General features: G+C 39.8%; 1 protein-coding gene across 4 annotated transcripts; it reads left to right on the top strand.

Moving 5' to 3' along the window:
• Positions 1 to 11,938: 11,938 nt before the first annotated feature.
• On the top strand, positions 11,939 to 74,480 carry PANK1 (pantothenate kinase 1). 4 transcript variants are annotated; one of them, XM_025397762.1, is made up of 8 exons: positions 13,620 to 13,814; positions 20,172 to 20,265; positions 46,497 to 46,849; positions 57,916 to 58,169; positions 63,489 to 63,665; positions 64,161 to 64,284; positions 68,722 to 68,847; positions 73,020 to 74,476. In XM_025397762.1, the coding sequence occupies exons 1-8, from the start codon at positions 13,800 to 13,802 to the stop codon at positions 73,077 to 73,079; spliced, it is 1,203 nt and encodes a 400-aa protein (XP_025253547.1). In that variant the 5' UTR covers positions 13,620 to 13,799; the 3' UTR covers positions 73,080 to 74,476. The 4 variants fall into 4 exon arrangements, with proteins under 4 accessions (XP_025253546.1, XP_025253547.1, XP_025253548.1 ...); XM_025397761.1 differs by lacking the exons at positions 13,620 to 13,814; positions 20,172 to 20,265 and adding an exon at positions 11,939 to 12,911; XM_025397763.1 differs by lacking the exon at positions 20,172 to 20,265.
• Positions 74,481 to 105,413: the final 30,933 nt, after the last annotated feature.

The following is a 105,413-nucleotide window of genomic DNA, read 5'->3' as shown; positions in this document are numbered from 1 at the left end:
AGATTTGGGTGGGGACACAAAGCCAAACCATATCATTCCACCCCTGCCCCTCCCAAATCTCATGTCCTTCTCACATTTCAAAACACAATTATGCCTTCCCAATAGACCCTCGAAATTTTAACTCATTGCAGAATTATCTCAAACATCTAAGTCCAAAGTCTCATCTGAGATAAGGCAAGTCCCTTCTGCCTATGAGCCTGTAAAATCAAAAACAAGTTAGTTACTTCCAAGATACAATGGCAGTACAGGCATTGGGTAAATGCTCCCACTCCAAAAGGGAGAAATTGGCCAAAACAAGGGGACTACAGGCTCCATGCAAGTCCAAAATTCTGCAGGGTAGTCATTAAATCTCAAAGCTCCAAAATAATCTCCTTTGACTCCATATCTCACATCCAGGACACACTGATGCATGGGATGGGCTCCCAAGGCCTTAGGTAGCTCTGTCCCTTTGGCTTTGCAGCCCTTGTGGCTGCTTTCACGGACTGGCAATGAGTGCCTGTGCCTTTTCCAGGTGCACGGTGCAAGCTATTGGTGGATCTACCATTCTGGGGCCTGGAGGATGGTGACCTTCTTCTCACAGCTCCACTAGGGGCAGTGCCCCAGTGGGCACTCTATATGGGGACTCCAACCCCACATCTCCCCTCTGCACTGCCCTAGTAGAGGTTCTCCATGAGGGCTCCACCTCTGCACCAGACGTCTTCTGCTTGGACATCCAGCTATTTCCATACATCCTCTGAAATCTAGGCAGAGGTTTCCAGGCATCAATTCTTGCCTCTGTGCACCTGCAGGCTTAATAACACATAGAAGACACCAAGACTTGCAGCTTGCACCCTTTGGAGCAGCAGCCTGAGCTGTGCCTTGGCCTCTTTTAGCCATGGCTGGAGCTGGAGGAGCTGTGATGGAGGACAACATGTACTGAGGCTGCATAGAGCATTGGGACCCTGCGCCTGGCCCATGAAACCATTCTTCCCTACTAGGCCTCCAGGCCTGTGATGGAAGGGGCTGCCTTGAAGGTCTCTGAAATGCCATGGAGGCATTATCCCCTTTGTCTTGGCTATTAACATTCAGCTCCTCTTTACTTATGCAAATTTCTGCAGCTGGCTTGAATTCCTCCCCAGAAAATGTTGTTTTTTTTTTTTCTACCACATCATGGGGCTGCAAATTTTCAAAAATTTGCATGAATATAAGCATATGCTGTTAGAAGCAGCCAGGCCACATGTTAAACACACTGCTGCTTAGAAATTTCTTCCACCAGGTAACCTAAATCATCTCTCTCAAGTTCAAAGTTCCACAGATCTCTAGGGCAGGGCATGATGCCTCCAACCTCTTTGTTAATGCATAACAAAATGACCTGTGCTCCAAATAAGTTCCCAATAAATTCCTCATCTCCATCTGAGACCATCTCAGCCTGGACTTCACTGTCCATATCACTATCAACATTTTGGTCACAACTTAACAAATCTCTAGGAAGTTCCAAACCTTCCCTCATCTTCCTGTCTTCTGAGCACTCCAAACTGTTCCAACCTCTGCCCACTACCCAGTTCCAAAGGTGGTTCCACATTTTCAGGTGTTTTTATACCAATTCCCCTCTTCTCTCGTATCAATTTTCTGTATTAGTTCATTCTCACATTGCTATAAAGAAATACCTGAGACTGAGTAATTTATTTTAAAAAGAGGCTTAATCAGCTCATGGTTCGGAGGCTTCTGCTTCTAGGGAGGCCTCAGGAAATTTACAACCATGGCAAAAGGTGAAGGGGAAGCAGGCATATCTTCAGATGGCTGGCAGGTGGCAGGGGAGGTGCTATACACTTTTAAACAAGCAGCACTAGGGGGATAATCCTAAACCATTAGAAACTGACTCCATGATCCAACCACCTCTCACCAGGCCCCTCTACCAACACTGGGGATTACAATTTGACATGAGATTTGGGTGAGGACACAAAGCCAAACCATATCACCAGCTATATATTAAGGTTCCCATGACTCCTCACCTCGGGTTCAACAATTTGCTAGGACAGCTCACAGAACTTAGAGAAACACTTTACTTACATTTACCAGTTGATTACAAAGGATATTATAAAGGATACAGATGAACAACCTGATGAAGAGATACCTTGATACAGTCAGGATATTTGTCCCTGCCCAAATCTCATCTTGAATTGTAATCCCCAGTGCTGGAGATGGGGCCTGATGGGAGGTGTTTGTATCCTGGAGGCAGATCCCTCATGGTTTGGTGCTGTCTTCATGACAGTAAGTTCTTGTGAGATCTGGTCATTTAAAAGTTTGTAGCACCTCCCTCCAACTCACTCTTTCCTGCTTGCTCCTGCTGCTGCCATATGATGTGCCTGTGCCCCCTTCACCTTCTGCCATGATTGAAAGCTTCCTCAGGCCTTGTCAGACGCCGAGCAGACGCCAGCACCATTCTTCCTGTAAAGCCTGCAGAACCATGAACCAATTAAAACTCTTTTCTTTATAAATTACCCAGTCTCAAGTGTTTCCTTATAGCAATGCAAGAATGAACTAATACATACATAAAGCAAAGCATGGATGGGCGACTGCCCTCCCAGCACCTTTATGTGTTCAGCAACCTGGGAGTTCATCAAATTGCATTATTCAATAGTTTTAGAGAGCTTAATCTCTAGCCCCCACCCCTTTCCTGGAGGTTGGTGGGTGAGGTTGAAATTTCCAACCCTCTAATTATCTAATCACTTGATTTTTCTGATGTCTGGCCCTATCCTGAGTCTATCACAGGGGGCCCACCACAAGTCAACTTATTAGCATAAAGTCAGGTATGATAAAAAGAGACCATTATGAATAACAAAATACTCCTTTTTTTCCCCCACACTCCGGGAAATTTTGAGTGTTTTAGGATCTCTGACAGGAATTGGGACAAAGACCAAAATGTTTTGTTTTATACCACGGTAAGTTCTGGAGCCATCCAGACCTGTGTTCCAATGTCAGTGACACTGTTATCCACTGTGTGAACTTGGATAAACTAATGAGCCTCTATAAGCTCCAATTCCCTAATCTGGAATATGAGGATAATAATAGTACCCAATTCACATGGCTATTGTGATATTTATAGTGTGCTGAGTATAGTATATGGCACATGAGGACTTAATACATGTTAGATAATATGACTATTGTAATTTTGCTAAACTCAGCTCCATTCCTGAAATTATGTCCAATACTTGGGGTCATTCTGATTACAGCCTATCAAATTTCTAGGCAGCCATGCACCATCCCCCTCCATATCATAATTAGTAGGTGCTCAAAAAATATTAGTGCCTTAGTTCATCCTGGGTCAATATTATTCTGGTAGTCAACATTCTAATAATTCTTTTAAAACTGTGTCTTGACATGTGCCCTTTTTCCATTAGAGGTTTATTCATGTAGGGTGTGTTTCACTCCTGCACCCACAGTTATTACTGGTAGTGGCAGCTGCTGATGCTATATTTTCCCCTCTTTGTTGACCAAAATAAAACGAAAAATAAAAAAATAGACCACAAGAGTATCTTGGGTATATGTTTGAAGAAAGTACTCCATTACGAAGAGAGAAAGAATAGTAAAGAGAAAGAGATTACTCTCATGTGGTCAATTTGAGAAAGCATAAGACCTGGGCTTGGCTTCAGCTTGCCCCAGTAGAGCACTCTTTCATACGTTCCCACTGACCACAAAATCCACACCACTACCTCACTGATGCTATACCTGCTAACTCCAAGGCTTTAGTCACACAAAGAATATAGCCATTCTTCTTTGCTCTCATAATGTTTAACCATGTCTTTTACCTACAGAATTTCAGAAATTGGCTTTAGGGGATCCAAAATCAAACCAAGGTGGCAGCGTGTCCTACCTTGGAAGGAATGCTGAAAAATTGATTTAAACCCTTTTTGCTGCTGCCAGATAACCAGTTGGCCCATTACTCAATAAAGCCATGGCAACCAGCTGTGCTACATACCCTACCCCTCACATGCTTTGTCCAGCCCAGCCTGCATATCTTACCCCTATTGTCAATTCCAGCACATTGTCTCATAAAAAATCCCTACCAGCTCTTTTTCAGAGAGTCACCAGAGGGTCCTTGTGCCTCTGCTGTCTCCCTTGAACTCAAGCACAAACCCCCAGATGAAAGCTTTGTCTGAGAAATCCGCATGGCCCTATGTTAATTTTCATTACACAGGGAGCCTCTGGTCTATAACAAATTATTGGAAGATTAGACAAACTGGCCTAAACCTTCTCCAGTGGTTTGTTCCAGTAAATAATTTTCCTTACACTTGATTTGCCCTATTGGGGGAGACAGGTTCAATTCATTCTTTCAATCAACAAGTTTTTATGAATTACCTACCATATTTATGATATGAGATACACTGTAAATACCTCTTCTATATCTACTCCAACCTCAGTTAACTTCTATTCAATATTCAGAACTCAGTTTAAATACCACTTCTCTGATGAAGCTTGTATCTAGGCCAGGTCAGCCTGGTATGTACTCTCATGGCACTAGGGGGTCTTATATTTTATGCATTTTGAAGTATGCACTAATGTCTTTGCTTTTTTGGTGAGTGTGTGCTTAAGGCCTGTCTTTTCTGTAATACAGATGAGGGCAGGGACTTTGCTTTTGCTCAGGATTGTAACTCTGGTACTTATCTTGGTACCTAAGCGAGAGGCTCTGATGAATGAGTTACCAGAATCTCACTATAACACCACTCACCAAAGTATTTTTGTTTGTGGTAACCTCTGACTGCCTGGGGCATCTACAGAAAGTACGGTGATGAAAATCCGCACCTGAAGGTAGTCTCTTGTATGAGGAAACCCCATGGTGAATCTCTGAGGAAGTTATAAACACCAATAACAAAAAAGCAAAAATGAAAAAATAAAAAAAGAAGTTCATCCTGGGTCAATATTATTCTGGCAGTCAACATTCTAATAATTATTTTAAAACTATGTCTTGACATGTGCCCTTTTTCCATGCTCACACCATCGCTATGTGGTTAAGTGGATAAAGACTTGGGCATGTTTGACTTTATTTTCACTTTAGCAAATAATTAGAATTTCTATAGTGAAAACATGCAATGACATCGTGGTCAGAGGTTTTATCAGTGTGTCTTCAGAAAGTAACAATAAATTACAAGTCTGATGTAAAGTTACTAAAAACTAGGTTACAAACCCACATTGCAGACTTCCTTCTTTAATCAAGAGGAAACTATAAACCAAAAATAAAATTCTAAGTCCCTCAGCTGACTGAACAGACCCCCCTTGGCCAAGGGGATTCAAAAAAACACCTGAAAAACTAGTTCAGGTCATGATGGGAAAGAGGGGGTGAAACATGCCTCATTATACCCTCCCCTTCCTTTTGAGTTCAGACACAACTGACCAGCACTGACATTAAAACAGGGATCTTAAGGCTGACAAGACAGAATCTTTGTAGCAATAAGATAACAGATTCCAATCTGATTCTGGTGTAACATCACATGACAGCCAGTGGGCCCTGAAGGAAATCAAGTTATTTCACCTCAAATTATATTTCTTTACATATTTTGAAATGGCCCTGCCAAGCTGTCACTTGGGGGGGGGAAATTTATATTCTGTAAAGATTCCCTTATTAGGTCTTTTCCAGAAAGTCTGACAACTTTTAAGGTTCAGTAAGAGACATTCACATCTATTCTCTCTGAAGCCTGGAGGCTTCATGTACATGATAAGACCCTTGGCTTCCACAAAGCACCCCCTTACCTTAACTTAAGTTGACATCAACTCTTAAGGCAGAGCTTAACGCTGTCAACAAACTGCCCATCGGGAAATCTTTGAATCCACTTATGACCTGGAAGCTCCTGCTTCTAGATGTTCCACTTCTCTGGGCTAAACCCATGTATACCTTACATGTATTGATTTATGTCTTTGCCTGTAACTTCTGACTCCCTAAAATGTATAAAACGAAGCTGTACCTCAACCACCTTGGGTATATGTTCTCAGGACCTCCTGAGGCTGTGTCATGGGCAATGGTCCTTAACTTTGGCAAAATAATGCTCTAAAATTGATTGAGACTTGTCTCAAATACTTTTTGGTTTACAAAACCTTTCCCAGAATCCCCCAGGCTTTCCCTCATATTTCATTGGCCAGACAGCTCCTAAGTCAATCACAAACTTAGACCAATCAAAACTGCTCTCCTGAGTCTGGGCCCACTTTCCCAGGGAGTTTTACTGTCCATGGTCAACAAAAACTGGGATCTCTGAGCCAGGAACTAGGAACCTACTTTGAAGACAATCCCCACTGTCTGCTCCTCTTCTACTCTGCAGCCTCAGCTTCTTCACCTCTACAACGGGGGGAAATTGCATCCTTCATTGATTCCACACACACTTTTTCAGCTCCCATTTTGTGTCCAGTACTGTGTTGAGTCCTGGGGATTCAAAGATTCCTTTCTTCTTGTTTGGGTAGCTGAGACCTATCAGAAGTGCTTCGGAGGCCAGGTATTTAAATTTATACATTTAAGTGTATAAATTTATCCTAGTTGCTTTCTAATTCAAACTTTTAATTTAAAACACACACACAGCTAGTCAAAATGAACACATTTTGTTTGGGGATTTTGAGTGGGGGGATTTGGTTTATTGTTTGCAGGTCCTTGAGGATCCCCCTGCCAAAAAAAAATTGCAATGAAACGTGTTAAGTGTAGCATTAGACTGAGATACGCAGAGTGATATGGCTTACACCAGAGAGGCACCCAACCCAGCCTGGGAGTGATGCAGCTCAGGATGGAATGGGGATCTGCTTAGATTTGAATGTTGAAACCACATCCCCAGCTGTACAATCTGGAAACATAGAAATCAGCCAGCCACACCTCTCCCTCACCCTCCCATTGATCAAATCCTATAGATTCTATCCTTAAATAATTCTTGAATCCACCCAGTGCTCTTATTCCAACTGCTGTGTCCTTTACTCAGTCCCTTATCACTTCTTACCTGTTTTTTTTTTCAGTAGTCTACTTGGTCTCCCTGACTAGGGATCTCCTTCCCCCATCTCCTTTCCAGGCTTCTGCTGAGGATCCTCCCACAATGCAAATCTGGTAGTTTTTATACTGCCTAAAACTCTTCAATAGTTTCCCACAGCCCTCAGTTAAAAGTCCAAACTCGTTCCTATGGGATAGAAAGCCATTTGAGACTTGGGTCCCATTCAATTGAAACTACCTTTGCAAGAATTATAACAGTGAGAAAATTATGACAGTGAAAGAGATCTGATCTAACCGACCACCGTCTTGCCTTTACCCTCCAAACTGCCTTTAATCATTCCTGGGCTTGGGCCAAGCTAACTTTAGGATACATTTAGTTTATAGTTTAAATGATAGTAGCCTTTCCCCAAAACTAAACCGTCTTTTTTTGTTGTTGTTGTTGTTGTTTGGTTTTTGTTTTTTGAGACGGAGTCTCGCTCTGTCACCTAGGCTGGAGTGCAGTGGCCGGATCTCAGCTCACTGCAAGCTCCGCCTCCCGGGTTTACGCCATTCTCCTGCCTCAGCCTCCCGAGTAGCTGGGACTACAGGCGCCCGCCACCTCGCCCGGCTAGTTTTTTGTATTTTTTTAGTAGAGACGGGGTTTCACCGTGTTAGCCAGGATGGTCTCGATCTCCTGACCTCGTGATCCGCCTGTCTCGGCCTCCCAAAGTGCTGGGATTACAGGCTTGAGCCACAGCGCCCGGCCGTAAACCGTCTTTATAGGTTAGGCAGATAAGAGGAGCCTGAATTCTGCTAAAAGTGTAGACATAAATGTTTACCAGTCATTATTCCAGAAGTCACAAGATTTGCAACTTTCACAAATACTCCTGCAGATAACACCATATTGTAAAACCTAAGATTGGCCTTTTGAGATGTCTTTTCAGGGTTTTGCATTTTTGACAAACAGTCGCTCCACCTGACCTGCCAACCTGTCCTGTGGCCCCTCCCAGAGGCAGACTCAGCACACATGCAGCAGGACCATTTTCCACACTCCTATGATTGCATCCCCAGCCAATCAGCAGCACTCCATTCCCTGGTCTGCCAAACTATCCTTGAAAAACCACAGCCTCTGAATTTTCAGGGAGACTGATTTGAGTAATAAAACCCCAGTCTCCTGTTCAGCTGGCTCTGCGTGAATTAACTCTTTCTCTTTTGCAATTCCCCTGTCTTGATAAATCAGCTGTATCTGGGCAGCAGATAAAATGAGCTTGTTGGTTGGTTACATAAACTTTTCAGCCGTTACTACTCACCTTCTCCCTTCTCAAGCTGCTCTTCAGCCTGTGGAACTCCTGGCAGTTTCCCAAAAATGCCAGGTTATTTCAAATGCACCCACAGAGTCTTGGCTCCTTCAGTTCTGAGTGGATTCTTTTAAACCTTCTCTCCCTATTCACCTGAAGAGAGGCCAATATTATTCAAAATTCAGTTTAAGGGTCATTTCCTCCCTGAACCCTGTTTTAGCTTCCATCTCAGCACCACTCCCCCACAATCCCCCACCCCTGACTCTGTCATTGCTCACTCTCTGGGGTCTTCTGGAGTTACCTCCCGCAGTATAGACGGCATACTTTGCTTCCTTCATTGTTTCTCCAAACCGTGATGATCATCTGCCTCAAATCCCCTGGTTTTGAAAAAGTTATTTTTTTAATTTAAAAAATATTTATTATCATCATCGTTATCGTCGTCATCACCTATTGATGAATCAGTCTATGGAATTGGACCCAGAATCTGTGCTTACAAAATATCCTGGGTTGCAAGTTACACTGCATGTTCATTTTTTGCAAAATACCTTGAGCTTTATAAGATATGCATACTTTTCTGTATGTATGTCAGTTTTAATACAAAGTTAAAAAGGAAAAATTCCCTAGGTTATTCTTACATAACACTGATGCTGGAGAATCACTGACTTTTCTCTCTCTACTGAATTGTAAGCCTTTTGAGGGCAGTGAAGCCATCTATCTTGTCTTTGTATTCCCAGCATGTTTTAGTGCCTACAACATAGTACACACACTAAATGATTAATAAATAAATAAATAAGACCCAAGGGAGTGCGCTGGTTTGTGGGTTCCCTTCTCCCTCACTCTCTTCCAAACATTTGTTGCATGCCCCTCTTAGAGCACATGACAGCTCACGCCCCAAAGTTACACCTCCTACACACACCCCTGAATCAACCTGTGAGATGCCACCTGGCTTCTTCCCTACCATACGCTGGGTGTAACTGATCCAAGCACCCAGCCTGACAAGGGTAGGAGAAAGGAAGCAGGTGGAGGACGTTCTGTCCCAGTACCAGTACTTTTGCCCTGCCTGGGTCTGAGCCACCTGGCTCAGGCCTTCCTCAGCAGGCCTGGGAATCAAGCTGGAAAAAATATGTCCTTGGAGATATTGCAATGCTAAAGCTTCTATTTGCATCTCTGATGTAAGTTGCCTCCTAAGCCACTCAGTTCAATTACGTGGGAATTTGAAAATGATATATTTGAATATTTAGGAGTGACTGGTGATTTTTAGCAAATTTACAGTAGAAAGTGAGGGGGACTCTGTGTGAAATATCATCTAAGTCAGGGTTGTCCAATCTTTTGGCTTACATTGGTCACACTGGAAGAGGAAGAACTGTCTTGGGCCACACACAAAATACACTAACACTAATGATAGCTAATGAGCTAACTAAAAAAAAAGTTGCAAAAATAAATCTCATGTTTATGAATCTGTGTTGGGCCGTATTCAAAGCCGTCCTGAGACGCATGCAGCCTGTGGGCCACGGGCTAGATGAGCTTGATATAAGTCATTTATCCAGTCACAAATTATTACCAAGCGCCTTCTAGGGACAGAGTGATGAACAAGTCATCTGCCTTAAAGACGCTTACAGTGAAGTGGGGTGAGATGGGCAATCAAATAATAATAATGTCTAACTTTTCCTAGCACTTACAATGTACTGGACACTTTACATATGTTAACCTTAAATAATGAGATTTAGAGAATATGATTAACTATGAAGTTTGAGTGCAAAAGCTTGAGGATAGCCACCTGGAAACACTAACTCCAAATGAGTGGGATCAGTGCTCCAAAGTGGAGAAGTTAAGATTTCACTTATACCGGCAGAGATGGAGAAGTTCCAGCAGAATTACATTCAACATACAAAACCAATGCATATGCCACAGCGATTTGATTGGTTACAGACTGCTGCATTCCAAGGAAGATTATTACTCTGTGAGGAGAGGCAATGATCCAAGGGATTCATATCTCTGGCCATGCTTGGTCTTCCTAATTATTTACAAGGAAAAAAGGCAAGGCCAGGCATGGTGGCTCATTCCTATAATTCAATACTTTGGGAGGCCAAGGTGGGAGGATAACTTGAGCCCAGGAGTTGGAGGTTACAGACTGTGCCACTATGCTCCAGCCTGGGTGAAGGAGTGAGACCCTGTCTCAAAAAAAAAAAAAAAAAAAAGCAGAAGTTGTAGCTGCATAGCCACATTTCTCTCAAGTCTCACAATAAAGTTCCAACAGCTTGAAGTTTGAATTATTTAATTTTACACATGTGTTACGCATTTCATCAGTCTAACAACTCAGTGGTGTCCTATTACTCTCAAGTTACAAATGAGGGAACAGATGCATTGTATAGTTACAAACTGATAAGGAGTCATAAAGGGAGTACAAGGAATAGGAAGAGGATATGGCAGGGATACCTAACGTAGCCCTAAGGGTGAGGGAACATTCTCTAAATATGAGAAGTTAAACAGGAGATCTAAAGTTGGAGTCTAGTAGACAAAAGAGGTCTTAGAGAAGAGACCTGCAGGCAATGGAAACAGTAGAATGTTGTTTAAGGAATTGAAGGCAGCACAGGGAGCCCCTGATGAGACAGGAGAGGTAGGGAGGGGCCAAATCACCTGGGGTTTTTTTGTCTGTCTTTAAATAGCATAAGGTTAGGGAAGCCAAGAGAGTTGAGATTGAGGGTTTAGTTCCACCTTTGCTCTTAATCTCAGCCATCTATCTGCAGCTCAGTTTCCTGATGTGAAAAAAGTGTGCAAGAGTGGATGGACCAGAGTGCTCCAGTGGCCCCCATGGTTCTGAATCTCTGATTCTAGGTGAGGCTCTGCTGGAAGGAATTGCCAGATGCAAGCCCTAGATGCTGCTGAATGCACTGAAACCCAGGGGCCCAGCAACCCAGTAGCCAGCCAGCACTTGCCAGACTCTAACTCCTCTGTAGATTAATTGCAAATCATGGAGAATATCACAAAATAAATCACACAATAAATACGGCTGTAAGCATGGTTTGTTCCCCTCCGTCGAAACAAAGGGCGAACTGCTAATCATAACAGCATAATAAGGAAAACTAGCTTTCTGAGCATTTACTATGTGCCAGGATTGTACCAGGTACTTTTAGTAGGTTTTCTCACAACAGTCTCCTGTTATGGATAGGAAAGTGAGGCCTCAAGAGATTGCATAACTTTGGGAAGGAGTGCATACTCACCACTCAAATTAGTCCTGCATACTGAGCATGGACAGTCCCGTTTCCTATTGCCAGAAGTGTTACCTTGAGCAATAACGTTATCTGGGTTTGCTCAGTGGCCGAGTTGTAATTTGAACCCACTGCTGACTCCAAAGCTCATGGTGTTGGTCACCACGTGATGCCTTCTTAGAAGAGGCAACTCCTTACTCTATAAATAACATGACATTGTCTTTTGAAGTCCTTCCTGGGTGAGGAAAGTGCTTTTTATAGCATGGAATTGCTCCTGTTTATTTGGTCTCTTTCAGCACCGATTAATCCTGCCTACAGTTTTGTCCTTCACTGTCCTTACACTGTATTCCTAGGTTTCCTCCCTGCAAAAGACAACTCCATGAAACCACATGGTGTTTGTGTGTGTGTGTGCCAGCAAAGAAATTTCACTCCCCTCCCTCCCCAAGTCTGCCTACTTTTCTATAAATAATTGTTCTCCTCCCGCCCCTCAGGCCTCTAAGTAGTTTGGTCACTTAACCAAACGCACAGGCACACACGCGCGCGCGCGTAAGCACACACTCACAAAGCGGGGAGGGTAACGTGAATGACCTTGCAAAGGTATCTTGCCCACTGGGGACAGGATTAGCAAACCTGAAACCTCTGCAAATATTTGTCTTCCTCCCGTATTCTTCCTGAAGCGGTTCGCTCCTCTCGCTGTCTCTCCCAGACCCCTCTCGTTTTCACTCCGCCATACAAAGCCCAACCCGCCCATCTCCTCTCTGCAAACCCAGAGAACTTGATTCCCCATGTTGAAACTCGTCGGTGGCGGTGGCGGGCAGGACTGGGCATGCTCAGTGGCGGGGACCAGTCTGGGAGGCGAGGAAGCCGCGTTTGAAGTCGCGCGGCCCGGGGATCGGGGGAAGGCGGGCGGCGGGAGCCCCGGCTGGGGGTGCGCGGGGATCCCCGATTCCGAGCCCTGGGCTGGCGTGCTCCAGGCCGGCGTCGTGGGGCCGGCGCGCGGGGGGCAGGGCGCGGAGGAGGTGGGGGAGTCGGCAGGAGGAGGGGAGGAGCGCCGGGTTCGCCATCCCCAGGCGCCGGCTCTGCGGCTGCTGAATCGGAAGCCGCAGGGAGGATCCGGGGAAATAAAGACGCCCGAGAATGACCTCCAGCGAGGCCGCCTGAGCCGGGGCCCGCGCGCAGCCCCGCCAGCACCCGGCATGGGCGACCGCGGCGGGCAGCCGGAGCGCTCGGCCCCGCACTCCCCTGGGGCCCCCGTGGGCACCAGCGCCGCCGCTGTGAACGGGCTGCTGCACAACGGCTTCCATCCGCCGCCAGTCCAGCCGCCGCTCGTCTGCAGCCGGGGTCCCGTGGGCGGCAACGACGCAGTGCCCCAGCGCCTCCCGCTCCTACCGGAGCTCCAGCCGCAGCCACTGCTCCCTCAGCATGATTCCCCGGCCAAGAAATGCCGGCTGCGGAGGAGGATGGACTCGGGGAGAAAGAACAGGCCGCGTAAGTCCCGCTGGGAGGGGAGCGCGGGCGCAAGGCAGACGCAGCGTGCGGGGCCCGGGACTGGGAGCGGCTGGAGCAGACGCCGCAGCACGTCCCGTGCGCCCCCGCGTCTGCGGTCGAGGGACTGCACAGAGTGGGTTCCTGGGACTCATTCTTTTCCCAGGGGGCATCAAGCACTACAGGTCGTTGCCTGAGCCTGCCTTTTGCTCGCTTCTATCCGTAGAATGGGGCGATTGGACATGGAGCTTGAGCGGGTCCCTAGGTCAAGGATCTATAATAGGCGAACGCTCTCTGTCCGCCCTTCTAACTGGTGGCTGGGAAAAGCATGTGTGTGAACGTTTGCTGGGGTCCAGGAGTGAGGATAAAGTGGGCGGCACACCGAGGGTGCCCTCTCCTTTCTCACCCCTCTCGCTTCTTTGAGCGCATCCTGCTGGGGTTGCCTGCCCTTTGAATCACAGAGTAGCCGGCAGCGTCTCGGGTCTATTGGAAAGCGCAAGTCTGGAGGCGTGGAGTTTAACAACCCCCAAAATCACAGCCTATTAGACGCTGTTTCTTCACAGCCAATGAGAGGGTTTTTTGGGAGGGACACACCTACTGATACCATGTGGGCCGGAACTATGTGGACCAATGAAGATTGGAGGTGGATTTTTTTTTCCAAAGAGGGGAGGTTGAGTTGAGGGTTTGTAATTGTAATGTACACCGCAGAAAGCCGAAGTGCATTATTTCACAATCTAAAGCTTGTATATATAATGGTAGTTTGTAAAGTGTACCTTCCCCACAGGACGTTGTGGGATGTAAATTTGTAGGTCGAGTTTACAGCTGGTTTTTCTTAGCTGAACCTCATTCAACTGCTTACTTCTTTGTGGGTATCTTTAATGAAGCTTATAAATGGCAAAAATCAAAGTAAGTACAGTAAATGCTAATAAATGACTGCATTTGAGCACACACCTTTTGCATAGAGGTTATGCTGTTCGATATAGGGAAATTGTTAAGTAGGTTTTGGATTTCTGTAAAAGTTTAATGTTTGGCAAATAACACCTTCACTTTTCCCTGTTTCTATGTCTTTTTGACTCTTAACTTTTCTGCATTGGATTAAGATTTCTAAGACCTTGGAAAGGACTTTGACATGACTGTGGGTGACTCTGGTACTTGTATCTTGTGGGTTTGAAATGTTAAGTTTGTAGGTTAAGATTTCGTGTGGAACTTTGAAGCCAAACAGCAGATTTGGCTAAGGTTGTAAGGTGTAAGGTTGTAATCTAGCACCTGAATTTTTATTTGCTTTTGTTTTTGATACTTGTTAGAAAATGACTTTCATTCGTATTAATATTTTAAAAGTCAGGACTTAATATTGATTACCTGTGGTTTATAAACCTGTTTTACTTATTTTGAAGCTACATTTCAGTTATTTCTCTGATCTACATTGACAGATTGTACTAGAGTTTGCAACGAAAATAGCTAAAATATAATGAAAGGGAGCTTCTAACTTAATCTTCTATGTTTAATTGAGGATATAACAACTCTTGAAATAACTTCTGAGGAATTTAAAATACACCTTCTAAGAATACCTTGAAGACAGAGAAAAACTAACCTGAGCCTTAACTTGTGCTTGCAAACCCACAGAAATTATTTTAAAATACAAGAAAGTGTAACTATCTGCCTGTGTGCTTTGTGTCAGAAATTAAAGTGGTTTATATTTCTTACAAAATAAAAATCCTAGTTGTTTTAAGTTTCATGAACATGATTGTTACTTATAATTTTTTAAAAATGGTTTGTTAAAATTGGATTTACATTATTTACCATGTTTTCTTCTCTCAGATTTGAACAACCATTTCTAAAATAAATTTTACATGTCAAATCTGGCCTTTTCACTACCAAAATTTCTTAGTTAAAAATGGCTTAACTTAATATCTTTGTGCCTTGCCTATTGACATTCACATATCTTTATGAAAAGAATATTGTCCAATCAGTTGATATTTAGTTACTCTAAGAGGAAGTAGTTACTCTAAGAGGAACATTTACGCACTCTGTGAGTATTTACATACTCTAAGCTTATTCCTATTTGCTGATGACTGACAGATTTTACAGGCACAATTTTTGCAAAGAGTAGTTGGGTGCTTTAAATGCAAACTTTAGTGTGTGCCAGTGGCAAAGCATCAACTAGACAAATAATTATTTCCTCCTGGTCAGTTACAACAATTTGGCCTCTGTCCAAACAAGATGTGTGTTAAGACAGCCAGTGTTAACACTTGTAAAGGCATCTGGAATACATATGTGGATAGGTGTGTTTCTATTTTGTAATATTCTGGCAAAGGACAATACACATTAAAATACTTCATGTTTGAAAATGATGGATGGAATAAAACAGATCAGTATTTTTAGATTATTTAACAAATTTTAATCTGACTTCTCAGTGCCGAGACTATTCACCATCCTGCAATCTAAAAATCAGACCAGTGGCAGGTTAATTTTGCTAAACCAGGAAAGGAGAATGTTGTCCACTCTTTTCATCTAAAGTGCCATCACCTCACTCTACTTGTCCTTGAAAGGCTTTTCTTAGACTACTTAATATCAGGCTTCCTTAGGTACTTTACCCATCTCTGCTACTTAGCAGCAGTGTGATCTTAACCAAGTTACTAGGTCAAATCTTGAACTGCTGGAGCTAGGCTAGGTGATCTCCAAGTGCTGTTTCCTGTACCTTCAGAATTCTATGACACTTCAGAGCTGACAGTTCTTCCTACTAGATGACACTAGTTATCTGCTCTGCCATTGACTTAACATTTAATTATAAATGGATTTTTTTGCCTTGTTCTAATTTTTTGTTTGTTTGTTTGTTTTGTTTTGTTTTTGAGACGGAGTCTCGCTCCATTGCCTAGGCTGGAATGCAGTGGCACCATCTCGGCTCACTGCAAGCTCCGCCTCCCGGCTTCACGCCATTCTCCTGCCTCAGCCTCCGGAGTAGCTGAGACAACAGGGGCCCACCACCACGCCCAGCTAATATTTTGTATTTTTAGTAGAGACGGGATTTCACCGTGTTAGCCAAGATGGTCTCTTCTCCTGACCTTGTGATCCGCCCACCTTGGCCTCCCAAAGTGCTGGGATTACAGGCTTGAGCCACCGCGCCCAGCCGCCTTGTGCTAATTTTATCATGTGTGTTCTATGTGTTACTTGTCTCCCCAATTAAACTGAATGTCTGATTATAGACATTACATTTTTCTCATATGCCTTGCACCTTGGGTACAAGAGTATATGACTGATGTCACAGAAAAAAAGGTACAAGTAACCCTATCACTACCTCATTGAGGAAGCCATCTCCACCTCCACAACAGACTTTGATAAAAGTCCTTCAGTGGAGTTTCTTTGAGGTATCAGTAGGGAGATCCCTTTGATCTGCTCCTTGGTGCGCTGATTCTCTGAAGCACAATTAAGTAGCACCTCATAGGGTCACCTCATTTAACAAATATTTTGAAACTAATGCTGAGGTGCTGTGAATGCTAATGTGTTGTAAATGGTATACTCATTCAAGGGCTTGAATCCCAGCTGGATGATCTTAGCCAGTTACTTTACCTGTATGTTTCAGTTTCATATCAACAAAATGGAGATAATCTTACTACCTTGTGGGGCTGCTATGAGGATTAAATGAGATTATATATATAAAGAATCCTGTTTGGCACATAGAACTTATTGATAAATGGCAGCTCTCATCATCACTGTCACACTACACATTGCCCACCATTAATCCATAGGACAAGGCATTTGAGCTGGCACATACAACCTCAGGCTGACTTTCTTCATTTTAGAAAACTACAGGCCAGGTTCAGTGGCTCATGCCTATAATCCCAGTACTTTGGGAGGCCAAGGGAGGAGGATCTCTTGAGCCCAGAGGTTCAAGACCAGACTGGACAACATAGGGAGACCCTATCTCTACAAAAACTAAAAGTAAAAAAGTTTAGCCAAGCATGATGACATGTGCCTGTGGTACCAGCCACTCAGGAGGCTGGGGCAGGAGGGTTGCTTGAGTTTCCAAGGTCGAGGCTGCAGTGAGCCATGATTGTGCCACTGCATTCCAGCCTGGAACACAAAGCAAGACCCTGTCTCTGAATAAATAAACAAACAAACAAATACAGGCTTAGAATAAGAAAGATCAAAGAGTTGTATTTGATCAGCTATAATACTATTCCTATCCCACAATTCTTTTTTTCTTTTCCTTTTTTTCCTTCCTTTCTCTCTCTTTTATTTTATTTTATTTTTTTCGGTCTTTTTCCCCCAATATAGCCAAAAATATTGGATAGCACAAAAAATGTAGGAACAAAGCAGGAAAAAGTACTTGTGATCCCACCACTTAGAGAAAGCAACTGTTTAAAATGTACCATATATTAATGATAATTTTGGATCATACTAACATAACTTTTTTATTAAAAATTTTAGTATAAGCATTTTCTTATGGCATCTAAGCATCATCCTTAATGGTTGATTATATTTCTGATATTCCATTATATAGATATTCCAAAATCTATTTAACCTATCTTTTGCAACTTTAGGCTACACACAGGGTCTTTATATCACAAAGCACACACACACAAACACAGACTTTGAATCACTAATTCAAGCATTGTAGTCTTGATTAGAACTTGGAGTATTTTTGCTGTATTAGAAAGCAGAAGTATGGCAGCGACAACTTTTTACATAACTCTTTTTCCCTAAGGTTATTTTCAATAATATCGGTGAATATATACTTTTTAGAGGAGGAACAGAAATGACACAAAGTGGTATATAGATGTTGTCTTGAAAACCTGGATATTTTAGACACCAAGGACACTGTTTTAGAAAAGCCATAACACTAGTGGAGACAGGAGAAGAATGTAAAGGAAATAATTGAGTCACTGACCACTACACTGCAGAAAGGCAAACATGTGAGTATCATCTGAAGGGCTCAAGGACATGTGCTACCTTATTCCGTCTCATCCCAGTGTGTGGCAACAGGCAGGAATAATGAGTAGATGCATGCAGTCAGCCTTCTGGTCGGAGGTTCTGACTTCTCAAATCATCCAGATAGCAGAAAATGAGAGTTAATTATGCACGTAGCATACTGGTGGGTACAGACTGAAAAACCCCAAATCTGTTACCAGTTTTAGCCATCACTGTGAAAGTATAAGGCTTTAATTTCCTAAATATTGGGATGTTTAGCTTTGGCACTTGGACTTTACATTACCCTTGAATCAGGCTAATTAGAAAAACCAGTATAATAAAGATAAATAAGGAAAATTGGTTGTATCTGCATAGAGTATGGATGCATACAGTATTTTTAACAATTAATTTTAACATAATCAATACTTCTACATGAATGAGAGACATTGCAACTTAAAACACAAAAGACTAAAATGGAAAGCAGGAGCACATTCTAGTATTGCTACCTTCTAGGGCGTGGTCAAATTCCCAAATTTGTCAATTAAGCTGTGAATTGTACAATACACATTTGAACTGATGCATAATAATTTAAGGCCCCAGTGTCCAGTGTCCAACTGGTTAAGGATCAGGATTTTATTAAACATAAGAACACTGCTTTTCCTCCGAAAGACCAATAAGTGAATTTCAACATTAATATAATACAAAGCATATTTTATTTGGCATAGTGACCAAAGACACAAACAGTGTTGTTGCTTCTTGACATGTGAGACATTTAACAAGTGACTAAAACAAAACCTATCACAGTTTTGGAGACAGAATAAGTAGGGGAAACAAAGGAGTATTGGTTTTAACTGACAAGCTGTTTTGTGTGTGTGTGATAGCCTGCGTTTTAATATTTTGTGTGTGTATATGTTAAGTATGAACCAATTATCATGAAAATTAATTAGGGTTTGACTTCTAATATATTTAATTACATATGCTTTAGGTTTAATAGGTAAGCCAGTATTCATCTTGGAATCTTGGGATGACAAGTATTTAGTGTAACCACTGTGGCGTACAGAATTTCTAAGTAGACCTTTTCTCTAGATAGTACAGCTGTCAAGCTTGGTACCTCATTACTTAATTTATGACACCTTTTAAATGCCTGGAGTTGTTGGGTAATTGTGTGTGTGTGTGTGTGTGTGTGTGTATGTGTATGTGTATTCTCTCCTTGAGAGTATATTTGAGAGTAGCAGATGATTCAAAGGGGCAAAGAAATATTATTTTTAAAGAGAATTACATCAAAATAATGACCTCGACCTCTAGCAGATTTCTCTATAGTTAGGAAAGAAAGTGGAAAAAGTCATGACAGTAGCTTCGATTTACACAGTAATGAGAGTAGCTATTATTGAGTGACATCTCTGTGTCCGTTCTGTATGTGCTTTTACAAAAGCATGCAATTCCCACTCCTGCTCTCTATTTTAAAGATGGGCAAAGAGAGGCTCAAAAGAGCAAAGCAACCTGTCCAAAGACCTGTAATCAGTGAATGACAGGGCCAAAACTGTAACCCAAGTCTATCTTCCTTGCCAACTGGCTTTGTTTTCTACCACAATAAGCCTATTATTTATGTTGGGGAAAGGATATGTGTTCTGTCAAACTTTCGGAAAAGATAGGTGCATGTAATCTGTACACCTCTGGCAAAAAGCTCATCCATGTGTCTGTGGAGGTAACAGTAGCCAACATTGAGGAGCACTTACTATGTGCTAGGCACTAAGTTAGACATATAGATTCTCTCATCAAATACTTCTAGCAGCCTGGGAGATAGGTGCTGTCATTATCTTCCTTCTACAAATGAGGAAACTGAGGGCTCAGGACTCAGGGTAAAACTATTTGAGTTAAGATTTTGATTCTCCTGGGCAGGGCCCTGGTGGGTTCCATGAAGCAAGTATGGGTTGGGTTCTGTGGTGTAAAGAGCTTTGTTGCCACCAGACCTGGATTCAGATCCTCATTTCCTCCTTACTAGCAGTGAAGCCTTAGGTGAGATTCTTAACTTCATCAAGGCTCACTGTTGAATAGAGATAATGGTGGCCATCTTATCAGCTGTAGTAAGAACCAAATGTGGAAAATGTATATCAAGTGTAGTACCATGCCTGGACCCTAGTACATGCGTAGTAAAATATATCTTACTATTTATCATGGTTTGAATGTGTCCCCTAGAACCCATGTGTTGGAAATGTAATCTCCAATGCAACAGTGTTAGACGGTGGGGCGTAATGGGGGATGTTTAGGTCATGAGGGCTCCACCCTCATGTATGGGTTAATGCCAATTGTAAAAGGACTTGAGGCTGCAAGTTCAATCTCTTGCTCTTTCTCAAGCATGCTCTTTTACCTTTCTGCCATGGGATGATGCAGCAAGAAGGCCCTCACCAGATGCAATCCCTCGATCTTAGACTTCTCAGCCTCCAGAACTGTAAGCCAAATAAATTTCTGTTCATTATTAATTACCCAGTCACAGGTATTCTGTTATAGCAACACAAACTGGACTAAGACAGAAAACTGGTACTGAGAATTAGGGCTGCTGCTATAACAAATACCTGAAAATGTGAAAGCGGTTTTGGAACTGGGTAACAGGTAGAGACTGGAAGAATGTGGGGAAGCAGGCTATGAAAAACCTGTGTTGCTATGAACAGAGCATTAAATGTGGTTCTGGTGAAGGCTGAGAAGAGGAGAGCTGTAGTAAAAGTCTAAATCTGCTTAGAGATTAATTATGTGATAGTGATGAGAATGTTGGTACAAATAAGAACAAAAAAGGCAATTCTGATGAGCTCTCAGATGGAAAAGTGGAATAAGGTATTAGAAACTGGAGTAAAAACCAGCCTTGTTATGAAGTGGCAAAGAATTTGACTGAATTGTGTCTGTACCCTAGGGCTTTACGGAAGGCAGAATGTAAGAGCAATAAACTACGATATTTGATGGAAGAAATTTCTAAGCAAAATATTAACTGCATACAGGAAAAGAGAAGAGAGAAATGATTTAAAGATAAAATTTATAATTAAAAAGGAAACAGAATTTAGGGATTTGAAGGATTCTCATCCTGGCCATGTGGTAGAGAATGAAAGAACATTTTCAGGAAAGAAGACCAAGGGTGTGGGCAAGCAACCAATTGATAAGGACATCAGTAGGGATAGAAGGAAACCAGAGGCTGTTCATTAGTACAATGGAAGAATGACTCTGAAGGCATTTTGGAAATGACTGATGCTGTTCCTCCCATCACAGGCACACGGTGCCATGACCTCGAAGAAGGAAGTACAGTTATGTCCCACATATAGACCTTTTCACCAAGGAAGGAACACGTATATACAAAGGTAGTCCTATAAGATTATAACGGAGCTGAAAAATTCTTACTGCTCATTGGTATCATAACCATTGTAACATCATAACTCAATGCGTTGCTCATCTGTTTTTGGTGATGATGGTATAAACCTACTGGCTGCCAGTCATATAAAAATATAGCACATTCAATTATGTATAATACATAATACCTTCCAGTGAGACAAGATGTGGAGGTGGAATACAGTGAAATTGATGACCCTGACTCTGTGTAGACCTAGGTTAATGTGTGTGTTTGTGTCTTTGTTTTTAACAAATAAAGTTTAAACAGTAAAAAAATAAAAATAAAAAATTTTTAAAATAGAAAAAAGCTTATAGAATTAGAATATAAAGAAAATATTTTTGTACACCTATGCAATGTGTTTGTGTTTTAAGCCAAGTGTTATTACAAAAGAGTCAAAAAATTTTAGAAATTAGAAAGTTTATAAAGTAAAAATGTTATAGTAAGCTAAATATAATTGATTACAGAAGAAATACATTTCTTTTTATAAATTTAGTGTAGCCTAAGTGAACAATGTTTGTAAAGTCTACAGTGTGTACAGTGATGTCCTAGGCCTTCACATTTACTCACCACTCACTCACCCAGAGCAACTTTCAGTCCTGGAAGTTCCTGTATGTGCCCTATACAGGTACACCACTTTTCGTCTTTTATACTGTATTTTTACTGTCCCTTTTCTATGTTTAGATCTGTTTAGATACACAAATATTAACCATTGTTACAATTGCCTACAATACTCAGCACAGTAACATGCTGTACAGGTTTACAGCTTGGGAGCAATAGGGTTTACCATATAGCCTAGGTCTGTAGGAGGCTATACCATCTAGGGTTGTGTAAGTACACTCTATGCTGTTTGCACAATGACAACATTGCCTAATGACACTTCTTTTCTCTGAAAATATCCCTGTCATTAAGTGACATATGACTGTATATCAAAAGAGAGACCTAGTGTGCCCTCTGGATCTTGGAGTTCACTGCTCAGGGCTGCCTGAAGTCTCTGCTCTCCACATTTCAGTACAGTGCTTCTTGCTCACCCCACCCATGGCTCAAGGGTGCTCTGGTGTGGCTCAGGCCACAGCTTTGGAATGTGCAAGCAGCAAATCTTGGGCATCCATGTGGTGTTAAGTCTACAGACATGTGGAATACAAGAATTGTGGAGGCAGGCAGAGTGCAGTGGTTCACACCTATAATCCCAGCACTTTGGGAGGTCAAGGCAGGCGGATCACAAGGTCGGGAGATGGAGACCATCCTGGCCAACACGGTGAAACCCCATCTCTACTAAAAATACAAAAAATTAGCTGGGTGTGGTGGCATGCACCTGTAGTCCCAGCTACTCAGGAGGCTGAGGCACAAGAATCGCTTGAACCCGGGAGGTGGAGGTTGCAGTCAGCCAAGATTGCGCCACCGCACTCCAGCCTGGGCAACAGAGCAACACTCCATCTCAAAAAAAAAAAAAAAAAAAGAATTGTGGAGCCATGGCTTTCTCCAGCTAGATTTCAAAGGATATCATAGACAGCCTCATGGCCCAGGCAGACACGTGTTGCAGGGGTGGAGCCACCCAGAGAGCCCCTACTAGGGCAATGTGCAGCATAACCTGGGGTCAGAGCTACCGCAGATAGTCTCCTAGAGCAATGCCTAGTAAAGCCTAAGGAGTGGGCTCACACCAACACTCCAGAACTCCAGAACTACCAGCGTGAAACACCAACCAGGAGAGCCACAGGCATCTGACACCAGCCTGTGAGAGTCGCTGCATGGGTAGCACCTAGCAAAGCTATAAAGGTAGGCCTGCCTACCTGAGGCCTTGGGAGCCCAACTGCCACTCCAGTGTTCCCAGATGGTAGGATGTGGAGTCAAGGAAGATTATTCTGGAGCCTTAAGATTTAGTGTTGTTTGCCCTGTTAGGTTTTGGATTGACTTAAGACTATCCCTTTCTTCTTGCTTATCTGTCTCTTTTGGAATGGGAATGTCTATCCTGTGCCTATTCCACCATTGTATTTTGGAAGCAAGTAACTTGTTTGATTTCACAGGCTTACAGCTAGAGGGAAATGTGCCTCAAGATGAATCCTGCCTTGAATCTCATCCATATCTGATTCAGATGAGACTCTGTACATTGAACTTCTGGGCTGATGCTGGAAAGTTATGACTTTTGGAGCTATTGCATGAAATGAATGTATTTTTTATGTGAGAAGAACATGAATTTGGGGAGCCAGGGTGGAATATTGTGGTTTAAATGTGTCCCCTAGAAAGCGTGTGTTGAAAATCCCCAGTGTAACAGTGTTGGGAGATGGAGCCTAATGGGAGACATTTAGGTCGTGAGAGCTCCATTCCCATGAATAATTAGTGCCATTATAAAAGGGTTTGAGGCTGTGAGTTCACTCTCTTGCTCTCTTATGCATGCATGCTCTTTTGCCCTTTTTCACACTTCCATCATGGGATGACGCAGCAAGAAGATCCTTGCCATATGCAGCCCCACAGTCTTGGCCTTACTAGCCTCTAGAATTGTGAGCCAGATAAATTTCTGTGTCATTACAAATCACCCAGTCTCAAGTGTTCTGTTATAGCAGCACAAAATGGACTAAGTCACTATTAATACTAGTTTTATTTATATTAATAGAGGACATTTTATCTCTCTCTCTCTCTCTCTCTATATATATATATATATATTTGCTGAATGACCAACTGTGTAGACATTTAATATTAATGTCATTGCTGTTATTTAATTACAGAGGCTTCCAAGACTCTGAAATACCAGGATTTCCACAAACTCATCTTGCCCTGACTGGGAATCTTTTGGGGACTGGATTTCAGAGGATTCCCCAACCCGATCTGATATCATCTCTTCAATGGAAGCTTCCCTAATACCCTCTCATGTTTCTAGAAGCAGGACACATGACCTATGTCACAAGTCTTGACCTGATTGTCATAGATTGCCTCACCAAGTATAGCATACCCTCTCTGAGAGTGATGCTGGCAAATTAGTGAATAAGAGGACTGTGGAATTTATTTGATTGCTAATCTTGTGTCAGGACATGGTTATTTTTTTAAAAAGGAAGTATCCTCTTTTGATCTTAACTGTTTGATATCTCAGCCCTTGAGTGAGGCAGTTATATGCAAAGGAGATGAGAAAGATAAGAAAAGTGAGTATTTTTCCTTTATAAAAGCCATGTGATTGAACAAGACTTCAGAATTCAGAACAGCTACATCCAGTTCTTGGGTCATTTTTTTAACCCATTCTCCAATAATTGAAAAAATGTCCTTGCAAATATGTGCAAGACTCTGGAATCTTCCTCTGGCAGATGATGAATGAGATGACTATTTCCAGGTGCTTGCCTTCAACACCAGCACATGCACCTTCTAGTATTTTTGGCCTTGATCCTACATTGAATCTGAGGCTGCAAGGACTTTAGATAGAGGCTCAGGACAGACTGGACCTGTATGAACCTCTGTGAGTTGTAGTTAGCCTGGGCAGCCAGTTACTTGGATCCCTCCGGGGCTTCTGGACAAACAACTCTTTTATAGCCCAAGGTAGATCATCAGGGGCGACCAGAGATAGGAATAGATTCGTTGACTTCAAGATTGACATGAGTTAGCAGTATGGTGAGGCTTCCAGCAAAATGGAAGCACTCAATAAATGTTAGCTATTATTACTGTGGTGGTGTTAGATGTTCTTCCTTATACTAACTCAAAATCTGTCTCCCTATAACTTCTACCCCATGGACAATTCAATACATCCAATTCGTCTTCTACATAACAGCTCATGAGATATTTAAAGATAGTTATGTTATCTTGACTCTTTTTTGGGTTCTCCTCTTTGAAGAACCAAGACCAATACTCTTGCCTGCCAGATTCTACCTATGTGACTCAGTGCAGGTTATACTGGGTTGCTGACAAGTATTTAAGCAAGTTTGGAGGATGACTTCTTGGGGTAGTCATAAAGGAGATCAAGTAAGTATTGACCTGGGTGGCCTTGAACTCTGAGATTTAATGATTTCCATTAAACCTACAGGGACTAACCAGTTTTTAATTTCTTTGGGCTAGCACTGTGCTAGACTCTGCATGTGATATTTGGTTTCATGTGACTCTAAGCTAGAGTGTAACCTGAAGCCAACTGTATGGCTTGATTTCTTCACTCAGATGCTGTAATAGCTCCAGAAATCACTAAACCCTGTGTGTGAGTCAGGACCTGAACATTAGTGGAACCTGTTTACTATTCATACTCCCCCAACTACCTATGTTTGATTTAAAAAAAAAAAGTTAAAAGGATGTTGTGTTTTTAGGATGTTCCATACTAGGAAGTTAGTATACATTTGACTAAGGAGATAATCACATCTTCTTACCTTTTATGGAAGGTCTTATCTTTTTTTGTGGAAGGTTTTTACTTTGAGAAAGGGTCCAAAAGTGATTTATTCTTTGGGGTTACCACATAATATTTCATTAACACTTTTGAAGAGTGGTAGGGGTACCATTAATTATGCCAGTACTACAGATATAAACTGGGACTATCCTAGGCAAACCAGGAGTCTCAGCGTTGTGCTAAAGCCAACTTATACAGGCTATGGGTGTTTATATGCATGACTTCCCAACTCTGCATTTCAATATTCTTATGCTGATACCTTGAAATTGGCCATGATGGATATATATACATACACCATGGAAACTGGTAAACACTGGAAATCAGGGCTTTATTTTCAAAGAACCAATTGTTAAACATTTACCAGTACACAATGACTGGGACACAGTTCACAGAAGAAGCTCATAGAAAAGTCCCAGCGGGCATCAGTAATACCAATTGAATTATTGAAGCATTTGACGTAGAGAAGGGGAGTAAAGGTCAGCATGTCCTTTGCTAAGTAGGACAATCTCTGAAGATGAGAAGTTTGATGAGGAAGGCTTATTCTCAGGAAAGAAAGTATTCAACAAATACTTCAGGGCTCACTATGGTTAGTATGAGGGTAGAATTTCTTTAGAATCACATCGTTATTTTCCTCCCTTCCTCCCTCCTAAATTCCTACTGTAAATGTAGCTGGGCTTAGTGCTGGATTACCCAGCAGGTAGACCAAGCAGGTGTTAACTGTTCTATCAATGCTAGCAGAAGAAAATAATACATGTGCTTTTTTGTGTATGGATATGTAGACATGCATGCACTTAAGTATTAATCATGGAAAATTATAAATTTGGACTTATATACTTATTTCATAATTCACTATTGTTTTTGTTTTTTAATGACTTCAATTATTTTGAGTTATTTGTTCATTGTGGATTGGGGAACACCAAATTTTTTTTTTCTTAAATAGATATAAACCTGGCCCCAGTTGAGGCTTGTACCTTTCTAGGGTGATTTATAATTTATTTACTGCTGCTGAAATGTCAGGGTGGAATTGCCAGAATATTTTCATTATATGTTTCTGGTTAGGATAAGTGGATTGAAGTTTGTCCCAGCTAAAGGGAAACCTGTTTGATATATTTGGTTCCATAAGCAGGATCTGTGTGGCAAAAAAGGGACTTCTCCAATTCAGACTCATGGTTTTTATTCCAAAGGTGACCGACTGTGCTCCACTTGTCCTCTTACTGTCCTAAGTGAGCATCTTGGAAAGTGTTGGGATTTTAACAACTATTTCTGCATTTTAAACATTATACAAAACTAGAGAATATAGCATAATGAACTGCCAAGTACTTATCACTCAGCTTCTATAATTACCAAATCATGTCCAATTTTATAATATTGAAGCCGACCTCAGAAATCATATGTTCAATATTAAATGTTTTTGTCTTTATTTCCAAAAGAAAAGAACTCTTTTTTTGGGGAAAAAAAACCCCACAATCTGTTATTTGCTGTAAAAGTTAGTAGTGTATTATATCCAGTTGAGACTATAGTGTTTTATGATGCACAATTAGATAAATTCAGTTATCTAACCACAATTAAAATTGTTACATCTCATTCGTAGGTGGATAAATGAAAACCTGATTTGTGTTGCCCCTGGAAAAGTCTTTCATTTGCCCATACCTGTTGTTGTTTGTTTATGATCAATTTTTTTTTTTTTTTTTTTTTTTTTTTTTTTTTTTACCATTTCTTCATGGTCTGAGATTTGAAACCTCATTCTTGGAATGAAATAGTCCTGTGCCAAAAAGCTTTTTTGGAATCACCCAATTATCACTGGACTAGGAGTAATTGGTATCTCCTACATAATTTTTGTCTCGAAATATAGATTAAGAACTAAAGAACAGTATTAAAAGAATTCCACCCTTCTCCTTTGCTCTGAAGCCATTTGGATGGGGCCAGTGGGAGCAGGCAAGCTAGCTCTCTGAAGACAATTAGGATGTAGGACTGGCCTCAGGCCTAGGAATCTGGAGTTGCTGGATTCAGGATTGAACCAAGGGTTGACAGAAGGGGTATTGCTAAAATTTGCAATTTCAGGCAATCTTTAGACCTACGACTCTGTGTTTTAATTTACCACAAGAGGAAAGAAAAAGATCCTGAATCAGTATCACTAAAGTTATTGAACATTCCTGGGATCAAGCTAGTTAAATATCAGTGAATTCCTGTCTGTATAAACTGCCAGAACTGGTTTACTCTTGTCAGTTTTATGAAAATGTGCTTCAGATGCATTTTATACATCACTGCCTTCTTTGACAAGGTAGTATCATTTAACATATTCTAATAATTTAGGGACATCATTAGTATCAACTTTTATACTGGGTTGTAATACAGGAAAGTCTTAGGTAATGGTGTATAAGCATTTGGGTTTGTTCATTCATGGATATTTGTTGTGCAACAGTTATATACAGCATGTAAAAAAAAAAAATGTTTGTTTAGAAATGTGGTTTTGCTGTGTTGCCCAGACTAATCTCCAACTCTTAGGCTCAAGCAAACCTCCTGCCTCAGCCTCCTGAGTAGCTGAGACTATAGGGAAGCACCAGCCTACCCAGCTTGGTTGCAACTTTTAAAGGGTCCAAATGTTTAATACAAAAACCTTAAAAATTTTTTTTAACTATTTAAAAGCTATAATTTAAAAAGCACATTAGAGGCCAGGCGCAGTGGCTTATGCTTGTAATCCCAGCACTTTGGGAGGCCGAGGTGGGTGGATCACGAGGTCAGGAGATCAATACCATCCTGGCTGACACGGTGAAACCTCGTCTCTACTAAAAATACAAAGAATTAGCTGGGCGAGGTGGCGGATGCCTGTAGTCCCAGCTACTAGGGAGGCTGAGGCAGGAGAATGGTGTAAACCCTGGAGGTGGAACTTACAGTGAGCCGAGATTGCACCACTGCACTCCAGCCTGGGTGACAGAGCAAGACAATGTCTCAAAAAAAAAAAAAAAAGCACATTAGAGATCACCTAATGTTTGGGGGAGTTCTCTGAGCCTCAATTATGTAATCTGTAAAATGGGAATAATAATAGTGCCAACTTCACTGGGTTTTGAGAACTGAATTAAATAATGCATGAAACGCTGCTAGCACACGGCACATAGTGTGCCCTAAATGTTAATTGATATACTGTTGCTGCGGCTGCTGGGTTAACTCATTTTTCACAGTCATTGGAATAAAATTCTTCTGAATTCCTATAAATTATTTATTGGTAAGTTTGTAGCTCTAAAGTCTTAAAGTTTGGCCTGTATATATCTGTCCACTTAAGATTGCATAAGCTAATATACTACATCAGCACATGTGTACCAGAATCAATTAAATTTTAGTCAAGGCTTAGACATATTTTCTTGGCAAACCCTCTCACCCTGGCTTAGGTCAGTTACATAACAAGTAAATGGGTAACCTGTCAAGTCCTGGTAATGCTATCTTAGAGTTTTAGCACTAATTAAAAGGTTTGGATGTTTTTTGTTTGATTTTTATATGTGTTGCAAGCAAAGTGAGGAGTTGTTAGATATTTTTAGTATTCAGCAAGAAGCTGAAACATTTTCAGTAAATCTTTTCAAGCTGCTGAATCAGTTTTGATTCAAGAAATCCCTGAGATTGCAAAGGAAGCTGTTCAAAAGAACAGTTATGATTTGCAGCTGCTCTCTCTGATTCAAACTTTCTTCAAAATTGTGTGATCCAAATAAAGTACAGAAAAAAATGGGTGAAGTTCATGAAACTGCAGCTATCATCCGTAAGTGATAGTTTCTAGCCTTTATGTTGAACAAGCATCATTGTTCTCATTAATTAACTTTACATTAGATGTGACATGATTTCTAAAATGAGACAATGCAAATAAGATGTCGCTTTTATCTCTTTCATATCTGGGATTAGAATTAAGATAGAACTTTTAAAAGTTCCAACGCTAAAGAATTTGAAAAAATCTCACTCTTAATGGTATGGAAGAACACTATACCCCCAAACTAAATGATCCCAGGCGAATAAAATATTTTGAATGTTCATATTTATATTTTATAAAGTTTTAATCCCTTTTCTCAGTCAGATATTACATCTAGCTGTGCCTTTGATAAAAATTATTATGGTAAAAAAGAATTCACTTGTAACTACAGTGCCTGTCACTTCTAACTACAATGCGTATAACCCCAGGGAATGCCAGTGATAACCCTGAAGGCAGCTGAGTACTGGACGGAAGCAAACACTTCCAAGTGATCAAAATCAGTGTTGGGGGCGTGATAGCTCACGCCTGTAATCCCAGCACTTTGGGAGGCCGAGGTGGGTGGATCACAAGGTCAGGAGATCGAGACCATCCTGGGTAACACAGTGAAACCCCATCTCTACTAAAAATACAAAAAAAAAAAAATTAACTGGGTGTGGTGGTGGGCACCTGTAGTCCCAGCTACTCAGGAGGCTGAGGCAGGAGAATGGCATGAACCCGAGAGGCAGAACTTGCAGTGAGCCAAGATCGCACCACTGCACTCCAGCCTGGGCCACAGGGTGAGACTCCGTCTCAAAAAAAAAAAAAAAAAAAATCAGTGTTGGGAAGTAGATAAAGTCAGAGATGCTCATGCATCTTGAGAGTGGTTCCGGTGCTCTCCCTCAGAATCTATGTACTCTTCTTTTTTAATTTTATTTTTTACATTGACAAATAATAACTGTACATGCAGTTTCAAAAGACTTGCTTTCCTGGTTTCTCTGCATTCAGACACAGCAGGTTCTGGATAGATATATTACAGTAACACTGACAGCAGTGAGAAATTAACAGCTTTAGCCCAAAAGCAAGACATAGAAAACTATAATAGAGACAAAAGATTCAAACCGTAGCACCCAGGGAAGCACAAGTTTACGTGATTCCTGAAGACATCAGTGTACAGTGAGCACAATAATTGATTCTCGTTTTACTGTGAATCATCAAGAAGACCTCAAATGTCATTCAGTCTGTTTTGTTTAACAATATGGAGAAGTGGGTTGTGCATTTTAGAAAGATTATCTTCAAGAACTAATATAATTGGCATTTATATTTTAAAAATGTATCTTGAAATGAGAAAATTAATATATAATTCACATACACCATACAATTCATCCATTTAGAGGATGCAATTCTATGGTTTTTAGTGTATTCACAGAGTTGTACAACTATCACAATTAACTTTAGAATATTTTATCCCCTCCCAGAAAATTATTAGCAGTCACTCCTCTTTTTCCCCCACAATCCCCAACCCTAGGCAACTAATCTATTTTCTGTCTCTAGAGTTTTGCTTATTCTGGACATTTCAAATGAGTAAAGTCATACCATACATGATTTTTTCTGATTGGCAGCTTTCACTTAGCATAGTGTTTTCAGGATTCATCCATGTTGTAGTATGTATCAGTATGTTGTCCCTTTTTGTTGCCAGATAATATTTTATGGGGTGGATTTATCACATTATTTATCCATGTTCATCAGTTGATGAACATTTGGGTTGTTTCTACCTTTTGGCTATTGTGAATAATGCAGCTATAAACATTCATGTAAGGTTTTTGTGTAGACATGAGTTTTCATTTCTCCTGGGTATATATACCTAGTACTAGAATTGCTAGATCATATAGTAACTCTTTGTTTAACCTCTTGCAGAACTGCCAGTTTTCTGAAGTGACTGTACTATTTAGCATTTCCACTAGTGGTGTGTGAGGATTCCCATTTCTCCACATCTTCATAATACTTGTTGTTTTCAATTTTTCAAAACTTATAATCTTAGTGGGTTTTAAGTCATATCTCATTGTGGTTTAGATGTGCTTTTCCCTAATAGCCAATGATGTTGAGCATCTTTTCATTTGCCTGTTGTGGGCCAGAGCTCTTATACTCTCCAACATTAATATCTTATTATTTTAAACCTTGTATAAGTTTTAGTCTCGTATCTAGTGAAATTACAAGTTTCTTTGATGGCTAGGGAATGTCAGACTTGACTTTGTGATAGTTACGATGCTTAGGAGGGTGCCCTACATAGAGCTACCATTAGTGAATATTAAAGAATTGTTTTAATTAAGTCATGTCTGATTTTCTAACAATGTGGATTTCATTCGCAGCAGAGTTTTCACTCCTTCCCAGACTGTTCTCAATTAATGACCAGTTTTTGTGGACTAGAATGTAACTGCCAAGGGGGCTGGCTCATTGCCGCATCCTGACTCTGTTTAGCAGAGTGCCTCACACTGTCTAGGAACAAAATAAATATCTGTTCAATCAGTGAATGAATAAGCCCGAACGATTTTCCCTCAGTATCCATTGTGTTGGTTCCAAGACCCCCATGGGTACCAAAATCCTCAGATGCCCAACTCCCTTGTATAAAATGGGATAGTATTTGCATGTAATCTATGCATATCATCCCATATACTTTAAATCATCTCTAGATGATTTAATACCTACTACAATGCCTACATGTCACCTTATTCACATGGATTCTTTATAGCACCAGCACATGGCAAATTTAAGTTTTGCCTTTTGGAACTTCGTGGAATTTTTTTTTTTTCAAATATTTTCAGTCTGCAGTTGGTTGAATCTGTGATTGGAGCCACAGATATGAAGGAGCGACTGTAGTTGGTCTCAGATTATTTAAAGCAGGTGTTTTTGTCAGCTTGCGTTGCCATGTGAGCAGTTGGCATACCTTTCCTCAGTCCCCCGAGCTCAACTTCAAAGATTTGCCAGACTTTCACAGTTAAGAAATAAATGAACAAGGCCCATTTCTGGTAGACCTGTTGTTCCACCTGGTTGTGCCACACAGCAATGCTGTTCTCCCTGAAGCCTCTTTAATTAACCACACTCTGGTATTAAATTGTCAATAGTATCCCTAGAGTATGCAGTCACACTCTGGTGGCTTGTCAAGACAGAAAGCTAAACCTCTTGGTGGTTCAAATGGGGATTTGTTTAAGCAGGTAATGAGATTACCATCTTGAGCCTTAGTGCTGGGCATTAGGAAGTTGAAGGAGCCATTCCTGGGTGGATGCTGTGCTCAGCTCTGGTTGCTGAAATGATCACATTGGAGACAGCCACATAGACGCATGGTGGTCATGTCCCTTGGCACACCTGCATGGTCAAAACTGTGGAGTCTTCTTTTTTGTCCAGGGACTACTTCTGATGAAGAAAGTGGCATAATTAAAGCTGAGGACCACACAGAAAGTTGATACTTATCTTCTATTGCCTCTAGATTGGGCAGAACTGGCAGCTTCTTGGTGAGAAATAGGGGTGATGACTGTAGCTGTCTGTATAAGTGTATTTTCCTCCCACCTCCTCTGGACAGCGTGAGAATGTAACTTTGGAATGGGAAACAAATTTCATCTGCCTACCATTTCCTCTCCTTAACACTTGAAGCAGAAATACACAGCTTGACTGTAGGCATGAAGGGGAAAAGATGAGCTCACTGGTCCCTAGAGTGACAGTCATCTTTCTCTGATTTTCCTGTAAGGATGGCATGGAGAGGTTTCAGGACCTTGGGAAAGAAACCACTCTCACTGAGCTACTCAGGGACTTAAGGAAGAGACTGAAGGAAAACAAATTTTTTATTAACCTCATGGATTTGACATTTTTTGGGGTCTCCTCATCTCTAGCTTCATCTTATTCCTGCTTCCTCCTGGCCCAGATCCAAGCTAAGAATACACTTCATGGTGCTATCAGAATGACATGGCTTCCTTTGCCCCTGCAAGAGCTTTTTTTTTTTCTTCTCAACCTAAAAAATAAAATAAAAGCAACATAGCTTTCATGTTGGTGTTTCTGTTTGTTGTTCTAATTTCACATGGTTGTCTGTGTCAAGGTCAGCCACGTGGGTTGCAAATCAAAGAATGTCTGTCTGCGTGACCTAAATACGTGAGTACTGTTGTCAGAGCTAACCTCTTGATGGAGGAGTGCATGCTTACTTTTAAGATGGTAGTCAGGGGGAGAGAGAAGCCCATCTAGGGAATTTAATTATATGTGGAATGTTTCTAAACTACAGCCATGGGGTTTAGTCATGGCTGGATAATACCTAGTACTTCAAAAACTGTATTTAAAATTTGAAAATCACCTATGGCACTCATGCTATAAATTGCCAATAAGTAATTTCATTAACAAGCAATTACGTGTGTCTGGGAATGGGAACACCTGCCAGTTGGTGGCTGTGCTTTGCCCTCAGCTGTCTGCCTCAGAGTTCTGCCCTCAGTTTCAAGCAAGAGCTACTTCTTCAAACTACAGTTTCTCACTTTTAAAACGTAGTCCAAGCTGGGCATGGTGGCTCACGCCTGTAATTCCAGCACTTTGGGAGGCTGAGGAGGAGAAGCATTTGAGCCCAGGAGTTCAAGGCCTGCCTGGGCAACATGGCTAAACCCCGTCTCTACCAAAAAAATGTAAAAATTAGCCGCAAATGGTAGTGCACACCTGTAGTCCTAGCTACTCAGGATGCTGAGGTGGGAGGAACCCTTGAGCCTGGGAAGTTGAGGCTACAGTGAGCTGTGATAACACCACTACACTGCAGCCTGGGCAACAGAGTGAGGCCCCATCTCAGAAAAACAAACAAACAAATGTAGTCCAGCTACTTACAGTATTCATTTTGTTTCAACTAGAATAGTAGTTCTGAACTTGACGAGAATTACAGGGACCCCTTGTTGAAAGCATTTTCTGGGACGTGACTCCTATCCCACTGAATCAGAATCTCTAGGTGATGTCCTGGGAGTCTGTATTTTTAACAAGTGCCTTAGGTGATTTTTTATGATTAGGCAAATTTGAGAAACTTAAATTTGGCCAGTTATTTAAAATATATATATATAACTAAAACTTTGAGTTGCTTTATGGAAATGTGATTGTAAACAAGTCACAGAGGCCAGGTTCAAATTGCAAGTGCAAAGTGGATGGTGGTATGGTATCATGCCAGTTTTAACCTGAAGATGGGTGTGGAGCAAAATGTAGAGGATGCCTTTTATGGGCCTAGGTACTTTTGCCTTCATGGGTCCCCTTCCTCCATACAAAATAAATAAAAATTATATTTTATTATTGTTGGCGTAAAGATGAATGTATTAATATTATATAGTAAATTATATTTTCCTTAACCTAAAAGTTCATATATTTTCTTCTGATTTTAAAATAAATTAAACTATTTCATGGGTGCCTAAAAGTATGGCAGGTCCTAGCCACTATGCCTCTTGAGCCTAACAGATGGGTTAACCCTGAGCAGCAGCGGTGATGAAAATCAGACCTGAGTCTCTGTGTGACTCCAATGATAATACTTCTACATGCCTCGGAAGTTCTGGAAGGAATTCTTGCTGTTCTCCTTTTCCTTCTCAAATACTAGAATATGATCAGCCCGGGTCTGGGTGAGAGGAGAAAGCTGATAGGAATCTGGGGCTGTGCCAGTTGAATAAAGATTATTGTCACACGAGGTTGTGACTGTACACTTTCCCACAGCGATTCCATCCCACAAACATGTGTGTGTCCTCTTCAGTGTAAGTTTAACATACAGTTTTTGCTAAGTTTGACATACAGTTTTTGCCCTGGCAGTGTGCAGTGGGTGAATCAGCCTCTTGCCACCCTGAGGGAACCCTCGTGGTATCGAGCGTCTAACAGGCTGAACAACTTTGCTCTTGGGAGTTGGGCTTACCGCTGCCATCCTCGATGGCTTGCGTTCAGTGGATTTTGATCATTGGTTTGATATGGGCAGGCTGTTGCATGAGAAGAGAAGGAACTATTGTTGAGTTAGGGAATGAAGACATACTATTTTCTATGGGCAGGACCACAGATCTGCTATCTGTTCACTGAAGCAAAGTTATCGGGAGGCTGAGGTGGGCGGATCATGAGGTCAGGAGATCGAGACCATCTTGGTTAACACAGTGAAACCTCGTCTCTACTAAAAATTAAAAAAATAAAAAAATTAGCCAGGCATGGTGGCGGGCACCTGTAGTCCCAGCTACTCAGGAGGCTGAGGCAGGAGAGTGGTGTGAACCCAGGAGGCGGAGCTTGCAGTGAGCCGAGATTGCACCACTGCACTCCAGCCTGGGCGACAGAGCGAGACTCTGTCTCAAAAAAAAAAAAAAAGAAAGAAAAGTGGCAGAAAAGCCAGAGGAAGAAAAAAAATCACTCCAATCCATGATCCAGCTATTAATATTTTGGTCTAAAGTTTCTAGTCTTTTTTTGTGTGTGTCCAAATCGCCATTTAATTTTTAGACAAAATTATAACTGCATGAAATGTACCATTTAGTCCCTGCCCTTTTCACCTAATGATAGATAATGAACATTTGTCTCACATCATTAAATGATGTCCTACAAAGTGATTTTAATGGTGGTGTGCTATCCTTTGTTTTAATGAATAATTATTTGTTTAATCAGCCCTCTGTTGTTGGACAATAAATTAGTTTTCTTATTATAAATACAACTTCAATATTTTCAGTATTTTTTAAAGCTAAATTTTTGGATGCACACGTAATTTCTTTTAGGGTAAAATAGAACCAACATACCAAAGGGTATAGGAATCTGGAGCTTTTTAATACATATTTCCAAATAAACCCATAGAAAGATTACACCAGTTTACATTCCCAGTGGTAGTATATGAGCTTGTACCCTTGCCAACACTGGGTAATTACCTTGTAACTAAAATTCAAACTAAGGAAATCTGGTACGCATTAATTTGAAAGAACCCATGACTCAAATTTCTTTTCATAGAGTATTTAATGTTCAACAGATTGCTCTGTGTGCGATAATTATGGGTTTCTTTACAGTATTAGGGAAACACTTTTATTAAATTTTATATTCACAGTTTCTTCAAGGTCCTTAAATAGTTATTAGGTTTTCAACTGTGTTTCATGCTATTAAAAGTATGGTTTTGGAGGTCTTTGCATATGTATATTTAGGATGATAGAATGTGAGAACTAGACAGAACTTTAGTGATAGATTAATCGACCTCCATTTAAAGACTAGTAAATGGGCCAGATGCAGTGGCTCATGCCTGTAATCCCAGCACTTTGGGAGGCCAAGGCAGGTGGATCACTTGAGGTCAGGAGTTCAAGACCAGTCTGGCCAACATGGCAGAATCCCATCTCTCCTAAAACTACAAAAATTAGCAAGGCGTGGTGACACACCCCTCTAATCCCAGCTACTCAGGAGGCTGAGACAGGAGAATTGCTTGAACACAGGAGGTTGAGGTTGCAGTGAGCCAAGATCTTGCCATTGCATTCCAGCTTGGGCAGCAGAGTAAGACTCCATCCCCCCAAAAGTAAAAATAAAGACTAGTAAATGGCTCAAGTAAGAAACTTGCCCACACAAATTCTGACTGTTGGAATATTCTTGGTTGTAAGCAATAGACACCTCACCTCAGACCAACCTACCAAAATGGGGATTTATTGGTTCATGAAACTGAAAATGGGCTTAGATACCTATTGTGACTAACCTTGGACAATTCCTTGATCTTTCTAAGTCTCGGTTTTCTTATTTGTAAACAGGATGTTGGGCTCAACCTAAGGTTCCTTCCACCGCTTAACATTAAATGTTTCTGTGAATATATTATCAAATAATTTTGTTATACTGTCAACCAAATTTGTACGTAGTGAAAGGAAGGTTAGTCCTCAGAGATAGGAAATTTTTAAAGACATAATTTATTACACAATTAGATTTAACAAGGATTTTTATTTATTTATTTATTTATTTATTTATTTTGAGACAGAGTTTGTACTCCTCTTGCCCAGGCTGGAGTGCAGTAGCATGATCTCGGCTCACTGCAGCCTCTGCCTCCTGGGTTCAAGCAATTCTCCTGCCTCAGCCTCCTGAGTAGCTAGGATTACAGGCATGTGCCACCACACCAGGCTAATTTTGTATTTTTAGTAGAGACAGGGTTTCTCAACGTTGGTCAGGTTGGTCTCAAACTCCCAACCTCAGATAATCTGCCCATCTCAGCCTCCCAAAGTGCTGGGATTACAGGCGTGAGCCTCCACACCCGGCCTTAACAAGGAATTTTTTTAAACTTGTGGACATCCTTAGGCAACTTGAACATAATTAATATTCATTTGGTGTAAAATATCTTTGGAGTGTATTGGGGGAACCAACTCCAATATTTCAACATAGGTTCTTTTCTATTTTCCCTAAGTGTTGGCTGGTCTGAGAAATAAAGAGAAAGAGTACAAAGAAAGAAATTTTACAGCTGGGCCTCTGGCGGTGACATCACGTATTGGCAGGTTCTGTGATGCCCCCTGAGCAGCAAAACCAGCAAGTTTTTATTAGGGATTTCAAAAAGGGAGGGGGTACAAACAGGGAGCAAGTCACAAAGATCACATGCTTGAAAGGGCAATAAAAGATCAAAAGGGCAGAAAGGCAGAGCAAGATCACAAGGCCAGGGCAAAATTAGAATTACTGATGAGGTTCCATGTCCTGCTGGGCATGCATTGTCATTGATAAACATCTTAACAGGAAACAGGATTCTAGAGCAGATAACCGGTCTGACTAGAATTCGCCAGGCTGGAATTTCCTAATCCTAGCAAGCCTGAGGACGCTGCAGGAGACCAGGGCGTATTTCATCTCTTATCTTCAACCACATAAGGCAGACACTCCCAGAGTAGCCATTTTAGAGGCCACCCCCTGGGAATGCATTCCTTTCCCAGGGTTATTCCTTGCTGGGAAAAGAATTCAGCAATATTTCTCCTATTCGCTTTCTGCAGGAAGAGAAATATGACTCTGTTCTGCCTAGCCCCTCAGGCAGTCACACCTTATGGTTATTTCCCTTGTCCCTGAAAATCGCTGTTATCCTGTTCCTTTTTAGGATGCCCAGATGTCATATTGTTCAAACACACATGTTATACAAACAATTTGTGCAGTTAATGCCATTATCACAGGGTCCTGAGGTGACATACATCCTCAGCTTACGAAGATGACAGGATTAAGAGATTAAAGTAAAGACACATAGGAAATTATAAGAGTATTGATTGGGGAAGTGATAAATGTCCATGAAATCTTCACAATTTACATTCAGAGATTGCAGTAAAGACAGGCATAAGAAATTATAAAAGTATTAATTTGGGGAACTAATAAATGTCCATGAAATCTTTACAATTTATGTTCTTCTGCCATGGCTTCAGCCGGTCCCTCCGTTTGGGGTCCCTGACTTCCTGCAACAGAAGTGCTTTAAAGCTTTTTTTCTGTTGATCACATGATCCTTAAACATCTTTCCCCTCTGTTGGTTTGCTTAACAAATCTTTACAAATATTGGAAAAAGAAATTTCAGTCCTGCTGCCCCCTATTCACAGTAATCACACATAACTCCAACTTGGTAGAACCTTGAGAGAATTGTTACTCTCCATGGCAGCAACTGGCTGCTGAGTCAGATCCATGCCCACAGAAGCTCATCTTGAGCCCTTGGGTGCCTGATTTACATTCAGGAAGACATTGGCATTAGGGAATCTCACCAGGAACACTTGTCCCTCACCAGGAACACTTCTTAAAGCTCTGCAGCTGGTTATAGAGAGACTGAGATTTTACATTTAGTTTATACTGTGAAACCAAGAGGAGGTTGATTTTCTCATGCCACGCTCCCTTAGCTTTTTAAAAATTTTTTCTCGATTGATAGGAAATCTTTTCGGGTTTTTTTTCACCTCATGTCTTTGCTCATTTAGGCTATTTGGAGTTCACTGTATACCCTTGATAGCTACTGCAGGAAGCATAAATGACCCCCAGAGACTATTCTAGAATTCTGAAAAAGCCTTCAAGAAATAGGCTTTGTTTAAAACATCAACTACCAATAAAGTTTTAAAATGTTTTTGCCACAATATTTGAAATGCAGATTTATTTCAGTTTTAACTACTACCAGATTGACAATCTTGGTTTGTATTTTAAGAAATTTTTAGACAGAAATAAATATAACAGGACCTATATACCTTTCTGTCACTCAGCTACCACATGTTTGTCTGTGATCATGACAGTTCTTATTATCTAGTTCTGCCAGAGAGGGAATTTTTCCAGCTTTAAAAACAGCAAAAGATTTTGATTTAGGGGTATATTAGTCAGTATAGGCAAGGTTATTCTGCAGTAACAAATAACCCTCAAATCTCTGTGGCTTAAAACAACAAAAGTTTATTTCTTGCAGCACAAGTTCATTGAGAGGTGGCTGACTCATCTTTATTTTGAGACCCAGATGATAGAACAATTGTCTTAAATTTTGCTGGTTAAGGTAACAGAAAGAATCTGGAAGGGTCTCACACTAGCCAGAAGTATTCTTGCCTGAAAGTGATGTACACCATTTCCATTCACAACTTACCAGCTAGGTTAGGAACATTGCCCAGCTCAAGTATAAAATGGCCAAGAGTTGCATTCTGACCCCATGGACCTGGAAGGAAGAGACCAGAAATATTTGGCCAGCTGTACTAGTGACACAGGTTGCTCTTCTGGTTACCAGATATTTGTCTCACTCTCCCTCTTACAGGCAAAATACATTCATTCGTTCCCCAAAGGAGACTGACCCAAAGTCTCACCCAGCACAGTATCTGGATGATGCCTAATTTAGGCTCTTACTCAGGGAATGATATAAAGTCATTTGTACATCAACTCTGGATGTGATTCCTCTTGATCTAGAGACTTCTGAATTAAAAGTGGCAAGTTATCTGCTCTTCACCACCCCCCCTCACATTGTTTATTAGTATATAATGGTGAAACAAAGATTGGAAAATTAATCTATACTCCCATTCAGAAAGGGGGTAAATGGGAGATACCCAGCAGTCACTGGTGCTCAGTCATTCTAAAATGCTGAAGCAATTCTGAAATCCCTCTGGGCCCCCTGCCTTGTAGGTGAAGGGTCCTTTAGGGTCCTGATTCTTCTCCCTGGAAGAGCCTTCCCAGTCCATTGTTGTCTTCAGCCCTTGGCTCCACCCCTTGAGAGGTATCTTTTATTCCCGGTAGACTCTTTGATTGCATCTAAAGTGAACACTGAAGAATATGCCTGTGTTAGAGACTGAGCAGCCTTCTCGGCTGCTTCCTGACTTTAGAGAGTTGAGGGCTCCAGAGGTTTTTTAGGTCTTGAACAGTTTTCCCAGCTGTTTTAGGTGTGAGATTGCAGTTTCTTTGGCAGTACAATTGTTTTTCAAAAGAAAATTGGTTTCTCATCTATTTTATTCCAATTTATTTCCATATGCCAAGAGTTAAGCCCTCAATTCCTTCTAAGCATATTTGTATTTGCTTATTCCTTTGTGTTTTTGCTTCCATGTCTTTATTTATTGATGATGGCTTTGTTGAGAGAGCTACAAGTTTAGCATGTTTTCCCTTAAGCTATTCTAATTGAAAGAATTAACCAAGAAGCCACAATGTCAACTATATCTTTATTGGAGACATCTTAACCCTTTCAGAGTGTTAACAGTGGGTGTGGTAGCCATTCTATCTGTTGGGAGAGAGAAGCGGCTGCTTTTTCCAGCCATACAAGTGCAACTTAATGGACTCTATTCCCTTTTCTTTCATCTATAAACCAGTCAATTACGAGCTCATCTCTCTCTTTTTTCATTATACCTTTTAAAATGCAGTCAATAGTAATCAATACATGCTACTAACATTAGACTTTCAACGTCTTTCACTAGATCTGCTCATTCTTTAGGTGTATTATCTGCCTTCCAAGTTATCATACATGATCGTTTTACTAAATGTTGTGCCAGTCTCCAGAATCAATTTCTTCACTCCCTATTGCTAAGCCACTACCACATTTTATTGTGGTTAAAGCAGCACTTCACTTTATCAGTTGGAACAGGCCAGGTTCTTTTGCAGTGACAAACAACATCTTTTGCAGTAACAAACAACATCCAGATCTCAATGGTTTAAAAGAACAAAGGTTTCTTTTGTGCCTATGCTCTATGTTCATTGTGGGTTAGCTGTGGCCTCACTTCAGGACCTAGGCTGACAGATCAGCCACTACCTGGAATGCTTCCCATCGCCATAGCAGAGGGAAAGCTCCGGAGGGTCTCATGCCTGTAATTAAATGCTCTGGCCTGGAAGTAACAATGTATCTATCACCTTTGTCCACCACTAAAGTTTTCCTTCAACATTGTTTTTGAGTTCCTATCCAGTAAGATACTTCCTTTTTGAGATGGAGTCTCGCTGTGTCACCCAGGTTGGAGTGCAGTAGAGTGACCTCGGCTCACGGCAACTTTCGCCTCCCGGGTTCAAGCAATTCTTCTGCCTCAGCCTCCCAAGTAGCTGGAACTACAGGCACCCACCAGCATGCCTAGCCAATTTTTGTATTTTAGTAGAAATAGGATTTCACTATGTTGGCCAGGATGGTCTCGAACTCCCGGCTTCAAGATCCACCCGCCTCGGCCTCCCAAAGTGCTGGGATTACAAGCATGAACCACTGCGCCTGTCCTTTTTTTTTCTTTCTTTTTTTAAGAGATGGATTTTCGCTATGCTGCCTAGGCCAGAGTGCAGTGACTATTCACAGGTATAGTCAGTATGTTACAACCTTGAACTCCTGGGTTCAAGAGATTCTCCTCCCTCAGCTGCTTGAGAAGCTGGGACTACAGGCAAACAGCTCTAAAATGCCTTTTGAGGTATATAAATATAATTGATTTTCATAATGATGTAGTATTCCATCATATAAATATGTCATATTTTATTTACATATTGATGAACATCTAGACTGTTACCATTTTTTATTATTACAAATTGCTGCAGTGAACATTTTTGTGTATGTCTCCTCATGCACATGTACAGAATTTTCTCTAGGAATTAGTTCTTTTTATTTAAAATATGTTGATCAAAGATGGATGTACAGCCATTTTATCTGTAGCACTTGGTTTTATGAACATCAGTTTCTGGCTTATACGTACCTCACCACAGTGAAAACCATTTTGAATGAGTGGGTCAGTTTATTTGTTTGCAAAAGTCTTCCTGTGAAGTTTGAGCCTGGTTTCCTGCTGTACGTTGTTGATGAAGACTCTAGAAATATTTTTAAATGACATCTGGTTCAAGGAGGAGTAAAAGGTGAATACAGACTTCCTGTATCTAAAACCAACATCACTCCTCTTGGCAAACACAGAATAAGCTCTTATTAGTTGTTCAGCTGAATTGATCAAAGCATCTGAGTATCCTGGATTAAAGAAAACGTGAGTCATGGATCATAGCTGCACTAGGATGTTCTTCCTTCTCCTTCTTTCCTGTCTCCATCCACAGCTTGTGCATGGGAAGCTTAGGTTTAGGCAGATCTTGGTATCAGGAAGATGAATAAAATTGTACATTTAATGTAAGACAGTGTCCTGAAAAAGCAATAAATGTGACTAGAAGAGCATTAGATTTTTCATGAAGGTAAGAAATAAACATAGGTAAAGAAAAGCCAATTTCTTTTGCCACTTAAACCAATACTACAGTTCCTTTAAGAAGCTGAGGTGGGCAGATCACTTGAGTCCAGGAGTTCAAGACCAGCTTGGGCAACATGATGAAACCCCAGAGATAAGATAATTCTTATCTCTCTTACCTTAATCCAAACTAATGATATAACATTTAGCTGACATTTCAAAACTCTATACTTTTTCCAATTGTTTTGTTGAGTTGCTAAGAAAAACTTTGAAATAGTTTCAGAATGAGCTGGAGATGAAGCAGGAAGAAGGAACCAGGGTTCTGAACAACATGAAATGTTCAGGCGTCACCTACAGTGTTTTAAAAGTGAGACCTCTTTTCAGTTACCTGTATTTACCAACATCCAACCACGTAAAAGGTTATGGGCGGGCTCTTCCTTCCAGACGTCTGACAGCAGCTGTACCTGGGCCAGTTCTGCATTTCTGGTACAGAGCTAGTTTGTTTTCTGGGGTTTACACAGCTTGTTCGGTTCTTGTTATGCTGAAATATCTCCTATTTTCCATTACTGCATAATTCTTTCTTTTTTTTTTCTTATCTGCATGTACTGAAAGCTCTAAGTGTAGAATCCCTTTTCCTGGATCTCTAGCCACCAGCTATACAACCTACTCATTCTGCCACTCCTATACATATTAACAACTGGGGGCCTTCTATGCTTTTCCGCAGGCTCATATAATCATGAACATATTAGAGATTATGCTTCCTACCTTTCTTCTCTTCTCCCTTCCTTCCTTCTTACTTCCTTCCTCCCTTCTTCTCCCTAAACCAAATAGGCTTAAAAAGTTATTTACACTTATAGGCATCTCTTGCTTTTCTTATTAACAGAAGATTCGGGAAATATTTCTAGCCTACTGGAATAGATTTCATTCTTTTTTTGAGGATTGGGGGGGTCTCACTCTGTCACCCACGCTGGAGTGCAGTGGTGCAATCTTGGCTGGCTGCAACCTCTGCCTCCCTGGATCATGTGATCCTCCCACCTCAGCCTCCCAAGTAGCCAGAACTACAGGCGTGCACCACCACACCTGGCTAATTTTTGTATTTTGGTAGAGATGGGGTTTCGTCATGTTGCCCAGGCTGGTCTCAAACTCCTGAACTCAAGCAATCTGCCTGCCTCAGCCTCCCAAAGTGCTAGGATTACAGGTGTGAGCCACTGCACCTGGCCTCACTCTCTTTTTAATAGCTGCCTAATATTCTACAGTTTGGAAGTCATATATTTTATTGAACAGTTTCCCTGTTAAAGGACACTCATCTTATTTCCAATTTGCCTTGGTTTTGTTTTTGTTTTTTGATTTGAGCATGATAAAAGATGCTGCAGTGAACATTCTTATGCCTATCCTGGAATACTTGTGTTTTTTTAATGGCCCAGGAAAGGGCTTTGCTGAGTTAAAAATGCATGTGTACTTTCAATTGTAATAGATGTTGTCAAAATATTTCCAAAATATTTCCCAGCAATGTTCCAAAATACCCTTCCCCCATCCTATCCATTGTAGGCAGCTTCCCCGCTCTGATGAGAATGGATTGCAACTGCAGCACTGGTGGCATAGCCCAGGCATTTGTTAACATGCCATAGTATATTTCCGGGGAGTTTAAAACTCCACCCAAAAAAACTGTGGTCAGACTCTATGATTTGGGTTACTTGCAATATTTCTTTTGTATTTCTTAAAGAATTCATAGAAAGTTGACAGCAGGGAAGAAATTCGAGATCATTTTAATGCAATCCATTCCTTTTACAGATAAGGAAATTAAAATCCAAAGAGGTGGAAGGAGTTACAGTGAGCTACTTACTGTCTGCTGCTTCAGGGAAGCAGATGTTCCGAATCCCAATCTGGGGCTTTACCCATTACAACATGCTGCTCCTGCACTGTGGCCCATGCTGACAGTGAGTTTTAGCGAATAAACCAACAGACTTCATCTGTGAGCTGAATCAACAAATGGGGATGACCAGTTTCCAGTTTTTTCATCTCCTGCTAGGACAAGCGAGTTTCCCAGCCTACACTGGTTGTGGAATTTGCTTTGCAAACGTCTGCAAAGAAAACAAGACATTTGTTAACTTGGTCTTGTCAGTGAAATTTGTTGCTCTTAATCTTTTGAGGGCCTGGAATTTTACTTTTCTATAATGCTAGAGTTTCTGCTCAACAGGTGAGAAGCAGCTATCTTGGATCATAACCGAAATAACAATAGTGAGGCAGAGGAAAGAAGATTTTGTTTACAGAAATGGTTTCCTGCCTGGCAGTCCTCCCTCAGCCCTCCTGAATTGAAAACTAAGTATTAGTAGGGGTGCCTAGAAAAAAGACCTTCTGTAGGGCCCACTGATGTTTCTGGCAGTGTGGAGAATTTGACAAGGGTTTATATGGATGTTCTCTAGGGCTGAAATAAAAGAAACTTGGAAGGAAGCTATTTTTGCACCCTGAGTCTTTAAACTCAGCTTTAATATTACAGTTTCAGGTTTTGCCAATGGATTCTGTGAGGGAAATAAAAAGGAAGACTCCAGCCTTTGGGTTCCCATTTGGGTTTGCTCTGTGTTCGTTGCAGAGCATTTGACAGTATGGCATTAACTTTCCAGGCTGTCTCTAAATAAAGTCAGACTGTTTAGGTAGCTCACCTCTGCTCATGTCAGCTCTTAACAATAAAGAGCTTTTATAACAATAAAAATCATCATGATGGAGATTCATATTATCATAGATAAGCATCACAAGCACATTAAGTATACTTTCACCTAGAGGCATGCCTTTGTATTTCAGACCTGGCCATGGTTCCTCTGGTTTACTAGTTTCCAAGTCTGCAGATTGGAATCACTAGAGAGCTTTTAAAAGATATTCATGTCTGGATACCATGCCTGAATTAAACAGAATATGTGCGAGAAGAGGCCAGAAATTGAATATTAAAAGCTTCTCAGCTGATTCTAAAAGGCAGCCATGTTGAAAACTTCTGAGCAGGCTAGTTGGAATAGACAGTATGTCTCTGTTTAATGCAGAAAGAAATCAGATATAATGCGAGTTGTTCTTTTTAGAATTTCGCATCTGCGCATCATCTCTCGTAATCTACTTCCTCTCTCTTTCCCCATTCTATATATTGTATAGATTAAAACAGTGGAATCACATCTTCTAAAGTCAGTTCATAAAGCAAAAAAATGGAATCATTGAAATGCGCCCTAGGTTAGAGACCAACATACTATCTCTTGGTACACCCAGCATGGTCAATTTTTCCTCTAGGATTGAAGCAGATCAGTTTCTTTGGTGAAGATTCTGACAAAAATAGTTAGGAATTGGGATCCAGGATGTATGCAAAAAATACATATATCTATATTTAAATATTAGAATAACACTCAGCTTGGTGAGATACTTGAGCCCTAGGAAGCACACAGGAATTGAGACTGCCTTAGGGAACTGCAGAATCCTATTTCTCATCTCACTCAATTCTGAGTGGAGTGCAGTGGCGTGTGAGCAGAGCCATGGGCACTCTTTCAATTGTAAAATTTTCTCTATCTGTGACTCCTTCCAGGCACATGTTGAATTCAAATAAATTGAATGTTAAATGCACATGTAGATATGACACCACTGCATTTGCTTATTTAATATTGAAAAACTGAACACTTCTTTGCACGCATAGCTTTCAGCAGCGCTCTTTCTTTCTGTCCTTTAGCATTCCCATGGTTTGGCATGGACATCGGTGGAACGCTGGTTAAATTGGTCTACTTCGAACCGAAGGATATTACAGCAGAAGAGGAGCAAGAGGAAGTAGAGAACCTGAAGAGCATCCGGAAGTATTTGACTTCTAATACTGCTTATGGGAAAACTGGGATCCGAGACGTCCACCTGGAACTGAAAAACCTGACCATGTGTGGACGCAAAGGGAACCTGCACTTCATCCGCTTTCCCAGCTGTGCTATGCACAGGTTCATTCAGATGGGCAGCGAGAAAAACTTCTCTAGCCTTCACACCACCCTGTGTGCTACAGGAGGTGGAGCTTTCAAGTTTGAAGAGGACTTCAGAATGGTAGGTCGGGTTTGTCTTTGTTAAAACAGCAAAACCTTTCACATGTCCATAATCATGGCCACTCACACCTAAGAACCAGACTACTAGCCTTGGGACTCTGGACAAGCTTATGTCACCTCTCTGTGCCTCAGTTTTCTCACCTATACAAGAATAAAAACAGCTCCTACCTCACAGGGTTGTTACATGTAGGATTAAATGAGATAATATGTACCTGGCACTTAGTAAGTGCTCAATATAGTTATCATCATCATCATTTCTATTACAATTATTGCTGGGTAATATGCTAAAGGCAAGATGCTAAAATCCCTTCTGAAGTATTTCAGTTAGAATTATCCACAGACTTTTACTATATAATCATGATGCCAATTTTATGCGTATATAAACAGAGACCCACGGGAAGGCTTCTATGACTCCTATCAAAAATGATTACTTCTATCTACGCATTTGCTCTCAAGTGCCTTTTTTCAGCATATGAATGCCATTCAGAAGTTTTGCTCACAAACAGAAGTGAAATCTGTAATATTATTTATCAGTGAATTCCTTCATTAATGAATACCATTTAGGGAGTATAATTTTATATAGTAAGGATAAGATAATGCTGTATCCTGACTGGTAGTACATACCAACTGTACGTTGCTTATTTAGATTTAACAAATGAAGCTAAATGGAAGATGTGGATAGGTAACATACAGTCCAATGTTTCTCTTTTTTTTAGCATTCCTTTAACATCTGCGCATTCCAATTTCTTCATTTTCTACCAGCAATATAATAATCTCCATACTGTGTAGTCTTTATTTTATAAAGTGAGAATAAAGTGAAACAATAGATGTAGATATATCTTGGAAAGGAAGGGAAGGAAGCTAGATAAACAAAAGTGATTGAATATAGAAGAAGGAAGGGTTGGGAGATTTTAGGATTAGTCTTACTACAAAGTCGAACATATAGTGAGGTAAGTCATAAAACACATATTCTCAAAGCCTCTAGTACAAATTACTGCCATTTTGTGCCCAACTAATGTAATCCAGTCTTGCTATAAAGTCTGTCATTAATGAATCAGTGCACATTCATGATATTCAATAAAGCTATAAATGCAAATTTTACTTGTGCCATCAAAAGTAACCCCATTTACCTCATTGATTATAGTAAGTTTCTGTAAGAGCAGACAACAGAGTCCTAGAATAGTATCCTAAGTGAGACTAATTATCTTCAGGTTTTGTTTTTTTCTTCTATGTCCCCTCCTATTACCCATCATAGAGTTTGACTTGCCACTTACTTAAATGACCCCTGGAATCCGTTTCTCACCAAAGAGGCTCATGATCAAAGAGTTTTAAAACTGAGACGTTTGAGATCCATGGGCTTGAGAACTAAGTTTCAGTCCATAATGGAACCTGAATTCCAGTCCTGTTTCTAGATTTCATCAGCTAGGTGACTGGGCAAGACCTGTCCCTCCTCTGGGCCTCATTTTGTCATCTGCAAAGAGGTGGGAGTAAGACTTCAGAACTGAAGGTGACCTCTGGAGGTGAGAAAGTGTAGCATTCTTGTGCTACATAGATAAGAAACTAAAGCTGCCAGAGAGATCAAAAGCTTCTAGCAATGCCACTTAGGTAAGAGCTGGGACTTGGACTCAATTCTGATTCATAAAGAAATACTGATCCACTCTTACTGCTCTGAGCTCCTCAGGTCCCTCAAGGACACGCTATCTGTCCATTTGCACTGGAGAGCCTGAAGTGAACCAGAGTGACCCAGAGGATTTATGCAACCTCTGTCAATGCCTCCATCTCCCCCCTGGGGTAATGTATACCCTGGGAGAAAGTTACTCAATATGTGCTGGCCACGAGCAGGTGTATTTCTCAAGGTTCTAAGCTGAGAAAAGTCACATCTCATTACGACCAAGATAAAGAAGCCTCTCCTCCTTTGGACAGGCTTTTGAAGCCGAATGAGGAGACTGGAGTAGGGAGCAAGTATGTAGCATTTGTTAAATAGCCTGGCCAGGTTGGGCATCCATCTGTGAAAGAAGAGTCTATGGACTGCCTTCTGTATCCAGGCTGAGTCTCAGCCAAAGTGAAGACAGAATTGAAATAGATAGATCTTTTCCTATAGCCCGTTTGATATTATGTTAGTGATGTGCCTGAGTCTTTCCAAATTTTATGAGGATGAATAGGTGCTATCCTCCTTCCTAAGCATTCATTCACTCACTCAACAAATACTTTATCATGCACTTTCAATGCACCAAGTACTGTTACGAACAAAATAAAGCCCCTGCTCACCATGATCTTGTATTCTAGTGGGGGAAGACAGTCAATAATCAAATTAAAAAGAGAATATAGAGCCGGGTGAAAGGGGCTCATGCCTGTAATCCCAGCACTTTGGAAGGTTGAGGCAGGTGGATTGCTTGAGGCTAGGAGTTTGAAACCAGCCTGGCCAACATGGCGTAAGCCTGTCTTTACTAAAAATACAAAAATAAACCAGGCGAGGTGGCACACGCCTGTAATCCCAGCTACTCAGGAGGCTGAGGCACAAGAATGTCTTGAACCTGGGAGGCCAAGGTTGCAGTGAGCTGAGATCGCACCATTGCACTCCAGCCTGGGTGACAGAGTAAGACTGTCTCAAAAAACAAAGTGAATATAGAATATGTCAAATGGTGATAATTACTATGAATGGAGGGAAAAAACCAGGGCAAAGAAGATAGGGAGTGCTGGCAGGGTCTTTGTGTGACTAGGTTATGTTGGAGCAGAGACCTGAAGAAATAAGACAGCAAATCATGCAAAGAAAGAGTATGTTAAGCAGATGGAGCAGTGAGTGCCAAGGCCCTTAGTGTCCTAATAATCCAAGCTCTCCTCATTTCTAGAATAGAAAATCAAAGATGTTAACTTAATTGTAAAGGATCAATATGTACTACTGTACATATTCATACAATTTGACAAATCATACAGAAGTGCATCTACATACCTATAAAGTCCTGTTCTTGTTATTGCATAAAATCACTGTTTTTGGTATAACACAACTTTGCAGATAGGAGTTTGAAAAGTCCATCTGTGTGATTTATTTGAGTGATTAGGGCTAGGTAAAAGATGTTCAACAGACCCTGAATAGTAAGCAATTGTTATATTTGAATAATATTTTTAAAAAATACATACTCTATGTACTTGAATCCTTAGATAATGTAACTATTCTTCATTCCATTTAAAATGTACAAGAAAGAACTATAAACCATGACACAATCATTAAATTAGACCTGTATAGAATACTCTCAGTTGAACAGATCTGCACTTTGTTCCTCCTTTTTCTTTCCTTCTTTTTTTTCTTCCCATCATCCCTCCCCTCCTTCTTTCCTTTCTTGTTTTCTTTTTTAACATTTTAGGATCATTATCACAACCAAATTTTTGACTGGCAAAAATTAGCCTTCAAAATCAATGATTTATCACAATGGAACACAGAAGAAAAACTTAGCCTAACTTCAGATAGGCTAAGATGTTGATAAGCCGATGAGGAATTCCCACCATTTAAAAAGTGGCTTTCAAGACGGAGAACTCTGCATGACTGTGCACCAAGGCCCTGTAGGTTTCAGTGAATTTTGTGTTTATTCCCATTGTCTATATTCTGTGGGTTTTGTTTTAAATAACCTAGCAGAATATTTTATGTACAGATTCTAGTATTTTTATTCACAACCACACTTCTAACTTCAACAACCGTATTCTCAAGAATGCAAGGTATTTTTAACATCAGAAAATTTATTTTTCAAAAGTCATTAGTTCTGCCCATGTAGCTTTTCATTACAATACAGACATACCTTGTTGTATTGCCTTTTGCTTTATTATGCTTCATTTTTTGCACTTCACAGATACTGCGTTTTTTACAAATTGAAGGTTTGTGGCAACCCTGCATTGAGCAAGTCTATTGGCACTATTTTTTCAATGGCTTGTACTCACATTTGTCTATGTCACATGTAGGTAATTCTTGCTGTATTTCAAACTTTTTAATTATTATTGTATCTGTTATGGTGATCTGTGATCAGTGATCAGTGATGTCACTGTTGTAATTGTTTTGGGGCACCACATTATGCCCATGTAAGATGGCAAACTTAATTGATAAATGTTGTATGTTCTGACTGCTCCACTGACAGGCTGTCCCCCCATCTCTCTCCCTACCTCAGGCTTCCCTATTTCCTGAGACACAGCAATATTGAAATTAGGCCAGTTAATAGTCTTACTGTTGGCCTAATTGGCTTCTACATATTCAAGTGAAAGGAAGAGTCACATGTCCCACACTTTAAATCAAAAGCTAGAAATCATTATGCTTAGTGAGAAAGGCATGCTGAAAACCGAGACAGACCAAAGCCTAGGCCTCTTGTGCCATATGGTTAGCCAGATTGTGAATGCAAAGGAAAATTAAACGTGCTACTCCAGTGAATACACAAATAATAAGAAAGAAAAACAGATTTATGGCTGATACAGACTTTTAGTTGTCCGGATTAAAGATCAAACCACCCACAACATTCCCTTAAGCCAAAGTCTAATCCAGAGCAAGGCCCTAACTCTTCAATTCTCTAGAGTCTGAGAGAGGTGAGGAAGCTGCCAAAGAAAAGTTGAAAGGTAGGCGGGGTCCTGTGGCTCATGCCTATAATCCCATTACTTTGGGAGGCTAAGGTGGGTGGATCGCTTGAACCCAGTAGTTCAAGACCAGCCTGGGCAACATAGTGAAACCCTGTCTCTACACAAAATAAAAAAATTAGCTAGATGGGGTGGTGCACCCCTGTAGTCCCAGCAACTCAGGAGGCTGAGATAGAGGATCACTTGAGCCCAGGAGACAGAGGTTGCAGTAAGCTATGATTGTGCCACTGCACTCCAGCCTGGGTGACAGAGTGATACCCTGTCTCAAAAAAAACATGAAAAGAAAAGTGGGAAGGTAGCAGAGGTTGTTGGTTTGTGAGGTTTAAGGAAAGAAGCCATGTCCATAACATTAAAGTGCAAGATAAAGTCCCAAGTGCAATGTAGAAGCTGCAGCAAGCTAATCAGGAAATAGAGTTAAAGTCACTAATGAAGGTGATGCATTCAACAACAGATTTCCAGTGTAGATGAAATAGCCTTATATTGTTTTGGAAGAAGAGACCACCTAAAACTTTCATAGTAGAGAACAGAAGTCAGTGCCTGGCTTCAAAGCTTCAAGGGACAGGGTAACTCTCTTGTTAAGGGCTAATGCAGCTGGTAACTTGAAGTTGAAACCAATGCTCATTGACCATTCTGAAAATCATGTGGCCCTTAAGAATTATGCTAAATCCATTCTCCCTGTGCTTTACGAATGTAACAATAAGGCATGGATGATAGTACATCTGTTTATAGCATGGTTTACTAAATACTTAAGCCCACTATTTAGACCTACTGCTCAGAAAAAAAAATCTTTTCAAAGTTTTACTGCTCATTGACAATGCAACTAGTCACCCAACAATTCTAACGGAGATGTAAGAGGAGATTAATGTTTTCACGCCTATTAATATACAGCATCCATTCTGCAGCTCATAAATCAAGGAATAATTACAAGATTCAAGTTTTATTATTTAAGAAATACTTTTTTTTTTTTTTTAAAGAAATACTTTTCATAGGCTATAGCTGCCATAGATCACAGTTCCTTTGATAGATCTGGGTAAAATCAATTAGAAACCTCTGGAAAAGATTCACTATTCTAGATGCCATTAAGAACATTTGAGATTCAAGTGGGCGGAGTAAAATAGAATTAGAAGGAGTTTGGAAGAAGTGAATTTCAGCCTCATGGACAGAGTTCAAGATGTCAGTGAAGAAAGTAACCACAGATATGGTAGAACTAGCCAGAGAACTAGAATCAGAAGTGGATCCTGAAGATATGACTGAATTTCTACAATCTCATGATAAAACTTGAATGAATGAGGTGTTGCCTCTTACGGATGAGCAAAGAAAATGGTTTCTTGAGATGGAATCTTCTTCTGGTGAAAATGCTGTGAACGTTGTTGAAATGACAACAAAGGATTTAGAATATTATATAAACTTAGTTGATAAAGCAGTGGCAGGGTTTGAGAGGATGGACTCCAATTTTGAAAGAAGTTCTATGGTGGATAAAATGCTATCAAACAACATTCCATGCTGTGGAGAAATCTTGTGAAAAGAAGAGTCAACCAATGCAGCAAACTTCATTCTTGTCTTATTTTTAGAACTTTCCACAGCCACCCCAACCCTCAGCGAACCCTACTTTGATTAGTCAGCAGCTCTCAACATTGAGGCAAGACTCCACCAGCAAAAATATTACTAAATTTTTAGCATTTTTTAGCAATAAAATATTTTAAAATTCAGGTATTTCCTTTTTTTTTTTTTAGACATAATGCTAGACCAGGCACGGTGGCTTACGCCTGTAATCCCAGCACTTTGGGAGGCCAAGGCAGGTGGATCATGACGTCAGGAAATCAAGACCATCCTGGCTAACACGGTGAAACTCCGTCTCTACTAAAAATACAAAAAATTAACCAGACGTGGTGGCAGGTGCCTATAGTCCCAGCTACTCGGGAGGCTGAGGCAGGAGAATGGCATGAACCCGGGAGGCAGAGCTTGCAGTGACCCCAGATTGTGCCACTGCACTCCAGCCTGGGCAACAGAGTGAGACTCCATCTCAAAAAAAAAAAAAAAAGACATAATGCTATTGCACACTCAATGTACTACAGTATAGTGTAAACAACTTTTTTATTTTATTTTATTTTATTTTATTTGAGACGAAGTTTTGCTTTGTGCCCAGGCTGGAGTGCAGTGGCGTGATCTCGGCTCACTGCAACACCTGCCTCCTGGGTTCAGGCGATTCTCCTACCCCAGCCTCCCAAGTAGCTGGAATTACAGATACATCATGACCACGCCTGGCTAATTTTTGTATTTTTAGTAGAAACATCATGTTGGCCAGGCTGGTCTCAAACTCCTGACCTCAAGTGATCTGCCTGCCTAGGCCTCCCAAAGTGCTGAGATTACAGGCATGAGCCATCACCCCTGGCAGTGTCAACAACTTTTATATGCACTAAGAAACCAAAAAACTCATGTGACTTGCTTTATTGCAGTATTCACTTTACTGAGATGGTCCGGAACTCAACCTGCAACATCTTGGAAGTATGCATGTAGATACTTGTGAGTTTTGTCCAGTCCAAACCTAACATTGACTAGAAGTCAGAAGTAACTCTTTTAGTTACTTTAAATGTAAAAAAATTACCTACCTTTAGAACAAGTAGGATATAACAATAGTCTTATTCGGTTGACATGAAACTTAGGGCAGCAGAAAGGGTTTTCTGATTACTTTCATCACTTTTTTTTCAGTGTGTGAGGACTTAAGAATTGGCTTTTCTTATGCCAGAAATCTCCAAGGGACCAGTCTTAAAAAGTGTATAGTGGTGGAAAAGTCATCATGAGCGGGTAGGACACCTATGGATCTGTGGAATGTCTAAACCTAAGAGCATCATTTACGAACACTTGTTACCTTGGTCCCTGTTATTAATCTGAGGACTGATTTGTGATATTGCAGGAGCATAAGATTTGGTAGACACTATCATTCTCACTTTCATTCTGGCTTGAGACTTGACCACTCATAGATGGCCCCCGTCATCATTTGATAGAGGGAGGAAAAAGCTATCCTTGAGGTTTTTGTTATATTTCTCAGTCACTAAGCATGTTTGAAATTCGTCTCTCTCAGGTCTCTGTAGGTCTCCTTTGTGAAAAGAAAAGAACCATCTTATGGATTTCTGGCTCTTAAAAAATAGGGTCATCTGGTAACACTGGGCCCCTAACATCGCATGGCAACAGTGGGCGGCAGGTGAATTTTAAATAGGTGCAGGTTGACTTATTTGCTACAGTTCTTATTCTGTGACTCTACATCTAGTCAAAGCCTTTGCTCCTTTGTTTTCTTACAGTCTCCTTTAGGCATTTGAGTCTGTGGCCCTTGATGTAAAGAAAACTAAGCCCTGAGAGAGAGTGTTTCTCACTAGCTGAAATCTCAACATGCTGTTTTAAGCTTTGCACAAAGTTAATTCAGTTGTACTAATGGACTGCAAAGTCTGATAATTGATTCCCAACTTGTCCTGAATTTCAGATGGCCTATATGAAAATGCAAGTAGCAGTGTGACTCACTGCCTGCACCCTGTCATTTTTCCCAGATGGTGAAGGTTTTTGAGGGAGCTCTCTGTAGGGTTCAGTGAAAGTGACATGTATCTGTTTCCCTGTCTGAGGATGCACGACCTCAAGCTTGAGATATCCACCCCTCAGTGAAATGTGTAGAGGAGATGTTTGTTTGCTGCTAGTACTTTGTTAGAAAATGATTTTTAGGGAAAAGGTGAAATAATGATGTTTCTTTTCAGGTCAAAGTAGTACATGCGTAGATTATTTGCCTTGGCAGGTTTTTCTTTTTTTCCTAGTATAGTTTCAGGAGGTCCAGCAGGGCAGACTTTGTGTTTGTGTTTGTTATGTTGGCTCTGGAATTGGCTGTCAATATTGTTGATGAACCTCTGATTAATTTTTAAGCAGTTAAACTATACTTCCAAAACTGGCTGATGAAATTGCTACTTTTCAGTTTGGGGTGATCCAAGAGATAATAACTCCGTGTTCCATGTAATAAATGTTTATTAAGCAATTATTATGTGCAGGCCTTTGAGCATAGTGCTAAGGGGCAGCGAGAGACCCAGAAACCAAGCCAGAGTGTGACCTGTGCTGTAAGTGCAATGGAAGGCTGTGGAATCAGGGAGAACAGAGGAAATAGTGTTTACACTGCTATGCCCTGCTGTAGTCTTTCAGGTCTCCAGATAGTTTTATGTCTGTAATTTTGCTTCTTAAAACATGTATAATTATGTATATCTCATCCAGGAGTTTCACTTGGTAAAAAAAGAAATGTTTAGAACCATTTATGAGGTAGATTTACTTAGCACCATGGGTCATTTAGAATGTTTATTTCAAGAATACATCCACTATCTGGTTGGTAACCTATTCTAACTAATTCTGTTCTGCAGGTATATAATCAGAGGATTTTGTTAAATAGGAAATTCAAATGAGTAACAGGAAGTCAAAAATGTTGTTTTAGCTCTTTTTTTTGCTTGTTTAGACAGAATCTCAATCTGTTGTCCAGGCTGGAGTGCAGCGACATGATCATGGCTCCCTGCAGCCTTGACCTCCCAAGACTCGGTGATCCTCCCACCTCAGCCTCCCAAGCAGCTAGGACCAGCAGCATGTACCCCACGTCAGGCAAATTTTTTTTTTTTAAGAGATGGGGTCTCCCTATATTGCCCAGGTTGTTCTCAAAATCCGTAACTCAAGTGATCCTCTCACTTCGGTGCCCCAAAATGCCGGAATTACAGGTGTGAACTACCACACCCCAGCCCGTTTTAGCTCTTAACTTTTATAATGAAGATAATATCTTTTTGACAAAATATCTAAGTCTAGCACTTGTGTAGGCTGTTTCCAGACTCCAGAAGCAGTACCCATTATGACAATGAAGACATGAGAAGTACACAGCAAGTCATTGGGAGATATTTGCTAGTTGTGTCACCTAGGAAAGTTATTTAAGTTCTGTGAATCTTAACCATAGAATAAGGTTGATAGTACCTACTTTTAGGGTTTTAGGGAGAACTAAATAATCTGGTACAAGGGTTTGGCATGTAGTAAACAGTAAATACTTGCGATTATATTTTTAAAGAGTTTTTTTTTTTTTAAATTATATTGGGTCTTTTAAATTATCTTCATTTGTTCAGTTTCATGTTTGTGGTTGTTAGATTTTTTTTTCTTTCTTTGGTCCATGGAAAATGATCATGAATCCAGATCTCTGGGCCAGTAGTAATATATTTGAGGATCATAAATTAAACTTTTGAGAATGCAAAATGGCTACCAGACCCTAAGCCTAGCCCTCAGCCAGGTCATTCCCCTTTACCTTTTTGCCCCTGTCCATTTTTGTCTCACAGGAACATAATAGGATAGTTGGGGACCACCCCAGACATTAATAAAAGAGCTAACTCTTTTTTTAACCCTTTGTATTTGCCAAGGCCTATGTAAGCACTTTACCTATATTTTTAGGTAATCTTCACAGCAGCACTCTGCAATGAGTGTTATGATTATCTTCCCCATTTTACACATGAGAGCACTGAGGTTTGAGAAATCTTTCAGTTAAGTAAATTTTAGAGCTAGAATTCAAAGCCAGATCTAACTCCAAAGCTGAAGCCTGGAAAAAGGGGAGTTGGGCTTTGTGGGCTCAAAGGTGATTCACCCCAGTTCCCAGTCCCTCGGGACTTCATGCTCTACCAAGGAAGTATAGCATTTTTGTTGCTTTCTGAGTATTCTCAGTCTGCTCACCCTGTGCAAGCACCTCTTTCTTGGCGGCATCCCCTATTAGATTCCTGTGGCTGCTGTAACAAATAAACTTAATGATTCAAACAACAGAAATTTATTTGCTCACAGTTCTTAATGCCAGAAGTTCAAATTCAAAGCATTGGCGGGACCGTACTTCCTTCAGTGGCTCTTGGAGATGCCATTCTTTGCCTCTTCCAGCTTCTGGTGACTGTCAGCATTCCTTGGCCCGTTGAGCAGCACTCCAGTCTCTGCCTTTGTCTTCATACGGCCTTCTCCTCTGCATCCTTTAAATCTCTCCTGTGTGTCTGTATGCTTGCCATTGGACCCAGGGCCTACCCCAATAATCCAGGATGGTCACTTCTTCTCAAGATACTCAATTAGATCTGCAAAGACCCTTTTTCCAAATAAAGTCACATTCACAGGTGCTGAGAATTAGGACATAGTGCCATCTTTCAGGGACCACCATTCAACCCATGACACATGCTGATGGGTGCATTTCAAGCAACCAGGCAAGCTCTTGTCCTTTAGCATGCACTGTGGGCAGGTATGACATCTAGCCAAGGCTACTTTTCCTGTGCAGTGGCTGATTATCTGCAAGATTTTACAACTTGTTTTAAGGGTGTCTCCAAGCTTTTAATATGAATGACCCCAACTTAGCTAGAACTAAAACCTCTGGGGCTTCCCCTTAAGTGGTCGCCTATCTCAAAAGGTTTTATTTTGTTGTTTGTTTTGTTTTAGATTGCTGACCTGCAGCTGCATAAACTGGATGAACTGGACTGTCTGATTCAGGGCCTGCTTTATGTCGACTCTGTTGGCTTCAACGGCAAGCCAGAATGTTACTATTTTGAAAATCCCACAAATCCTGAATTGTGTCAAAAAAAGCCGTACTGCCTTGATAACCCATACCCTATGTTGCTGGTTAACATGGGCTCAGGTGTCAGCATTCTAGCTGTGTACTCCAAGGACAACTATAAAAGAGTTACAGGGACCAGGTAAACATGTTTCCACTTGTGCTTGAACCCAGACCTCTTTCTTGATGATCAGTTTATAGTAAAAGTTTATGCATATTGAATACATCTTTAAAAGAAATATCTTGACCTCCTTGGCCAACCAAAAAGAATTTCTCAAATGGTGTGTTAAAGTGGTATGTGGGTGATTTATATAAATGTTAATAAAACACAGTCCCTGCCTTGATAGAAATTTTGGTCAGATTGAGGGAAGAAGGATTGCACACACCAGAAATTTGCCAACAAGGGGATATACGTTAAGTGTCAGATGATTGGCAGGGTCAGTAGAATTCAGATGGAAGAATACTTGGGATGGTCAGAGATGACTTCAGAAGAAACCTTCTTTTGGACCCTCATTGATGCCTAGCTCGGAATGACTTGCTTGAAATAATATACCAATCCAAACAACAAACCAAATTAGGTCTACAAAGAATGTCTTTTTACCCTCAGCCAAATGCTCCACCTGAAAACGGGAATAGTCAGCACACCTCGTAGGGAATTTTGGAGTGGAGTAGACAGGGAAACAGCACCATGGCCACAGTGAGGCAGAGGGACTTGTTTTTTAGTGCACACACCCCAAGGCCCATGTAAGAGCCAAGGGGCTCAGCTTCCTGTTAATGGGGTTTCAACATGGGAAAAACATCTGGGGTCAGATCTCTCTAAAACATCACAGTGTAAACAAAACTAAATAGGTTTTCCTTAATTCTAGGAGGAGAATTTGGTATGAAGCATTTCTCCAGCATGTGGAACCGTAGAACCCATTTTTAGAGGAGCATCTTAGGAGATTAGTGCCATGCAGAATGTGCTTTGGGATTTGGTGTTGAAACCCGGGTTTTTGATAGCTGCAGATATGTCACTTCTCTGGGTCTCAGTATCATCATTTCCGCCATGAAGGGGGTTGTTTCTTAGATTACTTCTACAGACTTCTCCAGTACTGAAATTCTGCAGGACTACTCACCCATTAGGAGGAGAACATTGCTTTTGCAGTACATTTCCATGACTTGTGATAGATGAGTGGCTCCCCACTGAAGAGGCGAAGATTTAACAGTGTCCCCCCAGGATATGTTTGACATTTTTTTTTCTTTTGTTGTTACAACTGGCATCTACTGGGTAGAGGTCAGGGGTGCTGCTAAAATCCTGTAGTACATAAGGCAACAAAAAATTATCGAGCCCCAAATATCAGTAATGCTGCCGTTGAGAAACCCTGGCATGCATGTACACACACACACACACACACACACACACATACACACACACACATACACATATACACATTCTAACTGAAGCCTACTTGTGTCCAGAGTATAGGCTTTGTTTTGTAAGTTAATTGCTACCAAGTATACATTTTCTTATTGAGAATATAGAAGCTTGATTGCTCACACAAGAAACAAAACTGACTCCGTGACCTCATGAGGACTGTCAGGAGTATCAGAGACATGAATATTTCAGCTGAGCTGGTTTTACATTAGGGAGTGATTTGATAAACATATAATTTTTAAGAAACTACAGACCTCCTCCCAGAAGGAGTAATTGAATTGGTAAAGCTAGTCCCAAGGTAAGAGCAAGCTGTGCGTTGTTCACAATTAGAGATATTTACAGTTTTATCAACACTTAACAATTTAATGAATTACATCACAGGGACACTTTCTTAAACTTGGAAGCTCTACGGATCTAGGTCATCTTGAATAGCTGCAAAGAAGCAAACTGTGGTGTTTGGCTTCTGTTATATGTGTAATAATGTCTATAAATATTGGTAAATGCCCTTTAATGTCCAGTATTCTCCAGTCATCAAGAAATTCTGTCTGGATGTTCCAGCTTCCCTATAAACTCTCTCTTCAATCAGTAGCTTTGGAAAGGTGCTACCGAAGCCTGCAGGTTAATAGAGAACCCTTTCAGGGCTACCACGAGAGGGGAGGGGAATGAAACATCAAGTCTGTGGGGCTATGATCCTGATCTAGAGTTGTTTTGCCAAAGGTTTCTTTTAATTCAAGTTAGGAAACCTCTGACATAAACAATTACAGTTGGCAGTGAAGTTAGTATCTATAGTTAGCGTGAGTGTGTAAAACACATTTTAGGAACCACTGTTTTAGCAAATGGCTTAGCTTTAAGTTTTGCTACTTCTATTGTGAACTGACAGCTGTCATTCCAGGTTTTTTCTTATTGTATTATACCTGATTTTCCCATTAAACTTTAAAGTTGTTTATTTTCAAGAAGCTACACAGGATGTTTCCTTTTAAACATGATTTCAAATGATTTATTTCAGTGTTACATATAATTTTGTTGCATCCCAGATTGGGTAGCAACATTTTTTTCCTAGTGAAACAACTCCAATTATAGAAGTCAATGGAAAAAATAGTACTTTATAGCTGACATTAGAATGTGTAGTTTGTTAAAAGAGGAATGCACATGATTTTGAAACTTTGGTGAAAGTAGCAGTACATCTCATCTCATTATTTTGGAATCTGTTTTAAGGGCATGAGCACTCAACTGAAGGTTTCTTCTGCTGTTTCCTAAAATCCCCCACTATGATGTTGTTTTGTTTTATTTTTAAATGGTGATAATATTCTACAGCTTTTTCTTGCATTTTTTTTTTTTGTCTCTTATACACTGAGGGTTTTTACTGTATGCCTACTGAAACAAACAGATGTATCTGACTGTGAGCAGGGAAATCACTTGATTAAATAATGGTTAGCAGGTTGAGGACATTAATAAAGTGCTGGGAGACATTTGGCTCCTCTGCAGCTGTGCATTCTTTCCTCCTATCTGCAGTGCACTCGCTGTCAAATGCATGCTCGCTTTACCTCATTTGTTCCAATTCTTTATGTGGAATCGTCTGTCATCTTCCAGTCATACAAGGCACTTGCCCTTTTTCATTTTTACCAACACATCAGCCAATGAGTTACCTTCTTTCTAAGTCAGCCAGTGTCTTCAGTTGCCTACCTTTGAGTGGGTTGTTGAATGCCTCAATTAATACAAATCCTTAATGTCCAAAGAAAGGTTATTCGTGGGGGTGAAAGATATTTAGAAGCTAGAAATGGGAGCAAAGACGTCTTTCTAAAAATACACGGGAGAAAGCAAACCAAATCCAAATGGCACACAAACCAGAACATGTTCCCACACTAGCTTTGTAGGTAGGCTGAAACCAGCAATGTAGAATGACATACTGCATTAAATGTAAATAAAGATAAACTTTCTTAGAGGAAATCCAAAGTTTCTACTGTGACTAAGTTGTGAAGGTAATAATGTACATAGACCTCTTCTTTTACTCATGGAACTGCATCTACAGTTTGGCTGCCTGCTACTGGTGGTGCCTAGCTACATAATTTTCCATGAAAACCCATAATTTCAATCATATATATATGTGTGTATGTGTATGTGTGTGTGTGTGTGTGTATATATATATATGAGTAAATTAAGTAAAATAAATATATATATATATATATATATATATATATTTTTTTTTTTTTTTTCTTCAGACGAAGTCCAGCTCTGTCACCCAGGCTGGAGTGCAGTGGCGCAATCTTGGCTCACTGCAATCTCCGCCAGGGTACAAGTAATCCCCCCACCTCAGCCTCCTGAGTAGCTGGGATTACAGGCGCATGCCACCACGCCTGGCTAATTTTTGTATTTTTGTATTTTTAGTAGAGACAGGGTTTCACCATGTTGGCCAGGCTGATCTCAAACTCCTGACCTCAGGTGATTCACCTGCCTTGGCCTCCAAAAGTGCTGGGATTACAGGCATGAGCCACCACGCCTGGCTTCAATCACGTATATTTTTATACAAATGACAATTTAAGAATATTACACATAGTTTCGCTATTTTATTTTATTTTATTATTTTTTGAGATGGAGTCTCGCTCTGTCTGTCGCCCAGGCTGGAGTGCAATGGTGCAATCCCGGTTCACTGCAACCTCCACCTCCTGGGTTCAAGCGATTCTCCTTCCTCAGTTTCCCAAGTAGCTTGGATTATAGGTGTGAACCACCACACCTGGCTAATGTTTGCATTTTTCATAGAAACGGAGTTTCACCGTGTTGGCCAGGCTAGTCTCAAACTCCTGACCTCAAGTAATTCACCTGTCTCAGCCTCCCAAAGTGCTGGGATTACAGGCATAAGCCACCACACCCAGTCAGTTTCGTTTTAGATGCATCTTCAAGAACTATGTACCTGTCTACAGTTTTGTACCTTCTTGTTAACAGTTATTGACCTTAAACATAACCTTAATCCCAAATTGATTTTATTCTTAGAAGTAAAAGCCAGTGCTCAAACACAAATTGAATTTCCAAAGCTAGTAGCTTCTTGGGGCTTTAGAACAGATGGATGTGAGCAGCTCTTCTTCATTTACTCTTCTACATGGTAAAGAAATAGGAAAACCTATGTCCATTAGCTTCAAGAATCAAAGCTTCTTTTCCTGCTGGGAGTTCACTGGCAATACTTTACTCTGAATCTGCTTTTCTTTCCATTAGGTAACTTTGATATTAATACACAATTGAGTTCATTCTTGGCTACTGTAATTACTTTCTAATTTTGTCTAGGCTATTTTAGAGGAAATTTCCCCCTAAACAAGTCAAAGGTTTTTAAATGTAGTTCAACCATTGGAACCACTTTATGACCTTTGTTACTGTTTTTTACTATTGAGTGGTAAGTAATATATTAAAAAACCTGGAGAGTCTACTAGAAAAAAATTTAGTGTCAGATCAATGGTTCCCTTCTAGAAATATTCAAGGAGGCTAAATGAGATTATCTCTGCTAGAGAAGCAAGGTCAGGTCAAAGACAGCTTTTAAAACTGGCCACTCCTGGCACAATCCTGTGTCAGTTTTGTCATCAGAGGGTTTGGCTTCATAGCTGTGAACTATGCTTTATGTACACACAAATTCTTTTTCTAGGTATTTCTATTCAGCTGCATATGGTTTTTTAATAGGAGTTATTTCTTGGTTGTTTGCTGCTTTCAGACCACCCAAATAGAAGAGATCATGATTTGGCCCCATTTCGTAGGTGGGAAGGCTGAACAAAGCACTCAGGTTAGTGGTTAGGTGAAGGTCTCACAACAGAAATCAGTGAGAGTCTTTCTTTGGTTTTGTTCTCAAATTTAGGGGCAAATTTTCCTTGATGTTTATTTTTTAGTCTCTGCCCTCTTTTCATATCCAGTCTACCCTAAAGCTCTGTTGCACCCTAGCACTTTAATTCAAGTGCCCCTTTGTTCATCTGCTTTTATTCACCCATATTAATAGTCTTGACGTAGTTGGGGACTTGGATGGGCATATCTTAAAGTAAAATTTAAAAATAAACCTTATTGTTCCTTCAGTCTTGGAGGTGGAACATTCCTAGGCCTATGTTGCTTGCTGACTGGTTGTGAGACCTTTGAAGAAGCTCTGGAAATGGCAGCTAAAGGCGACAGCACCAATGTTGATAAGCTGGTGAAGGACATTTACGGAGGAGACTATGAACGATTTGGCCTTCAAGGATCTGCTGTAGCATCAAGGTAGAGATTAAGTAGCTAGGAGCAGTAGTGATTAAACACAAGGCAGCCTCTCCACCCTGGCCATTCACTAAGTTATGTTTTAAAATGTCAATCCACCAGCCTGGTGCAGATACCTGTTGTATCAGAGCTCAGACTTGATCTCCTGCCCTTGATGAAGCACTGAGATATTTAGCTCTTGATGCTTGTTCTTAAAATAAGGCAACTTTGAAAGAAGGTTCTAGAAAACTGCAATAGTTTCACCTGTTTCATTCTTGTCCAGATATCTAGAGGCATTAAATTTTTTTCCCCCATCAATGGACATGCTACTTTGTCCCTATTAAGAAAAGGGCAGTCAGCCATGCATACTATAATCTTGTCTGCTTATAAACCATAGTAGCAAAATTGGATCACTTGAGTTTGAACAGTTACTCATAGAGCCTTCCACAGTACTTTGGTGGAAGGATGGGCCCTGCCTGAGGACGATTTTGAACACTCTCGCTAATATTTCCAACATAGCTTTGGCAACATGATGAGTAAAGAAAAGCGAGATTCCATCAGCAAGGAAGACCTCGCCCGGGCCACATTGGTCACCATCACCAACAACATTGGCTCCATTGCTCGGATGTGTGCGTTGAATGAGGTAAGGCCTTACTCAACCTGGTGAAAGCTGTTTGTCATTCATACACATCATCTGGGCAGTGCAATACCTGCTGACTCTTACACAGCTGCATATCCTTAGGAAAGCTTCCCTTTACTATAGTCACACTTTACAGAACAGGAGGGGTGTGTGTTGGGGGAGGGGGAAGAATATATGCTTTATTTTTAAGAAGGCACTGGATGATAATGAATGATAATGTGGAAACATGATACAATTACAACCCATGTCATAGTCTCTCTAACCGTCATTATTGCCATGTGTCCACTGAAATGTGAGGAAAAGGTCTGAGCATCCTTGAACATAACTGCAGGTAAAATGCTCGACTTGCAATATTCGATATTCTCTCTGCTTTCAGCTTCTTTACAGTGTTGCCTTGTGGCATGGAGTTCAAGCAGCATTGTACAGGGCTATCAAAGCACAGAGAGCTTGCTACAGCCAAGGCCAGCCAGAGCCCCAGGCACAAAAAGGGGTGGAGCTGGTGACAGACAAAGTTTTATTAACATGTTTTGAAGCACTGCAAGATTCGCTTGGAAAAAATTGAACCTTTTCTGAAATACAAGGTGTGTAAAGTAGAACTCTTCACACTGAGGTGTATTAGAAAGACAAGAAAGAAGAATTGGGGCATGGAACAGGTCATAGGAAAGTATTAAAGAACCACAGTAGCTCTGTAATGGAGTTTTGATAAATATAGCTTTTAATAGAGAGGTGATATACATACAGAAGAAGGCTCAAATTATAAGCTTACAGTTGAATTTACACCACACAAGCACCCCTATATAGCCATCACTCAGATCAAGAAATAGAATATTATAGGTACTCAGAAAGCCCCTTGAGCCCCCTCCCAGTTGAATAGTTGAATGTTAGTGTATGAGGCAGTCTTTATGATACATGGGTGTTAGCCCTGCGTTTGAGTTCTGGGTTGACAAAAAACACACTCTCCTTGCATAACACTGAACAGAGTATGTTACTGGCCTGCAGATCAGGGACATACCTTTTCGGAAGCCCTCAGTTCAGATGGAGTTTAAATGGGAGGCTGATACTGAGAGAAAAGAGCATTCCAGAGATGTTTTTTCAAAGTCCACTTGAGTCTTGGGACTCAATGTAACAGAGTTTATTTCTTGACATTAACCTTTAAAGGGAATTTTTCCAAGTAATGAAACAAGCCCCAAGACCAATATGTGTGTAGCTGGCTGTACTCATGGGCTCTCAAAGGTCAGCTGGTAACACCCCTTGCCCCACAGAGCAATAGATGCCCTTTCCCCTACTTTCCACAGAGCTGGCTTCTTGTGCTTTTGGCTGGAGTAAGCCAGCAGGTCAGCAGGTCTTTTCACAGGTATCAGAATCCCTTTGGGAGAGAGCGACTGACTTTACTATTCACTTTTGATTTCAATTTCAATATTATCGATTGGTGGAGTATAGCAAGAGTGCCAATTTGAAAATGTAGCCATGTTACATTTTCACGTCAAACACTGGTTTGAGCAACTATTTTATATGTTTCTGTGGGGCTGAATGAGTGAAGGGAATCACCAGTTGCCTTGGGGCCAAGGCTCCCCCAGAGGGTGTCCAGTCAGTGCAGACTCCCAGTGGCTGCGCCAGTGACTGGCATTGTTGCGTTTCCCCATGAGAGCAGCCACCAAGTCCCTCAGTCCTTGCTTTGCTCTCTGGAGTCACTGATTTGAGACCCTTTGATTTCAGCCATTTCATTGAGGGACACCACATTTACCAAATCTAAAACATTTTTGCTGTGATTCTTGAGATGCTGTGAAATGCTTCCCCATCAATTTTAAATTTTCTGATTCAAATTTTTGAATAGATAATACAAACACATAATACAGACTACTAAGACATTAGAAGGATACACAAGGAAGTGAGTCACCATTTCCACTTCTGTCTGTCAGTGTTAACCTCAGTAGAGGCTGCCATTGTTTTTAGGATTTTTTTGTTTGTTTTTATTGTATGTATTACAATATATCTTTTGTTTATATTGTATGTAATGTAGGATACATTTATCTTTCTAAAGGTAACAAATTGTGTAACATTCTTTTTACAAAATAATAGTTTTATTGAAATATAATTATATGCTATACAATTCACCCTGCATATACTATTCTACATTTTGCTTTATCAGCTTTTTATTAAGAAGATGCATAAACATATGTAAAGGAGAGAGAACAGTATAAAGAACCTCCATATATCCATCAGTGCAGATTCTGCAATCATTAAGGCTTCACAACACATGCTTTCTCTCTCTCTATTTTCATCTTCCTCCTCCCTCCGGTCCTCTCTCCTCCTCCTTCCCTCTTTTTTGCTAAAATACTAGAAAACAAATCCAAGATATTATGTCAATCTACCCTATATGTTTTAATAAGCACCTCTAAAAATACTGCCTGTTGCTTTTTGATGTAGTAATGCGTCTTGAAATTGATCATATCAGTATATTTTAAATTGCTTCATTTTTAACGGCCCTATGGCATTTTAACATATAGATATGCTGTTATTGATTTGTTCAATTTCCTAATGATATTTAGTTTTTTCCAGTCTTTTACTATTGTTTAAATATTCATGGTGTATTTATATACGGTTTACACACATATATGTATACACACATATCATTTTGCCTATATGTGAGTATATAAATAGGATAAATTCCTAGAAGGGAACTTGCTGAGTCATAGGATATGTTGATTGTAGTATTAACAGATATAAAGTTCCCTCCATAAAGGTAGTTCAAATTTATATTCCCACCAAGCAGGGTTATAAGGGTACAAGTTTCTCCACAGAGAGTTATCAAACTTTTTTATTTTTTTCAATGTAATAGGTTAAAAATTATACCTTATTTTGGGATTAACTATTAATATTATTTACTCATTACTCTATTGGGTTGTTGGCCTTTTTTTCTTATTGATTTATGGAACTCTTAATTAAGTAACAAATCCATTTGATGTGAAATGTATGATAATATTTTCCATTTATTGCTTCCCATTTGGATTTGTTTGTGGTGATGTTTTTCCCCAAATAAATTTAACTTTTTAAAGTAAATATAGCAATTATTCTGAAATGATTTCCTTTATTATGCATTTTCTACTTCAACATTTTTTTCCAATTCTTCCATATTTTTCCCTAATCTCTTTTTCTTTTCTTTCTTTCTTTTCCTTCCCCCCCCCCCTTTTTTAACATCTTTGACCCACCTGGAATTTATTTGAAACATGAAATGCTCTTCCAGTTTTAATACCACTTCTACTCCTTCTGACTTTCTATTAGGGTAATGCAAGAATGGGCTTTCAGCAAATCCTCCCTTGGACTCCCTTGTTTTGGGAGAAAGGGCAAAGCTCCTCAATTTAATTAAATTTCTTTTTAGCCTGAGTTTCTTAGAGTGTTCCTTGCCACCTCTTAGTTTGGGTGGCTAGTTTTTTTTTTCTTAATGAAAATTTATTAAAACTACCTCCACTCCTCCACCCACGGAAAATGTTCAGTAGCTAATGGGTTCATGAATATTCATTGTTAAAACTTGAGGCAGTTAAAAGGTAATGTTCCCAGACCGTGATTACTCTCGATAAACTAAGCAGAAAATAATACCAGCTTCAAAGACTCTCTTGCCTTTGATATGAGTGAGTGACCATAGCAACTGGCTCTGAGTGAGTGAGTGAGTGAGTGGTGAGCAGCCTCCGCATGGTAGACAGGCTGAGCTCTGGTTTGAACTTAAGAAATATCTGGGGGAGTGGGAAGTATAACCAGTGCACTGGAGCTGGAAGCTTATGGGATTTGAAGAATGTCTGCATGAACAGGATAGGAGAGGAATGTTTATAAGTGTATGTTCAGAATGCAGAGCCATGATGACAAAAATAGAGTATTTTTTGTGACCCTATTTTAACTCATCTGTTGACCAAACAGGATATTCCACCATATATCCTGAGGGCAGAGATTGAGTATTCTTTCTTCTTTGTATTTCCAGTGTCCAGCACAGAGCAAATTGAGCATTATTCATTACACGAATAAACCATACCATAGCCATTTTATCTGTGAGTTGGTTATAAGAGTATTTTATACCTACAAGTTGGGGGATTGAGGTATTACACATGAAAATTTAGCTGAACTTGAACTCCAGTTAAAATTGTACATATGGGTGTGTTTTGGGAGCTTAATTTCATGTCAGACCTAAGGCAGTCTGACATAGCACCTGCAAATAAGTCCAATATCAGTTTCTGCCTTGCCCAGCAAAAATCTCAGCCTCTTGTTCTTGTGGAATGTACTATAAGGTTGGTTTAACTTCATTTTGGCAACATAGAAATAATTCCACCAAAAAAAAACAAGGAAAATTTACTCTTCAAGGTTCTGTACAGAGACATACATAACATTGGGTCTTTGCCAAATGCTATTTTTATGTCATGATTCAATTGTTTTCTTTAACATTTTTTCCAGAATATAGACAGAGTTGTGTTTGTTGGAAATTTTCTCAGAATCAATATGGTCTCCATGAAGCTGCTAGCATATGCCATGGATTTTTGGTCCAAAGGACAACTAAAAGCTCTATTTTTGGAACATGAGGTAGGTTGAGCTTGCATAGACTTACTGTCATATGTGGAGTATATTTTGGTTTGGCTAACCTATCAGCAGGTCTCTTAGTTTTTTAAATTGGTCAAGTAGAAAAGTTGCCATTTACACTTTGCATTTACACAAAGGATAATAAAAAAGTATATATTAAATGGAAGTGTTCTTATCCAACAACCAGGACTGGTAGTTGGTTAATTTGTTTTTTTTTAAAAGTTACTGGAAATGTAAATTAGGACAGTCATTATAGAAAACTGCATGGAAGTTTCAAAAAAACTAAAAATAAAATTACCATATGATCGAGCAGTTCCACCTCTGAGTATTTACCCAAAAGATTTAAAATCAGTATGTCGAAGAGATGTCTGCACTCCCATGTTTATTGCAGCACTACTCACAGTAACCAGGTTACGGAATTATCCTAAGTGTCTATCAGCAGATGAATGGGTTTTTTTAATGTGGTACGTATACACAATGGAATACTATTCAGCACTTAAAAAGAAATTATGTAGTTTGCAACAACATGGATGGAATTGGAAAACATAATGCTAAGTGAAATAAGCCAGGCACAGGAAGACATATGCATGTTCTCACTTATTTGTGGAATCTAAAACAATCAAACTCATAGAAGCAGAGAGTAGAATGGTGGTTACAGAGGCTGGAGGGTAGGGGAAATGGGAACATACATTTCAAACTTGTAAATTTCAAATATTCTCACCAAAAAAATCTAAGTATTTGAAGTTATATACATGTTAATTAGCTTGCTTTAGTTATTTCACATTATATTCATAAATCATAACCTCACTTTGTACCCCATAAATATATGATTATAAGTTGTCAATTTATAATAACATTTTTAAAAAGTTTTAAAGTCAGATAAAATGAGTAATCATTCAAAAAATCTTTCTTCAAACATTTTATTAAACCTTAAAATGTGTAAATGTGCACTTACCAATCTTTTGATGTGAGACCAACACCTATTTTTGAGCATGGTTTCTGCCGATTGGAGTCCTGTGGTTATCTTTCTTTCATAATCTACAATATTATGCACCTCCTTTGGTTTCCAGTTTGCTTCCTTAAAGTGGATTAAGAAGTTAAAGATACTTATGAAGCAAGTTGGTTGCAGAATTCGTATAGGTTTTTTTCTCTATCTTTCACATTGTGGCATCCACCTAAGTAGACAGCAGTTATTTCTGACTACCTTTCTCAATATTTCTCAAGAATTTAACTGAATTTTCATAGAACTGACCATCAGTTTGTGCTCTTTTTATTGATTTAGGTGGTATATAGTTAAACTAGATTATTACATTACAATCAACCTGTCATAAACAAATTTAAGAATAAACACAGCTGACTCTTGGCAAGTAAGCAACTCAGCTGGTAAGAACAGAAGTGCCTGGGCGACTAAGAGTAGCCTGTTGGCCTTAAGAGGTCGGTGTATGTGACCATTAGTGAACCTGTTTACAAACGAAATGGAGAGTGTCAGTAAATTCAGAGTCCCTTACTTGGAATTTCTTTTTTTTTGAGACAGAGTCTCCCTCTGTCACCCAGGCTGGAGTGCAGTGGCGTAGTCTCAGCTCACTGCTACCTCCGCCTCCCAGGTTCAAGCAATTCTCGTGCCTCAGCCTCCCAAGTAGCTGGGATTACAGACGTGCACCACCACGCCAGACTAATTTTCATATTTTTAGTAGAGGGTTTCACCGTGTTGGCCAGGATGGTCACGAACTCCCGACCTCAGGTAATCTGCCCGCCTCGGCCTCCCACAGTGCTGGAATTACAGTTGTGAGCCATCCTGGCCCCCTTACTTGGAGTTTCTACCATAATATAAGCAAACAAAAAAAAGCCCTTCTCTCTTCCACCTCCTCTGTCCCCTCCTTTAAAATCAGTGCTGCAGTGCTGTAATGAGCTATCACCGGAGGTATCTAATTTCTTGTGTATACTGCAGCAGAAAAACATTGAGAGAGCTAGTATTGTCGGTTTCAATTGTAATGAATAACTACTGTGCCGTTTTTTTTCTCATCTTCAAACTGAGCTATTTATGTAAGAAGTTACCAGTGCATTTAGAGTTATTTAGAACTCTCTATGCCTGTATTTTGTTTTATTAAAGCATATGAAACAGGTACTTAAATACTAAATAGTTAAGGCCCAATGATAGAAATTCATACTAAAGAAAGCTCTTGCTTTTAAAGCAGGCTTTTGGCATTGAGTGAGGGGAAATGAGGTCCCAGAACCTCCACTCCCTAGCCCCCAGAGCCAGAATATCTGATTATTTATGGAGTTTCCATGAAAGTTTTGTTTGAAAAAGAAAAAACCACCTCAGCCTTTAAAAAAATAATTAAAAAGGAAAAAGAAAACTCCCGTTCTAGTCCAGATAGTGTTGCCATTTTTGGCAATAAAAAATACAGGGTGCCCAGTTATTTTATCTGCCATTTATCTGTGTCTTATCTGGCAACCATAAGTCCAGATCTAATGCAGACAACAAAGCCTGGAAACTGTCAGGGATAAAAAGTCTTCTATAACATCACGTGGGAAGTTAGGTGGTGGTAAGATAGGAAGTAAAATCCAACGTTTTGGGGAAAGCCACTTCTATAGGTAAAAATGTAGTCACCTATATCACCCTGTACAATCCTAAGCCTCTGTGGACTCTGGCTTTGGTTTGTTACCCTATATCATAACTCAGTCTTTATGGCCAGTGAAAATGGAATATTCTTGTAACCCTCATAATGTGGTCCTCAGAAAATTCTCTACATTCTTAAATTCACTGTGGCTTACGCTGGCCTTACTAGAGAATACTATGGAGAGACAACTTTTGAGAAGCACTGGTATGGTGGCTTTCTGGTCACCTGCCCTGGCCTTAGGAGTCCTCACTTAATTTCTTATTCATTCAACTAATGTTACAGAACATCTCTTAGGAGATGTCATCTAGCCAGATAGTTAAGAACACTGCCTTTTACTGACTTTGAGATCTTAGACAATGACTCTAGCTCTCCATTTCTGTTTTAGCATTTTTAAAATGGGGCAATTATCATATTTGTTTCATAGAGTTATTGTGATAGGTAAATGAGTAAATCCATGTAAAGTGCTTAGAACCACTTGTAGCATTAGTGGGGCCTCAATAAATGTGAGCTGACAGCAGCAGCAGCAAAGATCCATCCACGTCCTGCCACACTCACACCTACTGCTGCAGTTATAACTATTGAGTTCAGCAAGTGCCAGAAGAATGGAGCCTCCTGCCTTTTGGAAACAGATTGTTGTGGACTGATTATTTGTGCCCCGACCAACTTCAAATGTGTATGTTGAAATCGTAATCTACAAGGTGATGGTATTGGGAGATGGCCTTCGGGAGGTGTTAGGTCATGAGGGCTGAGCCTTCATGAATGGAATTAGCATCCTTATAAAAAAGGTCTAAAAGAGCTCCCTTGCCCCTTCCACCACATAATCCAGCCATGTGAGATTATAATGGGAAGACAGCTATCTATGAGGAATGGGTCCTCACCAGACACCTTGATTTTAGACTTCCCGGCCTCTAGAACTGTGAGAAACAAATTTCTATTGTTTATAAGCCACCCAGTCTAGGGTACTTTGTTATATATAGCAGCCTGAACAAACTAACACACAGTTCTCTACAAATTTATCTTTTTTAGTTCCTTTCATTTTCATAGACATATGGTCTTTTATTTTACAGATGGGCAAAGTGAGGCTTGGACTAATTTAAGTGCCTATGCAAGAGCTACTGAGGGAAGTTTAGGGTTTTCTCCCATGAAATATAACTTTGAAGTCAGACAGATTTGGTGTTGAGCCCTGGTACAAGACCTGTGACCCTGCAAGCGTAATTTACTTTATTACCTTCCATTTCTCATATGTGAAATAATAATCAGAGTTTTGCCATGATGAAGATAAAGATGAAATAGTTATAATACTAACAACCCCCGGCACACACTTAGCACACATGTGCCAGACATAGTTCTAAGCACTTACATATGTGAATTTATTTAATATATATAAGTAGGTGTCCAATAAATTATAGTTGTTATTATTCTGTCATGTTTTGTGACGCACAATTTAGGTTTTAAATTTCTCTTTTATCTACATTAATGGCATTCCTAGAATTATTAAAAACAATAGGTATTTGGCTAAGGTTCAGAGATCATCGTTTTGTATTGTTTTCATAGGGTTATTTTGGAGCCGTTGGGGCCCTGTTGGAACTGTTCAAAATGACCGATGACAAGTAGAGATGAGCAGTGGAGGGAACAGCCTCCCCAAAGGACAGAGAACTAAAAAATTGCTGCTGGAGAAGGTGAAAGTCGCTTTGGGACGGAAACCAAGCCATTATGGCAGATGAACCTGCTGGATTTGTAAATAATTTAAAATCCTTCCAGATGATCTTTTACTCTTAGGTTTTGAGCTAATGATTCAAAACGGGGGAATATAAAAGGTTTTTTTCTGTATACTGTATTTTTTTAAAAAAATGGTGCAGCGTGGCCAAACCTACCAATTGTATGCATTAACTTTGAAAAGTTGTTTGATGTTTAAGAAGGACCTGATATGTAAGCGCTGTTCATTTTTCTTCTGGGGTTTACTGATCAGTGTGGTGATTTTAACTTCATTTAGTAATTACTCTAGGAGATTTTACCTTGACTCATATTTTTCATGACGTTTCATGATTTGCTGTTGGTTTCAAATGAAACTACAAATCTGGCATGTTTTACTGTGAACACTTTTGTTATTTGTTTGTTTACCCTTTTTTGTCTTGTTTTTCTGTTTTAGTTGTCTTATGAAAAAAGAGAGTCCTTCCCTCTGTTTCTGTCCTCGGATGATCTCCCTCCCCTACCTGTAAACTTTCTTTGACATAATTGTTCATATCAATGAAGGTGCTGACCAGCTCAATACAAAGTTAAGCACAAGATCTAAAGCTCTTGAAAATGCCGGTGAAGAGAAGACTGAATGTTAATGAATTTAATGAGTCTGGCAAGTTTGTCTTATCCCTTATAAATGTAGTGTTTCATTGGATTTATTTTATGCTAGGTGATATTAAGTTGAAATAGTCTATGATGAAATGTCCTCATCCATGCACAGAATATGAATGGCAGCAAATCTTTGTGCAAGAAGTTTGGAACTTATTGGGAAAAGCCTCCCAGTTGATTAATTGTTCATATCAGGAGATTTAGGGTAAGTCATGGGTTGAGGTGTCAGATAGTAGTATCTGTTTGTTTTGTACATGTATATATCTAGGAAATTTGTAACAATACATCTTTAATAATGTTAAAGTTTTTTTCATTTTTAATATTTTAAACTAAAAACTGTACTTCAATCTCAGTTTCTAAAATTAAAAATAATTTATACTGATCTATATATTTTTTCTTTTTGAAAGATTTCATTAAGATTGATGGGTAACTTTCAAATGAGGGTCACGTACAAATATCGGAATGCGTGAGATCCCATGATCTTGTGTATTGAGCTTATTGTTGAAAGGGATTTTTGAAGGACAGAACAATTACTCCATGATGAATGTTCCTTTCTCTGCCTTCTGAGCACCGTCTTTAATTTCCATATCTTCAAGTCTTGAAGAAGTTGATGTTAATTGAAGAACTCATTTGTCTGGTTGAAATAAAGCCTGTTTCTGTTGTGATGTTTTTAGTGTATATGTTATTTTCATTTCTTAATTCTCATGTTTATAGTATCGGCTTTGTACCATGAAATGACTGTGTGTTGTGTTTTTGCTACTCTACATTTCAAAATCGGAGGCTTTCCCATGAGTGTGGTATGTTCCAAAACACTGTGTCTTCAGGTGAAGCTGTAGCCCTGTGCATAGATTTTTAAAATATAGCTTTATTGTTTCTATACAAGTGACTCCTTAATGCCAACTATCACTGCTATATTTGTTAATTCCAAAGGAGTTTCAAAATTTGGTCATCACAAATATATTTTATTAACTTCTGTCTGGCTTTTAAAAAATTCAGGCAGCTAAAGTGTTCTTGAAAAGGGTAAGTTAAAAATCTACATATTATTTATAACTAGTGCCTTTTGATGGCCTCTTCTACTATTCCTATTCTCATCTATCAGGTAACAGCAGACCTTGGTTCTACAGATCATGGTTCTACAAAGGAAATCAGGGCAAGTTAGTGTGACTGTATATTTTTTTAATTATCTGAAATCACTTGATCTCTGATGACAAACATTTAAAACATTGGTGTAGCTGAGAAAATATATTATTCCATTATACAAATATCAGTTAAATGTTGACTACATATAGCCAGCCTGTTTTTTACAAAAGAGAACGTGTAGCCTGAGGATTTTCACATTCACTTGAATTACAGAAACTTTTCTTAGACCCAACATCACAAAGAAACTGGAAAGACTAAAGAATTTTGACCTTGTGCAATATGAAGTAAGAGCATGGCTTTTTATCGTGAGGCAGCTTCAGTCTGGGTCCAGCTTAGTCAGTTACCAGTGCAAAGATATGCTAAGCCTCTTTCTAAACCATAGTTTCCTCCCCTGTAAAATGGGACAAATAATAGTTTTACATACATATTTAAAGAGCTCAGCACAGGGGTTGACATAAAGTAAATGCTTCATTAATGTTAGCTACAATGAAAAAATAAATTATTTAAACTAATGTATTAAATCAGTAATTCTTAACCTTCTGGATTGTGGGAAACCCATGTTACTATGGAGATGTTTCACCAGTCTCCATATGCTAATACATATCCACAGCTCCTTGTCCACACTTCCAAAATCCCATACTTAGGAAATCTATCTTGACAACTCACTTGACAGCAAACTCTGACTTGAGCATTATTTCTCACATGTAGTATGGCTCTTCACATGTTTTGTTGCAAGGCTCTTCATGGGTTAGATAACAGGATACTGACTCTGACAGGGGTGTTAAGTAATAAATGATTCTGAATTGGCTGGGTGTGGTGGCTAACGCCTATAATCCCAGCACTTTGGGAGGCCGAGGTGGGTGGATCACGAGGTCAGAAGATCGACCTGGCTAACATGGTGAAACCCCGTCTCTACCGAAAATACAAAATATTAGCCGGGAGTGGTGGTGGGCACCTGTAGTCCCAGCTACTTGGGAGGCTGAGGCAGGAGAATGGCATGAACCTGGGAGGCAGAGCTTGCAGTGAGCCGAGATCGCACCAATGCACTCCTGCCTGGGAGACAGAGAGAGACTCTGTCTCAAAAAAGAAAATAATAAATAAATAAATGATTCTGAATTTGAAACACATCTGGTCCTGAGTTTTAGATAAAGGGATTGTGGAAATATAGTTGTGTTCTTCACATTATGCAGTATACATGGATTCAGAGTCTCTGTTGGGAACAATTGTTACAGGTAACTTATACTTGATGTTGTTCAGTCATAGAAGGAATATTAAGAAGTTACCCTGTGCCAGGAAGGAACTGGAGACTAAGAGGCATAGGATACAATCCCTGCAGAGAAAGACAGCAAAATCTCAAAGCCAACATGAGTCATCAAGTGCCACAAGTGACATTCAATCATTCGTTCATTCACATTCACAGCAGTAAACAAAACAAAGATCCACCATCACAGAGCTTATATTCTAGAAGGGAAGACAGATACATTACTAAATATATAATGTTAGATCAGTACTACAAAGAAAAAGTAAGTTAGTGTAAAGGCTAAAGAAGGGGTAGTTCTATTCAGAAAAATGAGAAAGGGAGGAATTTCTCAGGGTGGACAAAGACAGCCTCTCCTAGGAAGTGACCTTTGAGCAGAGAGTTGAATGGAGGTGAGAACACATTGTGTAAATGTCTGAAAAGATGTTTTTCACTCCTGGCAAATGAAAATAGGGATTTGAGGAACCGCAAAGAGGTCAGTGTCTGGAGTGAAAAATAGAAAGTGATGGGAGATGCAGTGTTGGGAGTAACCTTGAGCCAGGTCCTATGAGAAATCTGCAAGTGAGGGTAATGGCCTCCACCCAGAAGAGAGGCTGGTCATTTGTCCTCCAGAAGGTGCTAGAGAAGGTTTCATGGAGTCTTAACCGAAGAATAGGAACCACTAAGTGGAGAGGAAGGGAGTGCTTCCAAGCAGAGGGAGCTGGGTGAGCAGAAGTGCTGACGGAAGAAACCCCTTGGCTTATTCAGGGACTGGAAGCTCTTTGCTATAGCTGGTTTCCCCAATCTCCGTATGCTGATATATATCCACAGCTCCTTGTCCACACTTCCAAAATCCCATACATGAGAGAGAAACCAGGTAGTGAGAAAGTGAGAAAGAGGAAGCAGCCCAACTGTGGAAGGACTTGTTTTCCATGCTAACATTGTGGACTTTTCCATAGTCACTGTGGAGCCAAAGAGTTTCAAGGAAAGTGAAACTAGAAATTATCTGGCTTCAAAGCGGTAAAGCAAAATGCCCTGTTGAAGTAAATGAGTAAACAAGTTATGTGCTTTTGAATACCTAACATTATTCCATTTTTTCCCTATTGTGCCAGACCTCACGCAGTAGCTGCAGAGTGAACCATGCTTTCGCTGTAAGTAGGATGGTTATAAAAATTCTTGAGAACTTTCTCAGAGAACACAGGCTACTAATAGCTACAACCCCACTATGAGTCTATTCAGTGAGTAAGAAGGTTTCAATACCGGGAGCATCGTAGACTATCACTCACAAGAATTGTTAGAAAGCAGTTTTCCTCGCAGTGATCAGAAGATGACCCCACATTTGTGAAAAAGATTTCATTAGTGTGCATTGTTTATTATGTCTACCAGCTGCCCATTCTTTTGCTCATCTGTTTAATTTTTAATAAATATCAATGATCTGAGAGGCATTGGGTAGCACTGAGGATGCATTCCGATGTGAACAAGACTGCAGGAGCTCTGCTTTCATTAGGCTGACATTTAGTTGGTAGAGATAAACTTGAAGCATATAAACCAAGAAATAAACAAGAAAATATCAGGGAGTGATAAGTGCTATGAAGGAAAGAAACAAGGTGATAGGATAGAGAGGGAGGAGAGAGACTTCCTCAGTCAGATGGTCATAAAATGCAAGTTTGATTAAGTCATGGCCTCAGCTTTTAAGGAATGATGCGCTCACCTTGCTTTCATTCTTGCCACCTCAATGAAAATGAAAGATGTTTTTGGGAAACTGATAGCTAATTTTCTTTTTCTTAGAATATTTAATTTAGGTAATATGTATTTAAAATAAAGTTATCACGTAAAATAATATATTGATTTAGTAATGCACGTTTTTCCCCTGCTCATTTAATGAAACAATATTATTTGAATTGTTTACTTGAATCTTTATTGTTAATGATTTGGTCATGACCAGAGTCATTTAATAGTTTCCACAGCACAAGTTTGAAATTTAATACCTTTTTAATCTGTCTGTGATATGTTGACCACTGGGTTTTTTAAAAACCCAGCCACAAACACCTATTCCCATGATGAGCTCAATTATTTCACATTCCAAAAGGTGTTTCCTTAGTGTAACCATTTATGTAGAGCCTTTTAAAGTCAATTTCAAATGGCTAGTTTACAAGTATTCGTCACTTGCAATACAAAAATAAAAAGGAAATTTGTATAAAAGTCTTTGCCTCTTTTTCTAATGCTCTATCAAGTAAATAAACATTCCAAACTAGAATTAATTGAGGTGATTTCAGTTAATGTTTTCACTAAACGGTTTTCAACCAGTCCATAAGAAGAGTTCATCTTCTTTTCAAATTGAAGTATTTTTTTTTTTAAATCAACATTTTACATGCAAATAGTTTTAAAAGTCAAATACTTGCACAAGACTATGGAAAACAGCAGCACACAGGTTTTCCTTTTTCATATTTTATTTTATCATTGTGGACGTAGTGGTTTCCCAAGGGTAAGGTGATGGAGATAAAAATTTTTGAGTATTTGCCTATCTAAAAATTTCTAGAAATATTTTTATTCTATTCTAATGCCTAGTTGATAGTTTGGCAGACTACAGAATTTTATGTTAGATACCACTTTTCTTCAGAATTCTGAAGGCATGGCTCTATTATTTTGGCAATAATAGAGAAATAGGAACCTTCATACATTAGTGTTGGGATTTCAAAACAATACAGTCATTTTGGAAAACAGTCTGTCAGTTCTTCAAAAAGTTAAATACAGAATTACCATATGATCCAGCAATTCCACTCTCAGATACGTATATACCCAAAGGAAATGGAGATATACATGTACATATGACTCGTTCATGCATATTCTTAGTAACGTTACTCATAATAACTAAAAAATTAAGATTTCCCTAATGTCTATCAGCAGATGAATGTATAAATAAAATGTATACTTCTATACAGTGAAATAATATTTGGCCATAAAAAAGAATTGCAACACAAATGAACCTTGAAAGTATCATGTTAAGTGAAAGAAACTAGTCACAAAAGACTATGTATTGTATGATTCCGTTTATATGGAATCTCCAAAATAGCCAAGTCTATAGAGGCAGAAAGTAGATTAGTGGTCTCCTAGGGCTGAGAATTTGGTAGAAATGAGGAGTACTGCTAATATGTATGAGGTTTCTTTTGTGGTGATGAAAATATACTAAAATTGATTGTAATGATGATTGCATAATTCAACTAAAAGTCATTGAATTGTACACTTTGAATGGATTAATTGAATGCTATGTGAATTACAGGCATATGTTGTTTTATTGTGCGTTGCTGATACTGTGTTTTCTACAAATTGAAGGTTGTGACAACTCTGCCTTGAGCAAATCTATTGGTGCTGTTTTCCCAGCTTGAGGTCATTTCATGCCTCTTGGTCACATTTTGATAATTCTTACAATTTTTCAAACTTTTTCTTTATGATTATAATTATTATGGTGATTTGTGATCAGTGATCGGTGATCAGTGATTGTTTTGTGGTGCCACAAATGTAAGACACTGAACTTAATCGGTATGTGTTTTGACTGTTCCACTGGCCTGCAGTCCTCCTATCTCTCTCCCTCTCCTCTGGCCTCCCTATTCCCTGAGACTCAAAAATGATGAAATTAGCCCACTTACAAACCCTACAATGGCCTCTAAGTGTCCAAGTGAAAGGAAAAAAAATTACACATCTCTCACTTATTAGAAACTAGGAATGATCAAGCTTAGTGAGGAAGGCATGTTGAAAGCTGAGATAGGCTAAAATCTAGGCCTCTTGTGCCAGTTAGCTAAGTTGTGAATACAAGGAAAATTTCCTGAAGGAAATTAAAAGTACACTCCAGTGAACACACAAATCATAAGAAAGCAAAACAGCCTTATGGCTGATATAAAGTTTTATGTCTGGATAAAAGATCAAACAAGCCACAACTTTCCCTTAAGCCAAAGTCTAATCCAGAGCCAAGCTCTAATTCTCTTCAGTTCTCTGAAGTCTGAGAGAGGTGAGAAAGCTGCAGTAGAAAAGTTGGAAGCTACCAGAGGTTGGTTCATGAAGTTTAAGAGCAGAAGTTGTCTCCATAACATAAAATATGAGGTGAAGCAGTAAGTTATGCAGAAAATGCAGCAAAGATCATTGATAAAGGTGGTTACACTAAACAACAGATTCCCAATGTAGACAAAACAGCCTTCTATTAGAAGAAAAGACCACCTTGGACTTTCCTAACTAGAGATGAAAAGTCAATGTGTAGTTTCAAAACTTCAAAAGACAGGCCGACTCTCTTGTTAGAGGCTCATGCAGCTGGTGACTTGAAAGTGAAGCCAATGCTTATTAACCATTCTGAAAATTCTAGGGCCCTTAAGACTTATGCTAAGTCTACTCTGCCTGTGCTCTATAAACAGAACAACAAAGCTTGGATAACAGCACATCTATTTATAGCATGGTTTCCTGAGTATTTTAAGCTCATTGTTGAGACCTGCTTCTCAGACAAAAGATTCCTTTCAAAAGATTTCTTTCATTGACAATGCACCTAGTCACGCATGAATTCTGATGTAAATGTACAAGGAGATTAATGTTTTCCTACTTGCTAATCCAATATCCATTCTACAGCCCACAGATCAAGGAATAATTTCAATGTTCAAGTTATATTATTTAAGAAATACATTTTGTAAGGCTATAGCTGCCATAGATAGTGATTCCTCTTATGGATCTGGGCGAAATAAGTTGAAAACTGTCTGGAAATGTTTTTACCATTCTAGATGCCATTAAGAATATATATGATTCATGGGTGGAGGTCAAAATACTAAGATTAACTGGAGTTTGGAAGAAGTGGATTCCAACCCTCATGGATGACTTTGAGGGGTTCAAGTCTTCAGTGGAGAAAGTCACTGAAGATGAGGTAGAAAGAGCAAGAGAACTAGAATTATAAGTGAAGCCTGAAGAGATGACAGAATTTCTGCAATCTCATGATAGAACTTGAAAGGATGAGGAGTTGCTTCTCATGGATGAGCAAAGAAAGTGGTTTCTCGAGATGGAATCTACCCCTGGTGAAGATGCTGTAAACATTGTTGAAATGACAACAAAGGATTTAGAATATTGCATAAATTTAGATGATAAAGCATCGGCAGGGTTGAAGAGGATTGACATCAATTTTGAAACTCCTGTTGTGGATAAAATCCTGTCAAATGACATCACATGCTGCAGATAAATATTTTGTGAAAGAAAGAGTCAACCAATGTGGCAAACTTGATTTTTGTCTTGTTTTAAGAAATTGCCACAACTTTCAGCAACCACCACCTTGATCAGTCAGCAGCCAAACACATCGAGAGAAGACCCTCTGCCAGCAAATAATTAGTACTAGCTAAAGGCTCAGATCATTGTTAGCATTTATTAGCAGTAAAGTATTTTTGAAATTAAGGTATCTACATTTTTTAAGACAATGCTATTGCACACTTAACAGACTACAGTATATTCTAAACATAACATGTACATCTGCTATGAAATAAATAAATTCATGTGACTTGATTGTCTGGGTCTGAAAACAAAGTTGCAATTTCTCCAAGGTATGCCTATATATTACTGAAATATATGAAAAGCAATGTAAATTAGAAGACTGAAAAGAACCATTGGAATATAGCACAAAACTGAAATTATATATGTTAATTGGATTTTTTTTTTGACCTGTTGTGGTATTATTTTCAATTTTGTCAGATATTTCACTTGTTGCTTTTGCTTTTCCACTAGTTTTTTTCCTTGTACATTTCTTGAATTATGACATTTCTAGAATCAACCACCAAGTACATTTAGTGAAATGTGTGTGGCCCACGGTTGGTGTGGTTAATACTAAGGGCACTGTGACATAAATTCAAGTAGCCTCAATACCATTTGCCTAATTTGTTTTAACTAATGGATTTTCTTTATAAATTTTTTGCAGTTACAGTTTAAGGAGAGTTTTAAATTTTCTTTTAAGCTGTAAGGCAATCAGAAAGAAATTTTTTTGTATTAGATTAGATTAGAACCGTTTTTGTATTAGATTTTTCTTCTCTTTGCCCTTCCACTTCACTTTGTTCATGAAATTTGGTGTTGCTATTTTAGCAAGGTTCAGCATCTGAAGAATTTATGCCATTTGGCTGCCATGACACAGCTATAAATTGTTTGTTTTACCACATTCCATAGTGAGATAGGCGGTGTATGTCTTCTCATATATCTTGAAAAGATACGTAAAATTTAATTTTAAAGACAACTTAAACTTTAAAATAATTACTTTTCATTAACTACTGAAGTTTATTTATCCTGACATGAAATTTTTTCATAATATATTCTTAAACTTTTCTAGCATTCATATTCTATGTGCATATTTGGATGTGTACATGTTTTCGGCATATTGGGGAAGAGATAGTTAATCCTACAAGTTGTGGATCTAGAGTTTGTATTAAAATTATTATTTAGGAAAAGTATATTTTTAAACTTAATATTTGAATAGTCTGTCAAATGTCACTTTATTTTAGATATCGGCCAAAAGTATTTTTGAATTAAGCTCCATAAGTGGGTTGAAATTTGGCAAATTAAACATCATTTTGAATTTTAAACATTTTTATGTATTCTCCTTTGATATTTGATTACTATTTATATTGGATTTATAAATTTTTAAATGAGCAGTCACTTTTCTGTATGTCTGTTCATGTGCCAACATCAACATTGAATTTATCAAGTAGTTATTTATGCAATGTTTAGACAGGCAAAATGAAATGGAGAAGTGGGGCAATTATCTGTAGATCCCACCCACACAGCTTTCAGCAACTGTAGAGAAAATGTGTGGTTATCCAGAACAATTGAGTTTTGTTGGCTCTGCCCTGAACATTTAGTCAAGTACACAGTTCTTCGTGTCCTTTAGCCTGTGTTTCTACAGTCCACGTCGGACCTCTGCTGCTCATGGTAGTCTTCTGTGGTCCTTAATTAACTATGAAGATTAGCTCAGCAAAATCAAGCTGTAGGGGTCTCTCTCTGTGAAATGTTCAGGGCCATTTCATCTATGGCATAATCTGTTTTAATGGCCATAGAGAGAGATTTTATGAAGATATAGCCACGCTTAGAAATTAGAAATTAACACTTTAAAAAGGGTATATAGCGTTAGGATTTGAATTTTTAAAATAAAACACCATGCCATGCATAGTTTTTGGAAACCAAATTCTAAATACACTGGTATTCAAACTTTTAAGATGTAGAGGTTTAGTAATTCATTAGTATTAATTATTGAATAATCATTACTTACGTTTTAGTGTCAGTTGTTATTCATTGATCCAGTCCTGCAGAAGAGACTTTGGAAATATTAACTGAGTCTTGCGTTTCAACTCAGGAGAAGTTCCTTTTAATCACTAAGGAGTAAGTTGCAAAATAGGTTAAAGGTCCCTCCCAAAATAAACCTACCAAGTATGAGAAGTGAAAATTACACTTTTTGCTATTATTCTAATTTTTAAACTTCTAAATAAATATTGAACAACTGTTTGAAGAATATGAGTAAGAAAAGATGCCAAATTATTAACCTGCATTGAACTATCACAAGTTCTGACCTGGCACTGGATGGAGAGGTAGGGCTTGGACCAGAAGTTACCTCTAATATCCTTCCCAACCCAGAGCTTCTGTAAGTCTGAGAGCTGGGCCTTGACCCTGTCCTTTACAAAGCTACCATGTGGGGTCCAGGTGCAGTGGCTCACACCTGCAATCCCAGCACTTTGGGAGGCCGAGGCGGGCAGATCACGAAGTCAGGAGATTGAGACCATCCTGGCTAACACGGTGGAACCCCATCTCTACTAAAAATACAAAAAATTAGCCGGGCGTGGTGGCGGGCGCCTGTAGTCCCAGCTACTAGGGAGGCTGAGGCAGGAGAATGGCATGAACCCGGGAGGCAGAGCTTGCAGTGAGCCAAGATTGTGCCACTGCACTCCAGCCTGGGCGCCAGAGTGAGACTCTGTCTCAAAAACAAAAACAAAAACAGAACAAAACAAAACAAAAAAACACAAAGCTACCATGTGGGAATAAAAGATGTTTTCAGGAGAGAAAGTCCACAACAATAATGACAGCTCTGATGGATTAAGCCTTTCACGTGCTTGGTACCCATGTACCTAATCTCCATTAATCCACTCAGATGATGAATAATGTGGGGATTCTTATCTTCATTTTACAGGAGAAAAGACTGAAGCTTGAAGAGGCAAAGGAACATGCTAGAAACATGCCATGAACAAATCTTCAAAAATCCTGAAGTGGCTTTCTGGGAAAAATCAAGGCTTTTTTGGGACTAAATGATCCAGAGATTTGCTTCCATTTTCTAAAAGGGATTGTATATAGAGGCAATGTCTGAATGTGTGTCTATCACCCTTATCAGTCATATTATTGAAATTTCTGCATATCCAGGCTTAAAATTTCACATTGGCTGGTCTGAAGTTCTAGCTCAAGTGCCTTCCTCCTACTGCTATTCAGTTAGTTAATATTCTTTGGCCAGGTGCGGTGGCTCACGCCTGTATTCCCAGCACTTTGGGAAGCCGATACGGGCAGATCACCTGAGGTCAAGAGTTCGAGACCAGCCTGGTCAATATGGGTGAAACCTCGTCTTTACTAAAAATACAAAAAATTAGCCAGGTGTGGTGACTCACACCTATATTCCCAGCTACACAGGAGGCTGAGGCAGGAGAATCACTTGAACCTGGAAGGCAGAGGTTGCAGTGAGCCAAGATTGTGGCATTGCACTCCAGCCTGGGTGACAGCATAAGACTCCACCTCAAAAAAACAAAACAAAATAAAATAAAATTCTTCCACTTGCCCATTTCTTTTCTTTCCTTCATCATACTTCCACTACACGTTACCTCTACACAAACATTGATGCTAGACTTGTACATATGGGAGTACTTATACAACAAACAAAACCTTATTGCTAAACTTCTGTGTAGATAAAATAATATATATTCCATCTTGTCTAGGAAGAAACGCTTGAGTCTATTATGAAGACTTATGCCAAAATTATTATTGTTATTATTTTTAGAGATGGGCTGGAATGTAGTGGTGCAATCATAGCTCACTGCAGCCTAGAATGCCTGGGTTCAAGTGATCCTCCCACTTCAGCCTCCTGGGTAGCTGGGTCTACAGGTGCATACCACCATGCCTGGCTAATTGTTTTTATTTTTTTAGAAACAGGGACTCATTATATTGCCCAGGCTGGTCTTAGGGGATCCTCTTGTCTCAGCCTCCAAAATTATTTTTGAAAAATAGAATTATTATTGATTCCTATATCAATTTTCTCTATTATAATTTGAAATAAATATTTTCTGTTTTATTCAATAACTTTCATTTCTTAGCTTTAATGTTGCTTTTGAATATTTGTGTTTCTCATTTAACCAGTTCATTTCATGTGACTTTTTTCTTATTTTTCAATTATTACATGTTAAGAGAAGGATATATAGAAATTATGGTATTTGGCTTTTAGTAAGTATTTCTCAACAGATTTAAAATGTTTAAGGGTAGGCCAAGCACAGTGGCTCACGCCTGTAATCCCACCACTTTGGGAGGCTGAGGTGAGTGGATCACCTGAGGTCAGGAGTGGCCAACATGGTGAAACCCCATCTCTACTGAAAATACAAAAATTAGCCAGGCGTGGGGGTGTGCACCTATAATCCCAGCTGCTTGGGAGGCTGAGGCAGGAGAATCACTTGCACCCAGGAGGTGGAGGTTGAAGTGAGCCAAGATTGTGCCATTGCACTACAGCCTGGGTGACAGAGTGAGACTCCATCAAAAAAAAAAAAAAATTAAGGCTAATATAATTTTTGGTTTCAGAAAGTAAACCTGCTTTCAAGAACTAATTACTATTTTAAATGACCTACCACTTTGGCCTCATTATAACTTATATTATGAGAAACTTGTCTCTTAAATCCATTGCCATCCTTAAAGGTTATTTTAAGAAGAGTTGAGTTACTTTTATTCCTGTTCAGTTTTTTTAATTCCTGGAAACGGTGTAAGTAAAGATAGCTTTCCTTTTTAAATAGAATCCTATGTTCTTAATAATTTAGCCCAACATGATTGCTTAACACTAGTGTCTCAGATTCAAGTGGCATTTATTCCGGGAGATGCTTCTAATACAGAATGTCTTAGAAGTGTAGCTTAGACCCACCTGCCTTAGAATAACCTGGAGAGTTTGTTTAAAATGCCTCTTTGGGAGCCTTTCTCCTGACGCACTGAATCCATCTCTTATAGTGGGGCCCCAAAAGCATTTTAAAATAAACCTCCCCACATAATCCTTAAACACTTAAAATTTGTCTAGGAAGAAATACTTGAGTCTATTGTGAAGACCCATGCCTGTCTTAAAGGATATATCACTACCAGCATTTAAAAGTATATCCACACTTAAAATAACCCTTCCTGATTCTTTGGCAGGCCATGCCCAATTGGCAGAAACCAGCACTATGTGCTGATCAACTACCGACTAAACCAGTCCAACTGCTGTCTCTAGGTTCAAAATGATTGCACCTCGCAAGTGTCATTCAACCATGTGTGCAGCATGATAACTAAAGCTCCTTAAAACAATAGAGGCAAGTGTGTCACTCACAATATGTTGAAACTGATTTTGCCAGTACACTTTTGTAGTCTAGTTTTTGGTTTCTGTTCTGCTCCCACATTTTTCTAATATCCTGTACTTCCTTTGGCATGAGGAAGGCAAGATGCTGAGTTTAGTTTGCAGGAGAGAAAGAATCTCGTAATGGGGCAGTTTCTCTGAGATTGTTTGGGGTTCGTTTCAGGTGAGCCACTCTTCTCCTTCCAAGTGTAGAAGTGACACAGGACATCTTCATAACATCAGCCTAAATTTACTACTGCTATTATCTCCGGTTGCTGAAATAAATATTTTGCATTAAATTTTTTTTCTAGAGATAAGATCTTGCTATGTTGCCCGGACAGGCTTTGAACTCCTGGGGCTCAAGCAGTCCTCTTACTTCAGCCTCCCAAGTAGCTGGGACTACAAGCACATACTATGGGCTGAATTTTTGAAGTGCCCAACAACCACAGTAGAATTGTTTTTTCTTTTAAGAGACAAATCTCACTCTGTTGCCCAGGTTGGATGGAGTGCAGTAGTGTAATCACAGCTTACTGCAGCCTCAAACTCCTGGGCTCAAGCAATCCTCCTGCTTCAGCCTCCTAAGTAGCAGGGACTCAGACACATGCCACCACACCTGGCTGAATTTTTTTATTTTTATTTTTTGTAGAGATGAGGATATCACTATATTGCCCAGTCTCCAACTCCTGGCCTCAACCATCCTTCTGCCCTGGCCTCCCAAAATGATGGGATTACAGGCATGAGCCACTGCACCTGGCCCACAGTGGAAATTTTAAGGACAATTTGATAAGCAAATGTTTCCATTTCTTCCAAATAGACCATTATACTGAATGCTGAATGGCAGAGGCAGTGTTGTGGTGTAATTATTTTGGGCTATGAGGAACCAGCAATCGTATCTTGCAATCATGTTACTCTTGTTCATTGGAATCTCCAAATTATCTGCAACAACAGCAGCAACAAAAATCTGCGACCAAAAAACACGGTTTCAAAGTGGTCCAACCTTTTTGGCACCAGGGACCAGTTTCGTGGAAGACAATTATTCCATGGACAGGGTGGATGGTGGAGGAAGATGGCTTCAGGATGAAACTGTTCCACCTCAGTTCATCATGCATTAGAGAGTCTCATAAGGAGCATGCAGCCTAGATCCCTCACATGTGCAGTTCACAGTAGGGTTTGCACTCCTATAAGAATCTAACGCCACTGCTGATCTGACAGGAGGCAGAGCTCAGGCGGAAATGCTCACTTGCCTGCTGCTCACCTCCTGCTGTGGGGCCCAGTTCGGGGCCCAGTTCCCAACAGGCCACAGACGGTTACTAGTCCATAGCCCAGGGTTTGGGGACCTCTGTTCTAATAGGTAGAAAACATGTTTATGAAGGACTCCATGACAGAAATTAAGCTGAGCTCTTGTTAATCTCCATTCCATGAAAGGCCTACTAAATTCAATATGTACATATTAAACAACTCTCATGAACCTAGCTTTGTGTTTATTCCCCAGTTATATCTCTGTGTCGCCAGAATCCAAGGCCCCTCATTATCTTAAGAAATGTTTTTACATTTCTCCAAAATTTCAAAATAAAAGTAATAGAAAATCATTATTTCTTTTTTAAAATTAGTAGTGCTCACCATGAATTGAAAACAGGAGCAGGGTTATTTTAAATTCTTCAGGTTCTGAAATGTCAAAATTCCCAGATAACTAAAAAGTCACTTATTCATCTAGATATTTAGACTTCTTTATAAAGCTCTATAAATGCACAAATATCTAGATGAACATCAGGATATATCTATATCCTGAAACCATATTACTTTGGAGAACCTGTACCATATTATATGAAAGATTATTAAATATATCTTCCTCAACTTATACCATGTAATTGCTAAAATTTTTCTCCCTGTGGTCATTTTATTTATCCAGAACTAGAGACATGTTTTTTCCCTGCTAAATGAGGTGATAATGAAGTGGAAATATAAATTTTTGAAGTCCACTTTTTGGTTTTGTTCTGTATACACTATATTATTCTGAAAGTATAAGGTTTTGAAAGCGTAAGCTTTATAAATCATTTCACCAGAAAGATACATACATGTGTCTATGTCTACATCACTGTTTTGTGGACTCCGCTGCAATGTGTGTTCATAGATTTCTGTTTCTACCATATCCATCCACATAATATGTGGATATCCATATAATACCCACATATTATAATTAGAACTCTATTCAAAGTAAACTTTTATTAATTGTAGTATTTCCTGCAATTATGAACTCTTAACACTTCTTTGTTATACTTAAATAAAGAATCAACATGGGGCACCCAAAAATCCCTCAATGATTTTGACATTTGAGCCAATCACATCACTTGAGCCAGGATTCAGAGTTCTTTTAAGTCATAGCTGGCTCTTCTAATGGCTAGCTACTCATATGATCCACAAAACAGAGGTATTTGTTAAGAATTTGGGATGCATATTCTGCTTTCAGAAAGTTAACACTGCTTGGTGATTATCTTTTTTTGTTTCCTCCATGCCCCATTGCTTTATTTTCAATAATTGTTGCTTTCCTGAAGATAATGATACGGGAAGTAGGGTAGAAGACAGAGATTTCCTCTCTCAAAAGTGGAAGTTGATATTTTAATTAACAAAAGGGTGGGATTGCAAAGAACTTTCTAATCATATGACCACACCACATTTTTCTGTTTAAATCAAGTCAAGGTTATGATGGTGATTCATAACACACATTGACTACAAAAGTCAATTGGCATAATTAAGAAGGGGAAACTTTTCCGTTTTTAGTAAAGTAACAAAACAGTCCTATAATCGACCTTTACATTTCATTCTACTTTCAAAAGACTTTCTAGCCTTTTGGAAAATCTTTATACTTTTGTTACATATCAAATTTAAAACTATATGCTTTAAAAAATGTGCTATTACTAAAACCTCATCTTGGCAGCTAGTTCAAATATTTATTTAAGAATATGTAGCCATTGTAGCACTTGTAATTTAAAACAGATGGCAGGAGCACACTGTCATTGTGTATTAATGACAAAAGTAGTCTATTCGAATTTTCTTAAAATGTTGCTGATTTGAAATTTGACGGGACTTAAATATAATTTATCCTATTTTGCTTGGTCCTTAGTGGAGCACACAGAAAGCTTGGAATGCTAATTCAGAATTAATGACTCCAAAGACATATACAGCTGTTTAGGAGAGGGAGTGTAAGCTGCCAAATATCTAACCCCAGGCTGGAGGTCAGATGTTAGGATTCTGCTTCCTGACATTCTCTTCCAGCTTCCCACCCTCTTTCAGCTATTCAGTCCTCTCATTGGGATGCTTATGTAATTTTCTCACTCTTTAGAGACAGTATTGGCGCATATTACCATATTAAGACAATTCATTTTCCTCACAAAAAAAAAGATTAGAAGAATAGGGAAATGTTTGCAGGTAATATGCTTATTGCCGGTATTTCTCTCCTTCAGCTATTAAAGACCAAAAAATACGTGTCTTAGTGGAAACTCAAGGACTCTAGGATTTAGCACAGGGCCTGGCATATGGTAGGTACTCAGTAAATCTTGAACAAATGTTTCCATCAGTTAGACTTTCCGTAGCATACTTGGGCTCACTGGTAAATTTTTTGTTCACTTATTTATTCATTCATTCACCCAATAGATATTTCTTGAGAGCCTATTAAGCACTGGCTACAACACAAATGGCTTGACAAATATTTTACCTGGACACATGCTTTCTATCTACAAGATTATATTTACTAAAAAAATAAACATTGTTGAATGTTTCAAGCACTTATTTCCATTTGGCAATCAGTAGTTTTCTCACAGCACAGGATACTTATTTTGCTAATGAGACCAAGAACCATCCAGATGGCTTCCATCAAGTGGTAAGTTAAGCCTGCTTAAATTTTTGGTCTGTGATATGGCCATTAAAGAGCATAGAAGACACTTGAGAGACTTGTGAAAATACAGATCCCTTGACCCTACCTGCAGAGATTCCAATTAATTTGTTGAGAGAGAAGCCAGGTCGTTAGTATGTTTTGTTTTGTTTTGTTTTTAATCTCCCCTAGTGATTGTAATATGCAATCAGGGTTAAGAACCACTGGATTAATGAGCAGGAAATAATGCTAAAGGTAAGTGCTCATAAAATATCAGCATGCATAAACATTAAGTGAGAGTTTCTGGCTGCAGAGCACTGTGTGAGGTGAAGAAAACTTGTAAAAGGTTTTCGGAGCAGAAGAATGATGTGACCAAACCATGTTTCTTTATGTTTTGCCAATTTAAACGTTGTAAAATAATGCAATATCCTTGAAACATATCAATAATAAGATGTCAAACGAGAGTCTCACTTTACTCATTCTACTCTCCATCTTCCCTGAAGTAAGCACTGATGTCAGTTTAATAAATATGTTTCCAAATTTTTTCTATTCACTTGTGCTTATAGGTATTCCTGGAAATATGTAATACTTTATAAAATGGTTATGGATATACACTTACATATTGGAAATATACAACATACAGAGGATTAATGCACATGAAGTTCAAGATAATGTTATGAGAGGACAAAGGGTTAGGAGGTGAATACAAAGTGGTTTCATATGCCAAGAAATTAAGATGGGCTTAGGTATATGTGTTCTTTATGTTAATTACATTTCTTTAAGTTCATGGAATTTAACACAAATCTATGCTTTTATTTTGTGTTTACATATTTTTGGAAATATTTTTTATTTAAAACAGTTTTAGATTTAGAAAAGAAATGTGAAGATAGTAGAGTTCCTAAAAAGCTGCACCAGTTCCCCCGACCATCTTACATTCACATGGTATATTTGCTGCAATTAATGAAACAATATTAATACATTATTATTAACTAAATTCATCCTTTATTCAAATTTCAATAGGTTTTACCTAACGTCCTCTTTCTGTTTCAAAATCTCATCCAGGAAACCATAGTACATTTAATTATTGTGTCTTCTTAGACACCTCTTGACTGTGACAGTTTCTCAGACTTTTCTTGTTTTTGATGACCTTGACAGTTTTGAGAAGTACTGGGCAAGCATTTAGTAGAATGTCCCTCAGTTGGGATTTGTCTAATGTTGTCTCATGATTAAGTTAGACTTATGAATTTTGTGGAGGAAGACCACAGAAGTGACTTTCTTGTTACTTGTCAAGGGTACAAACTATCAAGCTGACTTACTGCTAGTGATGTTGACCTTGGCACAACCTGGGCAGAGTTAGTATTTATCAAGTTTCTCCACTGTAAAGTTTCTATTTTTTCTCCTCTTTCCATACTGCGTTCTTTGGAGGGAAGTCACTGCACACAGCTTACACTAAAGGAGTAGGGAGTTATGCGCCACCTTGCACAAATTTTTTGAATTCTTCTGCATGGAAAGACTCCACAGATTACCCTTAGCTCTCAGTTAAAGCAACATGGTGGGAATTCACTTGCAGAGATTTGCCTAGTGCCCTTGAGGTGGGTGCTGCCTCTCAGGATATTGGTGCCTGGATCTCACTGATAGAACAGACATCAGAAAGACGCACACTGTTGTGTTTGTTGGGCTTGATGCCTTGGCATTTAAATTTAAGCTGAGATTCTCCACACAGTGTGTTGTTTACCATTAAGCTCCAGATCAGAAACCACTTCTCCTGGAGTCTTTCCTGCGTGACCACCCTGCCTGAACCCCATCTGCGAAGTGTTGTCGTCCATCTCCAGTTGACCAGAATAGTGAACTTTTTTCTTCTCTGTGCCACTTACCACATTCTACTTTCTAGTCTTATTATTTAAATGTGCAACTTTTCACCATTCAGTTATATATTTTACAAACAGAAACTGACTTTCACAGCTTCATCTCTTTTTTTGTAGTGCCTAGATCAGTGTATTAGTTAATACATGGCTGGACAAATATGGTTTATTATATGTTTTGTGTAAATATGAATATTACAAAGTAATGTGCCTATAGATTTATTGTACTTAAAGCAAACAATTCAGTGGCATCTAGTACATTCACAATCTCGTACAACATCTAGAATATTTGAAGAATCTACTTTCAAAACTTTTTTGTCACCCAAAAGAAAACATGCTCTTTAGCATTGACTCCCCATTTCCCCCTTCACACAGCCCATGGCAAGCACCAGTCTGCTTTCTGTCACAGTGGGTTTATCTATTCTGGATATTTCATGTAAATGGAATCACATGGTATGTAACTTTTTGTGTCTGGCTTCTTTCCCTTATAACAACATTTTTAAGGTTCATCCACATTGAGCAGGTGTCAGTGTTGCCTTTCTTTTTATGTCTGAATAATGATTCTATAATTTTGTCATTTTTTGCTGTATATTACATCTGCCCTGATTTTACCGCTAGATGGCATTACTTTCCTGGGAATTTCCTGGTCGTTGCCCATACTGGTTAGTGAAATTAACCAAACTAAACCATGAAATTATATTAGTTCAAGGACTGCTTTCACTGCAAAGCTGACTGATGCCTAAGAAATTTTGGGTTCTTTGACTCTGCAGCATACAATATGTCATGGACCTGGGCATTATATGTGTTATAGGTAACGGTGATTTGCCTTTTTAAAGTAGAATGAAATGTAAAGGTCAATTATAGGACTATTTTGTTACTTTACTAAAAACGGAAAAGTTTCCCCTTCTTAATTATGCCAATTGACTTTTGTAGTCAATGTGTGTTATGAATCACCATCATAACCTTGACTTGATTTAAACAGAAAAATGTGGTGTGGTCATATGATCAGAATGATTAGAATGCTAATTAGACACCACCTCCTCTAGCCTCCCAATATAAACCACTGCTTTCCACTGCACACGGGTTTTCCGTTCGGAGCCCTCCTCCCTCTGTACGGGGAGCTATTCTTTTGTTTCTTGCCTATTAAACTTTCTGCCCCTTAATCCACTCCATGTGTGTCCATGTTGCTAATTTTCACCACACGAGACCAAGGACCCAGGGTATTTTCCCAGACAACTGAGTGGTATAATAGGGAGTAACATTGCCTTGGACAGCTGTAGGAGAGGACCCTAAGAGATAGTTTCAGCAGACATCATTATCTGCGTTAGCTGTTGCCCTTGCTCTAATTCCACTTCATTTTTTGAGTAGAATTTGAATTTCTGACCTGGTTCATCTGTTCCAGTCGCATCAGCCTCCTTGTGTTTCCTCAAGTACACTCCAAACTACGGGTGCCTTCATTTTGCCCCTTTCTCCTTTTCTGTGCTTTCCCTCCGGATGGCCACAGCCACATTCCCCCGCCTCCTTCAGGTTGCTGCGTGAATGCCACATCCCGGACCACACATTTTTTTTTTCTTTTTCTTTTTTTGAGACAGAGTATCTCCCTGTCGCCCAGACTGGAGTGTAGTGGCACAATCTCAGCTCACTGCAACCTCTACCATGAAAATCCAAGTGATTCTCCTGCTCAGCCTTCTGAGTAGCTGGGATTATAGGTGTCTGCCACCATGCCCAGCTAATTTTTGAATTTTTCGTAGAGATGAGGTTTCACCTTGTTGGCCAGGCTGGTTTCGAACTCCTGACCTCAAGTGATCCGCTTGTCTCAGCCTCCCAAAGATTATAGGCATGAACCACTGCTCCCAGCCCTAGACCACACTCTTAATCACACTGCCTCATCCCTCTCCCTTTGTTTTTTTTTTTTTTTTTTTTTTTTTTTTTTTTTTTTTTTTTTTTTGAGGTGGAGTCTTGCTCTGTCACCTAGGTTGGAGTGCAGTGGTATGATCTCAGCTCACTGCAACCTCTGCCTCCCTACTTCAAGCGAGTCTCCTGCGTCAGCCTCACGAGTAGCTGGGACTACAGGCATGTGCCACCACACCTAGCTAATTTTTGTGTTTTTAGTGGAGACGGGGTTTCACCATGTTGGCCAGGCTTGTCTCGAACTCCTGGCCTCAGGTAATCTGCCCGCCTCAGCCTCCCGAAGTGCTGGGATTACAGGCGTAAGCCACTGTGCCCAGCCCTGGACCACACTCTTAATCACACTGCCTCATTCCTCTCCCAGTCCCTGCTGTGTTTCCCCATAGCACTTACCTCCAACTGACACATAGTGTATTTCACTCCTTATTTACTTGTTGTCTGTCTCTGCCATTGCATCCTCTTGATGGGAACAGGGCCTAACATACAGTGGGCAACTCATATAAACTTATTTTTAAATGAGTGTATCACATCATTGCTGTTAATTTGATGTTATTATGAAACATTTTGTTGAATGATAGTTCTATTGATATTTAACTTCTACCTTTTTTGTTGTTGTAAGAGCTAAAAACATTCAGAATTCATACCTAACCTTCTTATACATGCTGAAGCAGCAAGTATTATGATCAAAATAATTAAGTTGACCCTGGGAGGTGATGATAGTGAAATCTAAATAAAATTCTTTTTTTTTTCACACATTCCTCATATTTAAGAAACACTGCTATAGTATTGTAGGTTGTTATTTTTGGAAAAACCCACTCAGGCTTTTTTTCTATTCTCTCACTCACAACATCAACACAGAAGATATCTGTGACCAAATGTGTGTGAGTTTCTTCCCACACACCAAGAAGCAATCATTTCTGCAGTGGACATCAGCTGGGTATCTTCCAATTCAATTCTGATAGTATCCACCTGGAGATAACACCAGATTCCCACAGGTTGAGGGCTCAATCCCAAAGACCATCCCCTCCTCCCACTAGTTGAAAGTCCCAGCTGTCAGAACTTCTGACCAACCACCTTCCACTTGGGGTTTCTATGAAACCCCTCGTTGAGTTAAGTTAATTTGCTAGAGTGGCTCACAAAACTCAGAGAAAGACTTACTTACATTTGCAGGTTTTGTACAGATGAGGAGATGCATAAGGCAAGGTATGGGAGAAGAGATGCAGCCTTGATAAACCACCAGTCAGGAACTTCTATGTGTTCAGCTCCCTGGAAGCTCTCCAAACCCTGTGCTCTTGGGCTTTATGGAGACCTCATTGGATAGGCATGACTGAAAATGGACAACCTGTGAAAATGCGATTGGACAAAGGGTATGATCTAATACTAACAGACTGAGTGGGGTAACCCAGCAGGGACTGTCTGTTCAGATTCTTCTTGGTCTCTCTGTGCACCATGTCTGCCTTCATGATATGGGGCAGGAACCCTTCTGAAATGGAGGTCTTGTGACCTATGATCAGACAAGGTAGGTCAGAAAGCTGCTCCAGAAACCAGGAAAAAGTTCCTGCCTTGGGGAGAGAAAGGAATAGGTGAAAGGAGGGCAAAAAAGGTAAGAGAGAAAAAAAGAAATTCTGTTTTCTAAGGTCTGCTTCTGAAACCTGAAGTACCCTAACATTGTAACAAGGGCTATGGGAGTCATGAGCTGGGAACCATGGGTGACATATATATATACAGACAGACAGATAGACAGACAGACAGATAGATTGATAGATAGACATATAATATGTACAATAGTATTGCAGTCGTTTTCTTCCCCACTTTTTGTTTCAGTTAGTAAAGTGGTTAGGAGTGGTTGAGTAACACTTTTCCCTCACCCACTAGCTGTGTGATCTTCTGCAAATTATTTATCAATGGAGTACCCACCCATAGCTTTTGAGAGCATGAATTGAAAGCGAGGAAGCATAAAAAGTGCAAAGCACAGTGCCTGGGTAGAAAACTGTCAATACATTGATCTATGTGATGCTAACCATCTTGGGAGGCCAGAGATAAAGCTGAATAATTTTCAAAGCACTAAATTCTTTCCTCCAAGTTACTGCAGCTTGAAGTTCTGTGTTTGATTGGTAATTTAATTGATGGCTGTTTTATCTCCTGAGATCGCAGGAGCCCCGCATGTTTTTCTCGTTGTTACCTCACTAGCCCAGACTCACCACCTCACTCACTCACCAGTGCCAGAGTGCCTGGTGCACTGTAAGCGGTGACCACATCACAGGTCATCAGCATGTAGAGGTAATGTAAGTTCCAATAGTAAACACAAGGGGGTAGTGTTCTCCCACCTATTCTCACTCTGGTTCAATCAGAAACTTGATTTTCTGGAAGTGTATTATTTAAACGTAGTCTTAGGAAAGAAGGCTCAGTCTTACTCTTTCTTCTCCACTACTGCATGGAATATATATATGTGTGTGTGTGTGTATATATATAATACACAGACATATACACATATATACACACACACATATATACACACATATATACACACATATATATACACACACATATATATATTATCCTTTCTGTAGAAATAAACATGAAGCTCAAGAGCCTAACTGTATTTGTACCCAGAACGTGTTAATAGAAAGTTTAAACAATAAAATATTTAAACCAACGCAATTTAAGCTCATTATCCCCGTCTATTGGATAACATAAGACAAAATTATATTGTAGGGTAGTCCCTGCTACTCAACAGGTTGAGGGAGGAGGATTGCTTGAGCCCAAGAGTTTGAGTCCAGCCTCAGCAATATAGCAAGATCCACTATCTTGAAAAAAAAAAAAAAAAAAGAAGATATTGCAATTCAGGTGATTATATGTGTCCTCTTAAATACTAATTTGCTTTGTTAATCACGATGGACCCTTTCCAAAGGTAATTGCTAATCCTGAAGACTTCATTCTACAAATATTTACTGAATGCCTTCTAGGTGCTAGGGGTTTATCTGGGTGCTAGAAATTTAAGTGAGGAAGACAAACAAGGGTGGGGTATGGACAACCAGTGTTTCTGCTGGTGGATATTCTGCCAGGACAGAGGTAGGAAAATACCTGCTTGCAGAGCCTCAACACCCTTGGAATATTATCTTAGAAATGTTTAGCTTTATGAAGATGAAAGAGGATTTAGACATTATCTAGTGGAAATTCAGATGGCTAGAGGGACAAGACAGATAACATAAATAAATAAAGTAGGCCAGCTGGGGCCTGCTGTTAAACAAAGAGCAGGTATCCAGTGTAAAGGCTGCTCCCATCTCATCAGCTCAGGCTACAGTTTTCTTCTTTCTCTCTAACAACCAAAAGGAAGACAGTTTCCCCACATCACACACACACACATACGTCATCTTAAAGTCAACAAACAGAAAGAGCAGCTCTGGGAAAGGTGGATTCAGAGGTGGCAAAGCAAACACTTTGTCCTCCATCTCCCCACACCCTCAAATATTTTTAAAAACAAACCTGTTCAACCCAAATTGTGATAAATATTAAACAACACAAGATAATAACATGATCAACAACTAAAGTGATGATGTAGATGAGGTCTCCTGTCCTGTTTCCTCAAATGGTTTTCTCGGCCATTAAAAGAGCTTCCCTCTCGAGATCTGATTCCATTAAATCTCCTGCTAGATTTCACCAGGAGCAGGGTCTTCAGGTGCTATCAGAAGGAATTGAGGTGGGTTCGTTATGCCTTCCTGGCTTGTCATTTGTGAACGTGAGAAGAACGTGCAACTGAGCAGGCACTCTCTGAGGCCAGATTTTTCCAGGGAAGTCAGGTGTTGATTTTTCACAAGAAGCCAGAAATCTGGAGTTGTTTGAGAACTCTCCCATTTTCTTTCTTTTCTTTTTTTTTTAGACGGAGTCTGGCTTTGTTGCCCAGACTGGAGTGCAGTGGCATGATATGGACTCACTGCAACCTCCGCCTCCTGAGTTCAAGCGATTCTCTGCCTCAGCCTCCCAAGTAGCTGGGATTACAGGTGCCTGCCACCACGCCTGGCTAAGTTTTTTGTATTTTTAGTAGAGACAGGGTTTCACTGCGTTGGCCAGGCTGGTCTTGAACTCCTGACCACCTGATCCACCTGCCCTGGCCTCCCAAAGTGCTGAGATTACAGGCATGAGCCACCGCACCTGGCCAATTTTTGAGAATTTTTAAAGTACTGTGAGGGCCAGTCCAAGCTCATCTGAGAATTAAATTTGTCCCATTGTCAAGCAGTTCACTCCCTAACCTAATGCAATCCCCTAATTTTACAGACGAGGTAATGACTCAGAGCAGTTAACAACTTGTTCAATATTGCCACAAAGTCTCTATTCTTTTCATTGAATCATTAAGTAGCTACAAAATGTGGAGAAAATGCCTTCGAACTATTAAGACAACTACTGTCAACTTTAAATAATTTAGTATTGAAATGAGTCATGCTACTTGGCAATATTTGTGCTGAGATGATTTAATAGCCTGTGATTTATATGAACAATGAGCACAGCACCTAATGTGCAAAATGTTGATTGTCACAGAGCGGCTAATGAAAATACAAAAAATGTACCACTCTGACTGTAATGGATTACAAGAGGGTGCTATCAAAGGTGAGTAAGTAACTATAGACACAACAGTCTACTGGAAAACATCACAAAAAATTCTGGGTAAGTCAGACATTCTGTTATTTCCCAAATCTAATAAAAGATATGCATATGAATTTTAGTATTAAATTAAGAAAAAATGGTTCAATAGCATAGAAAGTATAATAGGCAAGCGGGTGTGATGAAGGAGTAGAGACGGAGTTTCACCACATTGGCCAGGCTGGTCTCAAACTCCTGACCATGTGATTCACCCACCTCAGCCTCCCAAAGTGGATAGAGGGACAGAGGTACATTCAAGAGAATTCAGTTGGGGCTTCAGATTCTGGGTCCAATGCATTTCAATGGTCATTTTTTGGAACTTGAGAATAAAAACATTTTGGTAGCATTTAAGAAAGTATGATTTCTTTGATTGTTCATTACACGTGGCTAATTCCGGTGAAAAACTGACATTCCAAGAGGAAAGCCAAGTGTGGATGTCACCATCTGGTTTTGCTAAGTCTTGGTTCCCGTCTCACTTACTGCCTCCAGATTCTGTTAGGGCAGGGCCGATTATCCATTTTGTTCGCTATCATACTTCCAGCTTACTTCCTGGCACTTAGAAGGCTCTCAATAACTGTTGAGTTGAGTTGAATTGGCTTAGCTGGAATTTAAGAGCCAGAAGCAATTGGAAGGGACCTTAGGGCTGATTCTTGTCATCCACACGCACTCACACCCCTCCTGGTACCATACGTTTCCCCCGCTCACACGTCCACCTCAATTCATGGAGAAATGCAACGTGCTGTTGTGCCACAGTCGGCAAGCAGCCAAATCTAATTCAGTGCTACCTCCCTAGATCCTCTCCAGATGATGCCTAACTCCAAAATAGATTGTCATAATGTTCTTGGCCAGAAGCCTATAATTTTTAAATGAGATTACATGGGATTCATTTAAGTTTTAATATAATCATAATAAGTATTAATAACACATGCTTTATAATCTGTTTGTATTTCTTGTGATATCTTTGTACTTGAAAATTAACATTAATAAATCTTTCTTCAGCCGGGCGAGAGTGGCTTACGCCTGTAATCTCAGGACTTTGGGAGGCTGAGGTGGGCAGATCACAAGGTCAGGAGTTCAAGACCAGCCTGCCCAATATAGTGAAACCCCGTCTCTACTAAAAATACAAAAATTAGCCAGATGTGGCGGCACGCACCTGTAGTCCTAGCTACTCAGGAGGCTGAGGGAGGAGAATCGCTTGCACCTGGGAAGTGGAGGTTGCAGTGAGCTGAGATGATGCCACTGTACCTTGGTCCGGGCGACAGAGCAAGACTCTGTCTCAAAAAATTAAAAATAAATAAATAAATAAACAAATAAATAAATTTCTCTTCAAAAGGGCAAGACAACCTTTTAGCTTTTGAATTAGTTTGTTTTCATGCTGCTAATAAAGACATACCTGAGACTGGGAAGAAAAAGAAGTTTAATTGGACTTACAGTTCCACAGGGCTGAGGACGCCTCAGAATCACAGTGGGAGGCAAAAGGCACTTCTTACATGGTGGCGGCCATAGAAAATGGGGAAGATGCAAAAGCGGAAACCCCTGATAAAACCATCAGATCTCATGAGACTTATTCACTACCACGAGAACAGTATGGGGGAAAACACCCCCATGATTCAAATGATCTTCCACTGGGTCCTCGCACAACACATTGGTCCTCTCACAACACATGGGAATTATGGGAGTACAATTCAAAATGAGATTTGGGTGGGGACACAGAGCCAAACCATATCAGCTTTATAGAAGTTTCCCAACAACAATGTGCTCCATTGGCAGTGGGTTGGAAGAACAATGATCTCGGAACTATTTATTTATTTATTTTGAGACAGAGTCTCACTCTGTTGTCCAGGCTGGAGTGCAGTAGTGTGATGTTGGCTCACTGCAACCTCCCACTCCCAACTTCAAGCAATTCTCATGCCTCAGCCTCCCAAGTAGCTGGGACTACAAACACGCACCACCATACCTAGCTAATTTGTAGTCTTTAGTAAAGATGGCGTTTCACCATGTTGGCCAGGCTGGTCTCGAACTCCTGACCTCAAGTGATCTGCCTGCCCTGGCCTCCCATAGTGTTAGGATTACAGGTGTGAGCCACCATGCCCGGCTGAACTTGGGGATTTTTGATCACCGGTCACCAATATAACTCTGGAACAGAGTTTAATTCCAGAATACACACCCTCACTCCATCCAAAATGGGCCTTCCTAACTTGATTACATCATGGACTTCCACACCTTGAAAACTTTGGATCCTTTTATTCATTCCTCCAATAATTGAGTTCTAATATATGCCAGGTACCTTACAAGGTGCTGGAGATACAATGGTAAACATGATGGACACCTTCTTGGTTTCACTAAGCTTTTAGTTTAGCCTCTCACAAAATCAATGCAAACAGCAACAACAACAAAAAAATGCAAGTTGCAATTAACATTATAAAGGAAACAAAAAGGACTAAAATCAGAAATAATGGGGTGACAGAGACTTGGTTTAAATAGAATAGTTTAAATAGAATACCCTTGGAGGACACCTAGGGGAGGTGACATTTAAGCTGAGAACTTTGCAAAAATAGTGAAGAGCTTCCTAGGCAGGAGGAAAGGCAAGCACAAAACCTTCTGCATCCCTGCCCAGTGAAAAGCCAACATAGCTAAGTATAGCGAGATATGAGGAGTGTGGCATGAGATGATGTAGAGAAAGGTGGGGGTGGGGCCATTACACATTATGGGCCATGGTCAAAGGAGTTTAGGTTTTGTTTTAGTGCTTTGGGAACCATTGAAAAGTTTTAAGCTGCAAAGCAATATGGTCTAATTTTGTTGTAGTTGTTTGTTTGTTTGTTTGTTTTGAGATGGAGTCTTGCTATATAGCCCAGGCTGGAGTGCAGTGGTGTGATCTCAGCTCACTGCAACCTCCGCTTCCTGGATTCCAGTGATTCTCCTGTCTCAGCCTCCCAAGTAGCTGGGATTACAGGCACCTGCCACCACACCTGTCTAATTTTTGTATTTTTAGTAATGACGAGTTTCACCATGTTGGCCAGGCTGGTCACAAACACCTGACCTCTTGATCTGCCCACCTTGGTCCCCCACAGTGCTGGGATTACAGGCATGAGCCACCGTGCTAATTTAAGTTTTAAGAAAAACATTCTTGATGTTTTATGGAGAATAGATGGGAAGAGGCTAAGAGTAGAGGGAAGGAGATCAGTTAGCAGACTTGCAGGAGTGGGAGAGAGGAGATGGCAAGATGGATTAGGGTGTTGTCGCAGTGCAGATGGAAAAAAGGGGCAGATTTTAATGAGATAATTGACAGGACTTGTTGATGGATTTATGTGGGAGGTAAGTGATGACTCTTAGATTTTTGGCTTGACTTATGGAATGAATGAAAGTCCAATATAATAAAACCATAAAGTAGAGTTCTCTGCTTAAAGAGGGAGAAAGGAAAGAGGGAAGGCTGGATCTGAGGCACCTTACTCCCTTCCAGCTACCCTGGGTCTTCCTAGAGTTCTTAGGTCATGGCTCCCAAATTGCAGGATGCTGAGCCACTTGCAAAGCTTGTTACAATGCTGGCTGCTGAATATAATGTTCCTGGAGCAGAGCATGTGGGGCAGATGTAGACCAGAATGGCTAATAAAGGTGTGTCTGTTGACTAAAGAACTACAGACACATTGCTTTCAGCTGACCTGCGAATTAGGTGGAAACACTCTAAAGCAATTGGCAAGCAGTTAGCTGACAGAGTATGGCTTCTTTTTATAAACTTAAAAAAAAAAACAACTCAAAACACTAAGCTGGCTTTTTCTTTTCACTTTATGCTTCTCCATTCTTCACACGCTACTGAAACAAACAAACAAACAAACAAACTGATGCCTATTATTTATATTGCTAGAAACTCTGAGTAGTTCTCCCTGTTGTTAGGACGAATTGCAATTTCTTAATAATCTTACTATAGCATCATCTATAACCACAAGAGCTAATTAATCTGAATGTGTAAATGTGTCTGTGCTGAAGGAAGCAGCACAATAGTGCACTGGACATATAACTGGTATAGCACCTGAGATATATTCTTACTGCAAAGAAACTGAAACTGGATTTAGCCATTGTTCCTTTATCTGGATGCCTTATGTGTACTGGCTTTATCCTGATCAAATATTCCTTCAGTTTGCACTTTCTGAGTTTATGAAAATGAATAAAGGTGAAGCAGAAACTTGCTAATTAATTCATTAAGAAGATCAACACAGAGAGTCAGAAAGGGTAAATCAGCCCCAAACAAAACTGGCTATGCCTTTTTTTTCAAATCAGTTTAATCAGTCTTCACTGGTGTTTCTGTTGTTAGCAGGTGACAGTGCAGCCGAACCATCCATCTCGTTCAATGATTTGCAAAAGCTGCCTGATCTTGCTGCGAGCAGGTCCTGCTCATTATCACTTATTCTTCTCTTGAAAGACAGCGTTTCCCCTCTGCTGGTGTACATCCCTCTTCACTCTCTAAATTGCACATCACACTTAGGCAATTCCTGTGGCACTTGCTACATCCTGCTTAGTGTGTCTTTTTTTTTTTTTTTTTTGAGACAGAGTCTTGCTCTGTCGCCCATGTTGGAGTGCAGGGGTGCGATCTCGGCTCATTGCAACCTCTGCCTCCCGGATCCAAGTGATTCTCCTGCTTCAGCCTCCCTAGTAGCTGGGATTACAGACACCTGCCACTGTGCCCGGCTAATTTTTGTATTTTTAGTAGAGACAGGGTTTCACCATGTTGGCCAGGCTATTCTCGAACTCCTGACCTCCAGTGATCCACCCGCCTTAGCCTCCCAAAGTGCTGGAATTACGGGCATGAGCCACTGTGCCCAGCCACGACTGCATCTTTTTTTAAATCTCTCCTACTAGACATTGCAGGCATTCTCCAAGGTCTAGTCCTCAGCCTGCTGCTCTGGCTTCATCCAACCTCTTGTACAGAAAATTTTCAAAGCATACCTCTAACCTTGACTTTTCCCTTTGGCTCCTGACCTGAATTTTCAACAGCTTGCAGGGTACTTCGCTTCCAGCTCAAGATCCACGTGTTCAGTATTGAACAGTTCACATGCTGCTACCTTTTCTTTCTCTGTTAATGATCACCATCCTCCTGGCTGGAGTCACACAGACTTCTCATGTCTCTTTCACTCCATATCTAATCAGTCACTTTGTCCTATTGATTTTCTCCATTCTCATCAAAATGACTTATTTACCCACTGACAATAACACCTTGCACTTTTCCACTGCAAGTATTAGTACCTGCAGTTTCATTTAACAAGACTGCCTACCTTCCTGCTTTTTGAAATTCTCCAAGAAGGTGTTCCAGCCCTACCTATAACGTCAGGCTTTGCCTTGCCAGCTTCTGTCTCAAGCAGTCCACTTTTTTTTTTTTTTTTTTTTTGCCCAGGCTAGAGTGCAGTGGCATGATCTAGGCTCACTGCAACCTCCACCTCCCGGGTTCAAGTGATTCGCCTGCCTCAGCCTTCCAAGCAGCTGGGATTACAGGCACATGCCACCATGCCCGGCTAACTTTTGTATTTTTTGTAGAGATGGGATTTTGCCAGGCTGGTCTTGGACTTCTGACCTCAGGTGATCTGCCCGCCTCAGCCTCCCAAAGTGCTAGGATTACAGGCATGAGCCACTGCGCCTGGTCTCCACCTCTTCTCTGAATTCTTCTAGCAAGAGTTAACTTCCTTTAACAAAATAATCATGTACCCTTTTCTTTTGAAACAAAATGATCACACACCTTTTCTTATTATAAAGTTGTAGTAAAGATGTTTTTGAAATCGTTATCATTTGCATGGCTACTTATATTTCCAATTAGATTGTAAATTCTGTGAAGACAGGAACCATGTCTTAAAACACCAATGTACTAGGCACAGGGCCTATACAGACTAGATACTCAGGTATTCTGGTTGATTTATTTGTACTGGATTTAGCTAGTATAGAGATGATAGAGAGTCATGCACTGTAGTTTAGTTTGCAATCTAGTCATTCATTACATTGGCTCATTAAACAAAAATAATTTCTTTTCTAATATATTGCTAATAAAATGGTTTTTTTCCTCCAGAGTAATTGAAAAGATTGTAATAGTATGATAAAAACTATAAAAAAGACTTCTGATAATGTGTTTGCAAAAAAATGGGGATACATGTGCAGAACGTACAGGTTTGTTACATAGGTCTATGTGTGCTATGATGGTTTACTGTGCCTATTGACCGGTCCTCTAAGTTCCCTCCTCTTACCTCCCAACCACCCAACAGGCTCTGGTGTGTGTTGTTCCCCTCCCTGTGTCCATGTGTTCTCACTGTTCAACTTCCACTTATGAGGGAGAACATGCAGTGTTTGGTTTGCTGTTCTTATGTTAGTT

Source organism: Theropithecus gelada, chromosome 9, assembly GCF_003255815.1.
Source record: "Theropithecus gelada isolate Dixy chromosome 9, Tgel_1.0, whole genome shotgun sequence".
Classification (NCBI taxonomy): domain Eukaryota; kingdom Metazoa; phylum Chordata; class Mammalia; order Primates; family Cercopithecidae; genus Theropithecus; species Theropithecus gelada.
The sequence above is the reverse complement of the archived record's forward strand: the minus strand, read 5'-3'. Positions and strand labels throughout refer to the sequence as shown.

Excerpts from the sequence above, each read along its gene's own strand:
- PANK1 (XM_025397761.1), top strand. The coding sequence starts at position 12,209 with ATGTTGAAACTCGTCGGTGGCGGTGGCGGGCAGGACTGGGCATGCTCA. Across the intron at positions 63,666-64,160 it reads GGATCTGCTGTAGCATCAAG|CTTTGGCAACATGATGAGTA; the intron begins GTAGAGATTAAG and ends TTTCCAACATAG. Across the intron at positions 64,285-68,721 it reads GGATGTGTGCGTTGAATGAG|AATATAGACAGAGTTGTGTT; the intron begins GTAAGGCCTTAC and ends CATTTTTTCCAG.